Here is a 138,489-nt window from a genome sequence, read left to right on the forward strand (position 1 = left end):
AAAAAACTTGTAGGAGGAATTCTCCTATAGCTCACATTTACATAATACCTATGCCCGGTAAACTTGACCATGTAAGGGTTTTCATTTTACGGTAACCCACTATAAGGGTTCAATGTGAAAAAAAATTAGTAATGAATCATAAGTATGAGATGTTTTGCTATCCACCCATTATGAAAATAAAAATCTTAACCCATCATGCCCCTTCACCACAAAGACCTCATGAATGCGTCTAACAGTTTTGGGTCTAAAAGCCAATCATTTTGAAGCTCTTACAATTAATCTTTAACATGATACGTATGGGGCCTCATTAGTTATGATTAATGTTGTTCTTTGGCTATCCATGCATGTATTTAGTCCTTAGAAAGACCTCAAAGAATTCCAATGTCGTATCGTAACGGCATTAGCCGTGAACCCTTTGATGTCAGTTATTTACTGTGGTTCCTTTGACGGACTTGTTAACTTTTGGGAGCGTCAAAAACAATTATTGCACGATGGGTCTTAAGGAACACAAATTAGCAGTTCTATGTCTCTCTACTACTGAGAACCTTGTTTTCAGTATATCTATATCCCGTGGAGGAGAAAATGTGGAAATAACCACTCATGCCTTTCGGTCATACTAGAGCCGTTACATGCTTCGCTGTGAAGAAGATCCAAAATCGACTGCCATATCAAAGGTGGATCATGTATAAACTTCACCCTATTAATCTTCGCTGACAACATTAAGAGTAGCCGATGGTTTGGTTTGGTTTGGTTTGGTTTGGTTTGGCAGTCTCAAAATTTGAATTAAGACCATATAAAAGCCAAAGTCAAGATCTTTGGGCTGAGCGGACTCAACTAACCATATCTTATTCTTGTTATTCCTAACCATTTTCTCTGGTCCTCTTCCTCCTCGTCTATCCTATTTCGTTCAAGATTCTGCCCCTTTCTTTTCCTTCCTTGATCCCTTCCCCTTTATTCTCTGTAACCTCATCCATCCTGGCCCTTGTACCTCCCTTTCGATCAGTTTCCCACCTTGAGGCTTGAGGCTTGAGGCTTGAGGCTTGAGGGCAGAGTTATAATCGGATTACTTAAACCCTAAACCTTAATTAGATTGGAGTAGGCGTAGGTTTAGCTGAGGGGATTTTGGATCGAAAAAAGACTATGAATCACTTTCTCTATTGCAGCCCATGGTTAATCGCACACAATTCTTGATCCCTCAAAATAAAGTCGATTTTTTTTTTTTTAACCCAATTTATGCAGCTAAAAAAGGAATATAAAAGTAAGAGTAAAACACTGACGAAGCACCAAAAGGGTAAAAAATAATAATAATAATAATAACAAGATCGACATGGAAATTAATTGATCAGGGGGTTCTTAAGGTAATTTTGACTTTGGACTGTCGACGAAATTTTAAGCTTCCGGACAATAGAAACCAACTCCGACTATCATAGACTACAGTCGCCGCCTAGAGGCAGAATGGATAGAAGGGATAAGACTGTTGCGGCGGCGGCGGCGGTGTCTTCATCGTGTTGTTCACCGCCTTAGCAACACCACCGCCGTAACCGTTTCCTACGCCCACATCGGGGACGAACATCAACGAGTTGACGTAGTCAGCGCCGGTAGTCGGGTATGGCCGTAGACTTAGACTTGACCACGCCGCAGAACCATTTGGAACGGCCGCTGCTGCGGCAAAAGTAGATGGAACGGTGGGCGCAATGGCTAAAGCCTCTGGTCGTTGTGGCGGTGGAAGCAAGCATGGGGTGTCACTAGTATTCATCACGGGTACCACTTGACTACTAGTACTGCTCAACCAAGGGGACGATAAGTTGTTGGACGCCATTGAAGAATCGCGGAAGCTTTGGTCTGCTGCTGCTGCTCCAAACATCATCTCCGGTAAACATACCTCTTCCTCCTCTGTTGTTCTGCTGCTGCTGCTAGTGGTGGCGGTCGTATTAGAGGTGGATGTCTTCCCCGACGGCGTTCCTGAGGAAAAGGGGGACTCAATCATGAGCCTTCGCTTCTTATCACCTAGGCTACTCCCGGATGAAGTCTCTTTCTGAAACATCATTCGAGTGATGAGATCAGGATCCTCAACAACTTTGAACAAAAAAGCCATCATCTGTTGGGGCCTTCGCTCCGTGGCCTGTAACCGCTCGTTCATACCTTGAAGCTCTTCCTCTAACGCCCTCTGCTCCTGTTTCAATCTCGAAAGCTCTGACAGAATGCTCTCTTCCTCCATCATCCCATCCTCTTGTTTGGTCAGCATATCGTACGAACTACTACCACGATTGGTCTTCCTTCGTACGATTTTCTTCAGCAAATCCTTTTGCCCTCTCAGGAAAGCCTCGTTCGCGAATTCCCATCTATCTGGATCCACCTTCCTAAATCCCTGTTTCAGGAAAGTTTTTTAACAACAAATTAATTGAACCCCCTAAACTATCCATCCAGACATAATCAAATATTCAAATATATATATATATATATACATATGGCTAGCAAAGGAACTCGATTGGGGTGGGGGGTAGGAAATTGGACTGTGGGAGGAGAATGCTTTGCTTGGTTATTTATTTATACTCACGTAGGTATTGAGCTGACGAACAAAGCTTGAGAAGTTGCTGTGCTTGAAGTAAGTAGGGAGAAGCTCGCGTGAGAAATCAATGGGATCAACCACTACGAAACTGTTGTTGGCTTTGCCCCATGCTATCAGCGAATCCGTGGAAGGATCATTCACCATCTGATACGTCTTTAAAACAAACGGAGCAACCTGCAGCCCCACGGCGTCGTTTGCTTCCATCTTTTGCACCTGTTTCTTTTCTACTCTGCAACTGTCACTCTCTCACTGGTCTGGGCGAAGGTAACAAGGAGAAGAAGAAGAAGAAGAAACGAAACGACCATGATATGGGGAACCGTGAAGGAAGGAAGGGAGGATTAATCGTGGCCTCCTGGGGGCTGGGGGGGGTTTTCTGTTTCTGTTTCTGTTTCTGTTTCTGTCTGTGGAGGGTGTGAGAGCGTGGTTTTTGTGGCGTGTGCAGAGGGAGAAAGAAGTATGGATGTGCGTCTGTTCTGTTCGATAGTGCTTAATTTGGTGTTCTCTCGTGGTATTAATTTATGCCAGCAGGCAGTTTCACTAACTCGAGGATTATAATTATAATATTCATTATTATATTATATTACTATTAATAGCAGGAAAACCAAAAGTAGGAATAATATTAATAAAAAATATTTATATTTCATTTCATTGGAGAAATGGTCGTACAGTGACCCTTGGTACGTGTCACGTTTTGGGACACTTTAGATATTTTGATAGCGTCACGAGACGGGACCCACACAGGTGCAGGGACTTGCTTTTTCAATTTTTTTTCTTCTTCTTTTTCCTTGGTCCTTTTTATCTGAAACCCGTCACCATCTCAACCGTCTATACTGTCTAAGATATTTGTTGAGAAGGTCGAACGCGTGAGATGTAAAAATCCACGGGGAAAACAGTGGTTTAGATTCGGTCGCTCGGATTCTGATTTGGTTTTTTGGCTTTTCCTTTGCTGCTAAGTCTCTGCTCCCGTGCTCCCCAATAAAAAAGGGGGGGTTGTTCCTACTATACGTGTCACGTTTCTAGCTTGCCACGTGGAAATACCATGCTTTTATCTATGGGTCTCGGAGTGGTGCATGGGCCATGGGGAGCATATCGTTCCCTCCCACCCCAAATCTATGGTTGTCCCCATCCCCATTGGGTGGGGTGGATAGGTTTATCCATGGATTTATACAAAATTAATCTCTTTCCTTTCTTGCAGCTTCCCTTCCCTTCCCATCCCTTCCCCTCGTTCCTTTAATTTAATTAACTGCTAAAGTACATCCATGTTTTAAAAACAGTTTCTTTGAGTTATTCCTTCCTTTCTGTTTTCGGTTAATGCTAAGGAGGAGACATACGCACATTAATTCCCACACCCAAAAATGGACCCCCCTCCTCCTCCTCCTCCTCCTCCTCCTTCTTACTAGCTAGGGCCACTCACCCATATTCATTATTGTGTTACAGTTAATTTTTATGTTGGACATGATTGACATATTTGTTTTTCTGGGTAAAGCATAAGGCACCCATTTGTGGAGAGCAAAAGTGCAGAGGAAGGCAAAGGTCATCCAAGTTATTATCAAGGCAGACTATAGAGAGAGAGAGAGAGAGAGAGTTTGGTCAATAATATTTTTCCAAGAAAACGAAAAACTAAGTAGTCAAAAAATAGATCCTTGAACAGTAGAGTAAGTAATCTACTGCAAACAAATTTAGGCGAACCAATAATATAATGGAAAAATAATATGGTCGGCAAAACAAAGGAGATGAGACATCATGGTATCGAGTAAGACAAGAATATATACAGATATATAAGATTAATGCATTCTTGTCCACTACAAAACCAACCATATATACCCTGCTTCAAAATATTAATTATTTCTATTTTATTCTCAGAATCACAGCTAATCGCCTTAAAATATAATAGAATGTACATATATATGGCGTGGGTGTTAATGACTCCAAATGTGGTATGATTCATGGTTAATATATGTAAGTCATTGATCCATGCTTGTGGGTCTCAAACCTACCTTTAATTAGCTTAATTAAGCAACAATGGTGATCAGTTGGAATCTTAATTGATGTGTGGGAGAGGAGAATATTAGTTACAGTAGCAGCAGCTGATGATACCCTTTTATCAGCCTCAAGTTATTTGGCAGGTTCTGATGAGACCTAAAGGATCGGTTTGGTTCTCTGGATGTGGAGAATGTCAAACAGCCTTCTGTTGAGAATTGAATTTGCCATAAACCCCATCGCATAAGGTTGCTTAATTTATTCCATCAATTGTTGGATGTCGGCTTGCAAAGCTGTTGGAAATAGCAGCTTTCAACTCATTTTCACATTACACCCACCACTGAGCTTGATATCTATCTCAGGATTCCTCCCTTTTTCGGCAAACTCAAAAGAAAGCATTGCGACACCCTTCTCATCAGAGTCAACAACAGTTTACAGCACTGGCAGCAAAAACTGCATATTCTCTCATGCGAGGAAAAAGCTACTCATTCAATCTACTCTTACAACTATGCCATCTCATTTCATGTTCCGTTTTCAACTACTGGTCTCGGTCACAAACACACTTGACAAGCTTACATGAAACTTCTTCTAGTCTAATGACAATCAACAACATTTTCACACTATCTCTTGGGACTTAATTTGTTGTTCCACAAAAGATGAAAGTCTCAATCTCAAACAAATAGCAACTTTCAACCTCGTTTTTTTTGCTCGAAAGGCATGGGAACTTCTCAACCCAATTGACTACTTATGGAGAAGATTGATGCAACATAAGTACTTCAAACATTGTTCCTCCTAAGAAACTGTTGTTGCTAAGATGGACTCGTGGGATGGAAATCACTGATTAAAGCAAGGAAACTATTAAGGCCTTTTCCTTCATATAGGGAATGGACAACGATCTCGCCCTTGGAATCTCAATTGGGTTCCCAACCAACCCTTACCTCTCCCTCTATGCCCAACAAAGGATCGTCTCATTTGGAAACATACTTCAACAGGTATGTTCACTATAAGCTAGGCATACCGGTTGGCATCTCTCCTTCCCAACAATCCTAATATCTTGTACACATTCAACTAGCTTCAACTTTGGCATCTCCCCCTCCCACCAAGAATTCTTTTTTTCTTATGGAAAGTTATTCATGGCAAACTACATACAACGGATGCCTTGCTAACGCGAGATTGTAATGTAGTCTCTCATCGTCTAACTTTTGACCACCCAAACTCATCATCACACCACCTTTTTACGACTTGCCCTTTCATGCTCCACTTATGGCACACCAGGCCTCCACCTTCATCCATGGGACCCCTCACAACCATTTTTCTCTCAACTTCAACTTTTTGTATCCCAGCCTACCTCATCATCCTCTAATCGACTTCAAATCTTCCAAACCCTCATTGCTTTCTGGACTTTATGGGGTTACTATAATCTTGTCACTCACTCCCCCTAACAACCTATGCATCAAGAAGCCTAGCATAGCTTACAAAAAGCTATTCTCTAATTCACACCTCCCATCCAACATAAACCCCCACATAAGACACCAACTCTTACGCGGTGGGAACCCCCTTTGAACGGCAAGATTAAACTCAATGTGGATGGATCCTCTTACTAAGCTCCAAACTGCTTAGGTATTGGTGGTTTAGCAAGAGATAATCATCAGGTAGTTTTTGCTTTTGGGCAAGGAACGAGATGCAAGATTCTCTTATCACCGAAGCTTAAGCCATATGGCATGGACTCTCTCTAGCCCTTGACTTTTAGATTTCCCAAGTCCAAGTTGAGAGTGACAACTAAGCGCTCGTGCTTTCTATCACCAATTCATCATTTTGGTACAGTTGGAAAATCTCTCACTTATTCAATGATATCCTCAAATTAGCTACATATTTCTCTGAATTCTCATTTACTCATATGCTTAAAGAAGCGAACTTCTCAGCAGATGAATTCACCAAATCAGCAAGCATTATCTCAAGATTGGTTTGTGTATCATCACTCCCCATACACACACACACACACACACACACACACACCCCCCCCCCCCCCAACCCCTTCTTATCCTGGATGCTGCTTTTTGATTCCCTTGTGTGTAAACTGCCTCATGGCTTTCTTTTAAATCAATGAAGTTACCTTTCTCACAAAAAAAAAATATAATCCAAATATGCATAAAATATACATCTAACCTGGAGTTAAATTACATATTTAATTTGAAGAAGTAGTTCTTTCAAACATGTTGGTGATTACAAGCCTATAAAATCGTGAACAAATGGCTACGTCTGCTCATATGACAAAATCACTCCCCGTAGAATGAAAATGTTCTCCGAATAGCTTAATTGGGTCATTGTGATTTCTCAATCAAATTCTAAAATAAAACAATGCTTTAATTCTAGGTTACATAGGGCATGAAGAGTTGCCATTCATTGGATGTAAATAATAGTAAATAAAGAAAACCAACATGATAAACCAAAGAATATATATTTCTTTAAATCATTCATATGTCCTTTACGAAATGCCAAAACCCTTTTTGATAAATCTTTTCTAAAATATTTTAAAGCAGATATTTTAGAATGAAGAAAAATTTCCAACATGACCTAGATGATAGGTTGATAGCATTAATTAAAGTTTGATTAACCACCATAACCATCACTAAGTGTCTTGTGATTATTGTCTCTTTATATATTTTCCACAATTTTGTATTAAAATACAATGTTTGATTGATTGTACGGTTGAATAGCAAGAAAGGAAGAGGAAGTCAATCGTTGTCAACATCTTACGAGAAATTACACACTGAACAGAAATGTGAAATTTGAATTTCATGAGAATAATATATAATATATATATATATATATATATATATATATATATATATATATATATATATATATATATATATATATATATATATATATATATATATTTTTTTATTATAGTTTTTAATCTAAGAAATTATTGAAAAGATCGAGGCCCTAAATAAAATATTAGTGGGACGTATTGTGATATTATCCAAAGATTTCTTGATACTCTTTGGGTCCCTGATATTAATAGCTGAGAGATAGTAGGTATGTGAATTCAATATTAGGTTTATTTCTCTAGAGGCGTGATCAAATTATAAAGAGAAAGAAAACAAGAAAAAATAAAGGGGAGAATGGAATTTAGAAGTACAACCCAACATAAATAAATCAATCATAAATAAATAAATATAACAAAACATTAGAGTTCGAGAATAGAAAACATCAAGAAAGTAGAAGCCACACGCCTTTGTAATCCAAAATGAAGTCCATAATTTTTATCCTTTTTCTTTCTAAATATTTGTTACATCATGATGTATTTTTTTACACTTGTGACTTTAGAATAAGGAGATTACAACATGTGTGGTCATTGAGGTGTTGCATAAAGCTATTTATTTCAAGTAGGAAATTGAGAGAAACTTTTAACTTACTTCAGAGTTCTTCTTTCTTTTGATTTATATACGAATAAATAAATCCAACCAAATAATTTTATCAATTAAAACAAACCCATAAAATTGAAATATAAATCAAGATATAGTCTTTTTTCCAAGTGAATATATAGGTCTAGATGAAGTTTCAGGATTGTGCGCTAAAAGGCTTTATAGTTGCTAGTTAACAAGATTAAAATCATTGGCCATCTATAATCTTTTAAAACTATCAATTGAAAAACATTCTTGACTACCATTGGACCCAAAAAATATCCACATGATACATTCTTGTGAGATGATTATGTTTGGTTATATGATTCTGGAGATTTTAAATTTATAGATTTCAATTCTAGGGAGTCATAATTCATAAATTTAACTGTTCGGTAAATATATGGATTCATTCTGAAAAAATTATTTGATCCACGTAATTTTTTTGAATGCACAAATGTTTAGCGCTTTTGTAGTCGGGGTAAATCTCTGAAATTCACCGTATACCCATAAGTCTATAGATTCACATTTTTAGTGTAAAAAGATGAATCTCTAGATTTCATGAATTCAAGAATATTTTACAACCAAATGGATATAAATTATGTATTCACATAAATTTGAAATTTCTGAATTCATGTAATCAAACAAGCATTTTTTCTTTTTTTCTTCTTTAGCTTCTTTTGCAATTCCTCGTTATTTTGCCGCTCATTAAGCCATTAACTCTCCTGAACGTCTTAATTAGTATGATTGGTGTTGTTTTGGCTGATTTGTTTTTTCAAAGCCTAATCTCTTTCCTCCTTTGTCTTAGTCAATGCATCCAACACCACGGTCAATACATCATCTTATAATTTAATAATATCTCAAATCAAATCATCAAACAAAATGATCGAAACAAATAACATAAGCAAGAAAGCGTAACCACATATTATTTACTTCCAGAATAAGGAGAAAAGCAAACATAATCTCTCGCTAGCCAATCAATTTTGAAAAAGAGCACTTTGTCTGCCCTCGAAATAACATATACTAGCTTTTCTGTTTATCTCTTTTCTTTTCTTCTTCCATGAGATGACATTGACATCACTGTGTTTTCCTGTGTAAGACCGCAAGATCATACGAATTTATTTCTTTTTCTCTTCTTATGGATATATGTGATGAATAACACCACTACCAATATCGTTTATTTATAATTTATATAAAAGATCAACTCTCCTAGAATCAGTATCAGATCGAAAATTTGATCGATCATCATGGACATTGATACTGTATTACAAGCTTGGAGCTTAAGGTGTCATACATATATACTTGAAGCAACCATATATTCAAATTCGAAACTTCAACAAAATTAGTATTTTTTTTTTTTTTAAAATTTAAATTCATTGTCTATGACTGATGTCATCATTGACAACACAATCAGAAGGAAACTAAAACTAAAAGGGATAGATGAAGAGAGAGAGAGAGAGAGAGAGAGAGAGAGAAAGAGAAAGAGTTTGTTGAGTGTATTGGCTTTGGATTTGTTGATTGGTGGTAGGGTTGTGTGAAATTGACAAAGAAATCAAATTAAATAAATAACGAATGTATAGGGCAAGTCAGTGCATGATTGGTGAATACTCCAACTGGTAAAGATGAAAACAAGTCAAATCTAACAAATTAAAAGAAATAAAGAAAGAATTTTAGGGAAGAAAAGTCGTCGTTGATTTGTTGAGCATGATAGGTTTTGCTGCTACTAATTAACCAATGGAAATAAATTAATCAAATACGTAAGAAGCGTTCAAGTGACAGGTTCTGTCGTGTCTTGCTTATTTCCACATTGGTTGTTGGATTTTAAACACTTTTAATTAAGCTAGCTATTCCTCCATCTCCACCACTGCTAGCTAGGAAAAGAAGACGAAGGAAGAAAGTTAGAGATGAACAAATGGTTTGGTTTCCCTGCGCGCATTTCCCAACATTCTGACCTATCCGTTTCATCCAACTTGAATATTGTTCGTATTTCTTTGGTCAGCAAATCAGGGAAAATGATCGAAGTACGTAGTAGCTATAGTGATTTCATTATCCATTTAATCAGCAAGAATCACGCATGGAGAAAGAATTTGATTGAGTGAGGAGTCCCAAAGAAAAGAAAAGGTTTGATAAATTTACTATATTTGTGAAATACATTTGAAATTTGAAGAGGATAGATATATTTTCATAAAGTCTCAACGTCGACAGTTCCTGCAGGAACACTCAAGAAAGCGCAGCAGGTTTGATCTGGAATGTATACGACCAAAATAATAAAGCGACAAGGAAGATAAAAAGCTTATGAGTGAGTGAGTGAGTCGGTCTTAATTACAAGAATGGAGAAAGGAAATCTTAGAGCCATAGACTTGTACCTAAATCTTTGGTGATTCTGTTTCTGATTAGTTGGCGTCTAGCTATGATGATTTGATTTGATTTTGAATTGATAGTATATATATGATATATATATGATATATGTTAATGTTAATATGTTGGTAACGTCCGTCCCTCAGAATATTGTGTGAACATTATCATGGGTTGGGTGAGACTGCACTGACGCCACCAAATATTTCCTTTCCTTTCCTTTCCTTTCCTTTCCTTTTCACACGAATGGCGGTTTTTGTTTCGGGCTTCGATCGGGTAAAAGAAAAGCAAAGAAAAGAAAATAAAATGGCGGTTTTCTGGTCTGGCCGGGGTTCAGTTATTTCAATATATAGTTGGAAGAATTAATTATGTAGAACAAGTAGTTGCTGATGCTATGCTAGCTAACACTGGTAAGAAATCTTACCAAAACAGAGACAAACCATCGAAAAGCTTGCTAGTAGCTAGTAGCTAGACAGAAAGAAAAGAAACTGATGAGGAATAGTCGACCCTGCATTCCAGGCCTCCTCCTCCTGTTGTTGCTATATGCATTAATTGTTTCGATAGTAACTGTGTAAATTAAAATCACAGCAGCTGCTGCTGCAGGACGAGAAACAAACTCCGATGAGGAAATTAAAGTTGGAAACCTTTTTTCCTGTAGAAGAAATTAAAGATCGGAAAAAACCTGGAAAAGGAACCAACAATTTGTCTCATACAGTGAGTGAGTGATACTGATATTTTTTTTTAATTTTTGTTTTGGGCGTAGTACATTGGGTCAGGAGGAAAAGGAGAAAGTGAGAGTAGTAGTTGGAGTAGACATATAAATGATCTCGATGACCCAATGATGGCTTCTCAAAGATTCATTCGTGTGTTGAAAAATGGTTTAAAGGGCAGGCAGATCGAGAGGCGGTTCTGGGTTAAAGGTTGATCAGTCAGTCATCACTCACTCATCCGCTGAACCATCCAGATTCCAGTGACGAAAGGGCGAAGAATATTAATGTAACTAGCCAATCACTACTGATGTCATATCCAATATTTTGCCGACCTTAATTTTATTATTATTATTTTTTTTTTTAAGAAATTTTCATTAACGGAAAAAAAGAAGAGAAATTAAAAAAACAACCCGTGAAACAGCCTAGATAACTAGAGAGCATAAATCCTGAAGCCAAGAAATAGAAATAGTCCAAACCGTCGTACACAGATATATGATATAACCTTACGGTTCTATGAGAGAGAAAGAGGGGTGGTGACATCAGATATGATATCTATATCTCTCTCTCTAGTTATATTAATATAATAATGCAACTAGAGCTAGCAGTTGCAGTCTACGCTGAAACGCTTTTTGGTTCTATTGGCCAATCATTAATATCAAATAATATAATATAATATAATATAATATAATATAAACTAGTAGTGGTTGGTAATGGTAAAATGGTAATGGACGACGAGACGAGACGAGCTAGCGTTTTTGTCCAGCTCCTTTGTTTTGGGTAGCTAGTTGGAGTTTGACAAATCCCCACCACCACCACCCCAGTGAAATCCTAAAATATTCAGGGACTACTTTGATTCGTTCCGTTTACAAACTCCAACCTCCAATCTCCAATCTCCAATCTCCAACGTCCAACCCGTGGAAATTAAGGAAAATGCATGCAATTAATCAACCTCTACCAGGTACCAATTAATGTTCTCGCTTCTCAGATGTTCTTCAGAACCCCAGAACGCATGGAATTGGACTACTTAAGAATATCCCATCCAATCCTCCATTCATTCATGTCCTCACCATCATTCTCTTTTTTGTCTAAGATTTTAAGATTTAATTTCTATAGAATAGTGAGAGATGGATGATGATGATGACCAAGTCAAAGCGGTCAGGTATGGCGGTTGTGAGTCTTTGTGACCTGGTGGGGGAGGGGAGGAGAAGCCTTACACCATGCCCACCTAAGGTTGATCAACGTCTCTCTAAGTAAGCTAGCTAGCTAGCTAGCTGCTGCTACAGTAGTTAATTTCCACTTAATTGTGAGCCCTCCAGCATCTCTCATCCTTCTCTCTTGCTCATAAATAAATAAATGATCAATCTCATCACTCACACTAATTAACACAAACCCAACCTTAATTTGTCTCCAATATATATCCCTGCCCAAGCCCTATGCCCAAATAGAGACACATACACCTCTTCACTTATTCAGTCCTTTTATAATCTCTTCTTACTCAAAATATACATAAATTACAAAGAATTTTTAAAAATAAAAAAACCTTGTGTTAGTTAGTTAGTTACTTGTGATCTCTTTTAAAAGGATTTGGGTTGGGTTAGATTAGAAATTGCATTGCTAGCTGGATACATCTCAAACCCAGCCCAGCCCAGCTCTTACACTGGGCTGGGCTTTTGGGTTATGAAAATGCTGCATTTAGTTCTGTCATATCCCCCTATTTAATTACTTGTAATGTCCTTACTTGGCCGCTTCACCCTCTAGCATACTTCCTTCCAATTCTTACTTCAAAATCTATTACCGGCCGGGTTTCTGCAATTTAATTGGACCAATACGAATGCAAATAATTAGTTCCTCCAACAAATTGATAGGCCTTAATTCTTTTTAATGAATTAAGAATTAAGAATTAAGAAGAAGACGACTTACCAATCGCATGGTTAAAAACAAAAGCAAAACATGTGTTGGAGGGTGGGGATCGATTAGTTAGGATTATGGCTCATGGTTGGTGCATTAGAGGGTGTGAAAAAGCCAATAATATTGTTTAATTTTGAGAAATCTATTCTTCTTACTCAATATGTTCACAATACCCTATTTGATGCAGCATAATCCTAACTATTATTAAACATGTCCAACACATTAAATGTGCCCTCCTATTCTATGGGTCTGCCCTTAGTAGAAATTCACCTAAGAATTTTGGATGTGACTGTTGACCTAGAAAGGCAGCTTATTACAAATCATATATGTGATGGCAAATGTATTAATTAGATACTCTTCTACCAAAAATATATTTATGTCTATAGTAAGAATACTCTATATAAATCATTTACGCTTTTTCTATAGAGGGTTTATATATAATATGAAAACTTCAGAATCATTAACATTTTAAAATGTAAAACAAGATTTAAAAACATAGATTGTGTGCATTTATGTTTCCACAACTAGAACCTTGGATGCTTGTGATAAGTTTTCTAAAATAATTTCAGTAACATAGGCTTAACTTGTTGGACACCTCCTTGAAAAGTAATGTTTTGTCGATTGTTGCTGTTATATACAAACAATTACATTTGAATCTCCTTACCAAAAAAAAACTACGTTTGAATCTCTTTGTCATCATTTTATTCGTTGTCTTATCAACTCAAATCAGATTATTTTCATCATATGCAACTGTGCTAGTCATTGCAAAATATATTTCTTAAATTTGAACTTTTAAAATTTAATTTAAAGAGAGAAAATTCCAAGTCTGAGTTTTACCATGAATTTATATGCATTCTTTCGTATGGAATTTCTTGGATTTTGGTGAAGCAAGGTAATTTTCAACAAATCAGTTGTTTCTAGAAGTGGGTTTTTGCTAATTTAGATGGACTGCACAATTCCATGCTGAATCAATCCCCTCAGGTCATCGTTCAGGGGCCGACCTTGGCAGAAAAAATAAAATATCTTATCACAAGAACAGAAAGAGGCACCACAAAGATGCACCCAACTTTCTTACAAGCCAGATCTTGGGGGACATTAGATGGGCTGTGTGCCTGTGTGAAAGGAAAAATTAAGAAGTACACCGTTCACTCAGGGTAGAGAAAATCTAAATCCCACAGAGATTTTGTTCTTCCCTAGCTAATCCCTCTATGGTTGGTTGGTTCTGGTGGGAGTTGGGTTCTCAGACAGTGTCAGTCGTCACTGAATGCAAGTGCCCATACACTGATACAAGGCTTTCTAGAAACACACTCCTATTCACTTATATCACTTCTACTAGGAAAGCCCAGAGAATTTAAAGCGAGGGAAGCGGGTGGTTGGCCTGGAAGAAGAGAGTAAATATTATTTTTTTATATTTTTTTTGGGTAAAGAAGAAGAGAGTAAATTAAGTCTGCAGAGTTCCCTAAAATCTAGTATGCATGAATTGAAGGACAAATAATATATCTGGAATCCTAAAGCATGATCTCTCAACTTCCTACTAAACCCCTCATAAATAGGTAGTTGTTTGGTTGATGAAAAGTCCACAAAATTTAATTCCATATCAATCACTTTGATCTGTTTCGCGTTCTGCCAATTTAATTTCAACAAGCAATTAAGCAACTTACTAGTAAATAAACTTATCTTTCTGTCACCATTGACTTGGCATCTTAATTTTCACACTAACACTCATCTAACATTCTCAATCTTTGCTTCATGCTGTGCAGACACGTTGATCGCCATTGATGCTTCTACTACTACTGTTTCTTCTTCCTAGTCTTCAAATTCTATCTCTCCACTTCATTTCTATATTGGCCCGGCCACATTCAATGATGAAAGCCTATGGTAGTTGAAAGCATTAATCCAGTCGCCCATGTAGGTAAGCTAGCTGCGTGTTATGTTTACTTCTCTCTCCTGACTGTTTCAACCTTATAAATTCCCTAACACTTGTACCCTTCTTATTCTCAGCTTTCTGTGCTGCAATCTTCGATCTCTAAACTCAAGCTTGATTTTCTGGTGTCGTTGCTTTCAAGCTCAGCAGCATCAATGGATCTCCGTCTCCTGTCAATCATTGGATTTCTTTCCGTAATATAAAGAGTCCTTGATTACTCGCTCCATTCAGTGCCTTTATTTTTCAGTTAATTAATTCGTAGGTGATTTGATTTGTATAACTTGCTGATCAAGAGTTGGAACTAATCTTTTGCAGCTGGCTTTAGTAGTGACCGGTGCGACCCTAACTTCAGAAGAATACTGGCAATCAATGTTGCCAAACACCCAGATGCCAAAATCAATCCGTGATATTTTACCTTCTGGTTTGGATTCTAAACGCTACTCTACCAACCTTTTGTTTGTCTTATTAATCTACCATGCATGATATATATATATATATATGTGAGATTCTGGATCCCTGGCTAATAGTATTGTTGGTGTGTTTGTCGGTCATCATCAGATGTTACAGAAGAGAAGAGCACTGCGGTTGGTGTAGGAAAGGGTGGTGTAAGTGTAGACACTGGAAAAGGGAAGCCTGGTGGCACTTCCGTTGGTGTTGGAAAGGGTGGTGTTAGTGTGGATACCGGAAAAGGGAAGCCTGGCGGCACTTCTGTTGGTGTGAGCAGCGGTAAGGGTGTAGGTGTGAGCACCGGTAAGCCTGATGGTGGAAGTGGAACCAACGTGGGCGTTGGAAAGGGTGGAGTTTCTGTAAATACAGGCCCAAAGAAGAAGCCAGTGGTCGTCAACGTGAAGCCCGGTCCAAGCCCATTTACTTACAATTATGCTGCCTCAGAGGCCCAGCTCCGAGATGACCCAAATGTTGCCTACTTCTTCCAAGAGAAAGACTTGCACCCTGGAACCACCATGGACTTGCGCTTCACCAAGACAACCTCTGGGGCAACCTTCTTGACGAGAAAGGAAGCTCAGGCCATACCCTTTTCCTCTACCAAGTTCTCCCAAGTCTTACAACGATACTCCATCGCACCCGGATCAGAGGAAGCTCAGGTGATGAAGAACACAATCCAAGAGTGTGAAGAACCGGCAGTCCAAGGGGAGGCCAAGTACTGTGCTACTTCATTGGAGTCCATGGTGGAGTTTACCACTTCAAAGCTTGGAAGTAATGTTCAAGCCTTGTCAACAGAGGTGGAAAAAGAGGAGAGCAAGAAGCAACAGTACACTATGACTAATGGTGTAGAGATGTTGGCAAGTGACAAGGCTGTTGTGTGCCATGCCCAACCTTATGCTTATGCCGTGTACTATTGCCATGCAACAAAGAGCACAAAGGCATACAAGGTTCCATTAGTTGGTGCTGACGGAACAAAGGCCAACGCTGTTGCTATTTGCCACACTGATACCTCAAGGTGGAACCCCAAGCACTTGGCCTTCCAAGTGCTCAAGATCAAGCCAGGGACTACTCCAGTTTGTCACTTCCTTCCCGAGGATCATGTTGTTTGGGTTCAGAATTAGAGCGAGCAGATCATCATAACAGTACCAGTATTCTGTATTCCTACATTGGCTCTTGCTTCTTTCTTTCTTGTGTACCTGTACCTCACAGTTCACCCCGTTTAGGCTCTTTTATTTATTAGTTGTTTTGTTTGATCACTTATGTGCTTATAGCTACATGGAGATGCTCACATCTAATAATTATCATACATAATAATAAATGCGACTACTTTCTTCTTGTTCACTTAATTGCCGTCCATTTCTCAATTTCCACCGCTTTAAGAAAAGATGTCTCTGCCTCCAACATTAACTGAATCGTGTTATTGTGAATTAATTAACTCTGTTTTTGCCTGATTGACAATAACTGAAATGCTATCCTATCCCAATTCCCAACCAACACCCACCGGTTCTTAATTAATTTGTCAAAAATTGAGAATGGAACCCTTTAGTGCTAATTAAGATGGTGCTGCCAGTACTGCATGCTAAGAGTAAGAAACCTCAGTTGTTATTTTTCTTATTTCTTCTCTTTTCTTATCTTCTTCTGGTACTGGATCAATCTTCTTTTGAAGCCAATCTATCCGTCACAGTTAGATGTCTTATTCCATCTCTTCCTCAATTGAAAAAACCGCCATATCTAACACAAATAGAAATAGAAAAAGCAAAAAATAATAAAAACCTCCATCGCTTTCTAATGGCCGAAGAAATGAACAAGTTACAATCAACAGACACTAACAGAAAGTTGTTTTATTCATCATTGATTCATTGAACTGCTGAAAAAAGGAATAAGTATTATAAAGACTAATGCAGTTTCTCTACGCTTTGTCTTGTACCCTCGTACGTTATGACAATCATCATATTAACTTGCTAACTTACCTGTGATTTTCTGACATTAAGAGTTAAAAGAGGTGTATTTGATATATTTTTACCCTATAGGAGTCTGATTGATGAATTTAATAACTTCAGGTGTAGCATTAATTGTAGGGGATAACTCAAATTAAGGGGGGCGTTGAAAATTTTTCACATACTTTCTTATCGCAGGGCAAGTAATTTGCCTTCATTTTTTCATTAAATGTTACTAGGTAAGAAGAGCCTCTTCAATTTCTTCCCTCTTATTACCAAAAAAAAAAAAAAAAAATTTCTTCCCTCTTAATGTAAAGACCCTCTCTCTTTTTTCGTCCAAAATAAAGACTCTCTTCAATGCTAGGAAAAATTATGTTAATCTTTTTGTAGAAAGTTGTATTTTAATCTTTAAAATTCTTTTCTTTATTTCCAATCTTGATCATCTAAAATTTTTTTAATATATATGGTTAAATTCATAAAATATTCTAATTTAAAAATAAAATGTTCTTTTCAAGTTAAATTCCAACCGATGCCAATTCGTCACCTATCCCTTTCAAATCTAAAGTATGTCATATTTGGGCTCAGAGGTGAAATAGACAAATTTCAAGTCAGTGGCAAATAGACCTGTAAACGGATTGGATTCAAATCGAATACACCACTATCAACATTTGAATCCGATAAGCAAAACTGTTATCCGAACCCAAACCAATATTTGGCGGAAATTTATTGAAGGTATCCAAATTCGAATTTGAAACTTTATCAGATATCTAATAAACTATTCAATTACTGATTGATGATTTACATTTTTCAATTTGTAACTTCCAATTTCCGGTTGCCAACTAGTTTAGAATCCAATTATCAGCCTTTTTTAGAGAAAAAAATATTTAATTTAATGGTTTTCCCCTAGTTTGGCCAATTGGCTATAGATAACTGATAGGGTGTAGGTGAGTTCAACTTATTAATTTGGGTTAACCGGTTCAACTTCAATGAAGATTGAAATATCACTTGGTGAAGCACAATTTAAATTTTAAATATACTATATTTTTTTAAAACAAATTTACTCTAATCGGATGTTATCTGATTGGATAAGCCATTATTGGAATCCAAATTCAATTCCATATCGAACAAATATTGATATTTTTCAGTAAGAAAAATTTCGAGAAAAATTCCAAAATTTCCGAGAAAAATTCCAATTCAAATACCCTTAAACGTATACAACTGCATATTCGAATATGAATTTCAACCATCCATTTCGAGGTCTAGTGTCAATAGTGTCAATACCCTATTGGTCAACAACCTGATTCCCACACTCAACATGTAAACTGCTAGATGGTATTCTACAAATACATAATTATAGAAAACCTAAAAGAGAAGCCCTCGCCAAAGCAAATCTATTCTAGTGGTTAACCAACACCTCTTAGTGAAGAGATCGTCATGGGTTCGAATCTTGCTTGTAAAATAAAGAAAAAGAGAAAAAAGCCCCCCCCATTACCCCCCTCCTCCACTGTTAGAAAGGGGGATATTCCAACGCATGTAGACAGGATTCGCCACTTCAAGGTAGAAAGATCATTCACCTGATGCATGTTAGGAATACCCGTGTAGAATTTACGTATACAGTACTTCAAGAGTCTTCGACTATTATTCCACCCCTACTTTGTTCCTTGTATCCCCTGTATCTATTGTACATGATACATACATTCTGATTCCCCTACCACATGGCATCTACACCCTTCCATTGAAATTTGTACAATGACCTCGTGGTAAACAAGACGATTCACAGCAAGTTCACATATAACAACCATTCTATCTTAAAAAAAAAAGATGGAAGAAAACGTTTTATACACTAGAGTTCCCATGAATTCCTTTGCAGAAACGGAGCCAAGAAACATACATAAATAGCAGTATAAGATGCTCAATAATAGAATCGAAGCAATTGACAAAGAAGAAACAAGGCACTAGACCTGCTGGAGAATTTTCAACCTGTGAAACCAAACTCACATCAGAACTAGAAAAAAGAATTATCACAAACTTCCGCGCTGAAACACCATATTTTGACGGTAACATATCATTGACACTATACATTTGTATCACCATGGATACTAGTGTTTTTCAACTTTTCTTTTCTTTTCTTTTCTTTTCTTTTTTTGGTATAAACTAGTGTTATTGCACATGGATTGGCAAATGAGCATCTATAAGTACAACATCTCAATTGTTTACTCCTCCGAGGATCCAATCACTAGTTGCCTCGAAATCAAAGACCAGATGAGACTAAAACATCATGCTCATTCAGGTGCCTCTGGAAATGAGCTAAGCGGTTCTGCAGTTGTAATATCCCTGCAGCCTTTTGGGAAAGAATAGTATTCAATCTAGAGATGTAATCATCCAGATGATTTCCTGGTTGATCAGCTTCAACCAACAGATTCATCTCCTACACAAACAGAATCAAATATATTACTTATCATCATATCACAAACATCGGATAAACCAAACAGGCTGATCACAGACCTCTTTGACAATCTCTAGTGTCTCCTCGACCAATTTTTTATGAGCAGATACTAGATCGTCCTCTTCCTGGAACCACAGAATTTAGTCATAAATAAAACAACATGAGAAAAATAATACCTGACGTCTAACCAAGCTTAAGTCCTACCTCTAAGAGAGCATTCAGATCGTCTTCTGAATTTGAGTTGTTAACATTTAAGGTCGGCAAATTTTTGTTTTTTGCCTGTATGTGAGTTGCCATCCTTCTCCGATCATCCATTCCAGAGAATTGATAGTTCTCTGGCTTTGCAGTCTTCTGCAGTGGCCTCTGCTCATTGAACTCCTCTGAATAATCAAAATCCTCCATCGTATTTCCAAACCTATCACCTCGGTTATCCTTGAAGAAATCTGAATATGCAGTTGAAGAAAAAGGGCCTTCTTCCCTTCCACTAGGTGTACGATCCAGATTATAAGGAGCAGAAGTTTCTCTCTCAATTTGTCTGGACCATCCAAATTTGCTTGTTTCATTAGGAACATCAGAGACATTTGATACAGCTGGAAAAACAGTTGCGGCAGTTGAATCCCTTAGGTTAATGGTTGATGATAAAGGATCCTTCTTGGTCGTGTTCCCTTTTGAAAGGCTCTTAACCCTGGGGAAATAAGGTATATATAACATAAGAACAGATTAAAACCAACAAACAATGTCTTAAATCTGCATTTTACTATTCCATGTCACCTGTCTGCATATCTTAACGTGTTGAGAGTGTGTTCACATGATCCTGAACTTGGTGAAATGCATGATATCATAACCGTGCGTGAATCACCAACAAATGAATCTCTAAGAACTTCAGTCAGTTTACTCCCTCGGAAAGGAATGTGTCCCTGATCATTGTCAAGTGCTCGAATACATTCCTTTAACGCAAGCAGGCTTTTATTAATTTCAGCACCTTCCATTCTGCAACACAAATTTTTTCAGTTCCAGCTATTAGGTGCACAGATCCAATCAAATATGGTAACAGAACATCTAAAGTTCATAACATGACACAAGTTCTACAGTTGGCAGAGCAGAACATCTGGCAGAGACAGGAGGAAGAAAACCAGAATAAGTAAAAAGAAAAAGCCTCCCAGCTCTTAAGATCATCTACCAGAAAAAGAAGCAACATCCCAGCTCTTAAGAAGAGGCAACAAGAAATAAGTACAACCTCCCAGCTCTTAAGATCATCCATCAGATAAGAGTTTTTTGACAAGTCTAGTTTTTTCACAATCAGATCTCATGGTTGACACAACAAAGAAAGATTCTACAGCCGACTTACAGATAATATACATAGCCATGACTCTGTTGGATTTTAGAACTGCTGTACCAACCAAAGGTAAACAAAGCACATAGAATGCAAGAGAAATTCTACCTTGTCTGCTTATCATTATCAGTGGTATCTGCACCACGTTCACTTCCAGCAAGATCTATAAATGAGAGCTTCCCAACAACACGGGGAGGCTTTGATTCACTGCCTTCAACATATTTCTTGATAACAAGCTGAAGAATTGCGTGCGAGCGAGAAGATTCCTCATTAGCACCCGTGGTGCCTGTACTTCTCATGGAATTTCCTTTCTCAATGAACTCTTTGATTGTTTCCACATCTGATACTTTGTACTCTTGCAAACCAACAATGCAGACTTGCTGCTTACCATCCTCCCTCATGAAAAGCTTTCTGCAGAAGTAAAGTTCTAAGTTCGAGGAACAACAATTTGGAATTATGCAAGAGTTGCCTACCTAAAGATGCCAAGGTATAGCTAACCTCCGGTCATTAAGAAGATCAAAAAGCTTCCCACCATATATCTCAAAGAAACTCATGACCAACTGGAAACCTTGATTACGGTAAGCATGGTGCATTAATCTCAAGATATCCTGTGATGCTTTAAGAGGCAGAGGTTGCATCGTAAAGGTTTTTCCACTCCCTGAGTTAAAAACAAAAGCATCAACTCAAAATACTCTTCTTGTCTCATGACGCAAAAATCAGCAATTGATACTAGCCAAAGCAGCAGGATGTCTCAACTACCAGAAGGCTACCAATATATTGCAGAATTCGAATCAGAAAGACATCAGAAGAAAACCAAATATAAAGGCAGATTGTTGGATATACTCACTTGAATAATACCTAAAGAAAACAAAATGATGGATATTCACTACAGAAGCAAAGCTTAACTCACTTTCAACATATGAAGAGTTATTCAATATCCATTCAAAGGCAGCATAAACATTTTCGCTTCGAAGTTTAATTACTTGGCACAGAGTTCACACCTAGACTACTCACCTTGAGGGTATAAACAAAGATATCACTTCAACAGCAGAGCATTATAGCCCCCATATTTTAAAATAACTGACAAAAGATAGAACCAATAACCTTTCTGAAATGCTGCCCAAATAAACACACTTCAAAGCCATAACTTAACAAACTTGATGGTATTGCACTTATTATTTTGTCAATGGTGGTTGTGGGTTGAGTGTAATTACTTGACAATGTACTGAAGACCATGGTATCAAGCATTGATTTTGCAAGAAACCTAGAGGAAAATGATGTGGTAACAATTTGTACTTTGTTCTGACCTGTTTCAGTAGTTTTCACTATAAATTCACTTTTTCCCCATCAAAACATGATGAGACCTGAGAGTTTTGACCTGAACATGATTACACCACCATATGGCAAATAGAGAAATGCCCACCATTTGAATCCAGCAGAAATAGTTAGCAAATCAAATTCCACCATTTGAATCAAATTGATGAGCCATATGATGAAATTATGGGAGAGAATAATTGAAACCCGTTTGAGACACTTAACTACAGTTACGGAGAACCAATTTGGGTTTATGCCGGGAAGATCTACAACGGAGACTATTTACTTAATTAGGAGACTTTGGAAAGGTATAGAGAATGTAGGAAAGATCTTCATATGGTATTTATTGACCTAGAAAAACTTATGATAGAGTCCCTAGATCGTTAATTTGGCAAGTACTAGAGAAAAGAAGTGTTGCAAGTAAATATATAGATATAGTTAAGGATATGTATGATGGTTCGGTGACTAGTGTTAGAACAGTGGGGGGACAAAGTAATGAATTCCCGATAACAGTTGGGCTACATCAAGGGTCAACTTTAAGCCCATATCTATTTGCACTAGTAATGGATGAATTAACCAAAGACATTCAAGATGAGGTCCCCTGGTGTATGCTTTTTGCGGATGATATTGTGTTGATTGATAAGACCCAAGTGGGGATTAATACCAAATTAGAATCATGGAGATTAGCTTTGGAATCAAAAGGCTTTAAACTTAGTAGATCGAAGACAAAATATTTAGTTTGTAACTTTAGTCATGATCGGGCAGATGATGAGGTGGTGATACTTGATGATAAAGAGATTCCTCAGAGTGATTGTTTTAGATACCTAGGTTCAATCATAAGTAAAAGAGATGATTTAGAAGATGAGGTTTCCCAAAGAATTAAAATAGGGTGGATGAAGTGGAGAGGTGCGTCCGGGGTCTTATGTGATTGGCGTATTCCATTAAAGCTTAAAGGAAATTTTATAGGACTGTTGTTCGACCAGCTATGATGTACAGTGCAGAGTGTTGGGCAGTTAAAAAGAATCATATAGATAAACTCAGTGTAGCAGAAATGAGGATGCTAAGATGGATGAGTGGCAAAACTAGGATGGATAAGATAAGAAACGATCATATTAGAGTTGGTCTGGGAGTTGCTCCCATAAGTGATAAGCTTAGAGAAAGTCGTTTGAGGTGACACGGCCACGTTCAACGGAGACCTATAAATGCTCCTGTACGGAGAAGTGATATAATCCATATTGAAGGAACTAGAAGAGTTAGGGGTAGACCTAAGATAACCTTAGGAGAAGTGGTGAGAAAGGATATGTATAGCTTAGGCCTTGTATCTAGCATGGCCTCGAACAGAACTGATTGGAGGGCAAGAATCCATGTAGCCGACCCCATTTAGTTGGGACAAGGCTTATTGTTGTTGTTGTTGTGGTATAAAAAGCCAACCTTCCCACCCAGTTCAAGAACAAAAACCAGACTTTCAGCTGTAGGAAAACTTCCAACATTTTTTAATACAGAATTTTTTTTTCCCACTCAAATCTAAAAATTCCATTAATCTATGCCAGTAAAAACCTAAGGATCAGTAACATTATTGTTCGTTTGGACATCTAAAAATATTTTGAAATCCACAATTTGCAATTGTTGCCAGACTAATGAAAAGTGTAAGTTTATGTTGATTAACACAATATCTCTGACACCATAGAAAGGCAGCAAAGACATCGACAGCCAAATAGCAACTTAAACTTGAGCGAAAATTCCTATGCACATCAGACTAGAAAAACCTAATGGCAATGTGTATAATGTACACATCCTACATATTCTTTGAAAAGAGGAATTAACACAGCAGATAGATATGGATGAAAACTGGACCACAGCATCTCAACAATTCCCAAGACAGGGAAGACTAATGTTTTCTAGGCACTTCTTCATTCAATAGGTCAAGTTTCCTTTTTTTCTTCTTCTTCTTTTTTCTTTTACTTTTTTTTAATAAATATTCTGGGATTCATGAAGCATTATATAATGAGCATGTCAAGGAATCTAACAAGTAAAAGTTTGAGACCACTCACCTGTTTGTCCATATGCAAAGCACGTCGCTTTGGTCCTCTGAAAAATGAATGGAACAATAGGCGCCACAGTCTCACGATAGACCTACATGAACAAAAGAAACACCATAATAATATGAGAGACAGTGATACCGAGGAGCAACATCCCGCATATTTGCTCTGTACACTCACTTCATCATTTGAAACTTCTTCATTCAGCACTGCATCAAAAACAAATTCATGCTTCTCGACATACTCCGTCAAATCAACCTGCAGAAAGTAATTAATTGGAATCTGGTCAATGACTGAGAAAGAGAACACAGTTCCAAACACCATTAAACTATCTAGAGAAGCATGCAAGCTAAGACAACACAGGCATACAATTTAAGAAGTTGAAGAGCCAAGATTTAAAGTTATACACTTTTCCTTATTCGACGTTTCTTTTTCTGGGAAACATTTACAGCACTTATGATTTGGAATTTACATGGTCAGTGACTCGGTATGAGGTCTTCAGTTACAAGCTTCAATTTATTTTCTAGCTAAAGAATGTTCATCATTCACCACAGTGCAGGTCAGTCAACAAGAAGAGAAAGAAGCCAAGTTTAAATCTTGAACAAATAACTTGGAAGGCCAATTTCCTTATTTTTACCTTTGGCTGTTCAAATGATACAGGTTAATCCCTTATACTTTGAGGGCATTCAATGAAGTGCAGGACTGGATAGGCATCAAACACTCGATAACAACTTGGATAGTTTGCCCAATTTCACAATAGAAAGCTCATGTGATATGAGTACAGCTTCTGGTGGCAAAGTGGGGCAGAGAGATTCATCCTGTACCATAGTCTGAACTCATCCATTGCCTTTTCTATTTTCTACTTTCCTGGTTCTTCTAGGGCAGCTTTTTCCTGTCTACCTACACTTTGATCAAGGGGTTCCTGTTTTTCAGATTTCTTTTTTTATTTTGGGTTCAAGTTTTTCAGATTTCTTTAATGCCTAGCAGATTTGCTTATTTTTTTAATATCTTCTCCCTTCAGAATGTGAAAAATTATATGGTATCCATTTTTTCCAATAAACTTTCACTATTGAATAGTGGGACGATGGGGGATAAATCAAAATATTGAATGTAACTAAAACAAGTGCTTAAATTTCCAACTAAACCCTAATTAGCATCAATTAGACGCAGATTCTAGTCATTTTTTTGTTCTTATGTCCTAAATGAAACATGTGCCCAGTGCTGTTGCAGAAGAAACCATATGGTTGTATAGGCACTACAATCTTCACATGACATCTGAAAGAGATAATTATAAATAAATTCTAATAGAAAGACATATTCAGACATAATGAATAAATTATATAGAATAACCATGAGGCATAAGCCTCCTCCATAAATATAAAAACAGAAAGATGCAATTCACATGTTGCAGTTGCCTCATCCATAAATATAACAAAAAAAAAATTTAAATCACAACAGGATAACCTAACCTTCAGTTTAGTCTCATGAACTGTAAGGAAATTGGAAGTTGGCTCAATGGTTATGATGTCATCCTCTTTCTTGGATATTTCTTTCTTATTTAGTGGTCTCTTGCGAACCTGCATTTGGTCCATTCATAAGATACTATTATCTGGTAGGTTGCCAAGTTAATTTAAGCTATCAAAGTAAATTTATTGTGACCAAATAATAAAATGGCGGAGAAGAAGAATTCAGAACCAGCGAAATAGCATACCACAACTTTGATTTTAGCAACCGAGCTAGCCTTCTCCTTATCAGCTGAAAAGCTTTTCAGAAGATTATTCTCTGGCAAAACACGTTCTTTGATTATTTGCTTATTGGCAGGGAGATACGGCTCAGAGTCATCAAAGCTTCTGCGCCGAGCAGCGTGGTAAAGAGTAGAAGTATCATATTGAGCAGGTACCGACATCTATGAAGAAATACAGAAAAATATGTCAGGATAGAGCTTGTGGTCATAGCTTCATCAAAACTTGTTCAGAATGTCAAAATTCAGTGGGCTAAAACAACGTAAGTCAATACATTAGAAAGTTTTAAGTGACAAATGCCACTCCGATCAATCGAAAATTTTCGCACTGGTTCTTTAGTCAAAATACCACTGGGTAACAACTTTGCATCCGAGCAAGAAGCTTAGCACCATCTATCGAGCCAAAGGAACAACCGAAGTTGTAAAAAGATAGAGAAACAGAAAGGAGAAGTAAATTGATACAGTTGCACTTATCAATGAAAAACTCAAAACAGAGATCTTTCGACATTAGCACAGTTCAACAGACCTGAAACTGAAATTCGTAATAGTAGAGTACAAAAATCAACAATTGATCGCGAGAAACATAAGATTCATGCACAAAAATATGATCTTTCAGCACAAAAAGAATCCAAATCAAACGTAGCTCGTTGGTAAGAAGATGATAAAGATTAAAGAAGCTTACTTCCGGAAGTAGTTCGGTATCAAATGAATGCAGATCCAAGATTCCAGGACTGAGCTCACCAGTCGACATTTGGTCGTCACCATACTTCCTCTGACTAGACGAGAATGGATCAAGCGGCGGAGTAGAAGGCACCGAGGAAAACTCATTTCCTCCATGAACGCCCCTCTGCGCATTCCAAAGAGCTCTTGAACCCTGAGCTCCTCCTCCGCCGCCACCGTAATATCCAGAGTCCTGCTATCGATTCAAGAAAAAAAAAACGATCAAAACCTGAACAAGCGACTCATCGATCCGATACCCACCGCAAGAGTAGAGGAAAAAAGATCGAGAACCTGAGGAATAGAACCAGTTGCATTGGCATTCGAGGATCGAAGCTGCTGAAGACCAGCAGACTGAAGCCATCTTCCATTTGAGGAGGAGTCTTCTGAGAAATTATCGGAGTATTGACGCTGATGGTGAACGGTCGAAGAACCAGATCTCTGCATCTGTCTCCCTACCACGTTCATCTGTCTAGTATCTGAACTTTCTACTCCTCGATCCGATTAGTCCAACGATCAGATATTCCCTCTATCGGAAGTCAAAATCGAGCTGTAGTAGCTGCGCTGGAGTTTCAGGAACGCACGTCTTGGCCGGCCGTACACTTGAGAAGGGACATTTCAACTTCCAAAGGTTAAAGAACAAAACAAACACGGAGAGATAGAGATGGATGGACGAATGGATAAATGAGGAAACAAAAAAGAGAGGGAGAGAAAGAAATTCGAAATGGAGCTGGATATCGTTAATAGATTCGCAGTTGATTTTGGCTTCAAGTTCAGGTTTTTCAAAATCAAATCGAATAGATAGAACAAGTTGGATAACTGGATCTTTCTTGTTCAACAACCCTTTTTCAAATTTAAAAAATACTAAGTATAGTAATAAAATAAAAAGGGCAGAATAGTCAAACCAATTACCGCACCTGTGTACGACTGTAGCCAAGAGTGGGGACTGTCCAGATAATGTGTGAGAAAATAGAAATAAAACGACGACGGCCAGGCGACCAGGCTCTCACGTGGTAGACCCTTTAACGGAACCGTTTAACTCAAATTACGGAAATAGCCCTTACCTACGTACATTCATCCAGATTTTCTTCTATCGTTTCAAGCCCTTTGATAAGAATATTGAGTTTTTCTATCAAATCTTATCCGTTAATTAAGGCACCATTTGTTTGCTGAATGTAAAGAAGTGAGAAAAGTTTGAAAAACAATTTTTTACATGAAATCGGAAAGTATGGAGAAAAAATTTAAAAACAAACTTGTTTACTGATGTGGCATTCTAACTTTTTCACTCTATTAGATGTATAATAAATTCAAGGGTAAATATCAATTACCTCCCCTCTTAGCTGGACAAATAGCACTTACACCCCCTCTTAGCTGGATAATATCACTTACCTCCCCTCTTACCTAGCAAATATATCAAACACCTCCCCTCTGTTAACTTTCTCGGTTAAATTTAACTTTTACGTTAAATATTTTTCTAAAATCCTAAACTACCCTTAGGTAAAAGTATTTTTTTATTTTAAACCCTAAATTAATTTAATTAAGCTAATAATTAAATACTAAATTACCCTCAATTAAAATAATTATTAAAAACTAAAATACCATAGTTAAAACTTAAATTATTAAAAGTCCAGCATACCCTTTGTTTTCTAAAAAAAAAAAAATTTATCAAACAATTTAAAAAACACGTACTACTATCAAGTAAAATTAAAAAACACGTACCATTTTTTTTAATTGTTTGATAATTTTTTTGATATATTGGGCTTTTAATAATTGAATATAATTTGGGTTTTAACTATGGTATTTTGGTTTTTAATAGTTATTTTAATTGAGGGTAATTTAGTATTTAATTGCTAGAATGATTAGGTAATTTAGGGTTTAAAATAAAAAATATTTTTAATCCAAGGGTAGTTTGGGGTTTTAGAAAAATATTTAACGGGTTTTAACTATGGTATTTTGGTTTTTAATAATTATTTAAATTGAGGGTAATTTAGTATTTAATTGCTAGAGTGATTAGGTAATTTAGGGTTTAAAATAAAAAATATTTTTAATCCAAGGGTAGTTTGGGGTTTTAGAAAAATATTTAACGGTAAATGTTAAATTTAACGGAGAAAGTTAACAGAGGGGAGGTGTTTGATATATTTGCTAGGTAAGAGGGGAGGTAAGTGATATTATCCAGCTAAGAGGGGGTGTAAGTGCTATTTGTCCAGCTAAGAGGGGAGGTAAGTGATATTTACCCTAAATTCAATTTTGGTGAGAGTCAGTGATGAAAATTTCTAAAAAATGTGAAAACAACCAAATGAAATCTATATTTAAAACTTTATAGGAACATGTTTGATTACATGAGTCTAGAGATTTTAAATATCTAGAGATTTCAAATCTACGGAGTCATAATTAATAAAATTAAATATTTGGTTGTGAAATAAAATCTGTGAATTCATCCTAAAAAGCTATTTGATCAATGTGATTTTTGTGAATGTGCAAATGCATAGCTTTTTTGAAATCTCTGAATTTCACCCTTATCCATTAATCTACAAATTCATGTTTTTAGTGTAAAAAGGTGAATCTCTAGATTTCATGAATTTAGAGATTTTTACAACCAAACGGGTATAATTCTCAGATTCATGAATCCAGAGATTTGTAACCAAACAGGCCCTAAGGGAATCCATATTCGAAATTTTTCTTACTAAAAAATATGTATAATTGTCTGATAGAGTAAAGTATTCAACATTTTTTCTCTAAAAATGGATGATAATCAGAAGCGAAAACCGGTAATCGAAAATTATCTGATTAAAATAAAGTATTAAACAATTTTCTCTAAAAAAGGGGCTTGTAATCTTATTCGAAAACGAGTAATCGGTATTCAAATAATCAGAAATCGATAATAAAAATATTATAAAAAAATGACAATCACCAATCAATAATCATATTATTATTGGATATCTATAAAGTTCTAGATTCGGATTCAGATGACAATTTTGCTAATCAGTTGGGATTTGGATTTGGATATTGGTGTATTCAAACCGAATCCAATCCGCTTGGGTCTAATTGTGTCATTAGAATAGTAGATATCCCTCTATCGCCTTTTTATTTATTTATTTTTATGCCCTCACATTTATTAGTTGAGAGTCTCTCTCTTGTTGGTGAATGATCCTGTGAAATTGTTATTGACAATGTGCGCCCTGTGTTTAAACATATAAGCAATGAAAAAGATGACCACATGTCATTGATGACCATAATAACAAGTTTATCACTCTATTTGACCCCTCATGTTTGTGACATACCACATCTCCTCAGTCCTCACATAGAAAACAATACCCTTTTCTAATTCCTCATATTTTCTCCTTCATAAGTCACAACGGATGGATTAGAACCCCACGTCAGAACTACGAGCTTTAATTATTGAGTTAGGCTCGAGCCAGACATAACTTAGACTTGTCAAGTCCGTCTCTCTTGATAATCTCTCTTATCAAGAGAGACACCCAACCCAACCATAAATATAAGAAAATTTTATATGTCGGTTCCTATAGTGAGCTCAAAATTTTATATGTCGGTTCCTATAGTGAGCTCAAAATTTTTGTTGGATTTCTTTTATGAAAAATATTACGTCTATCCCAAGCTAATTAACACCATTTAATAAGTATTAAGATGGTTTTTATCAAAAAAATAATAAAAAATTATTTGTGAAATGACCAAAATACTATTTCACCTACCTCCAATCCTCCACGCTCTCTCGGACAAAAGTCAGCCACCACCGCCCCAACTTATCAAAAATCATTCACCATAAGAATTTAATTTTAAAGAAAAAGAAAAAGGAAAAAAAACAGCCACTACCACTGCCACTCAACCTTTACCTTGCCGGAATTCACCCCCACCAGTTCATTTGCATTACATGGTGAAGTATGCCATATTCTATCAGAGGATCATAATTTAAGCGAGGGATTACCACTTGATTATCACTCAATATAATGTTTGCCCCTAATTTATGAAAGTCGTTTATGTTGGAGTAGCTTTGTGATTTGGTGATTAGCATTTTTCTAATATCCCTATCACAATGTTGATTTTGTAAAATACCCCTTCACGAGGGCTACTTGGTTTGCCATCAAGCTTCAATGAACCATGTTAAATTGTCAATCCTTAGATTGTCAACAAGTGATGTATCATGAATGTCTTGAGCTAATATCTTAATTAGACTCACGGAACTCTCCAATTTTGCAAGTAATGACTACAAGTATTATGATTTTCTCCATCAAGAAATAAATGTTCAAATTCCAAATCTTGCTCGAAGGGACTTGATTTTGATTCCTCTACGTACTCTTTTATACTAATTTATTATCTGGTTCCATCTTCACTTTTGTGTTTTCCTTTTAGAGGGAGTTTGTACCAGCCTTTTTAATGGGTGATTTTCAGTAGAATTTGGAAGGAGATAATAACTAGAGAGATGTGAAAAAGAACACCTACAAAATAGTGAGACGAAGGCTTTGGTTGGAGATAATAAAGCATTAGAAAGACATTATAAAATAGAGGTAGTAGAAAAATAATTCACGCGGATTCAAATTGGAGTGGGAGGGATGTTGATGAAGATGATATTTTAGTTATTTTATGTACAAACTTAACAACTCTCACAAGTGTTTGTCAGCTTGAGACCTAACAAGAGTTTAGGCCTCACCAACAAAATCCACACATAAATTTTTCTAAATATAATATAAACTTTTGGTATTACTATAAGTGGGAGATCGATAATATACTAATTATTTTACCAAAAAAATATATGGTTGAATTGACCAATCAAATGCCATTTCCTTATATTGGTATTATATATTATTAACCCAAAAATACATTTGTGTTATTCCATTTACCATTTACAATGCTACAGTACCTCATGTCCATCTCGCAAAGAAAGATGGCTCCTTTCTTTATTTTATTTTATTTTCTTTTCTAATTTCTTTGGGATGTATGGTTGTATGAAGGTTTGAGTGGGGTATCATTACAAGGGCTACAGGATAATCATACTTCAAATTTAGTCCCATCTTAATATGTGGGAAATTAAACGGGTTTCTCTAATAATCTTTGCTTCTCTGCTTGGATGTTTCCTTTGTCATTATTGGTGAACAAGCACCGAAGAGATACCTCATAGGCAGCAAAGATGGCTCCATTCACCACAAAAGCTCGGACGATGGCAGTACCCAAGCCCCTCCACAAGACACGAAACCCCTCTTCTTTGACGCTTTTGTGTAAGCAATCGATGATGCCACGGTATCTGGGTAGGGGTTTGTCCCATGGAGATGATGGAGATTGAACCTGATGATCAGTTTGAGATTGAAGTCTGGTTTTCACAACATCCAGAGGATAGCAACACACCCAACTGGCAACCCCTGCAAGTCCTCCTGCAATTAACATGGTATTCAGGCTCTCCTTACCACTCTTTCGACAGCCCGGGTGGAGTAGCTCTCGTGCGTTCTCGTAGGTCCAGAAATAGACTCCATGAGCGGGTGCATCACGGAGGACGGTGATGCCGAGGCCTCTGAAGATTCCCCTGAATCCTTCTCTTCTGAAAATGTATTTAGCCATGGCGGTTGGACTGTTCAGATGATGGTTACCATGGTGATTGGGTGATCCTCCGTTTGTTTGCTGTATTTGGAGACGTATCTTCACTAGTTCGACGGGGCTGAGAAGAAAACTCTGTAGGGCACCTGTTCCAAATCCTGCTAATGCCACGCTTTTGTAAGATGGAGGTTCGACGCTGGTGGTCGATGAATCAAATGCTCTGGATAGGACAGCAAAGGTCTGGAACACCAAGGCATTCTGTAAAACAAACAACGAGAAAATTAAGCAACTCTAACAGACCCAGGAAGAATGAAGTTTTTGAAGAAAACCCAGATAAAAAAGAACAAAGCAAAAGAGAAAGCAACCTGGAAAGTGACAGAAGCCAATGGAGCGGCCATGCCACGGTAGAGAGCGGAAGCTCCCTCAGAAGCGACGATATGGCGAAGGAGACCGACGGCAGATTGGGTGGGATTAGAAGGTTGTTGAAGGCGGATCCTCAGCGTGTCCAGAGGGTAGCCAGAGATGACCCCTGCGGCTCCCCCAAATCCTCCTGCAACAAACTCTTTCCCCCAGCTGGTTGCTAGAAATTCTGGCCAAAAATCCATTTTCTTTCACTTCCATTCCACGAAGACAACAATCCAATCAATCCCTATTCTTAAGATGCAGGGATCTCTCCTCTGTACATGTTGTATTAATAATGATGATGGATAGAATAATTAACTGGGGCGAAATCCCATCAAATTAAAGATATTCCTGGTTCATGGTCATGATCGATCTCAAGCCATTTTAAGGTGCGGAAAGAGAGGAGAGGGAAGATCGATAAACAAAAACTTGGGAAGTTTTTCTTGTAACTTGAAACCCAGGTCTGGTCTCTGCTGGTGGATTAATATCCGTGGCCTCCGATGGAGCTATTATAGTGAACTTATTGTATCAGCCTACTTTGTTTTTCAAAGAGACCCGCTTGCCTCGGCTTTTGGAATTTCATTTCGTCACTCATCAAGAAACGGCCGAATCTACTTTCAGGTAATCGAACTAGAATGTGTCACGTGTCAATTATTTTCTATTGCTAGCAGACTCCGAATCCCAATAATAATAATCTTTCTCCCCAAATTTAGCTTTCTTTTCCAATCCACCCACTGGATCGAACATATTAATGGAGTCGTTCTGCCCGTGAGATATGATTTTGATTCTATATCCATGATGAATCATTACTGAGGAATCGCATCAATAACTTTTCGGAATCATATTGCGAGTCCCTTTTACAGATGATTTCAGTGGACATGAAGTTAGATACCCAGAGTGAAATGAATCAATGGAATCTTTCTTAGAAGATGATGATAAAGCCATGGATGGAATCATGACGAACCTTGAGGAAAAGACGAATGTATGTGAGTGCAGTGTCAGCTATTTGTATTTGTGGTGGGTGGTTACTTTCTTGTTTCACTTGTTCTTTTCTTATTTTGAGTATTATTAAAGTATAATTAAGAAGAGGAATTGAAAAAACGTGAATTCTTCATAATCCAAATACAAGAAACTACAGATCAGATATATAGAATTTAGCTATATAGGTGGTGTTGACTCATTAACCACATCCATATATATACAGCTAAGTACAAATAATAAAAGCTATTGACTCAGCTCACTAATGAACTAAGAATCGATCTGGACTAAAATAATCACATAACCAAGCAATGGGGTATCGGAAATAGGTCATAGAGCAGATCTGATGATGGATTTAAACCGAACATCTTTCACTATAATCCAAAGGCCTTTCTCTATTTTAGTTTATTTTGTTTGTTTGTAACTCAGTTACAAAGCACGAGGAATTGGCTGATTTGTAGTGTCCAGAGGGGATTCATCAATTGAATCCCTCTCCAAAATTTTCATATTTTCAACTTATCCACTTCTAACCAATGTTACCCCTCTTTCAAGTTTCAACCCATGGTTATGTCTTCCACACTCAGTTTTTCGTCTTCAATGCCGGCACCAATTATTGTGAAAAGAAAAAAAAGGAAAACAGTTCTTATGCCGGCACCATTCAAACTTTCAAAGTCTAATGTTTCTTTGTCTTCAATGCTGGCATTGATTTCTTTATTCGGTCCAATGTTTTTCTGGTTTGGAATAAGTAAGGGGAGTTATCTTAACTCCTCCATTCAAATTGCCAAAGCCCTACAGTCCCTAAATCTTGTTTTTGTTTTCTTGAACATGTCATTTTCTTCTTAATAATCTTTTTCTTGGGAGTCACAGAAACACGAAACTTTCCTTATTTCTGACTGAGACTTTGATCTTTAAATAAATAAATATATAAGTAAAGGAAAGAAGAAGACAACATCATAGAAGATGTTTGTCTTGCATAACATGAAATCTTCAGTAATCCAATCATTTTTGCCCACTAATCTTTTGATTTTTTTTGTTTTACCATCTTTGAATGCTCTTGAGATTTTAATTGCTTTAACATCTCAAACACTGTTTTTTGTTTTTCTGAACTTGTTGTCTTCCTCTAGATAATCTTCTCTTGCAGCTATCGTTCCTTTTCAATTTCTCTTCTCTTGATCGTCAATAAAACAAGGAAGGAAAAGGTAAAGACTTTGACGGGTGGTTTATAAGGTAAAAAAATGTTGATTGCCATGAACTTGAAGTAAATCATGGTGCGCGCAAACTAGTCCGGATGAACCTCAGTTTCCAATAAAAATAAAAAAAACTTGAACGAAAGATTAGCATCCAAAGCCACAAAATTTTTCCTAGTCTTATTTAAGAGAAACAGAAAATATGAGAAAGTATAAGGACGAAAGACTTGTGAGAAAAAGAAAAAAAAAAATAGAATAAGAGAAGTAAGAGGGGAGAGAAAATGATGGCAGTGCAAGAGTATTTCCTTTTTTCAAGTATCAGAATTCTACCAAAAACATAAAAAGACTAGCGGGTATCATGATATAGCAGTTTTCAACGTAGAGACTCTCTGTGCAGAAGCATTTCTTGAGTCACCTCACTCGTGATACTTTTAAGACTCTAGCCTCTTGGTATAAAAGCCTCTTGGTTTATACCTGATTATCCGTTAATTTAATTTATATAATGATTTTTGCATATATATATATATATAATGTGAATATGTGGCAAGTTTCTTAATTTCAATCTTATTTTCAGATTTTTGTTTTGAGAAGTGTCTGTGAAAATAAAACCTAACAATGAAGAGGATATGAAGTTCTCATTCATATAAGGTTCAAATAGTCATAGGACTAGGGGCTCACAGGCCTGGGGGCAAGGGGAAGGGGAAAATACAGTAGGGTTTTAGGTCGGAATCCATGATATTCTTGGATTAATTATATTTAAAAAAGAGGTTATTACCACTATGCTAGAAGCACATTGTCATGTGTTTGAGACTTGGACAAAACTAAAAAAGCCCTAAAGTATTGAGTTGATATAGATGTTACTCTGTAGTAGATGATCAACTCTTCAACACTCATTCTAGATCCCCTAACGAATCGAGGAATATCCTTCAATTAAGTTGTTAAAACTGTGCTAGCTAAGCTTTTCATTTTCTTGTGTCTCTTGACCCCGTTATCTACCAATGTTTTGTTTTAAAATCGTAATCATAAAATACATCAATAAAAAAAGATTAACATCTAAATGACCACCACCGCCCTCAAACTGAAAGTTGCGACTTGCGAATGCCATTCCCGATTTGGCCCAACCAAAACAGGCCAAAACGAACCGATTGAAAACCACAACTTGCGAGTAATAGCGGTCCTTTGTTGGCGTTCGATTTCGTTTCTGTTTGGAGATTTCTGGAAAACACAAAACCGTTCAAAATTTCCCGCCCAAAATACGACAACTAAATCGCCATAACCATCGCCGTCAAAGTTGCGACTTGCGAGAGTCATTCCCGAAAGCAAAAACCAAGAAGGCATCGACTTGACTTGCAGTAGCGAACTAGCGACTCAATCAGAGAAGAGGGAGAGAGGAATGGCACAGGCAGCAAGGCTCAGCTTGCGAATGCAAAAGGAGCTCAAACTTCTTCTCACTGATCCTCCTCCCGGAGTCTCCCTTCCGCTGCTTTCCGCTAATTCCGATTCTTCCAACTTGTCAACCATTGATGCCCGTAAGTTTCCAATCTGCATCTTCTATTATACAGATAGATTACTTTATGAGTCTCAATTCTATGATATCCATTTGGTTTGCTTATTCGTTGCCTCAGAGATCGATGGCCCCGAAGGAACCGTTTACGCCAAAGGGGTTTTCAACGTCAAGATTCTAATACCCGACAGGTCCGTTTTCGATTCACTTTGCCACTTACCGATTCTCTTACTCTCTTACTCTCGCTACTGGGATATTCTCTTCTCCGTTCTAGATCATGGCTCAAGGCTTTTATTACCTCCTATCCGGTTGCAGATATCCGTTTCAGCCTCCCATTGTGACTTTCGCGACGCCCGTCTACCATCCCAATATCGACAATGGTGGAAGGATTTGCTTGGATATTCTTAATCTTCCTCCCAAGGTAGCATCAGTGGAATATTGGAACCTTTGCTAAGTTTTAGATTGCCAGAAGATTTTGATGAAAAAAAATTATTGGCTAGTCCATTGTTTGCCTTTAAGTTATTCTGGAAAATGCCAACGTGAAGTGCCAATGCTAATTCTATTCCCGTCCCTGGTGATTCTTTCTGATGCTTTCTTCTTTACTGTTTTGAGTTACGTCTTTGTTTAATTTAACCCAATATGAATGTGGACAATTCCAACTCCACGTTGTTCACGTTCTTCTAATATTCTGTCAAATGGAGGTCTTTTTCGTATAACGTCAATCCCTGTCTTTTATTTTCTTGCTTGTTCATTGCCTTGTGATGAAAGTTTTACTGGACCTATTGCCCATAGAAGTTACTTATATATCTTTGTGATTCCTCTGTGAACTTTTTCCTATCTATTTTCTCAACATAATCATTGCTACAGTTATACATGATCAATTCTAGTGGTTTCTTTTTGGGACTTTATTTGCAGTAGAAACTTACATATTATGCTTATTTCAACTTTGAAGTGAGGTGGTATTCTTGAAAGTTCTAATCCACTATATATAGTTAACTATAATCAGAGATGCGACAGAAAAGATGATCGACATTTACTTTTTAGGAAGGGTCAACAGTTCTGTTGTGTAGTAAGAATGGCATTCACCAAAGTTTCTTGTATCTGTCATGTGTTTTGCCTTACATGACTTCAGATTTACTAGTTTACTGCAGTGAAGAAATAGATAGCGATTCTCCTTGTCAAATATTGTATGTTGATCGATACCTTGGGGAACCTTGATTTGTAACACAATACTTATTTCCTGGTTACTAAACTGAATATATTTGAGGAAGGGATCTAACTCCATCTTTTAATTTAGAGTAGTAAAATGTGAACGGACAGTGGTTTGGAATTATTTTATCAGGGAGTAGTGGATAGTTGGGAGCTTTAATGTTATTTGAATATCTAGGACATGATCTAAGTTACAATCTTTGCAGGGTGCATGGCAACCATCTCTGAACATTTCAACTGTGCTAACAAGCCTTGGTTTGCTGCTGAGTGAGCCCAACCCCGATGATGGCCTAATGTGTGAAGCAGTAAGCGTACATGATATATGTGATTCTTTGGTTATGCTTTAGCTAAATGAGTTGTAATTGAACTATTAAAGACTAAGAGGGCCATTGATTGGTATTGCTTGCATAAATATGCAGAGCAGGGAGTACAAATATAATAGGCAAGCATTTGACCAAAAAGCACGGTCTATGACAGAGCAGTTTGCAATGGCTGGAAGTAGCATGAATCATAGTCATGGTGTTGGTAGTGGAAGCATGTCATGTAACACAAACCCAAGCACAGTAAGCAGTTGCATTTGGTTGGATGGTTTGCTTTTTTCAGGTTATATCCTGTTGGCATTTACTCTTATCTAATTTATAACAGATACAAGCTGAAGGATCAGAGACAGAGTGCAAATCAATGGTTAATGAGTCTAGCCTCAGCCATAAGAAATTGCAGGTCTGCTGGAAGTTATCCCTGCAATCTTCGGGCCTATCCCAGCAGATAGCTGCTGATAAAAAGGAGGCTGCAATGGTAACATAACAATTATCACTCCCAAACTTAAGAGCCTTTCTAGTATCCCATCTAATCTATCGAATTTTCATTCACAGGCTGTTGACCATGATGTTCACAAGCCCCGCAAGGATCAGGTCACCGAAGGAGAAAATGGGAGTGAAAAAGGAATTTTTAGGAAGCCATGTGGGATCCGTCGAAAGTTGTCTCTGGAATCTTCAGGTCTATCCCAAAGAAGGGATGCTTATGACAGCAATAGATTGTCAATTGATCAGCAGTTACCCTCCAAGAACCATTGTGCAGCTTTATCCGAGCCTTTGGAGATGCCACAAGTTGATAACCTTGATGAAAAATCTCATCATGATCGGAAAGGAGCAGATAGTGGCATCACTAAGATTTGTAAGAAGTTGGGTAAAATCAGTCAGGGTACATCTCTGAATTCTTCGGGTTCAAAGAATAGGATGGACGATGATAAGGAAAACATGGAACCTGTTCACAGATTATTAGTTTCTCACTCCCAATCTGAAGGACTTAGTCCACTGAATCCTTCCAACCCACAGCCAGAGCCGCAATGTGCTAATTGTGATGAACAGGATAATGGAGATCAGAATATAAAGGTGAGTAACGCTACCATAAATGTTTGTCCAAAGCAAGTGTATAATGCAGGTGCCAATGTGTCACTCGAATCTTTAGGCTCACTCAGGAGAAGAGATGATGAGGAGGAGGAGAATCAGGTCTTGTTGCCTCCACATTCTCAAAGGAATGGAATTTCACCCAAGTCAACGTCACACACTTTTAATTCAAATGGACAACACCAACATCATGAAGCAAAATTTGTAAATAGCTGCATCAAACAACAGGAAGAGGACATTTCACCAGTAACTGAGGCGGTGATAGTGTTGGATAGTGAAGACAGTGAGGAAGAAAACAGAGGATTGAAAAGGTCCAGACTGTCACTTGCTCGAAAGCGTCCAACTAAAGCTAAAACTTGAGCTGCAAACCCCCCCCCCCCCTTCTTTTCTCTTCGAAAAAGGAAAAAGGAGAAACCCAGAACCCCAAATTGAATGAATCATAGGGGAACTTTCTCAGAACAGCAAAGGCACGTTTTCATTTGTAGTCCGTTTGCTCTTGTTTCTGTGCGTGATATGTAGCTTTAGTAGCATGCTCTTAAATTTTAATACCCTCTATTTTGTATTTTGTCCACTATCCCATTTTGTACTCTCAGCTGGCAACTCTTGTTCTAAGATTTCCACTGGATATAGGACCACAAGAGCGGTCTGTGAAACTTAAAGGCTTAAAGCCAAGTGTACAAGTACAATTGAAATTAATTGTGGTCCATAAACCAGAATTGTTGGAAGCCTGAGGATCGATTTGATTCACTGATCTCAGGCTCAAGATTGTTTAAACAGTTTTTTTTTTTTTTTTTTTTTTTTTTTTTTTTTAATAAATCTATTATCTGATCATTTACTTTATTTAGTTCACGTTGGCCATGGGTATGAACCACATGTTAAAAATCCATCATACATGTTGAGTACATTTTAATTACTGCATTCCTTGCCTATTGAGCCTTTTTTTTTTTTTTTTTTGGGTAAAGCCTATTGAGCCATCCTGTGAAGTGTGAAGTTCAGGTCGATATTCTTTGCACTATGATCATAGAATGCGAAGTAATTTAGATTGTCCATTATAGAGCAAGAACAGTACGAAGACATAAACAGCAACATGATCACCTATGAACGGTTAGTGTAATGGCTGCCTTCTGGTGTTCTCATTGTTGGCAACGTATCAGCTGGTTAGTAGAGAGTAGAGAGTATCCTGCCGTAGGCGTGGGGGTAGCGCCTCTGGCCCTGTCATGGGAAAAGGGTGTCAATTGGCAAAAAGTGAAGATATGGCAGCGTGCAGGGCATGCATGACTTTACAGCCTGCACACTATTACCACCTAATTGAACCAGTCATCTTGGGCTACTTAGTAGCTTTTGGAAGATCTGTTCAAGTCTTAGATGCTATTCCTATATGGAACACGGGCACTGATTCGTAACACTTCAACCGACCCAGTTTGAAATCAGTTTTGAAGCCGGCAGCTCATGCTGGATGCTTCCAGTGCTGTTGATGTTTACAATGCGAATCTAATCACTCAATTCCTGCTCCACATACACCTGGAGATGGTGTCTCAGCACTCAGCAGTACCTCCATGAAACTACTATTAGCGATGTGGTTTAGCCTTTTATTAGTCACATTTTGCACGCATCAGTGAACTTAATTTTTGTGCTGAAGCTGCACTTGTTCCGCAAACGGGTCAAAAAGGATCATTTGCGTTGAGAAAATCCCCCACTAAATAACAATCAATTCTGACTTCTGAGTAAAAAATCCAGTAAAGAAGGTGATCCAGGTCCCCACCCCCCCCCCCCCCCCCCCACCCACCCAACCCCCCCCCCCCCAACTCCATAGTCATGGTTTCTTCCCTTAGAATACTCTTCGGTGCATCTGTAAATCTAATCCTAGCTAACTTAGATGGCTAGGTTAGAGGACCGTGGTAACTTGTAAAACAAGTGCAACTCCAACAGCCAAAAGCAGTATTACTCCATACAGAGGTATCGTGTCAGCAGCACGATAGTTGGCAATATTCCAACGTTAACTAAAAATATTCCAAGTAGTAACCAAATTCATGCATGCAAAAATACCAATTAACAAGCGTGTAAAGAGAGCAGAGCAGGATGGAATTCAAGAGGTTTTCGTTTTTGGAACGAGAATTCAAGAACATTCAGTTTACATGAAAAAAAAACTCTCCGGAGTTTTGGCTGTCCACTATATAGTTAGAGTTCAATCCCTGCTTCAACAGAAGTCTGTTACTGGTACAGAACATGATATCGTTTTGCACAATAGCATAAATTCAGAAGTTGTTACGGCACCAACCACTCATTTTTTCCCACTTTTCTTCAATCCTGTACCTCCAAGAGCCCCCTTTTGGGCCTTGGCTCTCAGCTCCTTGAGTGCCTGACCAAAGGAAACAGGTTTAGAATTAGTCTATGACAAACGAGAGCCAATGGAAAGGGGGAGGAAAAGAGGGTAAATGGGAAGGAAGAACCTTTTCCTCATCTTTCTTCTTCTGAATATTTGCCATGTCGATCTGCATCAGAAAACATTAAAAAAAGTGTAAAAGAAAGTTAAATAGGGCATAGGGCAGCTACGCCATCCTATAAGAGAGAATAGAGACACACCTTTTGGATTACTAAATGCATCAAAAGCCAGAAAAGAATTTCACATATAATAACAGAACGGATTTATACCGTCTAAATATTGACTCCAAAACCACATGTGACATATGACATGTGACTAAACCGTAAACAGCCTCACGTTGCCAAGCCCATCTAAAAGCAATTGGGATGACAAATACCCCCAGCAACACTAGAGTATGATACATTTACTGGCATGTGAAACATTCTTATGACATTTACCGCCATGTGAAATGTTCTTATATAGAGTGACCAAAGAGTCCCCGATTATATAAACTAGAAAACTTGACCTTTTACTCCACCATTTTCAGTTTGAAGCTCACTGGATCAATGGACCAAATTCGGAAGAGAATCATTTTCTAATTAAAGATGAAAATTATTAATATCTATCCTTACTAAATCACCTTTATAATCTATGTAACCAGCTTAATAAGCTGTAAAGCAATTTGCTAAATTATCCAACATCAATCAGAGATGAGCTCACATAAGTTCCAAGTAACAAACTAAACAGAATGCCCCTTCATCAGATCCCAAAAAGGATCTTCCTGTTGTGAGCCGGCGTTTGTGTGGTGAAAGCAACTCTAGGAATTTGAAGCTCGTACCAAAAACTGGAGGCTGAGTTTGAATGGTTAATGATGCAAATAGAAGATATGTCTCCTCACAAGAAGGCCAAGTTTTTGTGCTAATCGTGAACCCAGATCTATGATATTGAGAACTGGTTTTAGTATGAAAAATTGTCAATTTTGATTCTTATGGCTTTTGCTACAGGATATTTATGGGGTAAGGAGATTAATGGTTTCAAGAGGTACAGTATAGGAAATGCTTATCCAAAGCTGAAACTATAGGATACTATATAATACAGCATAAGATCTACTTTTGTCCAACCCTTTCTGTACCACCACGGCACAGTACAAAAGATATACCTCTAAATGGTATATATAAGGCATCAAATCACCTATTCATGTACTTCTTTGTTCCAATTAAAGGCATCAAATCACCTATTCATGTACTTCTTTGTTTCAATTAAAGGGTAAGCGTAAATATGTTTGTAAATATAGGCCCCTAAAGGGTATATGAAGTACAGTTCCAGCATAGACTGAAAGGTTCAAACCAAAACCTGTTTCTGTACCATACTCCATCTGATATCGCTTCCAAAAATAGTATGCTATTTTTGAGACAGTTCAGTATGCTATGGTTTTATGCAGGCAATTTCAGTACTAAAATTGACACCCTTACACAAGACCCTACGACCTTATCCCAAGCAAACACCTCTCAACCCCTCTAGCAGCTATCAATTCTCTCACAAGGAAAGCCAACGTGCCATGATTGCCCCAATAACAAGGGCAGTAAGAAATACAAAATTATAGAATTAGTCTAAAATTTAGAGTCTCATTAATGTTAAGTCTTAGGTTGTGTCATCAACAAGTGGTTATTTGTCTTTGAGTTTTCAGCAAGCAAGTAGTTAGCACAATTCTCGATGATTTCATCAATAATTTCTATTATGTAACAGATGAAGGAGTGCAGCTGATAGAATCACATGTCTTCTTTGAGGCAAGCTTGAACTGTGTTTTGGCTGTGTATATGAGTGCTACAATATTATATTTTTCACTGGCAATTCAAACTTTATTAACTATTTTGGGTTTCAAAACCCTGCTTTGCTACCAAACGAAGTGCTTGATATTAAGCTCAATATTGATTTACAAAGAAATGTAGACGATAACTATTATAGTATGTAAGTGGAAGGGTTTCTTTCTGTGGAAAGCGGTGAGTAACATTAAGTTTTAAAAGTGTCAACATACTGCTAATATAGCAATATAAAAGGAGATTAGCATACTTAATACACAATTGTGTATGCCAACCAGATGGATCCATACACAAAAGGATGACAGAAGTGATAAGCTAAAAGGCTTGAAAATACTGATACTGTAATTCAAAGTGATAGTAACAGTTGGTGAAGACAGCTAACAGATATCTCAACAACTGCCCCCACCCCCTCTGCCCGACCCACTGGATCCTAGATTTCCACAACTAAAATTATGTACAAAAAGCTCCACGTTCCTGCTATTTTAAAAAGCACATAGACTAACTCAATGGGATATCCACAACCACAAAGTAAGAAACAGTCACAGAGGCACATACGCACAAAAGGCAGTCCAAATTATTTACTTTCCTTCTGTTCCAACCAAATCCCCGGCGCAGAAAATTATCGCGCAAATCAGGATTTGAAAAAAGGGAGATGGAAATAGATCGGAACGATCTATTCAGAAATTCAATCATTTTCTTGTAATTTGGGGGCTAAAAGGTAAGCTTTAAACGAAGAAACAGTCAGTCTACCTATGGTACTCAAAACATATCAGCCATTAGCTAAAGGTAATATAAGAAGTCAGAATTACGCAGGGTGCCCCAGATCAACCTTGAATTAATGATAAAGATATCAAGATCTTGAGGAAATCATAGGAAATCGCTTTACAGGATAAAAAACACAGCATGAAAGTGAAGACGAACGGAATAACTCTACCTAACAGCGAAATTTTTTTATACTATAGTAACATAACTAATACCTCGTCGTATTCCTTCTTGTCAGCTTTAGGTTGCTTCAAAGGCTTGGCCTTTCCACCTGAAACATCACAAAATAAGAGGATTTCACGTTCGATACTCTTTAATTACAAAACTAAGCCCCGTTATCGGAAGGCAAAGAAGATCTGCGATCGCAGAAGAAAGGAATTACCTTGCTTGGAAGACATGGCTGGATTGGATTGAGGTTGCGCGGGAGAAAGTCTGAAGAAGAAGATGCCCTAACCTCGAACCCACCAAGGAAACCTGTTATTCTAATTCGTCTTGTGAAGAACGTTTGCGTTAAACTTAGGCACTCCTTATATAGACAGCAAAAAAAATATAGACGGCAAAAAGCTACGGTGGAAACGCTTAGAACGTTTAGAAATCGGAAACGTTTTAGTATTCGTCTTTGACTGATACCGCCTAGGGCTGCAACTGGACCGGGGTTTTGCAATCCCAAACGCAACTCAATATGTTTTAATCTGATCCCATTCGCGCTGACCCTAGCCTTATACAGGTCAAGCCAAGCCCATTCCCGCCTTAATTAGCCCTAATTGGGCAGGGTAGGGATGGGTTGGCCCTGTCCCTAGCCTTAATTGGCCCTGACCCTGATTGGCCATGTCCCTAGCTCTAATTAGCCGTGATCCTAATTAGGCTTGTCCCTGTCCCTGATTGACCATATCTTGGCCCTAGCCTTAATTGGTCTTATTTTTGGACCTAAAATATCAAATGTAAACTTATATAAAAAATAAAAAATAAAAAAATATATGGTATCACAACTTCACAAGTAAACTAAAAATAAAATTCGCATAAATATAAGATGATTCAAGCTCATACAAATGATAAAATAATTAATAAGTTGATAGTGTTGCTTTAAGCATAAATAAATTCACACTCCACAATTCTATATTGGGCTCTGAAAGTATCTCATTGCTTTGGTGATTGATATTGAAAACCTCTCCCATTAATATTCTTATTCAACAAAAAAGAAATTAATATTCAAAACTTTGTTAACAAGTAAATCAACGATAATTTAGTATTTTTTTTCCGTAGTTAAAGAAAATTATAGTTACCAACGAGGGTTGGTCCAGGTGGTAAGCAACTTGGTTCGCTTAAGCAAGGTTCGGGTATCGAATCCAAAAATTCCCGTTGGGAGACTCACCCACCATAGCCAGGTGTGCGACGCCGGTCGAACCACCGGTTTATAAATCGGGGTTGGCAAACCAAAAAAAAAAAAAAATTATAGTTGTAACAAAAAAAAAAAAAATTATAGTTTAGTTACCTATTTGTCATAAACAAGTTTTTTTTTTTTTTCTTTCTAAAATATCAAATTAGAGACAAAAAAAAAAAAAAAAGATGTCAATATTCATGATGAGAAGTTGGGGTGTAGATTTGTTAGATATTAATTCTCTATATACTAGCTTTTATTATTTATAATATATTATCTTGCCTTAGTAAAAAAGAAAAAAAATCAATGATTTTTGGGAACTAAAGTGACTTGGTTCGAAAAATAAAAATTATCTGAAAAATAATATAAAAAGTGAACTCATAGTCTAATATTATCAAAATGACTGAAGGTCATAGTCGAGACTTATAGTTATATCAATGTTAATATGAAGATTATGGTAAAAATCTAGTACATGATTAGGGTCAAATTAACATTAAGACTAGAGCCAAAATTAGGGTAAGGATCGGGCCAAAATCAAACGGATGCTTACAATATTGGTAATGAGGATATAATTTATTTTTATTAATCTTTTACAAAACATGATCATTATTTAAAATTTGACACGTGTCAAGTATTTACCCATGTGGATTAAAATTAATTCATCTTCATATGGGTGGAAGGTTTAGACTTATATCAGGGCCAAAATCATGGGCCTAGATCAAGGCCAAGATTAGGGTCAATATCAAGGCCAGAATCAGGGTCAGAATCAGGACTAGAATTAGGGTCAAAATCAGGGCCAGAATCATGGTCAAAATCAGGGCTAAAATCATGGTTGCCAGGGCCAAACTTGCACCCCTAGATCTCGGAACCAAATATCATTACAGAAATTGACCATATAAAATCGCACTGTTCCTAAAGTCGATAAGATACAATAAAAAAAACCATATTTAATTTGATACAGTTATTGATACCAATGATAATCTTGTAAATTGTTACTATAATTCATTAAACCCTAAGTCCCTAATTGCATCATTCTTAAATTTGAAGAGCAAATTGCATTGGTACCCTAAAATTGAGACCTTAAAGCACTGATACCCCCCACTTGATGTTTAAAAAGCACAGTCACCCTAAAATTGAATTTTCATTGGATATGTTTAACTCAGCACGTGACCCTAAACTTTTCAGACAATGTTTATTTTAAGGATATTTTTGAAACAGTGATTTAATTGTTTTCAGTGATAAATTTGACAAATATATTCAATGAAAAATCAATTTTGGAGTCTTTGTGCTTTTGAAATATAAAGTGGAGTGTCAGTGCTTTAAGGCTCCATTTTTTGGGTGTCTGTGCAATTTGCTTTAAATTGAAATAAAAAAAGTGTTGCTTAAGATGGTTTAGGATCATGATTATGTCAGGACCACGTTAGAATTTAACATTGGAGGGGCAACGAGTACAAAATTTCTATCATTGGTATTTAAACAAAGTTATCAAGTATTAATTAAAAATTAATATTTCTTTTTTATAAAATTAAGAGCAGGTGAAAAGTCACAAAAACATTAAATGAATCTGAAAAAAATCCATGGCGACGCAGGCTCAGCATAATGTATATATGTACACATTATAAATCCCAAATAATATGCAAATGGACAAATTTGTCATTTGAATTTTGGTAAATTTCTAATAATTTTGAATATTATAATTCTATGTGAGCAATAGAAAAAGAAAATCCCAGTGGAAAATTTACCACAAAACATGTCGATGTGGTCACAAATAACTTTGCATGGTTCCTAGAGTTGCAGCACATGACCCTTCTTCTGGCCTTCTGTTCAATTGGTAGCAGCTGATCATTCTGGTAGATAAGCAGATATGCTTGGACGGGTAGGTCTGAAAATCAGCTGAGGATTGGCAGTTGGAAAATTGAAACCTCCTTCAAGCTCCAATTCAATAGCTCATAACCACAAATTCTTGTCCTCTTTCTCTCGATACACAACCATGCCAATGCTTGGTTCCTCGACGCAATGATTCCTTTTCTCTTTCAGCACTCTGATCATCAAAGTCATGGTAACTTTGATTTCTCTCTCTTTTTCTTTCTTGATCTTTTGTGGGTATCAAAGTTCTGTTTGATGGATTCTTGTGTTTCTTGTTTTGCAGTCTCTTGGTCCTTTGATGTTCCGCTCACTGATAAGGCTTTTAGTATCACTGGTTGATCGCCCTGCGGCCTCCATCACCACTTTGCTGTACTATAGTGATCTCCTCCCAAGGGACTTGATTCTGGAACGGATGGTTCATCAAGATCTACTCCATCGAGAGAACTATCTCTTCCATTTCCTCATCAACATGCTAAGATGTATCCGGTAGCGTCTTCAAGAGAACAGCCGATCTTCTCTCTCTCTATCTAGTAAGTACCTAGAGTGTTTGTTCATGAAATTTTGAGAAATGAGCGGTGGTGGCGATGATTTTGGTCAGAGACTAGAAGAGGTGCATTTAGGATTTAGAGTGCCAATCTGGATTTCATTTTTAGGTTCCAGTTTTGGTTCAAAACAGAAGAAAAAGTAGTAGATCGAATTGTTAGTTCCTCCTCTGAATACAGACAGTAATAAGGAAACGCTTGTTAATGGCGGTTTAATGCATAGATTGAGAAGAAAGAATCCCAGTTACCCAGGTGATCCGTTTCTGTTCGCCTTAGGGTTTAGGGTTTAAATCTGTGTAGCACACTCCCCCACACTCAAGAACTGAGATCAAAAGCCATTTAGGCTTGCTTGCCATAAGTAACCATAATTCGTTTGTTCTGTTCGAGGTTAAACATCTGAATCAACGGGAAATATTTATTCACCTACCTTGCAAGTGTGAACTAGTTGCTAAAGTCTCTTCTTGCTCTCCATATTCTCTAAGATTTTTCTACTTGCAACAAATGAAATCTTGGACCTGATGTGAACTTTTTTTATATATTTTCCACTGTATTATTTATCCCATTTAACAAAAAGAGGTTGAGTGATAAGTTTGAAGTGGTTTTTTTTTTTTTAGCAAGGGACGAGGGGACAAATGCAAAGGATTCAAATTAATGAAAAAAATCAAAATCAAAATGAAATTGAAAAAAAAAAAAAGGAAAACTGGAGAGATCCTCAATTGATAAATGTATAGGGAGAGAGCATGTTTTGGACTATGAAGAAACTTATAGAGATTCATCAACTAATAGATATATAAGAAGCAGATTTTGAGAAGCTTCAAGGAAGACGACCCATGACAGAGTTGTGAATAGATTTGGGAAGGGTTTGAAACGAAATAAAATAGAAAAGCTAGGGTTTCATTAAAAGAATGTACTTTTATTATAATACCTTTCAAATGCATTTGACTTCTTTCTGGTTTTACACAAGAATCAATAGAATGAATCTTGGGCCTACAATTCCATTATGTATGTCCATTATAAATAATGTGTTTTTTTTTCCCATCTATTTTTCAACTAAAAATCAGTCCCAAATGGATTCCAAGAAATTTTTTTTTTATGGAAACAGAAAAATAAAAACTTATAGCATATAGGCTGAAAATTAAGTAGTTTGGCAAAAAAGTTTCCACCTTGGCACTAACCTTTTCCATTTTAGATCTAGAATCAAGGATTTGCAACCTCTCCTAACAAAAATGCAGAGAAAATTCGAGTGGCTGGAAAGCTAGCTCTTTATCTTATGCTAAGAGACAAATTATTGTGCAATATGTGTTTGTTGCTCTGCCTATTTATTACATGCAATACTCATTGTTTTTCAAAGAAGTCTGCAGAAAAATAGGTTCTTTGTGTCACAGGTTTTGACTGGGGCATAATGATTTAGGTAAAGACTTCACACTTTTTTTTTTGGTAAAAAAGACTTCACACTTTAGCTTGGGATAAGTGTTGTATGCCTAAAGAGAATAAGGGCTTAGGGTTCAAAAAACTTGAGGTATGTTAATCGTGCTCTGTTTCTTGAGCAAGGGTGGAGACTGATTAACAAACTTGAATCTATGTGGGCTAACTGTCTTAAAGCCAAGTACTTTCCAAAGACCTATATTTTTGATCTTAACATTTCTCAAAAAAATGGCTCCCTTTCTTGTTTGGAATGAGTTGAGAAAACTTATTCCAGATCTTGCAAGATTGATGTTTAGGGAAGTGGAAAATGAACAAACTACTTCCTTTTTGGTTTGATCTCTAGGTGGAATCAACACATGACCATACCATCGGTGACTTCAACTCCCATTTCCAACCTAAGAACATTTGTTTAGCCAAGGTGATTCAACAAATATCTTCATTGACAAAAGAAATCAGGTCATCTTTCTTAACTCTATCTCGATTAGCCATTGATTATATCTCTCTTAATAGGGACCTAGACTGTTGAGTTTCAAAAATTTTTTGTGAATGGTTGCTCCACCACTAAACTTGCTTACAATAGATTTTTTAATCAGAAGTATGCTATTTGTAGTGACTCCAATAAAGCTTGGTGGATCTTCTTATGAAAATTACCCATTCACCCTGATTGGTCAATGGACAACAATTCAACCTGATTGTAGTCCATATGCCAAATGTGAGGAGACACTTTGGCATGTGCTTATGGAATGCGAATGGAGTAGATGCATCAAGGCTTCTAGACTACTAGGCCTTCAAAGGGGTCCATATCCATCACAATAATCTTTTGCAACTTTGCTTTATTTGCCTTTATTTTTATTCATCCAAAAATAAAACTTTGCCTTTATTTTCTTTACTTTGGACTAGATAAATCTACGTTTAAGTGGTTCTTGAACATTTTCACCTATTATACCATATGGTCATTTCGTAATGATTTTGTCTTTAATAATGCAAATCCAAACCAACTTAAAGCCATTGGGTTTATATATAGATGATCGTTAGATATGCAAATATACTCAATTAACATAAGAGAGGAAGATCAAGGAGTCACACTGATTTACCCTCAATTGTGTATCTGTAAGTCTCTCCTCACTCATCAACAATGCAATGATTCAAATTTTAATTTGTGTAGGAAAATGAGGACATTTAGAAAAAAAGACTTGATGGTTATGGGGACTGCTTGAGATAGGCACGATCACATTCCTAGAATGGGGAAGCATGGATGGCGTGGATACAAAAAAGGCAATATTAGAGGGCTTGACTTGTGGACTGAACCAAATGTCCAAGAAAAAGATAAAGATTCACTCAATTTGGAACAACGTTAAGCAAATGGATCACATTCTTCCGCGTCCAATCTTGACACCATGTCATACACAACATATCGCTCAAATTGTTACCATTTTAGAACAATTAGGAGACACAAAAATCACACCCTTCCAGAAGACCACAACATACAACTTTGGGACAGAGCAATTGCAGCAAGAAGACCCAAATGTACAGCTTCAGGGACAAAGCTTATATCGCTGCAACATTGTATTCGTAACACTATCATTTAATGTCTCCATTCTGGGTATGGGCTCAGATTGAATGGAATGACTCCAATTAACATACTACACCAAGCCTGAATCAGTTGGAATTGGCTTCAGCCTTCAGCAAACTCCAGCTGAGGGTTTGGATACTTTGGGCTCTCATTAGTTCCTCTGTTTCTTCAATCCTTCCATTTAGAACCCTAAATTTAGCACATTTAAGAGACAACTGAGCAAAAAGTGAATTTCTGGACGCGGTTCATTTCCATTCAGATGGATATTTTTCCAAGAGAGGAGTTTGATAGGTTATTGTTTCACGTTTATCCAAAATTTTATGATTTGAATTATGTGATATGAATGCCACATAAGTTCATTTCCATCAAAATGCCTTGAATCCAATCCTTCAAACCTTCAAAGGGAGGAGGATTCTCCTTAGTAATTAAATAACACAAAAGAACCCATCGATGAAATACAATAAATCAGTTCATGTACAGCAGCAAAATGAAGTCATATCATACAAGTAGAGAAAAGTTGACACTTACGATGGTATAGTGGACAGAGAGAATGTCCATTTGATGATATTCAGGTTATGGGTATTTGTTCACTTGAAGAGCTTGGTGGCTATTTGTCCAAGATCAGGTGGATATATCATGAGTCATGAATCATGGCAACTGATCATTTTTTGTAGTCCAATCCATGCCGACCTTCGAATTTGAATTGGCATTTCTTTAATCTTGATTAATCTCAATCATGGTTAATCAAGATTAAGAATGTTTTTCATTTGATAGTACTAGTGATTAAGACTCGGAGAAGGAAAGAAACACTTAATTAGCATAAAGAGTCAACCTCCAGGTACACTTTATTCCTCTTATATATATCCTTGATATTCTTTGATCATGTGAAACTCTGATGGAAACTATCACCTCTTTGAATTAGATATGGCTCAAGCATCGAGCAGCAGTTATGGTTTATCCACTCTAAATATAAGAATGCTGCTCCTAAGGAAGACCTCAATGCTATATGTGGGAGTATGTTTTGGCAGATATGAAAAGTTAGATACAAAACACCCATAATGAATAGTTCGGATCACTTATCCTGATAGGAAGCACAAAGTGCTCTCTCGATGCCTTTTAATCATGAAAATAAGAGGGTCAAAGAGGACATGCCATGGATCTCACTTCTAAATTTACTGTTTTATAATTTTCTCCATGTGGCCTTTTATTTTCATGGTTAAAAAGCATTGTTCTTGTCAATGGAGGTTTTCAAAATGAACCACCAAAAAAAATGCTTTAACATCTCCACAGATGTACCCTGGTTTCAAGAATCATCTAAAGGAGCAAAAAGGGTGTTTTATTTGGAACGATTTAAGGAATTTTCATTGCTGTCAAGTGCTCCTCGGGCCACAGTTTTTCATCTGTATCCATGAAGTTGGTAACAGTTAGAGATGCTGTATATTTACCTTGCAACAAGTCTGCAGTTGAATCACCTCAGATTGTGTAAAAGCTATGGAGGCATTAAATCTACAACCTAGCTCATGTGATTAGGCTGCTCAAAAGACTTGCACTTGAAATTCTGAAGCTTTTGTTCTGGTTTTGAATTTTTCTCTTTTCTCCTGTGTAAATAGATCTTTGAACAGTTCTGTAGAGTGCTGCGAGTTTGGATGGATTCTCTACCTTACTTTCTTGTACAACACGATGCTGTTCATTCCAAATTCTTTTCCTTTGATGCATCTACTTAATGAAATCTTCTATTAATTAAAAAAATTTATTATTTGATAACAATAATGATTAAGACTTATTTGGAGAAGTAATGAAAAACTTTAGCATCAAAAGACAAGTACATATATTCCCTTTTTGTTCCAATCCATCACTTTTGGGAAAGAACAAAAACCTTTCTTCTTCATCATTGTTCAAGTAATCAATCAAGTCTGATCTAATCCACAAAATAATCCCTTTTCATGCTCATCCATGAATCTACATTGTAAAAACTTAGCTGTTTAATAATTCTCTTAAGTCATGAAAGTCAATTCTTAATAAAAAATATAAAAAAATTGGCCAACTTTTCCCCTGAATTCAAACAAAAACTTGATACACGCCGTCTCTATAACATGTCACTCCTCTGTTTAATTTGATGTAACAATTATTAAATTTAAAATGAGACCTACGAAAATTGGATCTTTAAAAACAAAAATATAATCAAATTCTAAATTATACCTAGAATAAGCTTTCTCATCATTAGTGTGTTGGAATTCCCAATGTAAAAATAGATGGGAAAAAACATACAATATATTAGAGAGGAATGTTATAGAGTACATTGCTTGTTTCATGCAACACCAATAAAAAATGGTTTTGCCATTTTTCGATAAACAAAATGAAGTTAATCACCCAGCATAGCTTCTTCAATTATTTATAATTATTTTTTTCTAATAGGAAATAAAATTTATCAAGCGAAATCTAAATTATTCTGTTAAGGTAGTTAGGTCTCTTCTCTCTTAAATGACTTAGAAAGCAAAAGTGCATAAAGGCCTGAAAATGCAAACTTTTTAAAGTTGGATTAGAAAAGGAATCTGATTGGAATCTAGCTTACTCAGGACTCAGGAGAAGAGAAGCCAAGTATTTATGTGATTAATTAAAATTTTGCTCCTTAATCGCCAGCCAATTAAACCAGGCTCTTCGCACGTGGCGCGTTGGTTTTTCGTCTTCCCGAAATTTCTACACTGCCCCTCCTCTCTTTTCGTTCTCATTTGACCATTTCGCCCAAACGCGTATTTTACCTCTTCGCTAGTGAAGGGTTAGTATAGTAATTACTCATCGCAAGAGCCGCATGGCCCGCACGCGCACGCAACGAACGAAAATATCATCTCAAAAGAAAAATCCTACGTGGCAGGCGTTACCTTTTTAATTAGTCTCCACCTTGGGAGGGAAACGGACGTGTGGAGAGGCAGGGAGTTTCTGATTCTTCGTTCTCCCTTTCTTTTACTCTTCCTGCGGAGCTACATTAATGTCGGAAATTGCTATTAATTGGGTGAGCTGCATTTAAGCCAAGATCTAGGTTGTTGCGTCTGCATAGGGATTCGATATCGATCATTCTCTCTTCTTTTGCGACTGCACGAACGAACGAACGAACGTGGAATCAAAATGTTGGATGGATTGCTGGGTCGAGGTTTCAGCTCCAAATGGTTGGATTCGGAAACAAGCTAAAATATCTTATCGCTGAATATCCTTCTGTTCTTCTTTTCACCTTTTTGTTCTTCTTTCTTTTTTTAAGCGTATGTTTCTTTTCCTGTAGTAAATCGTTAATTAAGCTTCTTAAAGAACGATTGAAAATGGTACTGAATAAGCGAAAGGCAAGGGAGTCGTTTCTGAAGAGCGATATTGCGACTTTACTTAGGGATAACCTCGACAGTGATGCTTATCGCCGGGTAATCTTCGACTTTTCTTGCATCCTCTAATTCTTTTTAATTTTCTTGAATTTTACTAATGGTGGAAACGAAAACTGAAAAGAAGTTGAAAGCTTTCTTCGTTGTTTTACTGATAAAATTTTCACGAATTCGTCTTGTTCCCTGTGTCTCTTGGCACCATTCTTGTCTTTGTGCTCCGGTGAGTCTCTTCATATTAAGATACAATATACGTGTGTATACCTCTATATTGGCGTAATGTTCCCACTTCTCTCTTGGTTTCACAGGCCATGCAGCTTGTTCTGGAATGTTATTTGGCTCTCTTTGCATCAATTTTAAGCCTCTGCAATTGGAGTTTTACGGGCGTTGCGTTTATTAAATTCTATATGTGTTCTGTTACCGATTAGTATCATTAGATCGTGTGATTGATTTCATGTAATTGATCTATAATTTATTGTATATTAATGATGTTTTGAGCTGTTGAAATCAGGATGCACTGAATTGACTTCTTTATCTTACCACAAAAAAGAAGAAAAAAGAAAAAAAGAATTGACATCTTTAAGCTGTCGTGTCATATGAATCTAAATATGCAGTAACCAACAATCAAAACCTGTAAATGGGCATAAGACAAGATTCTTAATCTTGATTATTTGCTTAATACTGCAATTTTTCATCTCTCTTAATTTTTTTTTTCAATTGAGCTCTTCCAAGTAGCGTTCTTATTGACATGAAAAATGTTTCCTTAAATTTTGATATTCAACTTAAACACTTGGTTTTCTGTCCTGCTGGATTCTGTAACAGGCTGAACCACTTCTTGCAGAGATGAATCTTTCATCCTGCTATGATTTAGTGGAGGAATTTTGTGATTGCATTTTGAAGCAGATACGGATCATGCAAAAGCAAACGTATGTGCACTTGTTCTGCTGTCTCAATGAAGTTCTTTCATTTGTAATCCATCTATTTAATGCAGTATATCTGTTATTGTTTGGTAGCTCTACTTTCCATCTAAACTATTGATTTTGGAACATGTTGGTTTTTAACGCAATGAGGCATTTGCATTGTTCTTTGGCCATATACAGAACATAGGTCTCATGCATCAGAATCTCGACTCATTTAATTATGATTCCTATTCTCTAATCATTGTTTTCAAATGAGCTGATGTTGATTCAGGCAATTCTTACACACCAATTGTTTCCAGTTGAGACATGACTGGTATCTATCTCATTCAGAATTTTGTGTATACTTTATCAGAGTTCTACAAAACGATTCAACTGTTAAGTGTAATCTCAGTATTGACACACACAATACTTGTGGCTGTCATTTATTTGAACAATGATCTAGGATGAAATTGCTTCAGATTAGTTTTTGGAACGTGGAGATAGAAAAGCAGAGTCTGTTGGAAGTGCAGGGAGATGATTGGAAGTCTGGACATCAAGGGAAATATTTAATGTGGTAAAGCATCTAGCGAAAGTTAATTGGGGGGGGGGGGGGTTTGGAAGAAATCAATTGGTAGGGTAGGAATGTTTCATTTGTGGAAATTGGAGTAGAAAAGCATACTCAGTCGGGAGGCTCCAAGATGATAGGAAGTCTGGACATCAAGGGAGTATTTCATGTGACAAAGAGCCAGGTTAAAGTTGACTTGGGGGGGGGGGGGGGGTTGTCATGGGGTTTGGAAGAAATCATCAGGGTAGGAATGTTGGGTTTTAAAAATTTCTGATTCCCTGTTCTTTGCAATTTTTTTCAGTGTTCTCTTTTAGTTAAATATTTTCAACCCTTCAAGTAAAAACATTATCTTTTCTACATATAGGTCATGCCCTGATACTTTCTTTGCAGGGAATGTCCTGAGGAGTGCAAGGAAGCTATAGCAAATCTCATTTATGCTGCTGCTAGATTTGCTGATGTACCAGAGCTGCGTGAGCTGAGGAAATTATTTACTGAAAAGTATGGAAGTTCCTTTGAGTCTTTTCTCAATAAAGAGGTAAAATACAGGTCAATAACTCTGTTTTACTTTCCTAAAAAGATGAAGGTTCACTCACTCTCAATTCTTAAATAGTCCCTGCTATTTCATGGAAACTCTAGTACATGAATAAAAAGCTAAACTGTTTAGTGGCTGTCTCAATCAGGGGTTTAAGTATCCTTCAGTTTCAGCTACCATAACTGATATACATGCATATTTAGGTATTTGTATGATACCCTCCAAAGGGAAAATGTGATTATACCATACCTAAAAAAGTTGGTATTAGTAGTTTCATACATGTAAGAAACTTCAACATTTATTTATAATTAACTAAATGCACTTGTTGAACTTTGTCCCCCCCCCCCTTTTGTACGGTGTATAGTCAACATTAAATGCTTCAAAACTGTATTTTTCACTTAACCTAAGCATTTCCAAATGTTTCTTGACCATTTCTGCATGTATCTTCAGCACATTTCTGATACAGTACATCTGGAGCAATACCTGATACGATACGTCCTAACAGATCCTGCTTTATTCATAAATACTCTTTTTATAGGACTGAAACACTAAATTTGTTTAATGGCAGTTTTCTGAGAAGATGGCAATGAAGCGTTTTTCAATGGAAAAGAGACTTCAGTTAATGCAAGACATTTCAAAAGAAATGTCAGTAAATTGGGACTCCAAGGCTCTTGAAAATAAGTTGTTTAACCACCCTGCATCTGCACAGGTAAACCTCCTTGTAGAGAGTCTACTGTCTATATGTTTAAGCTTCATATCGAAATGGGATGGAAGTGCATCAAAGAAATAATGAAAAATTTGGTCAAATCTGAAAAAAGCAATGTGGACTCAGGAACGCCAGTTGTCCTTTCTATTACTATTCCTGGGCACATTGAGTGAAGGGGGAGTGAAAGGAATGTTACAGTAAGGTAGAAATGTTTTCTAGAATTATGCTTACTTTTTACACGTTAACTTTGGGATGATTCAATACCTAAAACCTCTTGATGCCTTTCTGAACCATTTGCAGGATCAATACAAGAAAAATGATTCTTTTGGTAACAATGATAGTGAATACAAGTTGGGTAATGACATTGAGAATACTATCCCAAAAAGAGATATCCAAGCTGTTTCATCACGAGGAAGGAGAGAACGCAATCATGATGCATACAAGATACATGACAATGGGGGAGATCTCATTCCAAAGAAGGATGATGAACATATCCAATCTGAAGGAAGACAGGAATTCTGTGATAATGTGCACAAACTAAACCGGGATATTCTTCCTACTCATGGAAGACAAGAGCTGAATGGAATGACTAGTAGGCCTCATGGTGATAACAGCAAGGATGGTCTATTAAGAAGAGATTACCAGGATTTTTCCCCAGAAGTGAAAGTTACTCCCAGTTCTACAAGAAGACAGCAAGTAAAGAATGGCGTTATTGATGCCTCTGCTGCTGATGTTAACCAGAATGGTCAAACGAGTCACCCACCCTTGTTAAACAGAGTTGCAGAGGATAAGACAGAAAGTGTAAAGCCATTCTGCAATAATATTGTTCCTCCTCCCTACGTCAAAACAAGGGGCAGCAAGTACGACGATGAGAGAGATCATAATAGGGGAGATCCGGTTAGCGATGCAAAGCCAAGGCCAAGATCAGTTAGGAGTTACTTGAAACCACCACGAGGTCAAGACGGCGTAGGCACTTCTCAACAGGAGGAAAGGAGAAATCTGGACGGTAGAAAAGAAGATGCAACGCGAGGTCCTCAAACCTTCTCTGCTGATGACGACTATGATTCAGAAGAGGAAAAGCTTGATGAACTGTTGTTACACTACAGCTATAAGAAGCCGTCGACCATTGAATCTAGCAACAAGAGGAGGGGATTGAAAGCTCTCCCAACGGATGACACTGCAAATGATAGTGTCCGATCCCCAGGTCACAGAATCAGAAATGAGGCACGACATAGTACAAGGTCGAGTTATCATATTGCTCGAGCAGCTTCAGTCCCAGCAGAGCCAACAACCCCAACTGCGGAACCTACTGGCCTTGCTCGTGCCAATACCTTTCAGCCCAACGAAAAACCAAGCCACGTCCATCCTGACATGCCAGACTACGAAACTTTTGCAGAGCGGCTTGCAGCCTTCCAAAGGGAATTCACAACCCCGGCCCATGGATAAGTGGATTCCATATGGCTGGCATCCAGAAAACAAGATTGTTTCTTAGTCTCTTACAAGGCAAAGTGCAAGTGAAGCTCAAAATCAATCTGTATTTTCGTCCCAGAATACTGTAGTTCGATTCTATCTAACCCCGATTGTTTCTTTTTTCGGTACAATGAATAACCCCGATTGCTTCTAATGAAAGGTTATCGATCTAACTTCAGATTCCTGGGATACGAGATCAGTTCTGGGATTCCCCTGTTTTTCTACAAAAAAAAAAAAAGTAGTCTCATTTCACATATTAATGCTCACAAACTGAGATACTTTTTTTTTTTTTTTTTTTGGTAATCCACAAACTGACATACTGACGTCTTACCAAGAGGAAAAAAGAAAAACTGAGATATTGATGCGGTGATGATGTCTATGCCTAATTCTTCATTGTAAATTGGTGTGTAAAGAAAATGAAAGAAAATGAAATGAAGATGATAAAGAATGATTCATCTGATTCAGCAGAGTTAAAACATGCATGTCAGCAGCTTTAGAACAGAGACTGCAACCTACCTGCAAGTGAAGACGACGAATTGCCTGAAAAGCAGCCATAGAATAGACGTTCGTAAAAGCGTCTGTGCAGTTGCACGAAGTCAGAGTTGTACAGTCCACTCTAAGCCGCTGATTTTTTTTTATGGAATATGTACAAATTCAGCTATCAACCCTTGGATTGGAATACGAAAGTATTTTCATACGATTCGTGTAAACAGCACAGTCTGTGGATCTTACGTGGATTCCAATTTGACCACCACCGCTGACTGCCGGTTACACTTGCACGTTTCTCGACGACTTTCCCCTTTAATTTGCAAGTCGTGCCCTCCCAAAGATTCCTTGCACTGCCACAGGACTCTCTTTTTCCCGCCAAATTCTCACCTTCTAAGCTCTCCCTCCCCATCTACCTAACCTTGCTCGGGCTTGCTCTGACCCCGCCCTTTTTAACTGTCCACTCCAGGGTTACTTTTACCATTAAAAGAATTTACTACGCATCGAATCGCAGAAGGTAGAAAGAAAGATGAGAGGCACATCGAAGTTGGTAATGGGGGTGACTCTGGCAATGGTGGTGAGCTTAGCCGTTGTGTTAGCGTTGGTGCTTGTGTTGTTAGCAGAACTGTATTGCTCGCTTCTGCTAGGCAGAAGGCGGCTCAGAGCTGCCACCAACACAACCTCAACTCTTCATCAACGCTCACAAGGCGAAAGCTCATCAGCTCTTCCACCTGTCAATAGCATCTATGCACATGGGGTTATTCATGCTCCAAGGAGCTTCTTATTCCCAGCCTTCATTGGAATAGAAGGAGTAGACGAAGAAGAGGAGGGAGGAAAAGGTAAGCAGTTCACACCTCCATACCAGTCAGCACGTCACCCATTTGAAGGCGACAGCATGAGTAGTAGTACTCCTCGACGCATTGGATTGATCAGAGCATCATCGCCGTCACTCTCAATCAAGTCTTTGGCTTCGCCTCGATCGATACAACCAGCAGCAGCAGCAGCAGCAGCAGAAGGTAATAATGGTGATGGTAGTGGAGGTGGAGGGGAGCATTTCGTTTACATCTCAAACCCCATTTACGACAACGATGCTTCCAGGGTGAACAGAGTTGGAGCTGGAACTCCTTTTGAAACGCCTGACACTTCACCTTCCCGTCTGGAGATGAGTAGCGATGAGGAAGAGGTACAGTACGCCGAGGTGGAACTGGAAGATCCTTCTTCTTCAGGTCCCGAATCGCTCCCCAAGACGCCTCCGCTGACTCCAATGAAGAAGCTCCCTGTTGAAGCGTGTTCTGTGTCTCTGAGGGATGTAAGGTCAATTGGAACTTCAGGCAGCGGTTCAGACACAAAGAACTGCTCATCGTCATCTTCGTCTGGTTCTCCTCGCACATCTCCCTCATGGTAATCTGTTACTGAGCTCTGTTTTGCTGTTTCTTTTGAATATTCCAGCTGGAATGGAGATGTGAAGAAGAAGGCTGGTCTCCCTGCTGAAGGGGAGAAAAAAAAAAAAAAAGAAACAGAAAAACTGGGCCATGTCTCTGCAGGCGTGAGTTCGTGCTCCCAATCCAAGGCACGCTTAACCAAAAGGTCCAAAACTCTCTATCTCTGTTCTTTACAGTCTGGGGAACCTGAACAATTTTTTTAACCTACTTTGTGAGAATGTTAGTGGTGGATGGTAAGAAACTAAGAACTTTGTAGATCTCTCTGGTGCTTGAGATTGTGAGGAAGCATGTGATGTTGGGAGTAGTTTGTTGAATCTAAACTTCTTTTGTATAATTTCAAAGCGTCTTTGTAGTAGGGCTAGGCCTAGAATACCGACATGTCATGTTCTGCGTCTCTGAGGAGAAGAGGAGAGAAAGGGGGACCTCGGAAACTGTTACAATGCATTGAAGCAAAGCCAGCAACTGCTTCCCATGGAGTGTTTGTCGACATGGATAAAGACGTATCTTCTTGGGCTCCGATGAGCCCAAAGAAGAAACTTCGTTTTCTGCCACGGAGTAGATTAAATTAGGCCAAGGGGAAACACAGAAAATGCATGGAAGGCAATTAAAATATGAGTGTTGTCTAACCACTCTACTGTATTTGTTTTTCTCCTGTCAGTTCTTTCCTTTATCGTCTACGATCATTAGCAACTAACACCTCATGGGTTTCTACTGAATCCATCTTGAGCTTACATAGGATCTGAATAAGAACACTCTGACTAAAGAGTGGGTTCTTGATGGGAATTTCAGACCTTGAATCAAGGTAGTTAGGTTCCCTCTTGTCTTCTTCCTCTTCTCCAACATGCCCAACCTAGCCTTGTGCATCTCCCTTTCCCTTCTCTTGGTTAGGGCCAATAAAGGTCAGCCTGACCTAGCACTAGGGGTGAGTTAGGGTTTGATTATGCCATTCCTGACTCAAAGCCACCGGGCTCTCAGCTTGGGCCTAACTAGAGATGGATTATGATTTTAAATATCTGGTCTAACCGAACCCTGTTATTGCCCTAAATGAGCCGTTATGTCTAGATGACCTAAGAATGTAATGAAAACCGAGATGCCTAAGTAGATAAAATACTCAGAAGTGCTTCCTTTTTTTTAGGTATTACTCCAGAATTGCTCAAACATGGCTTTTTGATAGGTTATGTGTAATATTAATAGATGGGTTTCTGAGCTAGATTTGTATTCTCAAACTTTTCCTCTTTTGTGTAACCTAATTGAAACAAGGCATGATATGCTCTTGGGATTTCAATTGAGCACTTTGTAGCCCACGGTTGAACAGATTAGGATGGTTTTTTAGTGTTTTTGTGATCGAATATGATGGATTGCAATTTTGAACTTGAAATTATCACCATTTTGCCAGTGTGTTAGAACGGGCACATCGTCTTGGTTATCAAATCATAGACATTTTGGTTTAGCAACCAGAATGCTCTTGTTCTTCTCTCCAGTCACCCCTTTTGTTCATTTTGGATCACCCTAAAGGACTGTAGTCTAAACCTTTTTTACACACCTTAATTGTTCATTGATTTAAGTTTTTGGCCGGGTCAAATATGGATAGATTAAAGGAAGATGTATGGTTAAATATCCTTGCTAATACTCTTAGGCAGATGTAAAATGGGACTTATCTTTTTTGTGTGGAAAAAGAATCATAATATAAAGGTGGATCAATTAAGTCAAGCGGCCCTATCTAAAGTGCTAGGGTATCATTCAAAACATTAACCACATACATCATGTAAACATTAAAGAAGGATGAATTTTTTTCTAGGGATCTGAGGTTTATCCGAACATGCTGATGCGTACCTCAACTAACTGCATTTGTAGGATAATTTCTATAGATAATAAGGGATACGGACCCGGGGCCAGCACAGCCAAAAATGTTCCTTGATAGGCTCCCGAGGTCTAGACATGACTAATTAAGTACAAATTATAATTGATGACCAAAACCCGGCAATGGTCAGATGTACAAGATGCCATTGACTCGGACGAAAAGAAATATAATACAATTTAACATAATATCAAGGGGGAGATCAAATTACAAATTATACCCATTGAAACCAATAAACCATCCCATCGAAAGAAAACCCCCGAAATGAGACCAAAACAGCACAGAAATCACCGCTATTCGATCGAAACCCGAAGACGGAAACAAATAGACAACCATACGAAACATCCAAAAACCAGATAGAGGGATAAACACGAGACGAGGAGAACTCTCGCAGGGATGAAAAGGAGACAGGCCAGGGAACACCCTCAACACCCAGGCCAGCCAGTGCCTCGCCCGAACCATGTTGTGAGGCAAGATGAAGACCCGGCTCTTGTCCCAACCATGGACGATGAAGAAGTAAAGGGAGGATTTGTTGAAGAAGATCAACGAAGAGGTGAGATTCTTTCTACCTCCGAGAGAAAGGGAAAAAGAAAAAAAGAGGGGAAAAAAAAAGGAAAAAGAGGAAAAAAGAAAAAAGAGAAAAGAAAAGGAAAAAAGGGAAAAAAAGGGGGGAGGGAAGGGAAGGGAAAGGAAACGAAAAAGGGAAAGAAAGGGAGGGGAAGAGGGGGAAAATGTTGGCCGGGGATTGGCAGGCCGGGGTCGGATAATTTAAATATACAGCGAGAGTGTTGTCCTTGACTCTAAAAAGATGGATTTATCTTAGTCGCCAAAAACTGATCACCCATAATTAATGAAAAATGGGTTTAGAATCTGATAGATCAAAGGGCCCTATATGTCAAATTAAAAAAAAATATTACATCTTTAAATATAAAAACAAAAATCTATGTTTATACTTGTCATTTATGTTTCAAATTTGAATTGGTTTCGAAAGCTAATGAAGGTATATTGTTATTCTCTCTTATTCTACCAAAAAAAGAAAAGTTATTCTCTCTTTTGAGTGGTGTTTATTAGGATTTAGGGCAAAGGGAGACGATTGTGGGTGATTTCTGGCAGAGGGAGGGGGAAGGCGAGGGCGTAGTCACTAGCAAGGGGGAGGGGCTACAATGGTGGGCAGTTTTTAACGAAGTGTTGATCGGTAACGATTAGATAGAAAAAGATAATTTAATCATTACACTACTAATTAAAGGAATTAGAAGTTATTTAACTCTCAAAATTTGAATGACAAAACAAAATCAAGTTCAAACAGTTATAAACTACAAATTTGAAGTGACTTGCCAACATTTATAAATTTGAAGTGAGTTACCAATAATGCTTTGACACTTAAAAAATTGTTCGGCCTTTCCGACCAATAAAGTACTAAACAAATCAAGGATTAAATCAGAAATCGTGAAAACGAAGAGCGGTGAAACCAGAAAGGCGGGAAAAAAAAAAACCAAACCCTAGATCTCCATAGAGCAAAGAACAAACAAATAAAACAGAAAATTATAGGAGAGCGACAAGCCAAGATCTTGAGATAATCGAAACGGAGAGGGAATAATGCCAGAACATACCATCGCTGTAACCAGAGAACCAAGATCCCGAATAGGAAAAGCAACCAGTGACTGGAAAGATCGAGATCACCACCCTCAGGACCACAAGGAGATCGAACCACTCACAAGGACGCAGGAGACACTAAAAACTGCTCACGGGAGGAGATCATCTCCTTGCTAGAGGGATCTAGCGCAGATATCCTTACTTCGAGGGGAAACCCAGACAGACAAAATTGCCTCGAAGACTAATAATCGTCAACGGCTCTAATAACTGAAACAAAGGAAAATAAATGTTCGCTGTGTCTAAACTCATCAGAATTGTATACCCATCTCAGTTTTCGTCCTACAACAGTCCCATACAACGCACATTTTGGTTCTGTTTTCCTGTATCATCAACTCTTTCCATATCAAAGGTATACTCCAAGTATTGTATGAGCTCTGCATCTATCTCTACTGCTCTCATCACGTTCGATAAATTGCCACAAAGAAGTGCGTCTTCTTATACTGTCTTCTTTTCTCATCCCTTCAATCTGATCAGGGGTTCAACTGACAGACCCAACCTGTTAAATGCGTTGACCAATCATTGTTTATCCGTGAAGGTAGGGGCTCTGGCAGATGTGCTTACTTCCACGTCTCTACTTGTTACCTATTCTAGAGCAGGTGACATCGGCTCTTCCTTGGTTCTGTTCGATGAAATGCTAAATAAAGATGTGATAGCTTGGAATGCAATGTTGACTGCTTGCAAAGATATTCAGTGGTTTCAAGCTGTCGTGGATATTTTCATGGACATGATGAAGCAAGGAACTGGATTTGATTCCACTACTCTGTTGATCATAATATCAACTTTGACCCGGATAAATGACATTAAACTGGGTTGGATTATCCATTGTTTAATCTTAAAGGCTGGCATGGATTCAGACATATTTCTTAGTAATGCTCTAATAGATCTGTATGCAAAGTGTGGGGACTTGGGCTCTTCAGAGACTGTGTTTGCAGCTATGAAATTTAAAGACATCACTTCGTGGAATTCTGTGATCCATGGATGTCTCCATAATTCCTTTCATAACAAATCATTAAATTATTTCAGGGAAATGGTTTGTTCTGGAGAAAGGGCAGATTATGTGAGTTTCTCGTCTGCTATTTCAGCATGCGGGTCTTCTGATGAGTTAGATGCAGGTCTTGTCATTCATGGATTGGGGATCAAGTTGGGTTATGGGGAGTCTTCCAGTATTTCTGTCTCAAATTCTCTTGTCTCGTTCTATTCACATTGTGGAGACCTTGAGGCTGCAGAGACAGTCTTCAGAGGAATGGTCTGTAAAGATGTCATTTCGTGGAATTCAATGCTTGAAGGATTTGCAGAGAATGGAATGATTCTGGAAGCTTTTGATCTTCTGCATGAAATGCAATTGATAGGGGCCATGCAACCTGATTCGGTGACACTAGTTACTGCTATTTCACTTTGTGCTGAGCTAAACCTCGTCCAGGAAGGAAGAGCTGTCCATGCATTCATGATTCGAAGAGAGATGGAGTTTGATTGCCTGCTGACAAACAACTTGATGGACATGTACTCAAAGTGCAGTAACGTAAAGTCAGCGGAGATCTTATTCCAGTACATGCCACAAAGGGATTTGGTCTCATGGAATACACTGATTGCTGGTTACTCTAAGAATGGGTGTGGGAGAGAAGCTCAAAATTTGTTGAAGGAACTACTCTGTCAGGGTCCTCAATGCAGCTTGGTGACTTTGTTGGCCATTCTTCCCTCCTGTGAATCTCCTGATGCTAATCTGTTTGGGAAGTTAATTCACTGTTGGCAACTGAAATTGGGATTCACAGATGACGTTTTTACCACAAATGCCCTGATGTTTATGTACATCAAATGTGGAAACTTGGCAGATTCTTTGTCATTGTTGCAGAGTATTTCGGTGGTAGCAGATCTGGCTTCTTGGAATACTATTATTGTTGGCTGCACACAAACTGGTAATTTTTGGAAATCCTTAGAAATTTTCAGCCTAATGCGGAGAGAAACCAATATTAGTCCTGACTCAATCACTCTTGTTAGTACTATATCAGCATGTGGGAATCTCAATTTGTTATTTTTAGGTACACTGCTACATGGTCTCGCTTTAAAAACCTCAATGCTTTCACAAGTTAGAGTGATGAATGCAATGTTATCCATGTATAATAGATGTGGGGACATTGCAAGTGCCAGTTTAGTTTTCGACTCTTCTCCCTACCTTAATCCATGTTCTTGGGATTGTATGATATCTGGCTTTTCTCAGAATAAAAATGGTGGGAAAGCACTAGAACTATTAAGGTGTCATGAATTTAAACCAACTGAAATTACTATCGTCAGTGCTCTCTCTGCTTGTAGTCAACTTGGAGCTCTAAGACATGGGAGGCAAATCCATGGACTTGCAGTTCGTTTTGGATACCACTGGAATCCTTTTGTAAGTGCGGCCCTTGTGGATATGTATAGCAAATGTGGAAGACTAGATATTTCCATTCAGATATTCCAAGACTCACCAAAGAAATCTGTTGCCTCCTGGAACTCATTGATTGCTGCATATGGCTTCCATAGTAAGGGTAGGAAAGCAATCAAACTTTTCCATGAGATGCATGAGTCAGGGATTAGAGCAACTAAGAGCACATTTGTGGGTCTTTTATCAGCCTGCAGCCACACCGGGCTTATTGACGATGGTTACTGGTTCTACAACCATATGTTGGATAAATTTGGGGTGGAACCGGCTACTGAGCATCATGTTTGTATGGTTGATATGCTTGGTCGAGCTGGGAGGCTTGATGAGGCTTATGAGTTCATCAAACAAATGCCAACAGTTCCTGCTTCAGGTGTCTGGGGTGCTCTGCTAGGTTCATGCAACTATCACGGAGATCTCAAGATGGGAAAACAGGTAGCAGAACATCTCTTCACCTTTGAACCTGAAAATGCTGGGTACTATGTTTCACTATCCAATATGTACATGACTGCTGGAAGATGGAATGATGCGGTGGAGGTTCGAAGAATGATTCAAGATAAAGGACTAAAGAAGCCATCAGGTAGCAGTCTAATTGATGTATATTCAAGGTGACAGCCATCGACATGCATGCTCCAAGAAGCCTTGGGTTTCTTGACAAGAGAATGCATCTAACCAAGATGATGACTATTTAAATCTAGATTTCCAGGTATGAACTCTCTCCCCCCTCTGTGGAAATATATTTGAGAAAATGATAAATTTGTGAATTCTTCTCATCAAGCAAGTTGGAAATGTTATCAACACCTGTTTGATTACATATATGAAGAATCTCAATTGGTATAAACCTCTGAGCAGAGAATGGAACCATTCTGATAATTTAGGAAATGAGCAAACTCTCTTGGTAGCGTTGACTTGGTTAGAGGCGGATCAAATGACCTTGAAATTACTTTAGGGGCAGCTGTGATGTGTAATCATAAGATAATCGAAGACTAAAAAATCAAATAAGAATCACAAGATAATCAAAATTAGATGAAATAAAGACTAAAATTTCACCAGATGCCTACAAAACTCCTTTCCAATCAAACCAAGCTAGTATTCGAGTCAATCCAAACCAAACCGACCAAGTTCGACCGGTCTGACCTGCCCTGAACTTAGGCACCTTCTCTTTTGGGACCCCCACCTGGCACCTGGTGTGGAATTTCCGTTATTTATTTATTTTTCCTGAACTTTGAACTCCTGAAGTTTCCTTCGGCTAGGAAAGGAAACGGGTATAGGGTACTGCTCGGTGGCTCAATGGAATACGAAGAAACGAAACTACCAGCATCTCTCCCACCGTCGTCTTCAGAAAAAGGAGAAGAAACAGCAGAACCATCGACGCTATTTAACCGTGGCGATCGCGAGGAGCATGTGATGAGCGAGGTTCACTTGGGCTGTCCTCCTCGTTCGCCAGGGCCCCATATCTCCTGCTTCACCTTCCAAATCCCTCACGGTTAGCTTCTCACACGATTCCCGCTTGCTTATGCGATCTCCACTACCGAGTGGAACTCAACTAGGTGAAAAATGATGAGGCTAATCTTGCTTTTGATTGCTTGAACAATTGTGGGCTAGGTCCCAAGAATCATGGTAGTGCTGATCTTGTCAAATTGGAAAGAGCTTCAACATGCCCAGAGATTAGTTTCGATGGAGACGGTGATCTTGTTCTACCACGACGAAGCAGTAAGTTCTCGTTGCGTTTCTGTGTCATATTTCTTTCCACAGATTCCATTATCCACCCCCATCATCTCCTGTATGGGTAAGTACATCGATTAGAATGGTATTTTAGCGCAGTAATTAAACAGATACGTGCACTGGATGCCATGTTTTATTTACATTATGGTTCCAGATTGATGCTTCCATCTTTCAGGAAGGACTGAAATGCTACAACCTTTTTTCCTATTTTTATATTTAAATATGCAGAACCATCTAACAATAGTTCTGGAGTGATTATCCAGCATAATATCACATCATCAATCCCCAATGTCGGATTGCAAGTAATGAATGGTTTCTCCTGATATCCTTTTAATTTTCCCTGAAAAAAAAATGGTTATCGGATTAAATGTTTCTTTTCTAAGTCTTTACTGTTCGTGTGTCATCACATTGTCTCTTTTCCCTTCAGGTATGGAGGGCTGAGTTGGCATTAGCTGATTTTGTGCTGCATACAGTGTTTACATCGTCGGACTTTGATGGAGTTGTTTCATTAGAACTTGGCGCAGGAACAGGTACCATAATCAATTGTGCCAATACAAGACATTTTCTTACTAATTTCAGTGAGTGATATGCATTGTGATTCAATTGTATATAGTGACATGAGTTCCTGATTGTAATTGGGAGCCATTGAAGGGAGGTCGTCACTGCTGGACTTATATTTGGATCAGTCAGTATATCACATGTTTTGAAATATTACTAGACATTTAAGAGCACTAAAGCAGATGTGGCGTAATTTCAGTTTACAAGAACTTAATCTAGTTTTTCCTTAATTTCCTGTAGTAAATATAAATATCTGAAGGTTTTTACTGTTTTTATAGACTTAACTGATGGTAACTTGTTCCAGCTTTCCCTATGATCAGTTCCACCTTTTCTGATTGCCCCCGACTCCCTGTATCCTGCGACTTTTCATTTTCCAAGGTTTCATGGTTTTGCCCATGAAAATACTCGCATAATGCTTGACTACTGTTGCTCGTGCATAGCCATATCATCCATGGGAGAGGTATTCTGAACCATGGAGATTTGCTTACCATGTATACATCCTGTTTGCTTTCAAACCAAGTTCCTGGCACGTGCTTTAGTTTGTCTTCTGTGAAGGTATTGGATTTGCATGAAAAGGAAGGAGGCAACATGCATCTTACTCAAGTAGGGGCACAATAGAAGCCTCGAGTTTATTGTTCCGGTGATTGTAGTTCCCCAGGGAGTAGAAGGACCTTCTTATTTGCTTATGGACTTGCTTGGTTACTTCCAAGCAGTTGGACAGGTCAGTAAATTGGAGTCTACGTAAGGAGATGAGCTTCATCAGATGGCATCCTCTCCTGATGGTTACGTCAAAGTGATCTTAGTGGAAGATCAGTTAGGAGAAGTCTGGAAGAAATCAGAGTTGCAGAGGGGGAGAGAGAAGAAATTGCATTAGAAAAGAAACAGTTTTTTTTCCTTTTTTTTTTTTTTTTTTTTTTTTGGGGGGGGGGGGGGGGACTGGGGGAAGAAAATCTCACATGCACAGCCTGAAAACCTTAACAAGGGAGCAAACTAATGCTAACAAATGGATCAGACTTTCTTAATTGACTGCATAATAGATTATTACCTAAATAAAATAAGATCCTAATATATCCTACTAGACCAATACTCAAACTGGACCCAGTTCACCTCCATGTGGATACCAACTGGGTTTGGCTCAATATTTGGCATTATATCTGCATCAGAACCTAGACAGATCTGATCGGTTCAAGTTTATCTTCTCATTATTCTAACAGTGACTGAATCATTCCCTAAAATTATTGACAGTTGTCTGTATCTTGATAGCCCTTACACAGCTCCTTTTCGACTGGTTCAACTGGCCCTCCTAAATGCCAGTACATCGCTGCCTGAAGTTTCATCCTTGTTTCCTGATCTTGGCAGTATTTTATCTCAAAAGCAAAATTATAATATTCTTTCATTTATTTTTCTGTCTTTTCAGGGTTCGTTGGCATATTGTTAGCACGTGTTGCCAAGACTGTTTTCATTACAGGTATGTTTATGATGAGAACTTATTCACACTAGGTTAACTGATGCCATTCCCTTTCCATTCTTGTATTTCCAGGATGAAGATTCTGATTCCTGGAATCTGCAATGTGATAATACTTTCTTTAATTTATTCTTTTTTATTCAATTGCATACTTTTATTGCATATGGAACTCTGGCTAGGTAATATGAGAAAATAATAACTCTAAATTAAGGATGTGAGGGATTCCCCTTTTTTTCTTCTTGGGTGTCTGACTGCATTAAAGCTGAAGTAGGAACACATACAATGGAAAACAATCAAGAACTACAAAACACAGATAGAACTTCAAGATATGAAAGAGCCAAAATCCACAACTAAACTCCATTCTGGTTCCAACTAAGATGTTGACTGTTGTTTTGAAGAAACAGAGTCTTTATCTGGATGAAGGCTTCTTGATTTGTCAAACACATGTGAAAAAGTTACTAATTATTCCTTTTTCCTTTTATTTCTCCCATGTTCTTAACTTTGAAATAAGAAGTTATTGAGTGATTGGAATGTTTAAAATGCTTTTGATGATCGCTGCTGAATTATATGATTTTGTTCCACACAGAGCAATTGAATGTCAATGAAAATAGAGGAATCAATATGACTTGGATGATCAAATTTGGAAAACTCAAGCAATAAACTGTAGTATAGCTTGTTGAATACTATAAATAGTTGGAAATAACTTTGTAGAATTACTTGCTTGTTTGATGTTCCATATTTAGAACAAACCACAAGGATTAGTCACTAACAGAGGCAAGCAGTTTGTCAGTTCAAGGGCCTGCCCAACAAGATTACCCATTTACTTAAAACAAGGTGAGGCCTTTTTTTAGGGAGAGTCACCAACAAGGAGTTGGACCAAGGATGACATACAAAAGACGACCTGCAGAAGGGCAAGGCTATTGATCTGTTGATTCACTCATGGCACAACGAATGAAAATGGAAAGGTTGAACTCTATTTCAGAGCCTTCCTCTTGGGGAGCATCATGGGGCGGTCCTTTCTCACTTGCTGTATATTCTAGGCACTCTTACATCCACTATTGGGGATCATCTTAATTCTCTCTCGGATGTATTGGTGGCTACTAACCATGGAGAAGCTTCTTCCATTGCATAGTTGTGCCATGATGCACCTTAGAGCGTGTTCTGAAGATTAAACATAATGAGCTCAAACTGCCAAAGAGGCTCCATATACCAGGCAATCAATGCAAATTCTTTTGGCAAGTACGAGAATCCTGTTCTCGGATATCTCTGTCAAAGTTTGTTGCGGATTTGCAAGTTAATACAAAATATTTAGATTTTCCTTCAACATCACTGTAATAGCTTTTTATTTCTTCTTGAGTGTCCTAGCAAGAACTAGCAACTACATTCTTTTTTTGGTTAACACTGACTACATTAAGTTCACTGCTTTCCTCTCTTTATGTCTAATTACCATTAGGTTTCCCTCTTTACCCTTTTGTTGTCTTGTGGTCAATGCTTGCACTATCGTGAGGAATACATGGTCCAAAATTTGTCTCTAGCTCTGATTGAATCATTGTTTTTCATAAACACTTGTGGATTGATGCTATCCTCTGTATTTGCTGCCAGACCATGGTGTTGAAATCCTTGATAACTGTTCTGCTAATGTTCAACTCAACTCTAAGATATTTAGTAATCAAACTTCAGTCTATGTGCGTGAACTTGATTGGAAGAAGTCATGGCCCCCTACTGTTGGGGTTGATAAATTTTCCTCTGAAAACAGGTGAAGTCTTTGTTGCAGTTCAAAGTTTTTGTATCTGTTGATCATATGTATCTTCTAAAATTCCCAGCTAAATGACATTCTTAAATTAACTTTGTCATCCCTGTACAGATATGTGTGGACCCCATTAGAAATTGAAGTAGCTCAGGAAGCTTCACTGATCTTAGCTGCTGATGTGGTTTACATTGATGACCTGACCGATGCACTTTTCAACACCTTAGAGAAATTAATGTCTCAGGGTTCTGAAAAGGTAATATTAAACTTGACAAGCTTGCAAAAGGAATCCTTGAGCTGAAACAGAAGATGTTACCTTCTCTCTCTCTCTCCCTCCCTCTCATTGCCTAATCAGGAGGTTCAAAACAGTGAACTCTTTTTTTCCCCTTTTATGGTGTAAATTTGAAACAAGGAAATGTCCTGCAAGGGTTTTGCTTGCAAGATTCACATATGAAATATTAAACTGAAAGTTACTGGCAGAATGTCTGTTGAGTACCTAGTTTTTGCTTTACTTTTTCCTTTTGACTACTTGACATAGCAAGAGGATATTTTCATGTTTAAGATTGTCTAATGGGGTCACTCCCCTTCCATGTAAAGATAAACAAAGATGGTCTGGCAGGGTAAGCTTTATTTGCAGAGATATCTGAGGTGGGGTGATGGAATCTTTGTTCCTGAGGAGATTGGGCTTTTGGTATTTGTATGCCTGGCAGACAGGCAGCATAATTTCTCTTTTCTCTTGATAAAATAGTCCTCTACCTAGAATTGATTTTGGTTTCTGCTTTCAGGTGTTATACTTGGCATTAGAAAAGCGCTACAACTTCAGTCTCTCTGATCTTGATATTGTTGCAAATGGATATTCACATTTCCTAAGTTATTTGAGAGAAGAAAGAGGTATGCTCTCTTTTACCATATAGATAGACAGACAGGGCCACCAGAGCTTGTTGCATGTTTATTGTCTTGTTTTGAGTTCTAAACTTTAAACATGATATGGATTTGATGATGCAGAGTGTATGGAGCTCAAAGACGGATTATTTCCATGTTTTGTTGGCAAGCGCATTGATCTTGCAAAGATCCCTCAATATGTGAGAGAGTATGAGAGAGGAAGTGATGTGGAGATTTGGCAAATTAAGTATGTTAACTCCAGACAGAGCAGAAAACTGTCATGTCTAGCTGAGTGATCTGTATTTGAGTACACCTTAGGATTTTTGTTATAAATTCAGTGTAAACAGATTTTAATTTATGCTTATTAGCAAAAGCCGGTTAAATCATGGTTTTAAGTTTTGGTGTCGCATTGGCTCGTATGAGCAGATATATCGATTTCAATCTAGATTGGCTGGCCGAAAGCTGTGGTCCTTTTTTCAATTTACGTATTAGATTGTCCAAGCAGAATTATATTAGTATATCGATACTTTGTGGCCCACTTAATTCGCATGCTATATATTCAGAATTGGAAGTTTCAAAGCTTATATAATATATATAATATGAAAAAACTACAAAATATACTGGAAAAAAGTTTCTTAGTTTCGTTGGATCGTTGGGCAATGTGCCTTGAAGGGTAAGATTCTTCGTACAGGAACGGACCATGTTGAAGCTTTGTATCTAGTGAGGCTGCCAGCAATTAGAGGGGCCGCTTTTTCCCACAGTAACCTTCCCTCGTGGACCCTTTCGTTTAATGATCGCAATTTTGAATCGGAGCTTTTCTTCTTTCTGGGTTTTAAGGAGAAATTCTTCACTTCACTGCAATTCACTGAGAGGGCTTTTGTTTAATTCAGTTTCTATTTCTGATCTCTGAAGTCCTTCTTCTTGTTGTTGTTGTTGTTGTTGTTGTTGCTACTGCTGCTCAAGTGGACCAGTCAGAGAGAATTTTAATCCTTGTCATCATCACCTGTGATGTGGGTCTCGATTACAATTTCACTTCTCCTTGGTCACTTCTGAGTATATAGAGTGATCTTATATTCTAAATGTTGAATTCCTCCGCATCTGATACTGCAAAACCAGAAAATATCATTAGCTTTATCATCTTCAGAAGATCTGAATATGGGTTGCACACAGTCAACGATCGAGAACGAAGAAGCCGTGGCTCGATGCAGGGAGCGCAGGCAATTGATGCGAAGCGCCGTCACCGCCCGCAACGGCTTCGCTGCTGCCCACTCCGCCTACACGGTATCCCTCAAGAACACCGGTGCGGCCCTTAGTGACTACGGCCAGATGGAGGGGCATGCCCCACGCCCTTCTCAACCCGTCGCTCAACCCCCAATTGTAACACTCCCTCCTGCTCCACCTCCGCTCCCCAATTACCCCCCTCAACCTCCTCTGCAACGCGCTGCAACCATGCCTGAATTCGCTATTCCCAAGTTTGATCCTAGACCTTCCGAGCCCATTCAAGAAGAAGATGATGAAGAAGACGAGATCGAAGAGAGCGACTCCCACCTTATACGCCGTGGAAGTGTTAGGACTGCCCAACCCGAACCGGAGACTCCCCCACCACCGCCTTCCCCACCTCGTACTCCCCCCTTGACCAACCCTGACCCACCTCTCCCACCGGATTCCAAGGACAATCCCTATGATTTCTTCTTTTCGGTTGACATGCCTGGATCGACCTTGGGTTACTCTAATGAAATCAGACCTCAAAACGATGCCAGTGGCAGCAGGGATTACGTCGATGAGCGTTATAACAGGAAGGAAGCTGTCGTTGATGGTGGTGAGGTTAAAAGTAAAGGTGATACGGACACAGTTAAACCTCAGACCCCCATGAAAGAGGTTGAACCAGAACCAGAGGCAGTAAAGCCACAGCCGTTGAAGAAGTCAAAGCAACCGGTTCCTTGGGAAGCTGATGCACCCGACACTCCTGAGGCTAAGAGAGTGACTAAGTCTGGCCCAACTGTTAGTTTGTCGCAGGTATTGAACGAACTGGACGATCATTTCCTTGAGGCATCAAAGAGTGCCCATGAAGTGTCGAACATGCTGGAGGCTAACCGCTTGCACTTCCACTCTAATTTTGCTGATAATCGAGGTATCTTCTTTTTCTCTTCCTCTCACTCTCTTTTTTTCTTAACTTGTACTATCGATAGACATCCTAGCTGCGTAATTTGCTATTTCAGATTACTCCATTTGCCTTCATAGACGACTTGTGTATTGCATTGCTCAACATTTCCTTGGACATGATGATTGTGTTTTGAACTTTGAAGTCTAACTAGTGGCTTGAGAATTGGGAATGGTATCAAAGTGGTCACGGTTGATCCTGATCCTAACTATTCAAATCCAAAAATTCTAGAAATTCCCGGTTTTTGTATTTGAGAACAAATCTGAAGTTTTTGAAGACAGATTCTGGCTGGTGCTTTCCGTACCAGAATTACCAGGAAGCAATTGCCCATTTTAAAACCCGGTATTTACCCTATGCCACCTCCTCTGTCCCATCCTCCAGATGGGAGTCTGCAGGCTGTGAATGTATAGAATCTCTTGCTGCTACCAACGACCCAAATGACTTGAGAGTGTCACTCCCTTTAGTCATTTTACCAAATATATCTCCACATTTTTCCTGTTCTCTCTTCTTTTTTTTTTTGGGGGGGGGGGGGGGTGTGTGTGATCTCCACATTTTTCCTGTTCTCTCTTTTTTTTTTTTTTTTTTTTTTGGGGGGGGGTGTGTGTGTGTGTGTGTGTGCGGGACTGAGGTATAGAAAAGTTAATTCTGGTCATTTCTCTGGGTCCAGATATATTTATTGCTATGTTTTGTAGATATCATCAGTTTTCTATTCAGTGACGAGCTTTGTTATTTTACCAAATTAAGACAACAGAGGTGTTGCTTCTTGATTGAAGTATAATTAATCCCAATACTCTTTTTTCAGGACACATTGACCATTCTGCAAGGGTTATGCGTGTTATTACATGGAATAGGTCCTTCCGGGGCTTGCCTAATGCTGATGATGGAAAGTTTGATTTTGATACGGAAGAACAGGAAACTCATGCAACCGTGTTGGATAAGTTGTTAGCTTGGGAAAAAAAACTTTATGATGAAGTCAAGGTGTGCCGCTTGTCTATATTTTTTCAAGTATTTTGGTTGTTTACCCTTTTCTCTTTCGTTTGCTTTTGAGGGATTCACACTTTCTCCTCATTTGTTGTTCTGACCACATATTTCTTTTATGTGTAGCATGGGAATGTATATAGCTCTAGGTTCTAAGTTGGGGCTTTTCTAACTTAACTTATTGATGCTTCAGTAAGGTGCTTCTCCAAAGGTTTTGCACTGCTCAATGACATTCCTCATATTTCATGAGGGGAATATATAATCTCATAATCACCTCCTGTTAAAACTGCATTATTGATGATTCTTTTAATGTGCATATGTCAGCTGTGTTTGGATATGTCTTGAAACCTCATTCCACCACCTCCCCTTCTTTCTTCTTCTCTTAGGGGTTATCTCTTACTTCTCAAATTTAGTTGCTTTGGTGTAAGTGAATGCCCATGCTTACAGTGATTTTTAACCCATGTTGATCAGGCTGGTGAGCTCATGAAACTTGAGTATGAGAGAAAGGTTGCTTTGCTGAATAAGCAAAAGAAGCGGGGACCAAATTCTGACACAGTGGAGAAAACAAAAGCAGCAGTAAGTCATTTGCATACCAGATACATTGTTGACATGCAGTCCCTGGATTCAACCGTGGCAGAAATAAACCGATTACGTGATGGTCAGTTGTACCCAAAGCTTGTGGAACTTGTTGAGGGGTAAGTTGCTGTGCTGAAATAATCTATATAGAATTTAGAGAGATTTTCTTTTTTTCTCCTATGTATCTCAGTGATAAAGAAATCTGGATCGTCTCTAAATTAACTCCATTCTTTTCTTGGCTGCTCATTGTTTTCAATGCCAATTATTGTATTTTTTGTTGATGATTCCTTTCATATTTTCTGTAATATCCAAGGGACCGGTTGCTATTTCAACTGTAGTTAGTATGGTTCTGGTATGTCTGTTGACCGCATATCATTCAGCCATCTGAATTGGTCTTTATCTTATGTCTCACTTTCTAATCCAAAGAGGAGAAGTCAAAATAATGGAAGGGAAAGAAGAAAAGGGAGAAAGATTGCTTTTTTTTTTTTTTGGGCTGGGGGGGGGGTTTGTTGTGTGTTGAGGAGCTTAAGAGAAAGAACGTAAGAAGGGGACTTGATTCCTACCAAGTATATCACTTATATATCTTCTCATTTCTGTAAATAATTTGCTATAGATACCTTCTGCATATTGTATTTAGGAACTGTTCTGTTTCCTTTGGATGCTTAGGAATCATAAGCATTTGCTTCTCATGGCATGTAAAATTCCTTGGAAAAATGCTATATTCGTAGTTATATTATATGACATCTGTATCAAGTGTCCAGAGCCCTAATCTGAATCATAAGTTTTTGCCTGTGGATCACAGGATGGCCAAGATGTGGGAGACAATGTACATACATCATGAGAAACAGCTGAAAATTTCTGCAGAACTCAGATCCCTTGACCTTTCCCAAGCTCCCAAAGAAACTAATGAGCAACACCATAAGCGCACTGTGCAGCTGTGCCATGCGGTCGAGGAGTGGCATACACATTTCCAGAGTCTGATGACCCAACAAAAACAGTACATAAGAACTCTATACAGTTGGTTGAAACTGAATCTAGTCCCTATCGAGAGTAGCTTGAAGGAGAAAGTGTCATCCCCACCAAGAGTTCCTCAGCCCCCAATCCTGACCTTTCTGCGTGCCTGGAATGACCATTTCGAGAAGCTTACTGATGCGCTAGCCGGGTCACAAATAGGAAGTTTTGCTGCTGTTGTTGATACCATCGAGGTAATGCAACAGGAAGAGTTTAAACTGAAAGTAAGATGTCTCGAGACCCGGAAAGAGCTTGCACGTAAAGAACGGACATTCACAGAATGGCGGGAGAAGTATTTGCAGCGAAAAACACCATCAGATGAGATGGAGTCAGAGAGGGCAGATGATCCAAATTATAAGGATCCTATCCTAGAGAGGCAGTTTGTTGTGGAGGCCATGAAGAGGCGATTGGAAGAGGAATTGGAAGAGCACCAGAAACAATGTAGGGTTGTGAGGGACAAATCATTGCAGAATCTCAAGATGCAGTTGCCTGATCTTTTCAGAGTCTTGGCGGAGTTTGCGCATGATTGTTCCCGTATGTACAAGAACGTGAGGTCCGTTGCGGGAGGACCAGCCTGATTATATCTAGATGATGTATTTTTCGAAACATCCTCTCAGCAAAAATTGTCCTCAATCTTTGCTTGTGCAGAAGCTTTCGGCGCCTGATTTGCCCTTTTATGGCTTACATATACATAGATCCATTCGATCACATTTAGTTATGACTAGCATTTGTTCGGATACGTAAATTATATATTTATTTTTATACCATTCATGTTGTCAGCACCAGTCCCCATATCAATGGTAGGCAGTACTGCCTGTATTTAGTAAAATTGAATATGATAGATTGGCCAAACAGGGCTTGTATTCTCGAAATGTATTATGTATATGATACTATGTTTTTGATTATATTAATATTGATATTTGTGCTTAAAGATATAACAGTTACTTCCAGTTTGGAAAATTTTATCATTTCACAAATGTTTTCATAAGCAAAAATTGAATAGCTCTATAGAATATCTGTATTTTAAGTGGATAAAATGGCACCGACTGGAATCCAAACAAGAGCAGGAACTGGCGGTTTGCTACAGAACACCTCATGAAGTGACTGGAGGGAGATGCAGACTATAAAAGAAAAGAAAATTAGATGAACTGTTTCTATAAGATGCTTTGTCAGAGGAAAGTGACAAGTGGACGAGTCATTCCATAGCATAGTAGGATGCCAGCTTGTACTGGAAATGGTTAGATGAACTGTTTTTATAAGATGCTTTGTCAGGGGTAAGTCTTATGTTCCACAGCGGACGATTTCCCCCCTCTTTTGTTGTAGTTGAAAGTTGAAACTGACTCCCTTAAGCATTGGCAGAAGGTGAAAAGTCTATAAGATCACGGCCATCTTCTTCCCACGAGTTCTTCCTGGAATTGGTAATACCAGTATTTCGTTTTCTATTTTCCACTGGAAATCATGAATAACAGCATATGGACCTAATGTTTAAAAAGTTGCTCCGTGTCTTTGATTCTTCCCCTTGTATTAGTTTTGTAATTTTTTGAAGTATACAGTTTAATTTGATCACACCAAATTCCCAAAATTCAGAAAGGACATGGAATATTGGCTTGCTGTTTCTGGCAAAATTCCCAACTATCTATAGTGTAGTTCTTCCAAACAGAGGATAAACAAAAACAGGGATATTCTACAATTAATCAGCCTGTTATTTCATCCACACCAATACTTTCCATGCAATCATGCATACCCAGACCTGCTTCAGTCCTCAGATATAGAGAACTCATGGCCTCCTCTTCCTAGAAACTCCCAGCAGATGAACAAAGAGAAGACTTGGGTTTATCTATGGCATGAGACAACTCACAGCAACTTTCTTGTGTACTGAATGTGTTCCAGAGAGCTCCAGTCAAATCCCTTTGATTTCTCTTTTACCGATGACACCCGAAGACTTGGGTTTATCCATTTGTCAAAATTATTCTAGGGCAGTATTAGCCAGTATCAAATTACTTCCAAAGGAAGAGCATTTTATATACAGAGCTATATTACTCAAAAGCTGTTTATGATATACAAGGATGACTATAGAACCGTGGTAACCCTGGCGCAATGGTTGCTTTTGGAACTACAGAACGGTGATAGACCTAATAATTCTCATAGTGTTCGAAACCAGTGAGGCTATTCTCTTGTTGTAGGGATACAAACCTCCCTGTAACCTCACATATCCATATATACCCCTCATTTGGATGCATTAAAGCTGCATATTTGTTCATTCTGATGGTAACAGCTCTTACAGTGACAATGATCTTATAGTGAGTCTTCTAATATCAACATTTCAGTATATGTAGAATTCCGTATACCCAAATGCCAGCATGCATCAATAAACAAATAGTACTTATTTGGAAATTAAATAAATTAGTCTATATTTACATTACAGGAAGGAAAAAAAATTATAGAGAATGTTTGAGATCAGTTAGATGCGCATTGAACATCTCAACCATGTTGCTTTCACCCCAGGCAACAAAAAAGTCTCCTCCTCCTTTCCTGTGTCACATTACGCAGATTCATTCCAGTAGGACGTGCCGGTAAAATTTTTGCTAGTCGCTTTGCTGCAAAGATTGTATAGGTTGTGTTAACAAAAAGAAACAACATACTTTCTATCATAGAGTTGAAACCAAAGCCAGTTATTTTCACAGTTCAGGTTATGGCATTACAATTAAATAATAGATTCTTCACCAAGGATGCTCCTGCTGTTAAAATGATTTAGGTTTTTACACAGAAAAGATCTGTGCCTGATATGCAAAGTTCTGCAAAATAGTGACTTACACAGGCTCAAAAGAATGGGGATCAGGTATTTGATAGACCCTTACGTAAATTGTGTAGCAATATTACACATATTCCAGATGGGAATAACAACTAGGTGGATCCACCAACTTCCAAGAGCAGAAAATGTTAAGGTGTAAAATGATAACTCTTTATGTTTACAGTTAATAGTAAGAAATTACCTATTTCATAGAAGAGCTCATTTACATTTTGTGCAGTTTTTGCAGATGTTTCTATGAATAACATCCCGTTTTCTTGGGCATATTGTTCCCCTTCCTGCAGAATTAACAATCGATTAAGAAGAATCAAATATTTTCATTGGTTAATATAACTCAAAAGAAATAGACAATTATGCAAAATTACAAAATCGATAACCAACCAGAGAATTGGAATGAATTTCATTAAACAATGCCAGGAGAGTGCTCAAAATAAATGTTATGCAGATTGGCATAGCTTATTGACCATCAAACCAACCATAACTTTTTGGGGGACAGAGGATCAATAGTTACTAAGTCAAGCCAGCTTAGAATGTCTTCATATTCCAAGTCATTGTACAATTAGTACTTGTGGAGAACCTGCTACTGGGTAATACATTTACATCTAATTCATATATCAACAGCTTTAAGATCAATCACCCAGAAGAAGAAAAAAACAGCTTTAAGATTAAACTAATGATTTTGCAGTACCTCATTCTCCACCTGTCTTCTAGATTCCAAGTCAGCCTTGTTTGCAACCAATGCCATCACCAAATTTGAATTCCCTGAAATAATTTGACTTGCAAAATTTCAGGACTAGTGAATTACATTAAAAGAAATGCCCACTGCATCTATATAAGGGATCTTTTTTCCCCTTTCCAATATAACTATATAAGGGATCAGAGACTAGAGAAATATGACATTGAAAAGTGGGGACACTTTCTCATCAATTAACTTGCCAGAGCTAACAGTCACCTGTCCATATTCATTGGTCAATAATTGATCAAGGTATGCATCTAATATTGATCCAGTTTCTTATCAAGAGATTAAAAAGGACAACAGAAAGCACATACACAACTACAAGAAACAATAACTAACTATAGGTCACCTTGTCTTTGCAGTTCTTGAACCCATTTTTTGGCTCTAACAAATGAATCCTGGAGCCAAAACACATGCTTTAACGTCAGATAGTCCTCAGCAGAAGGATGCATTAAAAATAGGCCACAAAACGTGAGCTACTATGTGCAAATAAGCTTTCTGAATAAAATGATTAGACTCAAAATTTATGACTAGTGTCAAGTTTTTTGACTAGATATTCCAAAGATTACACCACACAAATATGTTGCAAACATCCATGCATAACTTGCTTCAGCAAATTCTAGGAGTCACTACATGAATCCCTAAAAACCCACTTCTGTTATAATTTATTAATCATCACCAAATTTCTAAACGCATAGAATTGTTAGTCATCAAGAACTCAAGACTAGACAAAATAAGTAATCTCCTTCAATTTATTTGAAGTATATTTAAATGGGTTGTTCATAGACTGAAATTGCAGCCGACCCCATTTAGCTGGGATAAGGCTATGGCTGCTGTTATTTGTAGTTCTATTTAAAAGGGTCTTTCCCAGATTGCAGAGAAGGTACGGTACAGAGTCATAACAGATTGCAGAGAAGGTATGGTATGGAGTCATATTATATGTAAAATGTTGGGGATTCTCATGATGTTCAACTTGAAGGAACATTGATGTCTATTGGCAGTGTCAGGCTCAGCACGCAATACACCAAAAGTTGTATCACTACAAACTCAAAACCATGTAAATATTTAAGTGAAAACAGTTAAAAATTAAAACTTGTAATTCATTTGGGCATCTTAGATTATCCTCATCAGTTCAACAGGAATTAGGACAAACAAAAAGGCAATAAATGCTTGAAGCGTTAAATGTCAATGCTCTAATTCGTATAAAAAATATTTATAGAAGTCGATATCCTCTTCAAGCAACAAAACTAAAGGGTTGTTATGCAATTAGTACATTTAAATATGAGAAATCCGAACCTCCACAGTTCATAACATACCCTATTATCTATACCCCAAGTAGTATCAATATAAACAATAAGCATGAACATCAGAAACCTACTCCTGGCATGTGAAAACAAGCTATTAGAGTGTAGTGGACAGCTTACAGTGCTCGAGATATCATAAACAACAACAGCAGCAGCAGCCCCACGATAATACATAGGAGCCAAGCTATGATATCGTTCTTGTCCTGCTGTGTCCCATATATCAAATTTCACAGTGCCTTCATTTAATGATAATACCTGAGTGAAAAAAGCTGCCCCAATGGTTGACTCCTGCAGCTTTAGCAATGTCAATGTTCTCTATCATAAGAAAATGGAATGTAAAAGCTCATTTAAGGAAACAAGATTCCATAAGTGGACCTGGAAATCAAAAAATTGGCCTTTGACAAATCTTAACACCAAACTGGTTTTTCCTGTTCCCATGGCGCCAAGAAGTACCTGCAAGAGAAGGCAGAATCATGTTTCAATTGCTCCTCAGCAGTACTCTGACGTTCTTGCTGATTGCAAACATTTCAATGAAGACGTGACTGTAATATGCATTATTCTAATCATGTACAACCAAAAAATAGTAGAAAAATCAAGTAAGACCCATTTTGTTGCTTACCATATTTTCTTAGGCACTGGATTAGTATTATGTTGAAAATAGGAAAAACAACAGAACCAATAGATGGATTAGGTTATTCAAATGAAAGAAAGGAAGAAAAAAAATAGTTTGAAGAAATTTAAAGAAGTATCCAAATCTTGTATAAATTTTGGGACATGATGATATTATTTTTACTATACCAAAAAATAACCCAGTTGGAAGTTCATCATATGCTATTGCAAGATGGTGAAAATGATACCCAGATTTTACCAAAGAAAAAAGAAAAGGGAAAATGATATATGGAGAATGGAGGAATATCCAAGTAACATCCTGGAAAATCATATATGGAGAATGGAGGAATATCCAAGTAACATCCTGCCCAGTGAGATGGTTTACCCTGAAAGAATTTCCCAGTCAAATAGATTGATAGTAGGTGCAACTCAAAACTCTAACCCAACCAAAAATAGGTCATCTTTACACAGGCAGCTCTTCACCTAATCCAACATCAGGTTGTGGAATTGAAGCACATAACAGCATTCAAGTTCCATATCCAGGCACATAATTCAAGCTGCAAAACTCATTCAAAGGTATGGAGACTTGTGTTGTTCCCAATTTGAACAGATTACCAGAATTTACGGAAAGTAACATTCTGCTCAAATTTATCATCCCTGTTAACTCAGTTAAGGCTGGGAAAGGGGGAGGAAACTAAATCAGAAATACAAAAAATCGGACACATTTATTTAGATATAGAGAAACACACGTAGGAATCGAGTCAAAACAGGGGGAGGAAAATCTTTTCAGCAATTATCAAGGAAAACATACCCACCAGTTTTGCATTTATCTGTTTGTTGCCCGTTCTAGCCATCTAACTGGATCTGTGGAATGCTCGTGGTTGAGACCCAGAATTTAGAGATCAGAAAAAGGAAGAAGCAAGAGGTTGGGGAAATGAAGAAGAAGATGGTTAACTAAGGAAAGAAGATAAAAGGAGCCTGTCCAAATCCATTCTCCATATAGTACAAGCGTATAATGTACCAAATAATGACTATTCAGAATAGAAAGGAAAAGACTGGTAGGTTTGACGGATGAAGACCAGTAGGTTTGAGCTTATGATTTGCTTCTTGATCATTATTTATATTGTAGTACTTGGTTTTGTTTCGTATTCATCCAAAAGACTTTGTTTTGGAGTTCTGAGAATGGTGAGACTCTTTCTGCCATCTGAGCAGTTGCCTGTGTTTTTCGATTTTCTGTTCTATGGTTCTGCACTGCAAATGCTCATCTGGGTTAGAATTAGCTCAGTACTTACAGCATGTTCTGTGTTCGTCCATGACAAAACATGACGAGATTGAGATTTTTTATTTCTTTATTTATTGAAAATACAGTAAAATTTGAACTCTCTAGTCTAGTCGTTACCAAGAAAGACACTAACTAATTCGAAAACATATCAATCTAATTGAATAATCCTCAGTAATCCTCAATACTTCCATTGTAATATTGGAAAAACATATGAAAATTTGAAAGCGCGAAAGCAAACCCTAGATGATTTTTTAAGCCATCAAGGCCTTGGATTCTTCTCTAGTTCCACTGTTTGGTGGGTGTGGTGAAGCTGTATTGAATCTACAGGATTCTCGTATTCTTATTGGTTCGGTTGCACAGGAATGGCGCTGACTCTGTGAAACTTTGAAAAGAGATACAGAAGTGGATATAGAGAGTTTCGAGAACAAATCAGCCTTACGGATGAGGACGACGAGGGGGACAAGGGATAAGTATAAGGACTTTAGCCCTCACAATATTTTCATATCATCTAAGGGATTTACAAGTTCGAATGACGACGATGATGTCGCTTTCTCTAATGGGTAAGAGTTGTGGAAATCTAACGCGTGTGCATCTAGCCACTCATCATTTCTACAAACCTCATCTCCTTTCTATGATGCAGAGGCAGCCGTGCAGGGAAGAAGAACCAGCCTGATCCACCCACTCACTTCAACACATACTATAAAAGAATCATACCAGTAGTAGAACAAAGATCAAAATCGCATTTTCCATTATCATTATCAGACAAATACATATGGCATCACCAGTTACCATTAAAGTCTCTGCGACATCACCGAAAGGGGGCAAGGAAGAATCACCACCACCACCACCAGCATCAGATGGGAACGGGCAGTCGCCGAAAGGTATGTGTTTGTGTTCGCCAACGACACACAGTGGATCCTTCAGGTGCAGGTTCCATCGATCCCAATCCTCACCTTGGATGCGCCGCTCAAACTCCATGTCTACCAGGAGTTCTTCACACTGTAATTCCATCCCTCCTTCCAAGACAGTTGAATCCACTTAAGCCTTCCATTTTTCTTGATGTTACAATATGGTCTGTAATATGGGTTATGTACAAAAAAAAAATTCTCCTTCTAGTCGTCCTCCTCCTCTGTACTCTGGTGTTGTTGGAGATGGTGTAGTAGAAAGTGAATGAATACATGGATATAGATTCTAGTTATTTTTGTTCTTCTTCTTTTTCGAGATTAACGGCTTCCATCTTGAAGTTTTTTCGGTATTTGACATTAACAGGCTGACCGTCAGAGAATGTTTTTCAAAAAGGTTCATATGAAGATCATTCCTCCATTTGTTTCAGAGAACAAATTCCTCTGTGGGTTTGAACTTTAAAAGGCATACGAGGGTTTGATCTTAAGAGGAATATGAGAACATCTTTTACACCTTCATGAGTTTCATCAGCACCTGAACAGGCAAAGCTGCTGTTTAACTTTAAATACATAGGATTGTGTGGAATCCTCAACCAGTGAGGAACCTTCAATGAATTGCACAAAACCATGTCGAATCCTAAACCAGTGATCCCAACCCAAAAGGAAACTTCAATGAATGGCACAAACCCAAACCCTCAAACTTCAAACCTCCAATTAATGGCCCAAACTTTGAGGTTCTGAGGATCTATCTGTGGCTTGCAATAACTGCAAGAGTCACAAAAACCGAACTGTTCCATGGATGAAGACGAGGAGCCCCTGAAGAATGAATGAAAATGAAATCCATAATATCAGTGTCACATCTTGAAAGATGCGTCAAATTGGGACCCACCTCATGTATGTACAAAGTACAATGGGATGGATGGTCACCGACAACTACAGAACAGGGTTGGATGACTGGATCGTCTTCTCTGTATCACCAGCTCTGTTTCGAAATGGTTATACACTTATACGATACAAATTTCGTACCGGAAAACGAAATACAAATTGATGATGACCAAAAGGAAAAAGAAAATACAAAATACAAATTCATACTTGGTCTACCGATACTTGAGTAACGGGTTCGCAAAGACTGGAGCGTAAGGTGTACGCCACGCCACGCATGGTTCGTTGAACCCCTAGTCCATCCTTCCGCCGCCTCTAATAAATTTTTGTTTTTTTTGGGTGAACGCGTAACAGAGATTAACAAATAATACACTTGATCTAGGAGACCCACAGCAAATAAAGATCCCTAAACATGGGTCGACTAAATTTTCCCATTTGTCCGAATTATATGATAGATTTTCTTGACAACCATCCAAATAATATGTAGTTGTGAAAAAGAGTCGGATGCCTGCAAGACGCCACTAAAGCTTCCGGACCAGGTAGGAGTCAATATTTTGGCCCCCAAAAAATAAAAAAAAAAAAAAACCCCCATCAGCGAAGTTGATCCATTGAATTCTTTTTAATGTTTTATTATTTTTTAATTGTGAATCCCACATAATTTATGGTTGTAAATTGGTAATGGGGGAGCCACACTCTCAATAATTCAAAAAAAATCAACTTAGCTGGGAAAAGAGACTTGCTTGTGTAATTCAAATAAAACTTATTAAAACTACAAAGACAAAACTAGCAAAAGTATTCTTCCAACTAAAATTTCACACAAAATGATAACATGAAAATCCCTAAAAGAGATCTTCATAATTCATCCCAACTCTCACACTTTCTGTCAAAATAAATCCCATCCTCACATTATATACATACCCAGAATTATGATTACATTTTATATGGAAGAAAGAAAACTTAATTTTACCGATGGTATAAATTTTCATAATGACTTTATAAAAACATAAAAAATGAATAAAAAAATAAAAAAATCCTAATCTCTCCCAGCACTTAATCTCTATTTATTCTTAATCTCCTTTAGAAACTTTCCCCACTGACTCTCATCAAAACTGAATTTATTATACACCTAATTCTCGCAAAAAAAAAAAGAACTTGTAAGTTATAACACGATAAGTAAACTTATTTAAAAAGGCCAAATGCCTCAAGGTGTGTGGGTTGGGGGAGGGGGGAGTGAAAGAGGCAAGAGATAAGAAAATAAGAATAAATAGCCAACTTCCCCGGTCAAATATACTAAAATATAAATTTACACTTTTTTTTTCAAAAAACAAGATCAATCAGGGGCCAAGGCTAGGGACAGGACCAGAGACAAGGCCAATCAGGGCCAAAGACAAGGCTAATTAGGGCGATAATGGGTTTGACTTGGCCCTGTAAGGATTAGGATCATGGATAATAATCATTGGCCCTAAACTATGAGTCAAGACGGAAATGAGCTTAGATTATGATATATAGGATTGAGCCTAAGATTACAAAAGCCCGGCCCTATTGCAGCCTTATTTCTTATTGATGCCAAATTTGGAAGTAAATCCCTCGGATCTAGAAGTTCTGATGTCACGAGTCCATGCTATAGCCTCTATAATGCTGTTAATTTGCCACATCGTAGCCCATGCAATTTCCTCTGCCATAGCCCCTGCCGCAATATCATCCCCCACAGATCAAGCGAAAAAAAGTAACTCACTACTAAAGTACTAGCCCATTCACTTTTCTCACAAAGTCAAGCGGTAGAACATTCCTACACTTCAACTTCCAACTTGATCCAGTAGTTGTTTAAGTTGTAGTTTCTCCTCCGCCCTTGTATCATGTTAGTCTCCGCTTTTGTAGCATATTTTCGCTTATTTGGGCATTTATGAAGGAGAATGCATATTTACATCTTTTGAGTTTATTAGTTGTTGTTATATTTTTAGCTTTATTTTTAAGATTTTATTAGAATTGACCCATATCTTGGCTTTGACGATTCTATCAATTGCATATATGCGAGTTTATTTAAATTCTTTCTTGTCTATCTACTTTATTTTATTTTTAATCTATATTCCAAGTTCAATGAACAAAGCTTTTCTTTCCCAAAGAAAGAAAAGAAGGAAGTAGAGAATAAATCAATAAAGAAACCGCCTGTTTTGTTTGTGAGACCCTCATAAAATCCACGTTGATGCGTACCTATTAAAAGAGTGGGTATACTATCAAAAGGAAAAATACATACAAAAGTAATATTACAAAGCGGGTCTCATCTATAATGGTCTTACGCTTCGATGATCTCAACGGCTCATCTTTCCAAGATTTAGAAGTGTACCACGTACTATCGTTGAGATCGAATCGGTTAAACTGTTAAAGTTCATCCTGCCAAGATTGAGGGATTCGTTCATCGATCCGCCGCCCAACCGTTATTTGTTTGACACGTGTTTCACTCAGGTACTAACACCTGCTTATAGTACACAGGTTAGCATTACCATTTACCACTCACCAACATCGAATAATAATTGAGAACGCCACGTCGCCATTCGAAAAAACTGAAGAGAGAAAATTAAAAGTTAAAACATCGAACACTTTCGCAACAGCAGGTGCCTAGAATCTAGAGAGGAAGCATGGAAGCAAAGGGCGAGCCAGTTTACTATCCGGTGCCGCCGGAGCCGGCGGAGTACGATCGCCGTCAAAACAACAACCCTCGCTACCAGTATCCTCCACCGCCACCGGTGGAGGGCCAACACTACATTCTGCTTCCTCTCTATCGCCGACGCCCGAGCCTCTCCCGCTCCCTCCGGCGTTATCTCCTCTGCGGTTCCGGTCTTGTCCTACTCTGCGTGGCGATCTTCTTCCTCTGGCCCTCTGATCCGGTCATCAGCGTCGTTGACCTTCGGCTCAACCATATCAGCATCCACACGTCTCCGGCTGTCTCCCTCGATATCTCAATTCCAATCACAGTCAAGGTTCGTAATCCTGACTTCTTCTCCGTCGATTACGACTCTCTTGTCGTTGCCATTGCCTACCGTGGGAGGCAACTTGGTTACGTCACTTCGCGTGGCGGGCATTTGAGGGCCAGGGGTTCTTCCTATGTCGATGCCACGCTTCAGCTCCAAGGGATTGAGGTTTCCGATGTGTTTCACTTGCTCAAAGATTATGCTCGGGGTCGTATTCCTTTTGAGACTACAACGACAGTCCGAGGACAGCTTCGCCTTTTCTTCCTCGATCTTCCCCTCCAGGTGACCTATTTTTCGATACCATATTGTTAGGTTTATTGCAATCTTGGATCCATGATCTGTTTCCTCCGAAACTTTGTTGGAATAATTGAGATTCGTATGATGTGAATTGATTGAGAAAATGTGGTGTAATTCTCACTGAGGGGAAATTCTTAGTTAATTGAAAAGAGTTGTTCTATGGAACTCTTTTTATGGGTTCTGGATGGTTGTTGTATGCCGTTCAGTAGGGATTTCTTAATTGGGTTATTCATTGAACCATGTCTTAACTGTCTCTTTTTTCGAGTCTAGTTCCTTCCTGCTAGTTGTGGCACTTAGGCGTTTATATGTACATGAGAGAGGTAATGGTGTCCAGGGGTTTCAGTCAATGAGTGAGATTCTAGATATTTTCAAATTCTGATCCTCAGCATGTTCATATGTTTCAGTATGAGGAACTTGATTCCAGGAGTTTGTCAGTAACATTCTTTACGGTGGGAGATTGTACATGACGTAGAGTAAATTTTCTCTTCTTCTTTGTTGAGCTGACATACTTTGCATTCAGGGTTTTGAATTTTGATGGTGCATACTGTTATGGGAATGCTTTGAGCCTTTATATTATTATAATAAAATGGTGGTAAAATGAGAGAACAACTATCCGCAAAGGTAACTCAGTGTGGTGGCTCTATAACTAGTATTTTGTGGGATTGTACTGTTGACTGTTGCTATGAGTGTTATCAACCCACAGTTCATTCGAACCCAAACTCCAGCTTTTCTTGAGTATCTTTACCCATTATCCATTGATCCCCATCTGAGATGGACAGGGCTTGGAATTGGAGAGCTGAGGTTGATGATGGGGTGACCAACAGGTACATGACCTTGCCAGGTAGTTTGGTTTTTCTGTTCGTAAAGTCTCAGCAAAGGGTATGATATTGAAAACTAGGTTGCTTACAACAAATGGCCAGTTGTGCCTGTTCAAGCATGGTCTTATGCTCGACCTGATGTAAACACGATTTTGCTCCCTGGCCGAAACCCTAGGTGGGGCCCACAAGATGGCTCTAAAAAGCCTCCTTAGGCTGGCCAAACCCTCTAGGAGAGATATTTTGGGCATTTTTTAGCTCTAATTAGTTGGAATTTAATTCTAGAATCCAGTTTGGTTAGGAAGTTTGTTTTGAGCTGGTAGTTGAGTTAGAAGTTGAGTTATTAGTCCCTTAAAACTCTAGCACTTGTGACGATTAGAGTTTTAATTAAGAATTTTTAAACTTTTTTTCAGCATGTGTCTGTTAGGGACCCTTGGGTGTTTTGATTTTATTTCAATGGTGAGATTATGTGGTGGGATCCTAATCTATAAAGGAATCCCACTTAGTGTTGAGTCTTTTAGTAGGCTATAAGTATGACCCTACTCTTTCTTTGTAACTTAAGTGTGGATTAATAAAATTTGATTATTGCTTGTGGGAAACAAGTCGTGGTTCTCTTTCGGAAGGCCATCACAGATTTTTAGCTCTTGAGATTCAATTACAGCAGTACATCTTAAAGTTCAGCACCCATTCCTCCTCAACAGCATCTTCACTAAGTAAGCAAAGAGTCCGGATCATCTCTTTGCACTGCCCGACACTTTATAACCACAAAAATATGGGGACATACAGGGGAAAATTATAAAAAAAAAAAAAAATAAAAAATGAGGTGGGACCATGTGTCCCCTGTGACCCCCTCTATTTTTGTGGTCATAAAGCTCCAGGAGAGCACTTTGTTCTCCCCGTCAGGGGAGGTCCGGACTCGTAAGTAGACATTCCAGCCCCCTCTCCTCATCCCTACGACACACTAATCCTTCCACAACCCCTCCCCTGTTGTGTGCAAGCCCTAGGAACCCGCCCCTTCCTTCTGCAACCCTCTAAGCCCCCTCTCTCTGTTTCTTCGTCCCTACGGCAGCAGTAGAATCTCTTCCCTATTGGGTCCCTAATCCCCACCCCCTTACCTTCCCTTTCCTTCCTAATTGGATTGCATACATTTCCCACCCCATCCTACCCCTAATTCCATCCAAAACCTAAAACTCTTAACACTTCTAAAAATTCTGCACTTCCATCTTCTTCATTAAAAATTCTGCAATTCATCTTCAACCTCTAGACCTAATCCCCATTTCAATTCTAAACCTTCACCCACACTCTAAAACCATTAGAACCAAATCTGAAATTACAAAAACAGCAATAATAGTCCCATCCCCCATCTAATCAAAACCCTAATATCCTAGTTTCCAAACCCAACTGTTTAACTCCAGATCTGGAACTGTTTCACAGCAGAATTCTAAATTTAAAATTCTCATCCCATTTACCCACAAGCCTGACTGAGGCCCTCTTGGCTTTTCCCTAATCCTTGTGAACCCTAAAACCAGTCCAAAACAACTCATTAAGTTAGATTCATTTGCTGGAAGAATCTGGGTAGCCCTTAATTTTAGGAAAAATCCATAAAAAACCCTAACCCTAAAATTGGGTTTACATCATCACCCAGCTTTGGGAACAATTGAACAGGTAGCAGCTTTTAATTAATTGCTGCGCCAGATTTGATTAAGGTAGCCAAGATTTCTCTAGAGGCAATGTGATCTTCCCATTACCTAATTCAATAGGCTTTGATGCTGTTCGCTTGATGTGTACTGCTTCCAAGTATGGTGGTTTGGGCACTCTTCTTCCCTACTCTCCTGCATGCTTTTGCTCTCCTACATAAGTTTTATTCGTAAAAAGTCCCAGGTGGGTTGTTGGAGGATAAGCTTCCGATAGGATATGGTATGTTGTTCAATAAGTGTCACTAGAGATAACTTTTTTTGAGAGCCAGGATCCTTTTTCCCCCTTCTAAGCTTCTAAGCTGCTTTAGGCTTACAAAATTAAGTTCAACAAAATTCTAAGCGATTGGAATTTGAAATGCTTGATCCTTTCTTTTACATGTTATGTAAGTTCTAGATAGGTTTGGATTTTAATTAGATTATGTGACTATGAATCGACATGCCTTTAAATTTGTAACTTATTATGGGTGGCTTAGCAAAAATTGCTGAGGTAAGGCTACATAGGTAAGTTTGCTGCCCCTGGACTTTACTTGTGCCGAGGCCTTCAGCACCTGGTTTGCCCCTTTTTTAGGGGCTGCTCTCAGTAAATCAAGTGGTATTCATTTCATGGCATCAGAAGATTTTCAAATAGAGCCACAGGACTGGTGGGCCCAAGGTTTCTGAGATAGAGCTGAATGACATTGTTATCTATCAAAGAGGAGCAACAAACTTGAGAGGTTCTCAGGGGACAGGGATATATCATCAACAAGATCTATTTTAGGATTGCTGTAGGAATGAGAACCCATCTGAGGTGTATATATATATATATATATATATATATATGTGTGAACAAGGAGACTGAATGGATCTGATTGATTTAAAAATTTTCTTTTTATAAGCTCAAAAAACAAGATTTGTTTTTTGTTATTCAAGTTATGATCCTGTTGTTTGAAAAAGTTAGAACTTAATGTAGCTAATATTATAAGTCCTCATACATTTGTGTGACTAATAACCATATTTGTGGTACATATATAAGAAATCACTATGTCATACATCGTATGCTAAGAAAATGTTGAATGTTGGATGTGTTGTTCCCATAGTCTTACTGGTTGGATGTGTTATTGCCATACTCTCTTACTGATTTACTGCTACTGCCACTATGAGAAATACTTTTTCCCTTATCTTCTCCCCAATGTCAGATGCATGCAACTGAAATTATATTTGGTGTTTCCTTTTCTTTCCCCAGTTAGTTCTTTCATAAATTGGATTTACAACTGAGATATTCTGACCATGTCAAATCATTTGTGTTGCCCACCCCCTCTGTCCAAATCTCAGTCAAAAGTATCATGTGAAGTAATTGTGGATACAGATAACGAGACAGTTGTCCGTCAAAATTGCTATCCTGAGGTGAGAATCATTTTATCACCTGTATCCTTTTCAATTTCTAATTTACCTTTTGATGTCATTCTATTGTTACTGTAGCTAGAGTCAACCACTTAATGAACATCTCACTACAAAATAAGTTTTTTTCATTATCTCACCTACACATTGAAAGGGCCATTAGCCAATTTTTCCCCTGCAACCAATCACCAGCATCCATCTGCGTAGAAATTGTTTGTAACGAGTGTCTCACTGTTTTGAGGTCTTGCCTTTTATGTAAATGGCTCCAGGTTAGTAATATTCATGAAGATAGGTTGTTGCCTCAAATGTTGATATTGTTCCTATGCCTAGCTGCCTTCAATCTGTATCACGTTGGACAGTAGTATTGCATATGCACCTTTCTACACTAATTTATGAATTGCCCTTGATCTGCTTAGTGATTGCAAGGGATGTCTGTAAAGCCTGCAAATTATCTGAGGAGCTCTTGAAGAATCGCAGAAAATTCAAATGTTTGACTTTGCTGGATGCCTCCGTGCTATATGCAACACACACCTGACTCCAGCGGAATGGTTTGTAAGTAGTACTGGTTTGATGAAAAAAATTTGTCAGTACGTGTGTGTAATCTATCGTTCGTAATCAGAGAAGTATAGAAGCAAATGAGATGTTGAGAAAACCTGCTGCATGTAAGGTTGGTCTGTCGATAACCTTCCTGAAACTGTTCAGCACCCTTATTTGGTGCCCTGAATTTATGTAATTAAGTTTTCTAGGGTGAAAAAATAGATCATCATGAAAGCTGAAAGGGATACCAGGGTATATATTACAGTTCATGATCTGGTCTGGAAAAAAAAAAAAAAGGTGAGCTTTGTCTTCAGTTAATTTATAATCTGATCTGGATCTATCTCAATCTGATACCAATGGAGTAGAAAAATATGATTCTGGGTTATATCGCTTCATTATGGGGGGCAAAATTGAACTGGGGTTAGATTGTCTGATACGGAACCCCAACCAATGAGAGGTGACATTTTCAGATGTAATTTGTTTATTTTCCTGCTTGTGAAGTAAGTGGATGAACAAGATAAATAGTCATAGCAAACTGATCATGTGAATCAAATGGGAAACTGGGTGTTGTTTACTGTTGCTGATTATTCCTCGGTTGATCCACAAAACCGAATACGTGCTAAAGGTTGGCCTTTAAAATTTATCAAGAATAAAAATATAAATGTGAACGTTCACTCTGCTCATCCTCTCTGCAACTGTCTCTCGATGTTCTTCCATGACTATTACCTCTCTTAAGTCTTCTGCCTGATTCTCCAGCCATAGATCTAAGCCTAAACATTATTCCCTCCATTATGTGATCACCAGAGACCTTCCAACCCAATACTGCCACTCCTTCATCTTCTCCAGCTCTTTGGCAATAGCCTTGAAACACTGATGCAACCCCTCTCTGAGATGTACGGTGAAATTTTCATCAATTAAAAGTGTGAATATCTTGCCCAGGTCTAAAGTCTTTGGATGACCCAGGTAAAAAAAATATGGCTCCTTGAGCTTATGGGGGTGATGATCTAATGTCGTTGTCGAAGGTTGAACATGAAGAGAAGGGTGGGGGCGATTCTGCAATTTGACTAAGACTCCAAGCAGTGGATGGAAAAATGACTTCCTTTGATTAAGCTATGTATATGGGACCTACACATTGGAGTTTCACAATTACATGGTGGGGGCGGACCACCACCTCAGATTCTTATGGCATAATCAATTACAAGCATGTGCTAAGGAATCAGGAATCGAGTGAAAAGGGTTAGATTCCTTGCACTCTTGACATGGAGCTATTTCATTTCGAAAAGAAAAATCTGATATGAGATACAAAATCATGAATGGGTTCCAAGTCCTAAATTGGAGCCTCCAAGAATTAAAGATTGTAGTCTAAACTCTTGGTTCATTCAAAGTTGAAACATTAAACCACTAATATTTGACATAGAGAGAAGAGAAGTTGATCTAATTACGCATGGGGAAAAAACAACATTTTCGCTCATTTCAATGGAGAAAAAAGTGGGTTGGTGGAGCGTTCCATCATCCCTGCTGAATTACATGCATTGAGAATCTGAATTGATGAAAGATTCGAAGCTGCAGGAGTGGTAGGCTTGGGTCTTCTTATCCGTCTAACCCACTCGTATTCCGAACGGTGTTGCCTACACCGGAAGGAACCCGGGTGTCGAGTTGGGGAACACACACACTTCTTCGCCATGGTTGGTGGTGAAGGTGATGGTGATGGAGGTTGTGATTCTCCCCTGCCACTTCTACAAGCCACAGCTTCAGGAGCTGCAATTCTAGGCGCTTGATGATTCACAACCTCCAACACTAATGACTGTCTCGTTAAGTGCCATCGCCCCTGAAAAACTCCTGGATGACACATATCTTCTATTCTTCTTCTCCTTCAACTTGTTGGGCAAGAGAGAACACATGTGAGTTATAAAGGAAACACTGGAGTTGAGTTGAGAGGAGTTAAATTTAAGCTGGGTAAGGCTTTGAATTGATTCCTCGATGAAGCGAAAGAGCGAAAAAGGGATTGCTTTTCTCTTTTTGAGCTTTTAGGCAAATGTGGATCACTGTGTGGGTAGTTGTTATGCACATTTAGTTTATTTGTCTGTATCTTTTTTTTATAGTGACTTTCCAGAAACCCTTGTGACGAGAAATCTAGATGCAACTAATGAGGTAAGTACTCTCTTTGAATCCAGGGCGCACCCAGAAAAGAGGCCAGCTGATTCACGCCCATAGAAAGGTACATATCCTTGCATGTTGGTTTACCTGCAAGGAGAGAATCTGTCCCATAAGAAAGGGAGGTTTCAACGATGCATTGTACCTTAATGTATCTTCCTTTCTGTTGCTGACCAATGCTCTTCGCTTCCCCTTGTTTCCTGACATTGTTCAGATTTGACTTACTTCTATATCAGCACCAGTCTCTTCACCTGTAACAACTGATTAAGACCAAATTCATGACTAGAACTAAAGAAATTTTAGCTTCTACTAGTTTTCTAGGGGTCCAGAACAGTAAATTTTATTAATCAAAAGAGTCTAACGCATACTTCACTAAAGAGTCTGCAAAAGATTTTGGTGGAGTGACCCACTAAGATTGTTTAGTGAGTGGTTATCAGATTTCTTTCTTTTCATTCGACACCAAGGTTCTCAAGATTAAGATAATGGGATTTTTTTAACTACCATTTTCGTGGCTATTTAGGAAATAAATTCCTTAATCATATTCGGACTCGTGACATTGAAGAGTGATACGGTAAGGGTAGTTTAGATATCTAGGGGATGATTGATTTGCCATCAAAGTTCTGTCTTAATTTTGACTACATTTCATTCATACCTTGATATCAAGCATTGTTATTTAGTGCTTTGTGAAAGCTTTATGTACGCATACTTTGACATGTAATAGATTAGCGATGGACCTCGTAATTTATTTCTCGTAAAATTTCAATCTTCTGTGATGTAACAGATCACAAATATGGATGTCTATTGAGGATAGTCTTTCACTAACGTTTGTGTAGAAAATGTTGGTGTGATTTAATTAAGCATAATAGAAAACCTTAAATTTAACGAAAACAAACGAATATATCATATAAACATGATTAGATGTAAAAACTTTAGTAAAGATGAATTCTATGATTAAGTTGACGGTGCACTCAAATGGGGTAAGAGATTTACTTCTGGTTGCATCATTATTTAAGACAAACAGCAAGACAAGCATATAATCTTTTCTTTATATATGTTCATGGTTATCACATTTACTTTCTTGTTGATGGTTTCTTTTTTCATTAAGGGAAAACAATTATTATTTTTTTCATTATTTAATAGGAAAGACAAATTAATCAAATATTATAAAAGAATGTTGAAGACCTTCTTTTCTCAGTCCTTTAGGTGAATTCATATGAGCTTTATCAAAAGAAAAGTAGTAAGATTCCTATTATTGCTTAATAGAGAAGTATTTAAATGTTTTCTTCACTTGTAATCTTTCTCTCTTTTTTTTACAAGTATTTAAGTTGTAAGAGCTTCATTGAGCGACATGGGAAGAACACGTACGATAAAGGTCTAAAAGCTACCAAATGAAAGGGTGTCAAACCGTCCTTCCCAACACATACAAACCTTTTTAGGTCTAGTGATTAATTTGGTTGTTATCCTTGAAAATAAAGAAAAATTTATAGTCTACAAAATAGGCTTTCAAAACCTTAAAAGTCACTGGAGTCTTTTAGTTTTTCATTTCTTGTACTTCATTATTAAAGAGTAAGCAGCATTGAAATATATTGGAGCATCTAAATTTATTTTTAATACATCGAAGCCCATTCTTTTGAATATTTTGGGGCTAGTAGATCATCTTTAGCAATGATTTATATTATGAGTTTCTTTTTCATTTATTTTATTTTAATTTCCATTGCTTTTAATGTATTGTGACCTCTAATTTACAATTTCGTGCTTCATGAGAGTCTGACTTGATTTTCGTGCCCCTTCAAAAAAGTAAAAAATCACATGTAAGAGCAGGTTGTAATTAAATTGATTGAGTTAAAGGTTCAATGTTTTTTGTTCTCATGATTCGTGTTATTTTTATCTTTTGATTCACAAACCAAGTTGTCCTTGGGAGAATTAGATTTCTAATTGAATTCATACTCTGACTTGTTGACTGGAGTCTTTTGTCATTCGTCATTTTTTTTCTTCCGGTACAAAGGTGGGCTAAACAAATCCAAAGGGAAAACAGAAAACTTAACTTAAACAAGGCTCTCTATTCACCATGAGAATTCCTTCTAATACAACTAGAGGATCCGGGAAGAATGCCTATGGGTCCGAGGAATAAAATTGCACCCTAGACATCTAGTCAACGGATTTGTTTGCTTTTTTCCCCGTATAAACAAACCTCACCATTCCATTAACGCCATAAAGGATTTTTATTTCTATTAGAGCAAATGACACGGACACCCCAAAATATAAGCCTAAAAGCACTGACACCCCAATTTATGTTTGAAAAACACACAGGTCCTATTCCGTTAACATGGTTAGTTATACAATTTGAAAGACTATTATACCCTCGTATATACAATGACACATCAACCTTATATAAAAAACTGGAGAAGACTTTGCTTGCTCCTTCACTCAGACCTGCAATAACCATATCTATCCTTGCAAACCTTCCACCAAGCCGGTTTCCACCGGCATCTAACTAAAATCTAAAATAACTGAAACTGATGGATGGTATTCGGCAATGAATCTCATCCGATCTACCATCCCGAAATCCTCCTCTTTTTCTACTCTCTTCTTCACGCACGATTGAAGTGAAGAACTGAAACTGAAAAAGAAAAAGGAAAAAAAAAAAAACAATGAATCTCGTCTGAAATTCTCCTTTGTTTCTAAAAAAAAACAATGAATCTCATCTGAAATCCTCCTCTGTTTCTATCTCTCTTCGTCACGCACAAGTGAAGAACTAAAACTAAAAAAAAGGAAAAATAAACAATGAATCTCATATGAAATCCTCCTCTGGTCTATCTCTCTTCTTCACGCACAATTGAAGAATTGAAACAGCAAAAAGAAAAAGGAAAAAAAAACAATGAATCTCATATGAAATCCTCCTCTGTTTCTATCCTCTTCTTCACGCACAATTGAAGAAGTGGCGAAAAAAGAAAAAGGAAGAAAAAACAATGAATCTCATATGAAATCCTCCTCTGTTTCTATCTCTCCTTCACGCACAATTGAAGAACTGAAAATGAAAAAAAAAAAAAAAAAAAAAAAGAATCTCATCGATCTACCATAGCCAAATCCCCTCTCTTTCTATCTCTCTTCACGCACAATTGAAGAATTGAACACCGAAAAAAATATTTTATTGATTTCAATTTTTGGGCCAGGGGACAACGATTAATCTCCATCGCGAAAGAAATACCTAAACTAAAAGAGGAAAAGGGAAAGAAAAAAAACAAAAAGAAGCAGAAACGGGAAAGTTCGAATGATCAGAAGAAGAAACAGGAAAGTGCTAATGATCAGAATCGGAAGCTTAACAAATTTGGTCTCATCCTGATCAATAGGATTTACAATGCAATTTTTTTTATTCTTACAACTTGCTTTGGATTCTCAAAGAGCTATGGTTTTGATTTTCAGTTCAGATTTTGAGAAGATTAATGGAGAGGTAAAAAGACATTGCAGGTTTTGAGAAGATGAATGGTTTTGATTTTTAATTCAGAGTTTATTTTTCTTTCTCAGATTTTAGTAAGGACAATTTTGGAATTCAAAAAAAATAAACGGTGGGTTAACGGGTTTACTTCGAATGTAATGGACTAATGTGTTTAATGAATGAGGCCTGTGTTTTTAAACATAAAGGGGGGGGGTCGATGCATTTAGGCTCCAATTTTGGGGTGCAATGCCGTGCAATTTGCTCTTTCTATTAATATATATGAACGCAACCCTAGCCTCTTAGAAATAATTGATTCAAAGTCAAGTTTCAACGTCCACATGCATAAATTTAAAACCACAACTAATAGATGAAGTTATTATGCAGTTGCAATAATTGAAATATTCAATTCAATTAAATTTTTTGAAATAAGTTGTTGGCAATAAAAGAAGGGCAAAAAAAAAAAATTCTTTTTATTTGCAAAAAATTATATTTATAAAAAACAATTATTAAATATTATAAAAGAAGTAGTGGCAAAAAAGGGGCAATTTACACATAGATTCTCTGTATTTGCAATCAATTATATCTATTGCCCTGGAAAAAAAATAGTTATTCATTTATAATTTTCAATTCTTAAAAGTAAGGGCATTTATAATTGATTTTTTTTTCTAGGATAATATATATAATTAATTGTAAACAGAGGAGACATATATGAAAATTTTCCTATAAAAAATAATATTATTTAGAAGTTCTTTGTTTCTTTCTTTTCTTCCAATCAAGATCACTCATTATGATTGGAGAGTTTCATTGAAAGACCTTCATGTGGAAAATAACTCATAGGTGATACACAAAAAATTAGCTAAATATCCCACCACACGAGTTAACTTCATAGAAACTGATGAGTGAAAATACACTATTGGCCGTCCAATTGGAAACTTCTAACCTACCCTACCTTTTCTTCGTGGGTTCACATCTTGCAATTCTCTGTAATTTCTATCCAAAATCGTGAGACGGTGAAGTTAATTATGTAAAGATTATAATTAAAATCAAATTAAAAACTCAAATCTAATAAATCCGAAAAAGAATTGTAAAAAAATTTAGAGGCATGTGGGGGTTAGTCAACGAGCCGCCCAACCATTCAAACCACAACACTTTGAAAGTTGAAAAGTTGCAACTAAAAGAAAATTTTAAACTGAAAAACGTTTCTGCTCGTCAGCTGAATGCAGCACAGCAGGAAGAAACTTCCCCTGAACTGATTCCGCGTAGCTTCAACTCCACTCGGCCACTCTCACGCACCTTCTCTGAATTTCAACCCAACAAAAAAGACTTTATATATATATACCCTTCTTCTTGACTTCGATTTCCAAGTCATCCATCTCTCTCTGACCAGTTTCTTTGTTAATTCATCTTTGCTCTGTAAAACATCACAGAGAAGAACTTCTCGCTTCTCCTCATAATTGTTCTTCTCTTCCTTGTTATTTTGGATTGGAGATGATGAATCCAGCAAGGGCAGTTCTCATGGGTTCGCCTATCTTCTGGTTTATGTTGTCGATGCTTCTGCATCTCGGTAACGGACAGGGAATCGCCCCTTCTCCTGAAACAATCGCTCCAGGGCCCTCCAACAGTGGTAATTACTAATCTTCTTCAATCCTCAAAAAAAAAAAGTACCCATTTCTGTTCTTGGTCTTGTTCATCTCTATCTTCTTCTTCTTCTATCCTCAAAAGGTACTGAGTTTCGTTTTGGTTTTTGCTTGTGGATGCAGGGGAGACGATAGATCAAGGGATTGCTTACATACTCATGTTATTAGCGCTGGTTCTCACATACATTTTTCACTGATTTTCATCAGAAATTTATTTTTGGGTATTCAAGATAGATCAATTGGAGTTGGATTCTGTATTGAGAATTTGGGATTTCATTTTTCTCTCTCTTAAGTCTCTTCATGTTCATTTATAGGAGGGGAATTCAGAATTTTCCCTTTATTTTGTAAAAAGATTCATTTTTTTCTTTGTATCTTATCAAAAAAATCATTGCATATTCTGCAAGGCTTCTTAATATCTTTGTTCCATTTTCTTCTTCTTTGATTCCAATAATCAACTATGCAGGCTTCCTTTGAGTCTTTTTCATCGGAAGCTCATGAAACTTCACTTCACCATGGCATTTGGTTAGGTGGCCCTGCAAAAGTAGATAGATGAATGAGAACCCATAGGGGTATCAATTCTATTGGGAATGGGTGAGGAACAGTTAGCTTGTGTGGTCCAATCTGTTAACACATTTGCTTTAAATCTTTAAATAACAATAATGTTTTCCACTTTCTTTTTAGTGGAATGCTTAAAACACATGGTGATGGGTGAGGTCCCATTAGAACACCTTTGACGAGCTGCTGGGATATCATGAACCACACAAGTGGCGAGTTCAATATATTTCTTTTAAAGGTTTATATTCTTAGCGCGGCAAACTAAGGCTTTATCTAGACGTATAGAGGTGGGAATCTATATCATATGTATTACCCAAAAAAAAATCATATGAATTAGTCCAGCAGTCTTATCATGTAAAATATTTTGGAAATGAGGTTCATCCGGGTCAGCTTGCGCGCACCACGACTACATCCTCAAAGTGCTTTTTATATAATTAATATAGATGGGGCTTCGCCCCGAGCCCCAAGGGGATGAAGTCTATAATGAATTCTACTCCCTCTATATATATATATAACATTCTAAATATATATAACATTTTCACTTTTTATATAAAAACTTTATTATATCAAAGTTAAATTAAAAAAGTCAAAAAATTCTGAAAAGCATGAATCATGATAGATGAGTTACCTCTTGACATAGGCCTTGACTCTTACCAATTCAATTAAGCTGATGTTGATCAATTCGATTAAGAGTGAGAACCATGATTTATAGAAAGAGATGATTTTGTTTTAAATTTTTGAATAGTGTGAATGGAATTCATCGATGTTTGTATTAGTTTCCATTTCAAATTTATAAATTTATGATAAGTTTATTAAAAAATAACTGTTTTTTATACCTTCTTCGGGGGGGGGGGGGGGGCCAAAAAAAAAACAAAAAAAAAAAAAAAAAAAAATTTTTTTTTCCCCCCCCCCCCCCCCCCCCCCCCCCCCTCCCCGAGCTAATTCATCTTGAGGAACGATTTGGCTGCCATGATATGTGAAGCAAGAGTTTTTATATTAAGGATCATTTCAGTGGAATCCATTGATTCAACTTTACACAATTAAATCCAAATAATTCATAATTCTACACAATTCTTTGATTAAGATACAAAACACTTAACAAAGGTAATCAAACAATTACTAAAAATCAGACTCATAATATTTGATGAAACACACTTTACAGAATCCCAAATAATCTCCTGAAACTTTTCTGGTTAATAATAACATAGAATCAACTTTGAATCTTAGCAAGTCGATTGAGCCAAATAAATCTTCATATATATATGATAAGTAAAAATTATGTTGACAATCCGACTAGGTTGAACCATGGTCGATCAGTCTATTCTTGGTAGGATCCTGAACAAAAGTTAGCTCCAAAGTTTATTGAGCACTAAGGAATTTAACAATTATGGTAGGAATCGTGATTTCCGCTAGATTTGAGATAGGCAATCGTGCCTATAAATGAATGTGCAATAACACAGATTTAGGGAATTAAACTATATAATCAAACAACCATAAATAAGACTTATCAATTGATTCTACCGTCAAGAATTGAAGGTAAACCCTATATAAATTAATGATCAATGTAAAGAAAAGGTAATTCAATTAAGTTCTACAACTATTCTGAGCTCTTCAGTCATCAAAGATGACTTCTTAACGGACAAATCAGGACTTATCTGACACTTGTTTTGCAGGCTTCCAGTGGTCGAACAATTCCCAAACCCATCAATATATGAATATACCAACATTGCATATTAATTCCTTAATTTGTCAAGAGCATTTCAACGGGCATTGATTAACCAATGGTGGACTCCCTCATCGACTTTTCAGATTCTAAGAGCGGGAAATTTTATCTTTTTTCTTCTTAACGCGGGAAGAGCAGACAAGCGATTCCACGCGTATGAAACTGGTTGGAAGATGATAGGTTGCGGGTCCCAAACAAATTTTCCCGCAAACTCGTTTTTACGAATACGCACCCATTCACTCTCACTCGGACTCGGACGGAGGCTTTATTGGGTTGGAGTTGGACCAAAGATGGGTGCGTTTTTATAGGGTTTTTCGCTTCGGAGGGAAAGCCGAGCTGCCGAGAGCCGGAGTTCTCTCAGAAGCCAGAAATCACAGGTTGGAACTCCTCCGGTAGCACTGAGGTGAGGTATCTCTCTGCCTCCCTCCTCTGATTTAGTCTGCAACTTTTTATCTTACTTAAATCTTCTCAATAGGTTTCTGATTTATGAATTATCTGAACTAGTTTTTTTCTTTTTTTTTTTCATTGAAACCCTAATATGAATATGTGCTCTTGTTAATCTCAGTCTTTGTGTTTCTGGAAGATTCGCTCGGAATTTTTTTTAATCTGAAATAGATCTTTTGAGTGTGTAATTTAAGTATTTTTGGGTTCATGGCTGTAGACTCTGTGTTTCTAGGTTGATTAGAGATGGCAGATCAGCGGAACGGAAATGGCAAGGTTTCTGCCGCAGCCGCATACACCATCAATGTTGAGAACTTCAGCAAACGGCTGAAATTTTTTTATTCTCATTGGAAGGAACATAGAACTAGTTTATGGGATTCATCTGATACTGTTGCAATAGCAACTCCTCCTGCTTCCGAGGATCTTAGGTACCTTAAATCCTCGGCGCTCAACATTTGGTTACTTGGTTATGAGTTCCCTGAGACCATTATGGTCTTCATGAAGAAGCAGATCCATTTTTTGTGTAGTCAGAAGAAGGCCTCCCTGCTTGATGTTCTCAAGAAACCTGCTAAGGAAGCTGTGGGCGCTGAAGTTGTGATGCATGTTAAAGGGAGAAATGATGATGGAGTTGCTCAGATAGAGGAGATATTTCGGGCTGTCCGTGCTCAGTCCAAATCCGATGGCACTGAATCCCCAGTTGTTGGATACATTGCCAAGGAGGCTCCCGAAGGTAATCTGTTGGAGACATGGAGTGACAAACTGAAGAACTCCAGTTTCCAGCTTAGTGATGTGACCAATGGTTTCTCCGACTTCCTTGCTGTCAAGGACGCTGCTGAGATCACAAATGTGAAGAAAGCAGCTTTCTTGACTGCTTCGGTGATGAAGCATTTTGTGGTCCCAAAGCTTGAGAAGGTCATTGATGAAGAGAATAAGATTTCACATTCTTCATTAATGGATGAAACTGAGAAGGCAATTCTGGAACCTGCAAAGGTTAAGGTGAAACTCAAGGCGGAGAATGTTGATATCTGTTACCCTCCCATATTTCAGAGTGGGGGAGAATATGATCTCAGACCTAGTGCTTCAAGTAATGATGAGAATCTGTACTATGACTCAACAAGTGTAATCATATGTGCCATTGGATCTCGTTATAACAGTTACTGCTCTAATCTTGCCAGGACTATTCTGATAGATGCAAATGCAGCACAGAGCAAGGCTTATGAAGTTCTTCTCAAGGCTCAGGAAGCAGCAATCAGTGCATTAAAGCCAGGGAACAAGGTCAGTGCAGCCTACCAAGCAGCTCTAGCAGTTTTTGAGAAGGAAGCTCCTGAGTTGGTTCCAAATTTGACGAAATCTGCTGGTACTGGTATTGGCCTTGAGTTCCGGGAATCAGGTTTGAGTCTGAATGCAAAGAATGATAGAGTATTGAAGGCAGGAATGGTTTTCAATGTTTGTCTTGGGTTGCAGAACTTGCAAGCACAGACCAAGAACCCAAAGACAGAAAAATTTTCACTATTGCTGGCTGACACTGTTATTATCAATGAGAAGCAACCAGAAGTTGTGACTTCTATCAGCTCAAAAGCTGTCAAGGATGTTGCATATTCTTTCAATGAAGATGAGGAGGAGGAAGAAGAAACACCAAAGGTAAAATCTGAAGCTAAGGGCAATGAGCCTTTGTTGTCAAAGGCAACTCTCAGATCAGATAACCAGGAGATGACGAAAGAGGAACTAAGGAGGCAGCACCAGGCAGAGCTTGCCCGCCAGAAAAATGAAGAGACTGCTAGGAGGTTGGCAGGGGGTGGAACTGAAAAAGGTGATGCTCGTGGTGGAGCAAGGGCTCTTGGTGATCTTCTTGTTTATAAGAATGTCAATGACATTCCCTCTACTAGGGAATTGATGATTCAGGTTGACCAGAAGAATGAGGCAGTACTTTTGCCAATTTATGGAAGCATGGTTCCTTTCCATATTGCAACCATCAAAAGTGTGAACAGCCAGCAAGATAGTAATAGGTCTTGGTATGTCCGTATAATCTTCAATGTACCAGGGACCCCATTCAATCCCCATGATACAAACTCTATGAAGTTCCAAGGGTCTATCTATTTGAGGGAGGTCTCATTCCGTTCCAAGGACGCCAGGCATATCAGTGAAGTGGTACAGCATATCAAGACTCTCCGACGGCAGGTTGCATCAAGGGAATCAGAGAGAGCTGAGAGGGCTACTTTGGTTACTCAGGAGAAGCTGCAGTTAGCAGGGGGAAGATTCAAACCAATAAGGTTGACAGACCTGTGGATACGTCCTTCTTTTGGAGGCCGGGGAAGGAAGCTCCCTGGTTCTCTAGAAGCTCATGTAAATGGGTTCCGTTATTCCACATCACGACCGGACGAGCGGGTTGACATTATGTATGTAAACGTCAAGCATGCATTCCTCCAGCCTGCTGAGAAAGAGATGATCACTTTACTGCACTTCCACCTGCACAACCATATTATGGTTGGGAACAAGAAGACCAAGGATGTCCAGTTCTATGTTGAGGTCATGGATGTTGTCCAGACTCTGGGTGGAGGGAAGAGATCTGCAAATGACCCAGATGAGATTGAGGAGGAGCAGCGGGAACGGGATCGAAAGAACAGGATCAACATGGATTTCCAGAACTTTGTCAACAAGGTGAACGACCTTTGGGGACAACCCCAGCTTAAGGGGCTTGACCTTGAGTTTGACCAGCCACTTAGGGAACTTGGCTTCCATGGGGTTCCCCACAAGGCAGCTGCTTTTATCATTCCTACCACAAGCTGCCTGGTTGAGTTGATAGAGACACCTTTCTTGGTGGTCACTTTGGGTGAAATTGAGATTGTGAACCTAGAGAGAGTTGGGCTTGGACAAAAAAACTTTGACATGACTATTGTATTCAAGGACTTCAAGCGGGATGTGCTTCGGATTGACTCAATTCCATCTTCATCACTTGACAGCATCAAGGAGTGGCTTGACACAACAGACCTCAAGTACTATGAGAGCAGACTGAATTTGAATTGGCGGCCTATATTGAAGACAATCACTGATGACCCAGAGAAGTTCATAGAGGATGGGGGGTGGGAGTTTCTCAACATGGAAGCAAGTGACTCAGACTCAGATAACACAGAGGACACTGACCAGGGCTATGAGCCATCTGATGTGCAGTCTGAGTCAGTTTCTGAGGACGATGATGATGATAGCGAATCACTTGTGGAGTCAGAGGATGATGAGGAGGATGATGAGGAGGAAGCCTCAGAGGAAGAGGAGGGGAAGACATGGGAGGAGTTGGAGAGGGAAGCAAGCAATGCTGACAGGGAGAAAGGAGATGAGTCTGATAGTGAGGAGGAGAGGAAAAGGAGGAAGATGAAAGCTTTTGGTAAGGGTCGGGTCCCTGATAGAGGCGCCCCTCCCAAGAGGGCTAAGTTAAGGTAGAGTATGATGGAGCTTCAATTATTTTGAGTTAATTTTTTTGGAGGAAATTGTAAAATTGTAGCAGCAGCGGTGAAATTGGTGGCAAAAATTGCTGTGGTGCTATTGGGTGGTACCCGTAGTTCTTAATTGTGATGAATCTCCTTGTTAAAGACCTAATGGTCCTCTACTCTTGTTTCTTTGTTTTGGCTGTTTAAAGAAACAACAAATGGACTGCTCTATTTTTTATGACCATTTATGATTTGGTTGTAAAACCGCATCATTTTTCCCCAATGTGAATGGAGATATCTGCAAAATTACCTAGGCAGCCCTTGTATGCTACTGAACTTTGCATGCGGAATTTATTTTCTGCAGCTCTAAACCTCAAGTCTACTGTAAACCTTTAAAGCACAATGTCAATTTGAAGGCCTAAAAGTTATAGATCATGCAATCGTGAATGTGGACTCAAGCCAGTGAACAACCAGGTTGTCAAAAATGGGAGCAATCGTCCAAATTTCTGAATGCTCAGACTAGCTCAACTGAGTTGCATATAGTCTTTCGTTGGTCAAATTAAGGTTTCTGATGGATGGGCATGGTGGAGAGAGAGAGGCATGTCCATTTACTGATGTATCATCAACATGGTTCCTAGGATATCACATGGACGAGGTATAGCGCATGATGGTTGAGATCATTTTACAGAGGACAATGAGTGATCTATGGCGAATTGAAGAGATCCTTTTTCAGATGAGATAAAAGGAATAATAATGCAGGACGGAGTAGTGAACTTGACTTGTATATTGCAACGAAAGGAAAAAATAATGACGCGTATATCAGTTTAAAATTCAAAAGAGATTTCTTGAATTGTATTCCAGCAACGTAGAGTTGTTAGTGATAAACTTTCCCCACTTGAACCAAAGTGTTAATTATGTGCCCCTCATTGTTGCACCATCCCTTCTCACTTAAAATCTTCTACTCAACAACATGATATGATCATTTCATTCCTGTTCCCATGTTTATTCATCTTGTATGCCAGGTCAACCAGTGAGTGACAGTCACAATTAAACAAGAAAGGAAGCTTGCAGACCATCAAAATTATATATTCCTGAGTAAATTCTATGCTTGCATAAAAAAAATTTCCCAACCAATCAGGCAAGGTGAAAATTCCAAATCAAGAAACCATAAAAGACTCCATCATTTTCTAGATAGAAAGAATTTCATGCCCCACAACCCAAACCCCATTCCATTCCGGAAAATTTTGGATTGATTTCAGCCTCCAGACAAGAAGACCTATATGATCAATGCCGAGTTTAAAATCGTTGAGTTAGATGGTTTGGAGGTAAACTTATTACTTTATTAGTGTCAGCGACCCAGAATACCATTTGTCGTGTCCCATATGTGGATGTGGTTTGAGTGTTGGATTGTGGACTCCGTAGCACCAACGAGTGGAAGAGAAAAGATCTTTGCAGTCGAACAGAGGAGAGGAGAGAAAGCATGTCGAATGCCGTCGTCAATGGACTTGCCGGTGCTGGTGGAGGCATAATCGCTCAGATCATCACTTACCCACTCCAAACTGTGAACACTCGCCAGCAAACTGACAGGGTTGCCAAGAAAGGTCTCCTCTCCTCTAACTCTAATTCTAATTCTAGCACAGATTCGTTGTCTTCTCAATCCCCTCCTTCCTCTCATGCCGGTGGCACTCTCGTGCAAATTCTCAAGGTTATAAGAACCGAAGGTTTGGGTGGATTGTACAGTGGACTGAAACCCTCTCTGGTTGGTACTGCTGCTTCTCAGGGCATCTATTATTATTTCTATCAAATCTTCAAGAACAAGGCTGAAGCCCTTGCTATTGCCCGGAAAAAGAAAGGACTTGGTGATGGCACTGTCGGTATGTTCTCTTGGCTTCTTGTAGCAGCAGTTGCTGGATCATTGAATGTATTGTTTACAAATCCGATATGGGTTCTTGTGACTCGTATGCAAACGCATACTCAAGCAGAGATGAAGATTATGGAGGCTAAAAGGGAGGCTATTCTGAAGGAAGCTGCTGCAAATCCAACCGGTTCGAAAAATGTTTCTACTGTGCAAGACAAGTTAAGCAAACTAGATTCAATCAAACCTAGTCCATATGGGACTGCACAGGCAATGGGAGAGGTGTATTCTGAAGCAGGGATTAAAGGGTTCTGGAAAGGTTTAATACCTACACTTGTCATGGTATGTAATCCATCTATCCAATTCATGATTTATGAGAGTTTGTTAAAGCATCTGAGGGCAAAACGTGCTGCATCAAAGGAAGGTTCAAAAGGGATCTCTGCTTTAGAGGTGTTCTTGGCTGGGGCTTTGGCTAAACTGGGAGCAACTGTGGTGACCTATCCATTGTTGGTTGTGAAGTCAAGACTCCAAGCAAAGCAAGAGATTGGTGGAGGCAACGTTTCATTACAGTATACTGGCACATTGGATGCAATAATTAAGATGATCCGTTATGAAGGATTGCCTAGCTTTTATAAAGGAATGAGCACAAAGATAGTGCAGAGTGTTTTTGCTGCTTCAGTCCTCTTCATGATCAAGGAGGAACTAGTAAAAGCGTTTACTATTCTAGTAAACAAGACCTCAAAAGTCATTCCTAAATCCCAATAGGGTTGTATAGAGATACTTGTAATAGCTGTAGCATTTGCTCTCAGCTCATATCTGCAGTCAACTCTGATATGAGTAAGCTTCTCCTGTGCCGAAACTGGGTGATATGCATAATCCAGAAAGGGTGGGGAAGACTGAGGATCTTGAGCTCTGCTTTCATTCTTGTTGGATGCGCGCTTCTAACCCAGTGTATATGCTTGTTTGTGAAGTTAGAGAGAACTTAGGCTTGCCTTTACACTCAAATGGTTGTTACAGTTTCTTTTAGAAGTTACAATCCAATTCATTGGGGAGCCAGTGCATATAAAATGGAGAACTTTAAGGATCAATTCCAGTGTATTTATTCAGTCTTCCACTCACAATGAGGAATTTGTTGATGAGAAGTGAGAACCCATCTCCTCCTTTGATGTGCAAATGAAACATTATTGGACTCCTTTTCTCACAATATAGACTTAAAAGTGAAAATTCTATACAATAACCGACCAACTGTTCAGGAAATCCTCAAATAGTAAATTTAATTAAATATCTGGTCAGTAGAAAAGGGTGGTCAACACCTTCCTTGTGACTTATTTATATCTAACTCACACTCTTGGTATCACTGGGAGCATCACCTGGTGCGGTCCCAACCTTCCACCAACATAAACCTTGCTCCTGTGAGGCTTTAAAGCCATGGACATCGGAAACTGGTGCAGTTCAGGCCGTAGAAATGTCCATCTGGGCCAGAGATATATCCAAAGCGAATACAATGAATTCATGTCGACCAACAGATCAAGCATCCCAAGGTGGAGATTGGTGTGGAGGAGAATAAAGAAGGAGAAGAAGAAGATGTTTGATTCATCGCCGGCTCTGGTGAAGGTCCCCTATGATCCATACACTTATTCACAAAATTTTGATCAAGGACTGGCATCGGCTGACCCGGATAACCTGTCTCGCTCCTTCTCGGTTCGGTTTGCAGTTCCGTCGAAGATCCCCGAAGAATGAAGAAGTTAGCTAGCTAGTTGCAGGTTCTTTCTATGTTCATATTCAGCTGTTGATCTGAAATAATGAAAATTAAGCCTTTCAGTTGTTCTGTTTGATAATGCTTCTCAAACTTATTTCCTTAGAACAAAGCGAAATTAAATACTTTATCTATTGTTCCAGAAATCGATGGTGAAATCTTTGCTTCTAAAGTAGTTTTTAACATTCTTGTGCTTTTAACCAGCAACTCCTCCTTTTTATCTCTTCCGACTATTTTTTTCATGTTCTTGGCTCTGCAACTATCCTTCAATAACCCAGATGAAACTACTCTTGGTAGGAGGGTAGTTTTCAAGTAAATTGAAACGTTGGATTATCAGTCCGGCGAAGTTTTAACTTGCCAAGGGATAAGCTTCACTGTTTTCCATCAAATAATCAATATTATTGCTAATGGTTGTCTTGATCAAATCAATTCCAACTTGGTAGCTTGTACCTAACTGAACTTAAAAAGCACAAAATGCTAAGGGAGGCTTAATTTTTTCCCTAAATACTAATTCCTTTTTGACTTCGGCCACAAGCAAGATAAAGGCTTTAAGAATATCAGTAAAAGGGTTGGTCTCAATGTCTCATCTCTCAATTCTCATGGTCTGTTATCTCAACTTTTTTAATTGAAGTGGGAGACAAAGAAATTAATAGGAGCAAAGGGTATCTAGCTAAGTTTTTATTCTTGAAATTTGTTTACATATGGATCTCAGGGAAATCAAAGCTGGTTCCTTCTTATTACAAAAAGACGTTCATTTCATAGAGATATCAAACAACTATATGGGAGCTAGCTAGGCCCTATAGACAGAAGACAGTGCAGCACATGTAGTCATAATATTCACCTAACTATGTGATTGTTGGCCCACCAATGGGGGACCATTAATTTAATGTGGAATCAGAATCATAAATGATTTGAGAATTCTAACCGTCTGTTCGAACAACCAGTGTGTGGATGGTTTGAATACCGAAAGATTCCAATGACAATCCTCTCATCTTGAAAGTTTTCTAGTATAGGGAACCCTGTAGTATTGAGACCAAAAAGATTCGGCTTCACCTTAAAGAAAACAAAATATCAGTTGCAGAGAGATCCAAGGTTTAATTGATAACAATATTATAGAAACTACTTTGGTAGAACTAGAGGCTCATAGGCCCAGGGGATGGGGAGAGAGAAAAATTGTGAAGGGATTGGGGTTCGAATTCAAGACATTCTTTGACTTACTGCGTTCTTATGCATAAAAGATTGCCACCACTATCAAAACACATCCAAAATTGGTATGATAAAGCAACTTGATAATTTGGCATAGCTAGGGCTACAAGAAATTTGAATCGGGCTGGGCGCAGAAGAGGAAGGACAGGGATGGACCAAGATTGGCCTGAGACCTCAATCTTGGCCCAACCCGGCCTTGACTTAAGGTAAGAAATTTCCAATCTCCATCTTTAGTCATGGCCAGTAGTATCTCAACCCAAGCCCCATTTGGGATGAAAGCATGTCGAGGCTGGCTGAGGCCAGGCTAAACTTGCACCTCTATCTTAGCTATAATAAGGGTTCTTTATTTTGATCGTTTACTAACTTAGATGAAAGGACCACAAAAAAGTAAATAGAACCCATAAAACAGACATAAAAGCATTCATGCAAGGCCAATTCCTCAACCATGGTTTGCATCCTGCCAAGAAAAGAAAAATCCTAGCTACTTGCTGGCTTACGAGAAAGAAAAGATGATGAGATATCCTTCTTAACCCATTCTCATGGCATGCACTCAATAGAAACAAACACTTCTATAGTTTTATTATGAAATTTAATAAACTTTACATATAGTACTCATACAGAAAATGATAATATTTGTTAACAACAGAAGAACCACGGTAGGCCCATATTTGGTCCTTTTATTACAACTTATCTATATGTGTATATGATCATATGATCTTATCAGAAGTGCCCATGTAGTACCACCCTTCTTCAGACCTTCTGAAACTTAACCTTGAAGGCATCATCATCCACACCTGCCAAACGTCTGTAACCATTGTTGTTTACGAGAATGCCGAGATTCTGGCAATTAGGTCTGCAATAATCACAAACACCAGGACAGAAGCTAAGCCCATAAGCATCATCATATGGCTCAATCCTAAACCAGTTTGCCAGAGTTTCTCTTCCTGGATTCCCTTCAACACCACCTGTCATGACAAATCTTTGGTCGCTCGACTCATCATCATTGTTATCCTGGATCAGCTGCCACACAGTTGATTGTATACAAGTTGTCGCGGCAGAAAACTTGATATTGAGGTCGACATACGCTTCAATGATCACTTCATTGGTGTCTACCGGAGTAAATGTCACCGGATACCCAGTAGATGTGTTAAGCTGATCTTGAACAACAGCTAAAGGGCATTTGGTTGAATTACCCAGGTTAGAGAGAGTCAGGCCACCACCTTCACCACTTGTCGCAGGCAAGATGTAGTATTCAACATCAGATCGGAGTTCATCACCGGCAGTGTCACGTATGGTTTGGCCTACCGCCGGCAACTGTTTGATGATGGAAGTTAGAAGAAGAAGGTGAAATAGAAGCAGAAGAGTCTTCATTGTTCTTGTTCTCGTATGAAGTTAATCGTGAAGATGCATGGAGAAAGGCCTCATATATATAGCAATGCATGAGCTCTTTCTTTGGATCCAGACTAGTCAGGTTTATGCCGCCTTACCACTGTTTTTGACGATAACGGTAGAGGTTTTTGAATTTTAAAACGTTTGACTCTGACCTTTCTTTAACCCATCTCCCACGTGTGTTTTATTGTATCTTACACCGTCCATGCGTGTTAGATTCACTTTTGAGTGGAGGCATATATACCTCATGGACGGTGTGAGATCTAGAAATGAGGGTTACCCTCGTGGGAAAATGAAGCTGATTCAATAAATTTTTATATCGTCGTCAAACTTTTTAATATTCAAAACCCAGAAGTCATGATCAAGGAATTATATCTTTATCGTGTCATTTATAGATGTCGTGCCAAACCATACTATTGAATGTGATGTCAAGAATTACATGAGCAAATCCCCATGAAAAAATAAATTGTTCATGGGCGGAATCCTAGCCAAAGTTGTGAAACAAGACCAAATTCTATTTTTGCATTTGTTCTCATTGACTCAATATTGGTGCTAGGACTACATTACTAAACAAAGATTTCTTACTCTTTTAAGTATACAATTAAGGTAAGCCTAATCAAAATTTCTTACTGTTCCTCATTGCGTGATGCGTAGTTGTACTTCAAACCAGCTTTGGGTGTAAATAGGCAGAAGAGAACAGCTTCAGGAAGTCAATAGTTTCTGTGTATTAACTTAATTTCAATGGCCAGATTTAGAAAGACTTATCCTTACATTGATTTATCGATCTTTTAAGAAGTATAACGTTGGTGAAACTCTACATTATTCAACAAAATCAGTTCTGGGTCACTCTTGATGACAAGATTGCAACATTTGTTAGGGATAAGGATAATTATGCTGATGTTGTTCAGATAGCTCATCCTGATCATGTTCTTGTAGGAGAGTTATCGTGGTTGGAGATGAAGAAGAAAGTTCACTCACTGGTACACGTCTAAATAAACTGGCTTGAATCAGGATTTGGGATAGTTGACTTGCTTTATGGCTCTAGTTGGAATTCAAGCCACCAAACCAAATTGCGAATCAGCTTTGCAGAAGGAAGAGTAATGCAGCAGCCATTGAACCTCATCACAACAGACAAGTCCGAAGAAGACAAGTGAGGTTAGTGGGCCCCAAGGTAGTGGTTCATATGCTGTGCAAACTGGGTATAATGCACATGATTATGCAACTGCTGCTCAATCTGGCTACCAGCATTCACATCCACAGTAGCTCTGAACTGCAGGACAAATTTTTAATGCATCAATCGTTCTTCTGTTAGCATATTTTGGCTGCCTGGGGCTTCTGTAATCTGTATAGAGGTAGCTAGGCAGAATGCCTTTTCTGTAAAGGCTTGTATAAACTTGTTCACTCTGGAGACACTGAAAAAAAATTTCACATGAGAATGTTCAAGACTTCCGGAGTGCTGCTTCAAAGTGGATATCTTTGCTGTGCCCTTTTGGTTGGTATACTTTGTGATTTTTATCTACTCCTGTGCTGACATGCTCCTCTGCTTGGTCCAGTGTACTGTTGGATATTCGACACATGTTTTATTCTTGTTATGGTCATTACGGTTCAAGCCACTGAACCAGAGCAAACCATTCGAATCAAACCAATGGCTCAAATCTAGTCCAAGATGGTTCACCTGAAGTTTCTCAGATTAGGCCCTTCTAGGAAGAGATGTTTGTTGAGAAACTGAGAAGTGGGCATTATGGTGATGCCTAGTTGTCATCGTGTGACTTCATTGCAAAAGTAGAGCTAATAAGAGATTCGGCGTATCTTTATCAAGACTTCAATCACATTATTAATTTCAGCATTAAATGCACTGGGAATCATTAAATGCTTATTGCTGGTGGGAAGCTTTTCATTCGTCCGAAGCTAGCATTGAGTACCGTGTCTTCACGTTTTGTCTCCCTAATTGGGGATTGATGTCACATCAAGATCAAACTTGATGTTCATTTGATTCTACAATGCGATTTGTAGCTGTCCATCAAATCATGTTGTTGGCTTGCTGAGCAAGCCTCTCCAAGAAGCCATCTCCACCCTTTATTCAAACAAATTAATGGTGATCGAAGGGTGGTAAAGCATCCAAACCCACTTAAGGTATAAACTAGCCGTATAGATAACATCACTGCACATGAGCAATGGTAAGACTTGAAGACTCCAGCCATTACTCTCCGCATTTACTCCTAAAAAACATTCTCTTCTTCATCTCTTTGAGCATTTATTCCTCAAGGGGGAGATTTAGGTTTTTTTTATCTGAACTGATTTAATCATTGGAGGTGGCTTTCCGTCCCTAGAGGCGGCCCACTCTCACCATTGTTTTAGCTTCAGGAATCAGATCCGGACCAAGAACAAACCAAGGAACTCCAAGCATATTTTTACAACAACAATTCTTATCCTAGGCCCAGCATTCTTCCAACCATAATCATAATCTCTCTTGCCTCTAACTTATCCCATCTCCTCTTATGGTTTTGTCTCCTCCACCTTCTTCCTTTCAACTCCGGCAATCTCATCATCACCACCCGCATAACCAAGGAAGCAACAAATACCTATGTTGTGGTCTTCCTCCTCTTCTTGCATTTTGGATTGAGCAAACAAGGACTGAAGAACAAAGGAGAGTATTTGGTTTAGAAATCATGGACGGGAAAAGTGAAAAGCTAAGGGGGATAAACTGGCTTTGGAATTATCAAAATATTTGGTAGACAAATACCACATTGATGAAGCCAAGGGGGATAAATCTGGCTTTGGAGTTACCAAAATTTTTGGTGGGGTTCAAATTTTTTCTTTCCTCTAATCAGTTTGCTTCTCTTGGTGGACAAAGCCATCCTTCGGATCAATGTCCCATTGAAACAAGAAATGGCAAAATTCTCGATTAACCCATTTTCTAACCTCGATTACATTATTTTTAAAAAAAATGATAATAATACAAAATTTCTTCCATCTCATTTGGTTTCCTTAATCTTTCCACCCTACCTACTTTCAATCAATTTGGGTTCTCAGTTCTAATGCTCTATTGAACTTTTAGACCCTAGTTCCCATAAGCTCTAATAACCGTGGAAGAAGAAATTTTCAGAAATAAAATAAGATTACAACAAGTCTTATTAGAGATGGGATCTTGGAAGAAGGGTAACAGGAAGGGTTCTCAAAACAATGAAGCTGGTGCTACCGGACCCGAAGATGGTGAAGGAGACGAGAGGAGAGTGGAGTGAGGAGAGAGAATAGGTTAAAGGGACCAAACCACGGTTAAGGGTTAGAAGAATGCCGATCATTGGATTGAAATAAGCCAGGTGTCGAAAATCTAACGATTAACTAGACCAAACAAGAGCTTGTTAGTACAAGAGTGGATAAAAATCCTATGCTTTGCAAGGGTACTGTAGTTTTAAGGATTTGATTCATCAAACTAGGTTGCCTGGTGAATATCTAACATTGCCATCCTGATTTTATCACTTCTTCCATAACTAACCAAGTCTAACTTACCAGTTTCTCATTGTAGCAATGCCAAAAAAAAAAAAAAATAATATGTAGATTGAATCATCAGTCCCACTCCCCTTGGCCTCAACAGCTGACAGATTTATTTGGAAGGACATCTACTAGCCTTTTTATTATAAGGTCAGCTTTCGAGCAGCCATTTGGCCTAAGTCTCACTTGTACTAGATAAAGATTAATGTTGATAGCATTGCTTTCTCCGATTTACACGTTTCTGAAATTGGTAGACCTGCTCACAATCATAAAGGTCATATTCTATTTTCTTTTGGTCTATTTTCTATTTTCTATTTTCTCCGACTTTGGCCTCTCTCGATCAATGTCCAAATTGAGACTGATAACCTTATTCTTGTCCACCTCCTCAACCATGCTTCAGACGCTCCAGCTTACAGGTCTCCTTCTTGATTAGAGACACACAACACAAGACACCTAGCTATAACCTTGCCACATGTGAAGTTTCAACACGTCCACCGTTCTTTCGCAGCAGATACCTTGGCTACACATATGCAGCTAAATCCCAAGAGTGGTTTCTTTGCCTTCAAATCCCTCCCCTTTTTATCATTTATTTTACTCTTTGACTCTCTTTTTTGTAAATGCCTACAGCATTTTCTTCTGAATGAATAAATTTCTTTCTCACCAGAAAAAAAGGAAAGGTCTTACCGTGTCAAGCTTTCAATGATGATTAATAACAGATAAGATTCTCATGAATTCCCCGTTCTAATTCCCTGACAAGAAATTGCAGGAAAAACTTTATAATTCATGTTATTTCAATTTTTTTTTTAATGGTGGAAAGCTTAACGCCGTACTTGGCAAAGGATCTTCTTTTTCCTAATTGCCAACCCAGAATCATCATGCAACTTTAAATGGTGCAAATTTCTTAGCCTGCGGAGTTTGTCGGCTTCATCCACCTACCTGTAATGTGAAGTCTGCTTTTTCAGAGAGTTTTTCCTCTTTAGATTTCGTTCGTTAAATCTTATCTGTGGTCTGGTTCAAATGAACTTTAGATAATGCATGAAGAAACTAATTCCATATGAGAGGTAATAAAGTAAATATGAGAACAGCTAAGCAAATTCTAATTATTAAATAATGATCATATCAAATTTGCACGAGCATAGCACCATATTCATAATATTTGAAAAAAAAAATTGAGGATATAGATCATAAATCCTGCACTTGAGTGATACAGAAAGCTGTTAGACCTGATCTCCTCTCCTGGCATAGAGAATCCCAAGTTCCTTCCTTCTTTGGGGATAGAGCTCAAGATGTTAACTCTACATAGCCAACGTTATACCATGGAAAGACCACAGATGACAATAACCAAATAAACGCTGCAATCCAAAAATGCAGCACCAATCACCTTGTGCAAAATCAACCCCATCTCTAAGGCCTTACCTAGCCCCTCGGCCCAATCAAACCCATCTTCAGAAGGTTCTGGTGTTGCTTCTTCTTTAGCCATGTGAGAATGTCCTCTTTCCTCCAACAGCAGCCGTGCAAGCACAACAGTTACCCCGGTCAACAAGATGAGATAAACTGGCCAGGCTGCTATGGTGCTCCTTACAAAGCTACTGCCAAGTAAAGGAAACCTGAGATGTGATAGAACAACAATAACGGCTATGCCTATAGAACATAGAATACGGATTCTTTCAGAAGCAGAGATGAAGAAGCTAATTCGGTTGGCAGTGAAAATTCTGGAGTGAGGTCGTTGGGGTTCATTAAGTGGTTCAGCATCTACCGTCGAAGTGGACGATTTCTGATCTTTTGATGGTATAGTGGGTATTGGTGCTCTACTGCTGAAGTCTAGAGGAGCAGTTCTTAGATAATCAGTGCTTGTCTCACATTTCTTCAGATGAGATGCCATGCTGCCCATTGTGCCAGGGGCAGCACTGCTAGAAGATTCATTTCTGTTCTCATATTTTGGTAACTCAGCGCCAGAGGCATCTACTTCACCATTAAAAGTGACTGTTACACCACAAAAACAAATGAGGCCTGTGAGATATATGGCATGCAATGAGGAAGTGCACTAACAGCCAACCATAGCCATGGATGCATCTTGAATACTACATTTCAAGAATCCTCTTCAACAAAAAGAGAAACTCATAAGAATTCTGCTCTGCTGGTGTTGACATGACATCATAACTGTTGTTCATGGATTGAAGATTAGCCAGTCATTGAATCAGGGCAGACCTGATCCTTAGTTATTAATGCAGACACATATGTAAAGGTCAATTATGTTGATCGGTACGTTTTTTTAATTGACCACAGTTTAAGTGGTGAATAACCAAAGGGTTGGCTTAGTTGGCAATGACCATACCTCCTTATGAAGCCATGGGCTCAACTCTCATTGGTGATACATGTAATAGTCCCCCGTCCCATATGTAGAAAGTTCCTTTTATCCAAAAAAAGATCAAGTGATGAATGCCCAAAATCAAAAGATTTCATAACTATTTAAATGAATTACAATTGGTAGATTGGAAGAAATGAGGGTGCTAAGATAGATGAGTGGCAAAACTAGGAAGGGTTAAGTAAGGAATGAGCATATAGAGCCGTTTTGGATGTAGCTCTAATTAATGATAGCCAAGAGAAAGCCACTTGACATGGCACAACCATACTCAACAGAGCCTTTAAATGCCTTTGTACAGAGAAGTGATTCAATATACATTGAAGGAAATATAAGGGCTAAAACAGACCAAAGATAAGCTTAGAAGTGTTGAGAAAGGATATGCATGGCTTAGGTCTTGCATCTAGCATGTGCTCAAATAGAGCTGATTGGAAGGCAAGGATCCATGTGCTAACCCCATTTAGTTGGGACAATGCCTGTTATTGTTGTTGTCGTTGCTGCTGCTGCTGTTGCTGTTGCTGTTGCTGTCGTCATCGTTGTTGAAGAAACTAATTTCCACACAGATTTCAATACTAATGAGAGGAAGCAATAATTCCTAAACAATTTTGGCAAACTAACATTTCAACTGAACATATAAAGGATGCAACCTCTCATTCCAAAGTTTAAGAATTTTGAATGTGCAGATCACTGGCCACCTATCAACAGGACCAGGCTCAGGGTCTAATAAGAATTCTTTTTTAGGGTTGGTGGTTATAGGTATGATGATGCTTAATGTTCTTAGTTTTGCTGGCATTATTATTTTCAATCCTCCCCTTTGGATATTTTCAAGGAACCCTAAGAGCTGTACCAAGAAGAAAAAAGAAAACCTCAGCAATGTCATAGAAGCCTCCCTGTGTTTTACCATTCACCTGCATAACCCTCAGAGACAAAATTATTCATCGATGCACTCTTCATTCTCAAATCTTTGTCTTTATATAATGCCAGTTAACATACCTGAACAAGTCCTTGAATTCAAGTGCCTGAGAGATACACTTACAGCCCATGGGTAGAAAATGCATTTAGAGATATCTTACTTTATATGGACACCTCTAAGCTTATGTTTTGAACTGGTTCACATTCTTCCTTTGTTCTATGCTTCTTATTTCTAAATTTATATATGCGCAAATCTAAAGTCAATGGCCGTGTCAACTTTACATTATCTGTAAGTGGTTTGGCCCATCCTTTTTTGTTTATATGTTACATTTACCTTTCTGTGGTACATATGTCTGCTTTTACCAATCTTAGTAAGTAAGAACACTGGGATTGAGATAGAGAAGACAAAAAAAAGAAGAAGAAAAAATGAAAACTTAGGCTCTATTGAGTATGCCTGCCTCGATCCCAATACAGATGATTGTTGATGGATAATTAGATGCCTCCACTCATTTCAGAATAAAAGATAAATAACATCCAGTTACTCAACCTCTCATTTCCCCAGTTCCCACTTACAGCCCTCATGCCTATAACTACATCCACTAACAATTAACTACCTTAGATAATGCTGCTACATAACAGGAAATAATTGAACACCCTATATTTCCTACTCACTCACATTAAATAACTAAACCTTCCTTTGCGTACATGGGAATTAACATGCACATGAACGATCATAACACTCTGAAACATAAACTTATGCACATCTGCATGCCATCTTTACAATGAATTTCAATTTTAGGCACTCATGCTCTTGCCCCCACACAAATGATCCCTCCTGCACTGCTGCCAAGTAAATGTGTATTTAGTCCAAGGTTTGTATGTTTTTGGTATATAATTTAATGTCTCAAAATCTTCGGAATAGATTTGGCAGACAAGACCAAGGTCCATTGTAGAATTTAGATTCAGTCGATTTTTTCTTCTTTAAATTCTACATGAACTTCCATCAATACCTTATATCCTCCTCTGTTATTCCTTAATATTCAACGTTCTACCCCTAATCATTTCATTTCCCCAGCCTGAGTATCGTATGTATTCTATTTGGTCCCCACCGTGGCAATCCTTCTTTTGCTTTCATGAAGATTTCTAAAAGGAGAAAACATCCCCCAAAATCTTACTCCAAATTTGCTTGGGCACACCATTTTCTCCATCACATTTGCCCTAACACCGAATGCATAATTCCTAGCAGTTGTATCAGCTGAATTCATGTACCATAACCAAAAAGGTGTCATAAAACCGAAAGATTGCTAGAAGATTGCATCCATTTAAACCTGCTGTTTATTAAATAAATTCTTCTTACTCAGATAGATCTCTTCCTCTAACCCAACCACATATCCAACATCAAAATAATCCAAACCCAATTGAAAACTAATATTTCGTGTCCAGTTGATGTCAAAATGAATTCAATCGAAATGACAACATGAAATGCACTCGAACAGATCATAACTCTCTAGATTCTTTAAAATCTTCAAGGAAAAGAAAAAGGAGGGTAAAATGTATACCATTGCTTTGAGTTGGGCGGTGGGAATGTAGGTTCTGATAATCGAAAAATTCCGGTGATGATAGCGTGCTGGAATGATGTGGCTGTGATGGTGATGATGGCATATCTTTGGCTCGACCAGAGATGAGAGCGAGGCGATCAGATCCCCTCTCCACAATTTTTCTTCGTCGAGCATCCCTGCCACTCGTTGCCATGTCTCTCTGCGCTTCTTCCTTCACCCAAGCTCTCAGAAATTTCAAGTAATTCTTCCTTCTCTGTTTCTCTCTCTCTGTTGCTTATTTTAGCTCTCTTCCACACCCATATATAGGGTCAGTTGGTGGATACGATCATCCAGTTTCGTAATTTATGCTTCCAACTTTACCCTCTTTGCAGTATTTATTTCCTCATGCGTTAGCCAAATAAAGAGAAAAACAAGGACCGGGGCGTTATGGGGACAGGGGTAAGGTTGTCACTTCGCGATCAAAACATTAAAATTTAAAACTTCGTTTTCTTTTTCTTCCCGCAAACAGTCCATCTTTAATCACCTAATGTTGTGGCTTCACCTGAAGAATGTTAATTATTCTGATATTTCCTGTTTTGTTTTTTTTTTTATGCCAAGAGAAACGAATGTTGTGGCTCATTCCTTGGCCAAAGGAAGCCGTAACGATTGAGACATCGTTAGATTGACAAATCTCCACTGAATGGTTGAAAGAGTCTGTTCCTCAGCATATTTCTGAGTCTCTATTTGCTTAATCCAGTTTTATACAAAAAAAAAAAAAAAACAAAAAAAAAAAAAAACCCCTCTAATCACCTCAAATCCCTCAAACGCTTACATCTTAATATTGACAAGATGAAGTACTAAAAGTGATTCTCCCTCATAAATATATGATGAAAAGAAAGTAAGAGATTATAATCCTATAACCTAAAAGGTAGAACACCCCAACTCAAGGGATTGGCTTTAATGACTTGCCTTATCCTAACTTGTGGTGTCAAATTTATACCTAACTTGTGATGTCAGATGATACTCTCTAAGAATTTATACATTGCTTTTATTACTTAAGATAGTGGGATTATTTTTTTTTTTTTTTTTTTTTGTTAAAATGTGGAAAATCTAATACCTTGAAGAGATACAGAATTACGTATCCACTTTTATCACTGTAATGTTGTTTTTAGCGAATGATGGTTTTTTGTTTTAAAATTTGTCTTGAAAAGTTTTTTTGGTAATCCTGTATTGAAAACTTGAAAGATAGTGCAAGGCTTTTTCATATTAGGAAATATTTCATATAATAGTGTCTTCGTCCACGGTGCGGTGGACATCCGTGCTCAATCAAATTTAAGAAGCAAGGACCACTTTCGTCTTTTATCATACTGATTTATCTCTTCTTATTTTCTACCAAAAAATCTGTCTCTTTTTATTAATTCAATTAATCACCTGTTTAGAAAACTGTAATTAATTGGGGATTTAAGAGTAAGGTAAAGGATTTGAATTCTCTCCAACGCACTCATCAGAGTGTGTGGTGATCAATATAAAAACCGATATATAACAATATTAATGAATGGATACCGATATGAAAATAAAACTCGATAAACCACTTCAGCATGCCTATATATGCTCGGTCAAGTTCCAACATTAAAATACGTGGGCTTAAATAATAGTAAATAATTGATCCAAATGGTTGAGATTTTTTTTTCCGGATGACAAATCACATTTAAACCATTCTTGCACCTGTCATGTTCTTGATTTTAAATTAAGTAAGGTCTATCATTATTACGAGAAAGATTTGATAATTTTCAAATGTCACAAGATATTTGTTTTATCATGTGGATGAATCTTACAGGAAAAATATATATCATGTGAATATATGATATATCTAGCTTTACCAATAGATAAAACATAGATACCATGTTTTCTATGTAGTGAGTCAAATGGGGCTGAAATTTGGCCGGTAAATCAACGACAGTATCCATTGCAAGAATAGCCATGCCATTGACAAGCAAGACTGAATAGCTAATTTATGAGTTTGTAAATTATTGATTTTTGTATGTAAAACGCCTTGCGCTCCACTTATTTGTTGAATAAATCATTTTTCTAAAAAAAATAATAATAATAATTCAATTTAAGACTTTTAGGTATTTTTTTCTTCGTTTGGTGAGCAATTAAGACTTTTGGGTACTACCAATAGGATTGTCCCCTTTAATACACAAACTATGGTAGGAGGGTATAAGTGTTTTTCAGCCAATTGAAAGAGGGGTTAGCTATCATTTTCATACACAAACTATGGTAGGAAGGAAGAAAATTGATAGCTGAGGTGTAAATAGTTAATTAAAGAAAATAAATAGGGATAATTATTGATGTCCTTTTGTTATAATAAAATTATATATCAAACTCTATAATTTATGAAATTACTATTATCCTTTCAGTTCAAACAGTGTCAATTAAAATGGCTAGGTGTTAAAATTATCATTATTGCTATGTTATGGACGAACTATTAGCTTTGAAGTTGACTTCAGAGGGGAAAAATTGCAAGAAGTAATTCTTTTTTACCTGTTATTTACTAATAGTTGAAAAGAAATTTAACAAAAGATTAAGTTAATACTAACCATGACTCAGACGGTTATTTTGGAGGGAAAATTACAAGATTAACTACTAATGAGTTTCTATTTGCAAAAGTAACTACCGTGAGTTTCACTCGTCAAAATTAGACAAAGTTGAGTTTCAGTTTTCAAAAATAGCCATTACAGTGTTCTCTCCTTGATCCTTGTCCGTTGCCATATCCCTATTGACTTTCGAGCACAAAGCAAGGATGACAACGAAAAACAAAATAAAAAGGAGTCGGAAGACTCCATTCATGCTCCAATTTTTAACAACGAGATCAAGATGATGACAATCATGGCCACCAATCCCACTTTCAAGTTGCAAATGCTAATGGGTCCAACTCTGTTTCCGTCACCGACGATGAAGATCTTGTACACAGTGAGGAGGATTTCTTGGTGCAGGGTGAGTTCTCTCCTTCCTCTTTGTTGGATCGTCTTCGTGGGATCAGAGAGATGCAAGAAAAGATCTTAAAATGTAAGACAAGGTTACCTAAATGATCGAATCATTGTCTCTTAAAATGAGAAAAAATAAAAACAAAGCAATGAACGGGCATCAATGGCTGAAATTTCGTGTTTTATACCTATAGAAATAGAAATTTTACTTTAAGAGCAACTCTGGTGCTCTAAATCTCTTAATTGAATGAGAAATTCGAAGAAGAACAAAAACAGAGCACCCATTTCTGTCGTATGCTCTGTTTATGATAGGTTTTAATGGGTCTTAAGAAATAAGAAGAAGGAGAAACAAGTGAGGTGATGAAGAACCAATCAGGTATTCACCATGGGTAATCAAGTTTCCAAGATTTTTTAAGCTTTGGATGTGCAATACAGATGAGTGTGTCGGTAAAAACGACGTTGAAACAGGGATGACGGTAACACTGGAAGAGGAACACTATTTTGGCTAGTTTCGTAAGTGAAAACTCATATTAATATATTTTTGTAAACTGAAAAAATGTCTGGACAGTTACATAAAAACAAACCTAATACTTTCTAATCGTGTAATTTTCCCTATTTTGGACGCCTTAAAAATAAATAAATAAATAATAAATACATGATTTCTTAATCGCAAGGGAGCAATAGTAAAGTTCAATAAGTAATTTCAGAAAATACAAGGAATAAGTGTGTAATTCTAATTTAGTTATATTTCAGGGGCTAATAAATGTATCTCTATAACTCTATATATATCACTTATTGTTTGGTGTTAAAGCATTGCTATACCTTCCACGTTGTCGAGGGGAAGAGGAAGACAACGCTGGGATTGCCGTCGGCGGTGAGAGATGGCGGAGGGAACCAGTAACGGTAGCTCACACAAAGATGTCAAGATCCCTGAAATCAAGTTTACAAAGCTCTTCATCAATGGAGAATTCGTCGATGCCGTTTCAGGTTCTTCTATATCCTATTTCTCTCGCCTGCCTTCAGTTTAACTGCTTTATTTCTTCAAATAGTATACATTCTATCAATCATTCTTCACTCCCTCAGTTCCCTCAGTTCTAGTTTCGTTCTGCTGATTCTATCTTCTGTTTTCCTTATATTCAATAGCTAAGCAAAGCTAGAGAGATTCCCTGTTTGTTTCATTGCATCATGGATGTTGAAAGATTTAATGTTTTGACCGTGATGCAGGAAAAACTTTTGAAACAATAGACCCACGAACTGAAGAAGTGATTGCGAAGATAGCAGAAGGAGACGCAGAAGATGTTGATTTGGCAGTTAAGGCTGCCAGAGAAGCTTTTGATCATGGAAAATGGCCTCGCATGTCCGGTTTTGTAAGATCTCTCTCTCACCCATGACTAATCCACCCACTATGAAATTAAACTTCGAACTAATTCTTTGAAAGGAAACATAATGAGGGAATTTTGTTTATGTTTTAACTTGGGTACTGGATTGTTCACTAATTAATTGCAGAATAGGGGAAAGATAATGATGAAATTTGCTGATCTAATAGAGCAAAATGCAGAAGAACTGGCTGCCTTGGAAACCATTGATGCAGGGAAATTGTATAGTTCTACGGTGGCAGCGGAGGTTCCTGGTACAGCAAACATTTTCCGTTACTATGCAGGTGCCGCAGACAAAATTCATGGAGAGACATTGAAGATGGCAAGGGAGCTTCAGGGCTACACTCTGCGTGAGCCCATTGGTGTCGTCGGCCATATTACTCCATGGAACTTCCCTCTTTGGATGTTCGCTATAAAGGTTGCCCCTGCCTTGGCCGCCGGCTGTACCATGGTCGTCAAGCCTGCCGAGCAGACATCACTCTCAGCTCTCTTCTGTGCATATCTTTCTAAGCTGGTAATTAATTACTTCTGGTTGCATAAAAAAAATGTATTAAGTTCTGAGAAAATTACAAGAAATTTTTTTTTTTACTTCTGTGTTCTGTTCTCCTTCACTTAATCGAGCATATTTTGTTTGCTACGTCGTTAGGCTGGAATTCCTGATGGAGTGATCAATGTTGTTACTGGGTTTGGTCCCACAGCAGGAGCTGCCATTTCTTCTCATATGGACATTGACAAAGTGATCTCTTTTCCCACTTCATAAATTGTTTAGTTATTTGCAAAAGTTACTTTTTGGTAGCTCTTGGAAGGAGGAATTTTTCATTTGTTCTTGTCATCGATTCTATTGATCCAGGTTAGTTTTACGGGATCCACAGAGGTTGGGCGGTTAGTCATGCAAGCTGCAGCAGCAAGCAATTTGAAATCTGTATCACTTGAATTGGGTGGGAAGTCCCCTCTTATCATTTTCGATGATGCAGATATGGACACGGCTGTTAATCTTGCTTTCTTGGGCGTCTTCTATAATAAGGTTTTCTTTGTTCTGTTTTCAATTTTTACTGTTTATCATTTACTTTCCACTGTGTCTGGGCTAGTAAATCTAGTCGATCAATAATATAAATCTTTTGATTATCGAATCAACTGCAGGGAGAAATCTGTGCAGCTGGATCTCGAGTCTATGTCCAAGAAGGAATTTATGATGAATTTGTGAAGAGAGCAGCAGAAAAGGCAAAAACTTTGGTGGTTGGTGACCCATTTGATCCTCGTTCTCAGCAAGGTCCCCAGGTAAAACTTGACCATTATTGTTGTTACTCTTATATAGCTTGAAAACAAAGAACATCAAAACTGTAAGGTTTCAAGATAATTAGTAACTCTGCCCTGTCTTATATTAGATTTGTCATTAATTCTTATCAGACCCGTAAGCAGATGGCTTTGCTCTCTAGCTTCCTTTTGTTTTGCATTGGTTTGATAGCATTAGTAGACGAATGCATCGTGAAGTTGTTGGTTTGAGTCCTCCCCAGGGAGTTGACAAGAAGAACAAGAAACCCAATTAACCAATATAATCTAACCTGTTCCCTGATTGTGTGCTCTTGCAGGCTGATAAACAGCAGTTCAAGAAAATCCTTGCATACATTGAACATGGAAAGACAGAGGGAGCCACCTTGTTAAGCGGAGGAAAACCATGTGGAGAGAAGGGATACTATATTGAGCCCACAATTTTCACAGATGTGAAGGTACAGGATTTAAGTCTTCCAAACGAATTTAAGGATGAAATACTAATGGGCATTTTTCATTTCCTTTTTAATAATCACCTTATTATTAAACAGGAAGATATGAAAATAGCAACGGATGAGATATTTGGACCTGTAATGTCTCTCATGAAGTTCAAGTAAGTTCCAAATTCCTGATGTGCGTTTAATCCAATCTTGATCCAATCTTGATCCAATCTCGAAACCAGGGTACCTAAACCCAGGTTTTATTTGGGCAAGGGCAGGGTTGTTTTTGGTCTTAGTCAGGTTACTGAGAACCAAATTAAGCCTTCTGTGTAATTATGAAATTGTAGGACAATGGAAGAGGCAATTCAGAGAGCCAACAACACTATGTATGGCTTAGCAGCAGGAGTAGTGACCAAAGACTTGAACATTGCCAACACGGTCTCAAGATCAATTCGTGCAGGCATCGTTTGGATCAATTGCTACTTAGCTTTCGATAACTGTCCTTATGGTGGATACAAGATGAGTGGGTTTGGAAGGGATAATGGATTGTATTCCATTGAGAAGTATCTGCAAATCAAGTCTGTAGTGACTCCCATTTACAATTCTCCATGGCTTTAATATATTTGTATCTATGTTTCAAAAAGGATAAGAGGACCAATTACTTAATTGGAGCCAAGATAACATAAAAAGTACAAAAAGTGAATGTGTGGGATTTGAACCCACGCCTTCTCTTTTTTTTTTGGTAAATAGATATTTTATTTGAAAGTAGAAGAACTACCGAGAAAACCACCCAGTTGGCAAAACACTACACAACCAGGGATCGGATAACAGCCATACTGTCTTACTAGGAATAGACAAAGCCTCCCTATCTAGGGAATCTGCCATACCATTGGCATCCTGACAAACATGAAAGAAATTACAAGAAACACAAGGGGAGAATATAAGTAATGCATCCTCCAAAATACCCTCAACCTCAATAAGAATATTTCCACTCTGAGTAATTAAAAAATAAGCCACATATTAGTTATCAGTAAAGGCACAGAGATTGGTTTAGTAAAGTCACAATGGTCTAAGGTGCCAGAAATTGAGTCTGGCGCGTTAGACCACTTAGCCATCCTGACTATCTGGGAAACCAGGAAAAAAAAAAGGATGAACAACATATTTAGCACTCCACCAGTGAATTTGGATTGGAATATGGCAACACCATATCCACATCTTGCAATACGTTGATAATATTGAATCATTTTCTGCTCTGATGAAATCATATTCAAATTGTTATTTTTGTAGTACCCGAATGCAGAGTGTATGTAAAATTTTGACAACCCATTGACATTTTTACCAATTTTTTTGTAAGGGTTAAAGTAATATTTGAGATTTCGGTAGGGCAGTTTTCAACAAGGCAAAGAGGGATTTCCAGTTGGTTGAAGGAATCCCCATTCACCTACCAAAGGGATGGATATGAGATCAGACATGAGGGTAGTTTAGTAAATAGGACTTAACTGAAACTGTTAGTTGTGTGCTACATGTAATTTGGATTTAATTATACGGAATGTAATTCACCTAAGATAACCAACAAGAATTTGACCCAATTTAAGGGGTTATACGTAAGAAACTCTATTTTTTTTTTTTTTTTAATTTCTTCTTTTGTTTTGGGTGTTATGTAGTTGTGAAATTTTATAAAGGATATGTTTCACCAAACGCGTAAGAACATGATTTGGTAATTCAACCGCTAGTTTCTCAACAAACAAACGTCCACAATCTGAAAAATGATAAAGCCATAAACAACGAGAGAAGAAAGATTTCCAACTAGACAACTACTTCGACAGTTAGATACTTTCAACCACATTAGGAATGGGACGAATATTAATTGATTTAATTCATCCGTTATTCCCCTCGCCCAACCTCGGAAAAAAAAGGTTGATCCAATTCCATATACACTTTTACTAGTGGATTTAAATTTTATTATCTCAAAAGTTTAAGCATTACTGTTGGGAAATGCCATGTCAGCATTGCCACATCAGCCTCCAATAATTTTGATGAAGTACTAAAAGTAATTCTACTTCATAAATATATGATGAAAAGAAAGTAAGAGATTATAATCCTCTAACCTAAAAGGTAGAAGACCCCAACTCAAGGGATTGGTTTTAATGACTTGCCTTATCCTAACTTGTAATGTCAGATGATGCTTTCAAAAAATTTATACATTGCTTTTATTACGTAAGATAGAGGGTTTTTTTTTTCTTTTTTTGGTAAAATGTGGAAAATTCTAATACCTTGAAGAGAGACAGAATTACATATCCACTTTTATCACTGTAATGTTGTTTTTAGCGAATGATGGTTTTTTGTTTTAGAATCTATCTTGAAAGTTTTTTTTGGTAATCCTGTCTTGAAGGCTTGAAAGTTAGTGCAAGGCTCTTTCATATTAGGAAATATTTCATATAATAGTGTCTTCGTCCACAGTGCGGTGGACATCCGTGCTCAATCAAATTTAAGAAACAAGGACCACTTTCATCTTTTATCATACAGATTTATCTCTTCTTATTTTCTACTAAAAAAATCTAACTCTTTTTATTAATTCAATTAATCACCTGTTTAGAAGACTGTAATTATCCAACGCAGAGTTGTTCTAGTGGTGAAACCATCACCTCTTAGTGAAGAAGTCGAGGGTTAGACTCTTGCTGAGGCATATTATTATCCCAATCCCCCGGCTTAATAAAGCCCCTTGTACAAAAAAAAAAAATACTGAAATTAATTGGGGATTTAAGAGTAAAGGATTTTAATTCTCTCCAACTCACTAATCAGGGTGTGTGTGGTGATCAATCTGGAAACCAATAACAATATTAATGAATGGATATTGATATGAGAATATTTGAAGACAAATCACATTTAAACCATTCTTGAACCTATCATGTTCTTGTTTTTAAATTAAGTAAGGTCTATCATTACTACGAGAGAGAAAAAATCATGTGAATAGATGATATATCTAGCTTTACCAATAGATAAAACATAGATACCATGTTTTCATGTTGGCCTCAATCAAAGGAATATTTGGGTTGATAAATCTATGTTTTTTAGGTAGTGAGTCGAATGGGGCTGAAATTTGGCAGGTTAATTAATGACAGTATCCCTAGCAAGGATAGCCATGCCATTGACAAGCAAGACTGGCAATGCTCTCTACTTGTTTGTTGAATAAATCATTTTTCTAAAAGAAATAATAATAATAATAATAATTCAATTAAGACTTTTAGGTATTTTTTTCTTCTTTTAGTGAGCAATTAAGATTTTTAGGTACTACCAATAGGATTGTCCCCTTTGATTTGATAAGGAGGGTATAAGTGTTTTTCAGCCAATTGAAAGAGGGGTTAGCTATCATTTTCATACACAAACTATGGTAAGAAGGATGAAAATTGATAGCGTGTAAATACTTAATTAAGGAAAATAAATAGGAATAATTATTGATGTCCTTTTGTTATAATAAAATTATATATCAAACTCTATAATTTATGGAATTACTACTATCCTCTCAGTTCAAACAGTGTCAATTAAAATGGCTAGGTGTTAGTACACAAAGACTATTTTACTTTTCCTTAAATTCAAGCGTTAAAATTATCATTATTGGAAGGGCGATAGGGGCCGGGGGGGGCCGCCCGGGGGGGGAGCGGGGGGGGCCTGCTCCCGAGGTGGGGCACCGGTGGCCCTATTCAATTGTTATGTTATGGATGAATTATTAGCTTTGAAGTTGACTTCCTTCGGAGGGGGAAAATTGCAAGAGGTAATTCTTTTTACCTGTTATTTACTAATAGTTGAAAAGAAATTTAACAAAAGATTAAATTAATACTAACCATGACTCAAGGTTACCTTGGAGGATTTTGGCACTGCTCCCAAGCAGCCAACGGTAGGATTTTAATCTTCATCTTTAGATTAAATCTCCACTGTCCATTATGAACATGTGTATTAAATACCAACTTAAGTGAGATTAAACCGATTTTCTCAACTGACCCAAACGGTTCAAGCGACTCAAACCTATGTTAATAAACCAAACCAACCATTGCAGAGATGCATTGTGTCTTCAACCTTCGGAACAGAGAACCCACTTCAAAATGCTGAAGATGTGGGCAGATTGAAAGAATTTGCTTTGGAGAGAGAGAGAGAGAAGTGGGCTTAGAAGAGAAGAGCCTAGGTTACAGAGAGAGAGAAAGAATAAGAAGAAAGCGAAGCAGATTCTTGGATTCATGCAAGCTCTGTTTTGATTCTGAAATCTGAACACCCATCTACAATTTTAATTTCTTGTAGTTTCAAAGAGGAGGAGAAGAAGAAGAGGAAGGCGGGAAGGGATCGTTTCGTGAATATGCCTGTCTGTGCGTTTCTAGTTAATAATTATAGCTCTGTTTCAGTGAAGCATTTAGTCTTAAAGCAATTATAGAGTTCACTTTTTAATCTATTTTGCCAACAACCCTCCTGCTCCTCTTGCTATTCTCGCTATTCTCGCACCTGGACCTTCCTGTCTTGCTCAGAGATTTTCAGCTGCTGCGCGTACATTTATTAAAATCTGAACTACCAAGTTCCATCTCGTTCTAGGGATTTCTCTGTTGAGTGTTTGGAGTATACTGTTTCAAATTTTTTTGGACGACTAACAAAAGCAACTTTCCAATCTGGGTTACTGAAGTTCAATCGTTCCATTCTCTAGGTTTTCATCTTTTCAGCTCTTGGCCTTCACAAGCTCTATTCAAATTGCGAGGTTTTTATTATTGGATTAGGGTATTGGGTGCCTTTTACTCTTTCTTCGATTTGGGCATTGGGTGCTTTTTACTTTTTCTTAAATTCCATGCGTTTAAGATCGGTTAGTACAGTATTTCATTAATTGTTTCTATGCAGAGCTCATAGGATTTTGTCGTCTTGATCATGCTCATAACCATGGAGATTATTCCCCATCTGGCTTTTGGAGAGTGATGCATAATCTAAGGTTTGGTAATGGCGAGTTTGGTCTCTGGTGTTCTCTTAAAGCTTTTACAGCATATGAATACAAATGTGAAGGTTGCAAGGGAGTATAGATTGTCACTGCTTCAGCTTGTTAGTATTGCTCCTGCACTTACAGGAGGAGAGCTCTTCCCAAATCAAAGGTTTTATCCCAAAGTATCAGATTCTTCTCATGCTACCTATGTATCTCTACCAGATGAACATTTGATCCTTAGTGATAAGATTCAACTGGGTCAGTTTATTTATGTTGAGCGACTTGAGGCTGCTTCTCCTGTGCCTATTCTAAGAGAAACAAATCTTTTTTTCATCGTTTCTTCTTCTTTCTCTCTCTTTAACCCAAGCTCTTCTCTTCTAAGGTTGAAGCCACATTGCATCTCTCCAATGGTTGGTTTGGTCTATTAGCATAGGTTTGAGTCGCTTGAACCGTTTCAGTTGAAAAAACCAGTTTAGTTTCACTTAAGTTGGTATTTAACGCACATGCTCATAATGGACAGTGGAGATTTAATCTACACATAAAAATTAAAATCCTACCGTTGGCTGCTTGAAGTAGTGCCACGTAGACTGCTCCCAAGTAAAACCCCTATTTTGGACGCCTTAAAAGTAAATAAATTAAAAATACTTGGTTTCTTAACGGCAAGGGAGCAATAGTAAAGTTCAATAAGTAATTTCAGAAAATACAAGGAATAAGTGTGTAATCTAGTTATATTTCAGGGGCTAATAAATATAGCTCTATAACTCTATATATATCACTTCTTGTTTGGTGTTAAAGCATTGCTATACCTTCCACGTTGTCGAGGGGAAGAGGAAGACGACGCTGGGATTGCCGTCGGCGGTGAGAGATGGCTGAGGAAACCAGTAACGGTAGCTCACAGAAACATGTCAAGATCCCTGAAATCAAGTTCACAAAGCTCTTCATCAATGGAGAATTCGTCGATGCCGTTTCAGGTTCTTCTATATCCTATTTCTCTCGCCTGCCTTCAGTTTAACTGCTTTATTTCTTCATCTCCCTCAGTTCCCTCAGTTCTAGTTCGTTCTGCTGATTCTATCTTCTGTTTTCCTTACATTTAATAGCTAAGCAAAGCTAGAGAGATTCCCTGTTTGTTTCATTGCATCATGGATGTTGAAAGATTTAATGTTTTGACCGTGATGCAGGAAAAACTTTTGAAACAGTAGACCCACGAAATGAAGATGTGATTGCGAAAATAGCAGAAGGAGGTGCAGAAGATGTTGATTTGGCAGTTAAGGCTGCCAGAGAAGCTTTTGATCATGGAAAATGGCCTCGCATGTCCGGTTTTGTAAGATCTCTATCTCTCTCACCCATGACTCATCCACCCACTATGAAATTAAACTTCGAACTAATTCTTTGAAAGGAAACATAATGAGAGAATTTTGTTTATGTTTTAACTTGGGTACTGGATTGTTCACTAATTAATTGCAGAATAGGGGAAAGATAATGATGAAATTTGCTGATCTAATAGAGCAAAACGCAGAAGAACTGGCTGCCTTGGAAACCATTGATGCAGGGAAATTGTATAGTTCTGGTGTGGAAGCGGAGGTTCCTGATACAGCAAACATTTTCCGTTACTATGCAGGTGCCGCAGACAAAATTCATGGAGAGACATTGAAGATGGCAAGGGAGCTTCAGGGCTACACTCTGCGTGAGCCCATTGGTGTCGTCGGCCATATTACTCCATGGAACTTCCCTGTCCGAATGTTCGCTATGAAGGTTGCCCCTGCCTTGGCCACCGGCTGTACCTTGGTAGTCAAGCCTGCCGAGCAGACATCACTCTCAGCTCTCTTCTGTGCAGATCTTTCTAAGCTGGTAATTAATTATCCTAGTTATATAAAAAAAATGTATTTAAGTTCTGAGAAAATTACAAGAAATTTTTTTTTACTTCCGTGTTCTGTTCTTCTTCACTTAATCGAGCATACTTTGTTTGCTACGTTGGTAGGCTGGGATTCCTGATGGAGTGATCAATGTTATTACTGGGTTTGGTCCCACAGCAGGAGCTGCCATTTCTTCTCATATGAACATTGACAAAGTGATCTCTTTTCCTACTTCATAAATTGTTTAGTTATTTGCAAAAGTTACTTTTTGGTAGCTCTTGGAAGGAGGATTTTCATTTGTCTTTGTCATCGATTCTATTAATCCAGGTTAGTTTTACGGGATCCACAGAGGTTGGGCAGTTAGTCATGCAAGCTGCAGCAGCAAGCAATTTGAAATCTGTATCACTTGAATTGGGTGGGAAGTCCCCTCTTATCATTTTCGATGATGCAGATATGGACATGGCTGTTAATCTTGCTTTCTTGGGCGTCTTCTATAATAAGGTTTTCTTTGTGTTGTTTTCAATTTTTACAGTTTATCATTTACTTTCCACTGTGTCTGGGCTAGTAAATCTAGTCGATCAATAATATAAATCTTTTGATTATCGAATCAACCGCAGGGAGAAATCTGTGCAGCTGGATCTCGAGTCTATGTCCAAGGAGGAATTTATGATGAATTTGTGAAGAGAGCAGCAGAAAAGGCAAAAACTTTGGTGGTTGGTGACCCATTTGATCCTCGTTCTCAGCAAGGTCCCCAGGTAAAACTTGACCATTATTGATGTTACTCTTATATAGCTTGAAAACAAAGAACATCAAAACTGTAAGGTTTCAAGATAATTAGTAACACTGCCCTGTCTTATATTAGATTTGTCATTAATTCTTATCAGACCCGTAAGCAGACGGCTTTGCTGTCTAGCTTCCTTTTGTTTTGCATTGGTTTGATAGCATTAGTGGACGAATGCATCGAGAAGTTGTTGGTTTGAGTCCTCCCCAGGGAGTTGACAAGAAGAACAAGAAACCCAATTAACCAATATAATCTAACCTGTTCCCTGATTGTGTGCTCTTGCAGGCTGATAAACAGCAGTTCAAGAAAATCCTTGCATACATTGAACATGGAAAGAAAGAGGGAGCCACCTTGTTAAGCGGAGGAAAACCATGTGGAGAGAAGGGATACTATATTGAGCCCACAATTTTCACAGATGTGAAGGTACAGGATTTTAAGTCTTCCAAACGAATTTAAGGATGAAATACTAATGTGCATTTTTCATTTCCTTTTTTAATAATTACCTTATTATTAAACAGGAAGATATGAAAATAGCAACGGATGAGATATTTGGACCTGTAATGTCTCTCATGAAGTTCAAGTAAGTTCCAAATTCCTGATGTGCGTTTAATCCATCTTGATCCAGTCTCAAAACCAGGGTACCTAAACCCAGGTTTTAATTTGGGCCAAGGGCAGGGTTGTTTTTGGTCGTAGTCAGGTTATTGAGACACCAAATTAAGCCTTCTGTGTAATTATGAAATTGTAGGACAATGGAAGAGGCAATTCAGAGAGCCAACAACACTATGTATGGCTTAGCAGCAGGAGTAGTGACGAAAGACTTGAACATTGCCAACACGGTCTCAAGATCAATTCGTGCAAGCACCGTTTGGATCAATTGCTACTTAACTTTCGATAACTTTCCTATTGGTGGATACAAGATGAGTGGGTTTGGAAGGGATAATGGATTGTATTCCATTGAAAAGTATCTGCAAATCAAGTCTGTAGTGACTCCCATTTACAATTCTCCATGGCTTTAATATATTTGTATCTATGTTTCAAAAAGGATAAGAGGACCAATTACTTAATTGGAACCAAGATAACATAAAAAGTATAAAAAGTGAATGTGTGGGATTTGAATCCATGCCTCTTTTTTTTCTTTCTTTGTAAATAAATATTTTATTAGAAAGCAGAAGCACTGTCAAAAAAACCACCCAATTGGCAAAACACAACACAAACAGGGATCAGATAACGGCCATACTGTCTTATTAGGAATAGACAAAGCCTTCCTATCTAGAGAATCTGCCAAACCATTGGCATCCTGACAAACATGAAAGAAATTACAAGAAATACAAGTGGATAATATAAATAATGCATCCTCCAAAATACCCTCAACCTCAATAGGAATATTTTCACTCTGAGTAATTAAAAAAGAAGCCACAGATTGGTTATTAGTAAAGACACAGAGATTGGTTCAGTAAAGTCACAATGGTCTAAGGTGCCAGAACTTGAGTCTGGCACCTTAGACCACTCCGCCATCCTGACTATCTGGGTAACGAGTAAAAAAAAAAGGGATGAACAACATATTTAGCACTCTACCAGTGAATTTGGATTGGAGAATGGCAACACCATATCCACATCTTGCAATACATTGATAATATTGTATCATTTTCTGCTCTGATGAAATCATATTCAAATTGTTATTTTTGTAGTACCCGAATGCAGAGTGTATGTAAAATTTCGACAACCCATTGACATTTTTACCAATTTCTTTGTAAGGGTTAAAGTAATATTTGAGATTTCGGTAGGGCAGTTTTCAACAAGGCAAAGAGGGATTTCCAGTTGGTTGAAGGAATCCCCATCCACCTACCAAAGGGATGGATATGAGATCAGACATGAGGGTAGTTTAGTAAATTAATATTGAAAAGGTATTTTGTTCATTTTATTTGGAATTTAACTGTAATTATTTAGGACTTAACTGAAATTGTTAGTTGTGTGCTACATGTAATTTGGATTTAATTATACGGAATGTAATCTACCTAAGATAACCAACAAGAATTTTGACCCAATTTAAGGGTTTATACGTAAAAAACTCTAATTTTATTTTTTTTTTAATTTCTCCTTTTGTTTTGGGTGTTATGTAGTTGTGAAATTTTATAAAGGATATGTTTCACCAAAAGCGTGAGAACATGATTTGGTAATTCAACCGCTAGTTTCTCAACAAACAAACATCCATAATCTGAAAAATGATAAAGCCATAAACAACGAGAGAAGAAAGATTTCCAACTAGACAACTACTTCGATAGTTAGATATGAGTGAATACTTTCAACCACATTAGGAATGGGACGAATATTAATTGATTTAATTCATCCGTTATTCCCCTCGTCCAACCTGGGAAAAAAAGGTTGATCCACAATTCCATATACATTTTTACTGGTGGATTTAAATGTTATTATCTCAAAAAGTTAAGCATTACTATTGGGAAATGACATGTTAGCATTACTACATCAACCTCTATTAATTTTGATAAAGTACTAAAAGTATTTCTCCCTCATAAATATATAATGAAAAGAAAGTAAGAGATTATAATCCTCTAACCTAAAAGGTAGAAGTTCGGATTGGGTTTAATGACTTGCCTTATCCTAACTTGTAATGTGAAATGATGCTTTCTAAAAATTTATACATTGCTTTTATTACCTAAGATAGAGGGTTTTTTTTTTTTTTTTTTTTTTTGATAAAATGTGGAAAATTCTAATACCTTGAAGTTAGACAGAATTACATATCCACATTTATAATTGTAATGTTGTTTTTAGCGAATGATGGGTTTTTGTTTTAGAATCTATCTTGAAAGTTTTTTTTGGTAATCCTATCTTGAAAGCTTGAAAGTTAGTGCAAGGCTCTTTCATATTAGGAAATATTTCATATAATAGTGTCTTCGTCCACAGTGCGGTGGACATCCGTACTCAATCAAATTTAAGAAGCAAGGACCACTTTCGTCTTTTATCATACTAATTTATCTCTTCTTATTTTCTATCAAAAAAATCTAGCTCTTTTTATTAATTCAATTAATCACCTGTTTAAAAGATTGTAATTATCCAACGCAGAGCTGTTCTAATGGTGAAACCATCACCTCTTAGTGAAGAGGTCGAGGGTTCAACTCCTGTTGAGGCATATTATTATCTCAATCCCCAAGCTAAATAAAGCCCCTTTGTACAAAAAAAAATACTGAAATTAATTGGGGATTTAAGAGTAAGGTAAAGGATTTTAATTCTCTCCAACTCACTAATCAGGGTGTGTGTGGTGATCAATCTGAAAACCAATAACAATATTAATGAATGGATATTGATATGAGAATATTTGAAGACAAATCACATTTAAACCATTCTTGAACCTATCATGTTCTTGTTTTTAAATTAAGTAAGGTCTGTCATTACTACGAGAGAGAGAAAAATCATGTGAATAGATGATATATCTAGCTTTACCAATAGATAAA

The 138,489-nt window shown here is 37.9% G+C and overlaps 17 protein-coding genes, 2 long non-coding RNA genes and 1 pseudogene across 24 annotated transcripts; 13 read left to right on the top strand and 7 right to left on the bottom strand.

Moving 5' to 3' along the window:
- Nucleotides 1–1,096: 1,096 nt before the first annotated feature.
- Nucleotides 1,097–3,039, bottom strand: LOC149024952 (heat stress transcription factor A-7b-like). Its single transcript, XM_089143035.1, has 2 exons — nt 2,558–3,039; nt 1,097–2,368 (listed from the first exon to the last, which is right to left on the bottom strand). Exons 1-2 carry the CDS (start codon nt 2,771–2,773, stop codon nt 1,445–1,447), a joined length of 1,140 nt encoding a protein of 379 aa, XP_088999161.1. The 5' UTR covers nt 2,774–3,039; the 3' UTR covers nt 1,097–1,444.
- Nucleotides 3,040–14,909: 11,870 nt separating this feature from the next.
- On the top strand, nt 14,910–16,638 carry LOC149024953 (BURP domain protein RD22-like). Its single transcript, XM_089145144.1, has 3 exons — nt 14,910–15,047; nt 15,169–15,274; nt 15,412–16,638. Exons 1-3 carry the CDS (start codon nt 15,009–15,011, stop codon nt 16,416–16,418), a joined length of 1,152 nt encoding a protein of 383 aa, XP_089001270.1. The 5' UTR covers nt 14,910–15,008; the 3' UTR covers nt 16,419–16,638.
- Nucleotides 16,639–18,834: 2,196 nt separating this feature from the next.
- Nucleotides 18,835–27,661, bottom strand: LOC149024954 (kinesin-like protein KIN-13B). Its single transcript, XM_089145145.1, has 12 exons — nt 27,119–27,661; nt 26,790–27,020; nt 26,078–26,272; nt 25,836–25,943; nt 24,547–24,624; nt 24,379–24,460; nt 21,512–21,671; nt 21,122–21,424; nt 20,452–20,670; nt 19,885–20,365; nt 19,740–19,805; nt 18,835–19,662 (listed from the first exon to the last, which is right to left on the bottom strand). The coding sequence occupies exons 1-12, from the start codon at nt 27,290–27,292 to the stop codon at nt 19,486–19,488; spliced, it is 2,274 nt and encodes a 757-aa protein (XP_089001271.1). The 5' UTR covers nt 27,293–27,661; the 3' UTR covers nt 18,835–19,485.
- A 3,951-nt stretch (nt 27,662–31,612) lies between these two features.
- On the bottom strand, nt 31,613–33,384 carry LOC149024955 (mitochondrial arginine transporter BAC2-like). The gene is made up of 2 exons (XM_089143036.1): nt 32,734–33,384; nt 31,613–32,626 (listed from the first exon to the last, which is right to left on the bottom strand). The coding sequence occupies exons 1-2, from the start codon at nt 32,971–32,973 to the stop codon at nt 31,868–31,870; spliced, it is 999 nt and encodes a 332-aa protein (XP_088999162.1). The 5' UTR covers nt 32,974–33,384; the 3' UTR covers nt 31,613–31,867.
- Nucleotides 33,385–36,243: 2,859 nt separating this feature from the next.
- LOC149024956 (uncharacterized) lies at nt 36,244–39,429 on the top strand. Its single transcript, XM_089143037.1, has 7 exons — nt 36,244–36,464; nt 36,561–36,630; nt 36,755–36,860; nt 37,855–37,953; nt 38,068–38,211; nt 38,294–38,443; nt 38,521–39,429. The coding sequence occupies exons 1-7, from the start codon at nt 36,329–36,331 to the stop codon at nt 39,412–39,414; spliced, it is 1,599 nt and encodes a 532-aa protein (XP_088999163.1). The 5' UTR covers nt 36,244–36,328; the 3' UTR covers nt 39,415–39,429.
- A 1,705-nt stretch (nt 39,430–41,134) lies between these two features.
- On the bottom strand, nt 41,135–44,512 carry LOC149024957 (uncharacterized). Its single transcript, XR_016171679.1, has 4 exons — nt 44,381–44,512; nt 44,214–44,269; nt 41,505–41,546; nt 41,135–41,413 (listed from the first exon to the last, which is right to left on the bottom strand). It is a non-coding gene; the product is annotated as an uncharacterized LOC149024957 (long non-coding RNA).
- Nucleotides 44,513–47,204: 2,692 nt separating this feature from the next.
- On the top strand, nt 47,205–51,682 carry LOC149024958 (uncharacterized). Of its 2 annotated transcripts, XR_016171681.1 has the most exons (3): nt 47,275–47,435; nt 47,526–47,772; nt 49,553–51,682. It is a non-coding gene; the product is annotated as an uncharacterized LOC149024958 (long non-coding RNA). The 2 variants fall into 2 exon arrangements; XR_016171680.1 differs by lacking the exon at nt 49,553–51,682 and having other exon boundaries at nt 47,205–47,435; nt 47,526–48,501.
- Nucleotides 51,683–56,897: 5,215 nt separating this feature from the next.
- Nucleotides 56,898–58,292, top strand: LOC149024959 (uncharacterized). Its single transcript, XM_089143038.1, has 2 exons — nt 56,898–57,048; nt 57,147–58,292. Exon 2 carries the CDS (start codon nt 57,432–57,434, stop codon nt 58,290–58,292), a length of 861 nt encoding a protein of 286 aa, XP_088999164.1. The 5' UTR covers nt 56,898–57,048; nt 57,147–57,431.
- A 901-nt stretch (nt 58,293–59,193) lies between these two features.
- LOC149024960 (uncharacterized) lies at nt 59,194–60,786 on the top strand. The gene has a single exon (XM_089143039.1). It carries the CDS (start codon nt 59,332–59,334, stop codon nt 60,205–60,207), a length of 876 nt encoding a protein of 291 aa, XP_088999165.1. The 5' UTR covers nt 59,194–59,331; the 3' UTR covers nt 60,208–60,786.
- A 2,732-nt stretch (nt 60,787–63,518) lies between these two features.
- LOC149024961 (Tetratricopeptide repeat (TPR)-like superfamily protein) lies at nt 63,519–66,779 on the top strand. Its single transcript, XM_089145146.1, has one exon. It carries the CDS (start codon nt 63,982–63,984, stop codon nt 66,775–66,777), a length of 2,796 nt encoding a protein of 931 aa, XP_089001272.1. The 5' UTR covers nt 63,519–63,981; the 3' UTR covers nt 66,778–66,779.
- A 23-nt stretch (nt 66,780–66,802) lies between these two features.
- Nucleotides 66,803–73,067, top strand: LOC149024962 (Putative methyltransferase family protein). The gene is made up of 10 exons (XM_089145148.1): nt 66,803–66,871; nt 67,419–67,651; nt 67,771–67,878; nt 68,119–68,192; nt 68,318–68,420; nt 69,866–69,916; nt 71,516–71,669; nt 71,778–71,916; nt 72,446–72,551; nt 72,666–73,067. The coding sequence occupies exons 2-10, from the start codon at nt 67,456–67,458 to the stop codon at nt 72,836–72,838; spliced, it is 1,104 nt and encodes a 367-aa protein (XP_089001274.1). The 5' UTR covers nt 66,803–66,871; nt 67,419–67,455; the 3' UTR covers nt 72,839–73,067.
- Nucleotides 73,068–73,162: 95 nt separating this feature from the next.
- On the top strand, nt 73,163–78,228 carry LOC149024963 (protein ROLLING AND ERECT LEAF 2-like). The gene is made up of 4 exons (XM_089145147.1): nt 73,163–74,673; nt 75,506–75,681; nt 76,153–76,376; nt 77,060–78,228. Exons 1-4 carry the CDS (start codon nt 73,698–73,700, stop codon nt 77,844–77,846), a joined length of 2,163 nt encoding a protein of 720 aa, XP_089001273.1. The 5' UTR covers nt 73,163–73,697; the 3' UTR covers nt 77,847–78,228.
- A 757-nt stretch (nt 78,229–78,985) lies between these two features.
- LOC149024964 (ras-related protein RHN1-like) lies at nt 78,986–84,898 on the bottom strand. 2 transcript variants are annotated; one of them, XM_089145151.1, is made up of 7 exons: nt 83,538–84,898; nt 82,493–82,570; nt 82,238–82,405; nt 81,163–81,211; nt 80,766–80,839; nt 80,262–80,355; nt 78,986–79,865 (listed from the first exon to the last, which is right to left on the bottom strand). In XM_089145151.1, exons 1-7 carry the CDS (start codon nt 83,550–83,552, stop codon nt 79,765–79,767), a joined length of 579 nt encoding a protein of 192 aa, XP_089001277.1. In that variant the 5' UTR covers nt 83,553–84,898; the 3' UTR covers nt 78,986–79,764. The 2 variants fall into 2 exon arrangements, with proteins under 2 accessions (XP_089001277.1, XP_089001275.1); XM_089145149.1 differs by having other exon boundaries at nt 78,989–79,865; nt 83,542–84,898.
- Nucleotides 84,899–88,390: 3,492 nt separating this feature from the next.
- On the top strand, nt 88,391–94,746 carry LOC149024965 (uncharacterized). The gene is made up of 3 exons (XM_089145152.1): nt 88,391–89,043; nt 92,882–92,953; nt 93,364–94,746. The coding sequence occupies exons 1-3, from the start codon at nt 88,429–88,431 to the stop codon at nt 93,364–93,366; spliced, it is 690 nt and encodes a 229-aa protein (XP_089001278.1). The 5' UTR covers nt 88,391–88,428; the 3' UTR covers nt 93,367–94,746.
- Nucleotides 94,747–103,235: 8,489 nt separating this feature from the next.
- On the top strand, nt 103,236–107,258 carry LOC149024966 (FACT complex subunit SPT16-like). 4 transcript variants are annotated; one of them, XM_089145154.1, is made up of 2 exons: nt 103,236–103,397; nt 103,651–107,258. In XM_089145154.1, the coding sequence occupies exon 2, from the start codon at nt 103,677–103,679 to the stop codon at nt 106,863–106,865; it is 3,189 nt and encodes a 1,062-aa protein (XP_089001280.1). In that variant the 5' UTR covers nt 103,236–103,397; nt 103,651–103,676; the 3' UTR covers nt 106,866–107,258. The 4 variants fall into 4 exon arrangements, with proteins under 4 accessions (XP_089001280.1, XP_089001282.1, XP_089001281.1 ...); XM_089145156.1 differs by having other exon boundaries at nt 103,666–107,258; XM_089145155.1 differs by having other exon boundaries at nt 103,236–103,392; nt 103,666–107,258.
- An 840-nt stretch (nt 107,259–108,098) lies between these two features.
- LOC149024967 (peroxisomal nicotinamide adenine dinucleotide carrier pseudogene) lies at nt 108,099–110,940 on the top strand (annotated as a pseudogene).
- A 1,391-nt stretch (nt 110,941–112,331) lies between these two features.
- On the bottom strand, nt 112,332–113,048 carry LOC149024968 (kunitz trypsin inhibitor 5-like). The gene has a single exon (XM_089143040.1). It carries the CDS (start codon nt 113,038–113,040, stop codon nt 112,420–112,422), a length of 621 nt encoding a protein of 206 aa, XP_088999166.1. The 5' UTR covers nt 113,041–113,048; the 3' UTR covers nt 112,332–112,419.
- Nucleotides 113,049–117,668: 4,620 nt separating this feature from the next.
- On the bottom strand, nt 117,669–121,632 carry LOC149024969 (uncharacterized). Its single transcript, XM_089143042.1, has 2 exons — nt 121,384–121,632; nt 117,669–118,533 (listed from the first exon to the last, which is right to left on the bottom strand). The coding sequence occupies exons 1-2, from the start codon at nt 121,574–121,576 to the stop codon at nt 117,860–117,862; spliced, it is 867 nt and encodes a 288-aa protein (XP_088999168.1). The 5' UTR covers nt 121,577–121,632; the 3' UTR covers nt 117,669–117,859.
- A 3,598-nt stretch (nt 121,633–125,230) lies between these two features.
- LOC149024970 (aldehyde dehydrogenase family 2 member C4-like) lies at nt 125,231–128,100 on the top strand. The gene is made up of 9 exons (XM_089143043.1): nt 125,231–125,336; nt 125,574–125,716; nt 125,856–126,239; nt 126,372–126,461; nt 126,576–126,749; nt 126,866–127,003; nt 127,315–127,452; nt 127,546–127,607; nt 127,782–128,100. The coding sequence occupies exons 1-9, from the start codon at nt 125,231–125,233 to the stop codon at nt 128,050–128,052; spliced, it is 1,506 nt and encodes a 501-aa protein (XP_088999169.1). The 3' UTR covers nt 128,053–128,100.
- A 5,112-nt stretch (nt 128,101–133,212) lies between these two features.
- On the top strand, nt 133,213–136,115 carry LOC149024971 (aldehyde dehydrogenase family 2 member C4-like). Its single transcript, XM_089143044.1, has 9 exons — nt 133,213–133,356; nt 133,564–133,706; nt 133,850–134,233; nt 134,364–134,453; nt 134,566–134,739; nt 134,856–134,993; nt 135,305–135,442; nt 135,538–135,599; nt 135,765–136,115. The coding sequence occupies exons 1-9, from the start codon at nt 133,251–133,253 to the stop codon at nt 136,033–136,035; spliced, it is 1,506 nt and encodes a 501-aa protein (XP_088999170.1). The 5' UTR covers nt 133,213–133,250; the 3' UTR covers nt 136,036–136,115.
- The last annotated feature ends 2,374 nt before the right edge of the window (nt 136,116–138,489 follow it).

The sequence above is a fragment of the Hakea prostrata genome, chromosome 2 (genome assembly GCF_041222555.1).
Source record: "Hakea prostrata isolate BN-2017 chromosome 2, UWA_Hpros_2, whole genome shotgun sequence".
NCBI lineage: Eukaryota > Viridiplantae > Streptophyta > Magnoliopsida > Proteales > Proteaceae > Hakea > Hakea prostrata.

What these genes read in the sequence shown, in the direction of transcription:
- LOC149024952 (XM_089143035.1), bottom strand. Translation starts at nt 2,773, where the DNA reads ATGGAAGCAAACGACGCCGTGGGGCTGCAGGTTGCTCCGTTTGTTTTA. An exon ending in TTCGTCAGCTCAATACCTAC is followed by an intron (nt 2,369 to 2,557) that starts GTGAGTATAAAT and finishes TTCCTGAAACAG; the next exon opens with GGATTTAGGAAGGTGGATCC.
- LOC149024953 (XM_089145144.1), top strand. Translation starts at nt 15,009, where the DNA reads ATGGATCTCCGTCTCCTGTCAATCATTGGATTTCTTTCC. An exon ending in CAATCATTGGATTTCTTTCC is followed by an intron (nt 15,048 to 15,168) that starts GTAATATAAAGA and finishes AATCTTTTGCAG; the next exon opens with CTGGCTTTAGTAGTGACCGG. An exon ending in CCGTGATATTTTACCTTCTG is followed by an intron (nt 15,275 to 15,411) that starts GTTTGGATTCTA and finishes GGTCATCATCAG; the next exon opens with ATGTTACAGAAGAGAAGAGC.
- LOC149024954 (XM_089145145.1), bottom strand. Translation starts at nt 27,292, where the DNA reads ATGAACGTGGTAGGGAGACAGATGCAGAGATCTGGTTCTTCGACCGTT. An exon ending in TTCATGAGACTAAACTGAAG is followed by an intron (nt 24,625 to 25,835) that starts GTTAGGTTATCC and finishes TACTTTCTGCAG; the next exon opens with GTTGATTTGACGGAGTATGT. An exon ending in CTTTGCATATGGACAAACAG is followed by an intron (nt 21,672 to 24,378) that starts GTGAGTGGTCTC and finishes TTTTTAACTCAG; the next exon opens with GGAGTGGAAAAACCTTTACG.
- LOC149024955 (XM_089143036.1), bottom strand. Translation starts at nt 32,973, where the DNA reads ATGGATTTTTGGCCAGAATTTCTAGCAACCAGCTGGGGGAAAGAGTTT. An exon ending in TGGCTTCTGTCACTTTCCAG is followed by an intron (nt 32,627 to 32,733) that starts GTTGCTTTCTCT and finishes TTTGTTTTACAG; the next exon opens with AATGCCTTGGTGTTCCAGAC.
- LOC149024956 (XM_089143037.1), top strand. Translation starts at nt 36,329, where the DNA reads ATGGCACAGGCAGCAAGGCTCAGCTTGCGAATGCAAAAGGAGCTCAAA. An exon ending in AAGATTCTAATACCCGACAG is followed by an intron (nt 36,631 to 36,754) that starts GTCCGTTTTCGA and finishes ATCCGGTTGCAG; the next exon opens with ATATCCGTTTCAGCCTCCCA. An exon ending in ATAAAAAGGAGGCTGCAATG is followed by an intron (nt 38,444 to 38,520) that starts GTAACATAACAA and finishes TTTCATTCACAG; the next exon opens with GCTGTTGACCATGATGTTCA.
- LOC149024959 (XM_089143038.1), top strand. Translation starts at nt 57,432, where the DNA reads ATGACTAGTAGGCCTCATGGTGATAACAGCAAGGATGGTCTATTAAGA.
- LOC149024960 (XM_089143039.1), top strand. Translation starts at nt 59,332, where the DNA reads ATGAGAGGCACATCGAAGTTGGTAATGGGGGTGACTCTGGCAATGGTG.
- LOC149024961 (XM_089145146.1), top strand. Translation starts at nt 63,982, where the DNA reads ATGTTCGCTGTGTCTAAACTCATCAGAATTGTATACCCATCTCAGTTT.
- LOC149024962 (XM_089145148.1), top strand. Translation starts at nt 67,456, where the DNA reads ATGGAATACGAAGAAACGAAACTACCAGCATCTCTCCCACCGTCGTCT. An exon ending in CACCTTCCAAATCCCTCACG is followed by an intron (nt 67,652 to 67,770) that starts GTTAGCTTCTCA and finishes ATTGTGGGCTAG; the next exon opens with GTCCCAAGAATCATGGTAGT. An exon ending in TGTCTCAGGGTTCTGAAAAG is followed by an intron (nt 71,917 to 72,445) that starts GTAATATTAAAC and finishes TTCTGCTTTCAG; the next exon opens with GTGTTATACTTGGCATTAGA.
- LOC149024963 (XM_089145147.1), top strand. Translation starts at nt 73,698, where the DNA reads ATGGGTTGCACACAGTCAACGATCGAGAACGAAGAAGCCGTGGCTCGA. An exon ending in TAATTTTGCTGATAATCGAG is followed by an intron (nt 74,674 to 75,505) that starts GTATCTTCTTTT and finishes CTCTTTTTTCAG; the next exon opens with GACACATTGACCATTCTGCA. An exon ending in AACTTTATGATGAAGTCAAG is followed by an intron (nt 75,682 to 76,152) that starts GTGTGCCGCTTG and finishes CATGTTGATCAG; the next exon opens with GCTGGTGAGCTCATGAAACT.
- LOC149024964 (XM_089145149.1), bottom strand. Translation starts at nt 83,580, where the DNA reads ATGGCTAGAACGGGCAACAAACAGATAAATGCAAAACTG. An exon ending in GCCAATTTTTTGATTTCCAG is followed by an intron (nt 82,406 to 82,492) that starts GTCCACTTATGG and finishes CTAAAGCTGCAG; the next exon opens with GAGTCAACCATTGGGGCAGC. An exon ending in TCAAGAACTGCAAAGACAAG is followed by an intron (nt 80,840 to 81,162) that starts GTGACCTATAGT and finishes AAATTATTTCAG; the next exon opens with GGAATTCAAATTTGGTGATG.
- LOC149024965 (XM_089145152.1), top strand. Translation starts at nt 88,429, where the DNA reads ATGGAAGCAAAGGGCGAGCCAGTTTACTATCCGGTGCCGCCGGAGCCG. An exon ending in TCCTCGATCTTCCCCTCCAG is followed by an intron (nt 89,044 to 92,881) that starts GTGACCTATTTT and finishes TCCAAATCTCAG; the next exon opens with TCAAAAGTATCATGTGAAGT.
- LOC149024966 (XM_089145154.1), top strand. Translation starts at nt 103,677, where the DNA reads ATGGCAGATCAGCGGAACGGAAATGGCAAGGTTTCTGCCGCAGCCGCA.
- LOC149024968 (XM_089143040.1), bottom strand. Translation starts at nt 113,040, where the DNA reads ATGAAGACTCTTCTGCTTCTATTTCACCTTCTTCTTCTAACTTCCATC.
- LOC149024969 (XM_089143042.1), bottom strand. Translation starts at nt 121,576, where the DNA reads ATGGCAACGAGTGGCAGGGATGCTCGACGAAGAAAAATTGTGGAGAGG. An exon ending in CCGCCCAACTCAAAGCAATG is followed by an intron (nt 118,534 to 121,383) that starts GTATACATTTTA and finishes GTGGTGTAACAG; the next exon opens with TCACTTTTAATGGTGAAGTA.
- LOC149024970 (XM_089143043.1), top strand. Translation starts at nt 125,231, where the DNA reads ATGGCGGAGGGAACCAGTAACGGTAGCTCACACAAAGATGTCAAGATC. An exon ending in CTCATATGGACATTGACAAA is followed by an intron (nt 126,462 to 126,575) that starts GTGATCTCTTTT and finishes CTATTGATCCAG; the next exon opens with GTTAGTTTTACGGGATCCAC. An exon ending in TGGGCGTCTTCTATAATAAG is followed by an intron (nt 126,750 to 126,865) that starts GTTTTCTTTGTT and finishes AATCAACTGCAG; the next exon opens with GGAGAAATCTGTGCAGCTGG.
- LOC149024971 (XM_089143044.1), top strand. Translation starts at nt 133,251, where the DNA reads ATGGCTGAGGAAACCAGTAACGGTAGCTCACAGAAACATGTCAAGATC. An exon ending in CTCATATGAACATTGACAAA is followed by an intron (nt 134,454 to 134,565) that starts GTGATCTCTTTT and finishes CTATTAATCCAG; the next exon opens with GTTAGTTTTACGGGATCCAC. An exon ending in CAATTTTCACAGATGTGAAG is followed by an intron (nt 135,443 to 135,537) that starts GTACAGGATTTT and finishes ATTATTAAACAG; the next exon opens with GAAGATATGAAAATAGCAAC.